The sequence below is a fragment of the Erythrolamprus reginae genome, chromosome 3 (assembly GCF_031021105.1).
Source record: "Erythrolamprus reginae isolate rEryReg1 chromosome 3, rEryReg1.hap1, whole genome shotgun sequence".
Lineage (NCBI taxonomy): Eukaryota > Metazoa > Chordata > Lepidosauria > Squamata > Dipsadidae > Erythrolamprus > Erythrolamprus reginae.
In genome coordinates, this window is record NC_091952.1 from 59,159,489 (window position 1) to 59,303,667 (window position 144,179).

A 144,179-nucleotide genomic window follows, 5' to 3' on the forward strand; every position below is an offset into this window, starting at 1 on the left:
TTACATTTTCTACATATTTGTTGAAATATATATATTTAATAGGGTTGGCCCCTAGATATGATCTATATGCCGATGTGTAAATTAATGTTTCATTTTCAGTTTGATCTACTTTTTCAGATTAGGATCATGTGATCCCATGGACAAAACTTACAATTTTATAAGTAGTCAGCCAACCGGTTTCCGAAGTTTTGAGTTCCGTATCTCAAGAAAGTTATCAAAAAGCCTTAAACATGGAATTTTAAAGTTAGTGTTAATACATAACTTATAGATTATTACTGATTTTGAGAAATTGATACCTGACATATACTAGCCCTCCCCAAAATGGTATCCTCCAAATGTATTATGACTACCAGTTACATAATTCTCAGTCAGCATGACCAGATATTGGAAATTACTAAATAACTGAAATACAATTTGCATAGAGGGTGCCAAGTTGGGGTAGGCTGGCATATACAGTAAAGGGCGGAAGAAACACAGAAGACATTGGTATGGGTTATAAAAGCCCTTTTATAAAGCCATTTTTAAACAAAACCAAAATGTTTACAAAAGAAAAAAAGATACAGAAGAATAAGTTGCTTAATATATTCAAAAAACAAAAACAAAACAAAAAGGGGAAAGAGAGAGAGAGAGAGAGAGAGAGAGAGGAGAGAGAAAATAAGGGCGACACAATTCCAACATGCTGAACAGTAAAGGGTTCTTTTCCATGTTCTCTTTTAATACAAAATACAAGCCAAGGGTACACATATTTAAAACAGAGCTCAATAATCGATATGCAGTCCTGGGAACCCTTCAATAAAAAGCAAGGCAGGAACTTTTTTTTTTAATTGCAAGTACATACAGAGACTGGAATATGTAAAATTAAGTAGCACAAAAGACTGTCACACAATTCTACCAATGCATGTTGCATCTAAAATTCACGAACATGGTCAACAATATCATGTTCAACCCCCCTTTTAAAATTCATTTTTATATAAAGCATTACATTCAAACTGACCCTTAGTACCATGTTGCAGATTTCATTGTCAACAGACTGACAACTTTATTTGTTATTTATCATGACAGGTGGCCTTGGTACCGCATTTGAATGTATGCTTTCTAATAATCCGGACAGACCTAGAACCCATCAAAATAGTTAATTCCAAGACAAATATCCATAGTATTTAATTCCATCAATTTCTATCTGATACAAAGAGCACTTGCTCATTTGTCTCTTTCTAAAATGTGAAAACTGTTAGGGTTTGACTGTGCCATGTTCCTGATAAACAAATTATGTAAACTCTTATATACAATTTCTGTAATTGTTTCTCCAGAAGTAAACCACAAATTTCTAACACACATTAAGTTGTCAGACTGACACCCATGCATGCGTACACACATGCACTTTCATTTTCACTCATACAAGATACTTGAAGGGTTTTCAGGTTATTGTGGCTATAGCAAGTTTTTCTGCCCCAATGCTGTATTCTCAATTTAAAAAATCCCTACCCAGGTGTAGAAAATGTATACACAATGGTATTTTACAATCATACCAGACATGCTCTAACTGTTGGAACCATTCCATTGTTTTGAACAGCACATTTGGGTCAATAGATCTTTTTGAAAAGATTAATATATCAAATCAAAATGTAGTGAATGCTTTAATAGACTGAAAATAGAGAAGCGTTTGCTTTACATGTTAGAAGAGTTTTTAACAGAAAATAATGAAGCGTAAGTCCTTCAGTGAAGCAGTAAACTGAAGAAAGTGGAAAGAGATACTCAAGCCAAATGTCAGCTTAGTTTTGTTTATAAATCCTGGGCACTGAATAATCATCACAAGTATATCCATAACTAGCTTTTACACTGTGAATTTCATACAAGAGGAGTTAATCCCAGACAACTGAAATTGAGAGGGTGGTGGTGGAAAGATAGGGGAGTTTCAGAAACAGGAGGACCAAGGTTGAGACCAAGCCATTCAGATTCAGTCCTTTAATCAAGTTAATTGAAAAGGAGAAAGAGTTAAGTCTCCCCCCAAAATGCTAATATGATTTATCAAATACCTAAAATCATGGGAATCGATTTCCTTTTATTTTATAAAATCATGTGTCAACATTATGATTTGTTATAAAAAATAAACACTCCACAGAAAAATTACATAAAGCAAAAGCACCAATTTCTACAGCTCATAAATTTCCAGCATGTTATAGCATTTCTTCCTTAGCTCTAGTTAAGCTGTCTCATATATTTGAGTAATGCTTTAAAAATCAGTCTAAAATTATTAACAGTTTCAGTATTTGGTGCAGGCAATTACAATTGAGTATATTCAACATTTATATCACATCAACCACCCAAATGCATATACATTTCTTTCTCCCCCCCCAATATATTTCAACATGATTTTTTAATATCAGATCAAATCAGTTATTATGCCCCTGCATTTTGTTTGATCTGTGCTAGAATATTATACCAAAGAGAAGTCATCACAAAGAATGTATCTAAATATTATCCTTTTATGGTGTGCAAGTTATTTTTTCAGCATTAAAGCCACCATTACCTGTTCAGGCCTTAAAGGTAATGTGTAAATACACACCTCTCAAACTTGACTGAAATTTTATGTATACCCCTGTTGCGATCACATTTATATATGAAGCAATAACTTAGATACACTAAACATATTTGCTTTTGGTTTTTCAGAAAATGCAAGAAATATTTAATTAAAACTACGTCAAAAAACCTGCCATTCCCAGGATGCAACCAATATAGTGTGATTAGCGCTCACTGGAATATACCTATTTGTTTATCTGGCAACACTTGTTCTATGGAACAAAGTAATAAACTAATATAGCTATTGAATCCTTAGAATACCTCACATAAAAGCAATATGCACAGAGACAGAAGACTGAAAAACAGAATGAAATATTTAAAATATTACTTTGCTGCTATTATGTGAACAGTAGGGAGAAAATTAAAGTTCAGTCTCTGGATTGTTTATCAAATTGAAAAAGGCCAAACTACTATTTGAATTAAGAAATTTCAGGAACCTTGAAAATATTTTTGTCCAGGAGTTAAATGCAAGGATCAGTGAAAGCACAGCATTTGATTTAGGCTTAAGAAATCCAATTTCCATTATTTATCTTGAAGAAAAACAGAGGAAGAACCTAAATGGCAATCCAATTCCTATTACACAGAGTTGTATCTGTTAGCGAAAGCACAGAAAGAAAAAAAATGCATATTATATAAAATAAATCTGAATCAGCAGCAAAAGTATATACTGCTGGCTGACCATAATAATTAAGAGGTAATCACTCCAATACCTGCACATTTGGATCAACTGCATATACTAGGTCACCAAGTATTTAATTTGTAGGACGTGATAAGTTTGTTTTGAACTCAGAATTCAGATGTAATACTTAGCTATAACCATTCAACATTTAAATCTCAATTAAATTGGCAAAACTTACTTCACCCAGATTAGCTTCAGTCCAAGGAGAAACTCAAAGCATTTTCACTTTCTAGATATTGTTCAAAAATTATTAAGACAACATCTAGATCAAAGATATCACTTCAATCCAGGATGTGTGTGCTATTTTGCTAAATGACCTATATTTATATTGGAACCAATCAAAGCCACAAATATTGCTTTAAATAAAAAAGGGGGGATAAACCAAGTATTTTTTAAAGACAAAATTATACTTTGTTTGGTTTATGAGTATGTATGCGTATGTGAGAAAGTGAAAATCAAAATTTTGCTTCATTTTCACTTTGGCTTTGTCATATTTATTAGATAGACATAGACTACAAAGAGAATATTTTTGGGGTTGCTATCCACTTGACTTTTTATAAATTTACAGTATATAAGCATAGATATTAAAATGTTAATTCTGGCAGGACTGCTGTTGCATCAATCATGTCTTCCAGTTTACACCCTGTTTCTTGTTTAGCCTGGGTATCCAGCTTCTGCTAACCAAAAATAAGGCCTGTGATGGGTATGGTAAAAACACATTATGTTTTAGAAGCAGAGTATTCCAACTTTGGGAAATATGAAGGGAAATGCATATACTGCTCAAAAAAATAAATAAAGGGAACACTTAAACAACAGGATATAACTCCAAGTAAATCAAACTTCTGTGAAATCAAACTGTCCACTCAGGAAGGGACACTGATTGACAATCAATTTCATTTTGTTGTCAGCACATTCAACTTTGTACAGAACAATGAGAATATTTCATTCATTCAGATCTACGATGTATTATTCGAGTGTTCCCTTTATTTTTTTGAGTAGTGTATATTTAAATGAATACCCAGAGGTTGAAAAAGATACTGTGTAATCACTCATTCAGTGCATTGCTCATGAATTTTAAAGCAGTTATTCTAGCTTCCAGAATTTCTCAAACTTTATGGAAAGAAAGCAGAAAAAGCACAAAAATTTAAGAATAACCTGGAAGGATATGAATGCATTTTGGCCAATGGAAATGTTTGTCCTAAATCCTTTTCCTAACAAATGATATAAGTGGTATGAACAGGTATGACTTACTCAAAGCCTGGAACTTATCAGACTAAATTGTTACTAAAATAACCTTGGCCACTAAGATAAACAATGGAAGCCAAAAGATTCAGAGTATTAGAACTTGCAATGCATAATGGAATTCAAAAGAATTCAGGTACAAAGAATGGATGGATGTCAACAAAAATGCTATATGCAATAATCTATTGGTTTTAGATTCAATTAAGCAAATTGCCTTCTCAGCTTTGGAAAATCTATTCTATTTGTTAACAATGATCTCCAAGTGTCAGCTTCAATCTTATTGCTTAACAGCTGTAGCAAGCTTTCAAAAATATATCTTTAGTTAGCTGTTAATTTAAATCTAAATGGCTTTCAGATTGGTTGGGGAGAACGGAATGGCCAATAGAGACTGTGACATCAAAACATAAAGGTTTTCTTTAAAAAAACAAAACAGAAGAATTGTACTATTAAAACAACTAAAGTAAAAGTGGCATTCACAGCCCAATAGTTAAGCCACAACCAAAACCATGTTCTACCCCTAAGTATATCCTCTTTTCCTTACTCTCTCTCAAAAGTTTCTCTCCCACACCACCGTTTAATCTTCACCAGACGGGACTTCATCTTCAGACCCTTCATCCCCAGATTTGTCTGGAGGAGAACTAACTGGTTTCTTCTTTTGTGGAGGACTTTCAGGTTCATCATCATCATCATCATCATCTTTAGGGGATGGGGTTTTTTCTTTTGATGTCTTTGAAGCTGTGGAACGACCTCCCTTTCCTTTGCCCTTTACCGGACTAGGTGTAACTGAAGAAAAGCATCAAAACAATAGTAAAATATTTGATTATTAAATCACATTTTTAATAGTGAAGATGCCCATACTCCAAATCAAAGGGATTTTTATTTATGAAATTTATTTATTTATTTAGATTTGTATGCCTCCCCTCTCCGCAGACTCGTATTCATTTCAGTTGATAAGGCTGCTAATCTTGCTATCCAAAGCAATTCTAAATGCTGCTTTCTAATCATCTAATAAAACACGTTAATTCTTGAATACAGCCAGTACTATTATGAAAACATGCAGGATCCTCATTTAGCAAAGAATCAAGCTGAGTTCATACTATCTATATTTTAATAGTAAAGTTCAGGCAGCCTGTGAGTAATTTTTCTGATACTAAATAATGGTTGACAATGTTTGCCTTCCAATTTTCCATAACATTAGCAGCAACAAGATAATAATGAAAGGGCTTTCTGTAAATGTAGAAGGCAACATTTTTGAGGATAAGTAGACATATGGATAGGAAGTAAAATACAATTCTATACATTTTTTTCATCCAAGCTGAATTTTTAATAAGAAATATGTAACCAAATAAGTATTATATATTTGAAGATATATATATATAGTTCTATAGGTATCTAAGCATGTAAAAATGAGCAACACTGTTCTCTTTTCAAATAGAAAGAAATTATACCACTTGTGGAGTCTAAAATACACTAATATCACTTGTTTTAATCAGCACTGGCAAGTGGTCTGAACAAAACTAAAAATGATAACATCAGAAGAATCCCATCTGATTCTTTGAAAAAGGAATAATCCACAAATGTACTTTCAGTAGTCTATTCAATTATATCATCCACAAATATGGATTTAACATTGAGAATTTGATTCATATCCTTCTAAGCACAAACAAGATGAAGAGCTGAGAAAATATATGTACCTGCAAACAACACATTTCATTCTGTTATTCTTAATAGGTGTAAAATAAGAACTTTTGAAGCAAGCTAAGCTCACCTGTAGCCTTTAGCCTTGGTTTAGGCATTTTCTTTTCTTTCCTTTCTGGTTTCGATTTCTTAGCCACTTTTTTATTCTTCTTTTTAGAACTGCCATAGTCACTATCATCATCATCTTCCACAAGGAAGTCTTCATCGCTGCCAGAATCTTCTGTGCAGAGAGAGAGGAATGAAATGTCTCTAAGAAGAGCTGTTCTTGTTCACTTGGAAGAGAGACAGAATGAGGGAGAGAGTCTGGTAGGTTGATCAAGAGATAGGAGTCAGTATTCTTGGCTTCTATATCCTGTAACACACTTGCTAGAACTTGGAGAAATCACGACTTCTGTGTCTCAGTATTTCCTCATGTAAATCTGCTTTAGAGCTTGTGATAAGTAGTATTATTATTTAAAATAGAAGTTGCATAGGCAATTTTTTCTTTCCCTCAAAAGAAATTAAGGCTCAAAGCCTGACCATTTTTACAACAGCTGCTGTAGTTCTATATCACAGCCCTTCCCAGCCTGTCATGATTCCTTTCTTGTTCAATATGGTCTTCCATCTTGTAGCAAGTTGTAGAAGTGCCCTTTGCAGTCAATATCAGTAACTTATTATATAGAAAGAGTATCTTACTCTTTCTAAAACAGGCTTGCAGGTTTTAAATCCAGGTTTCCACGATTCTAGTTCATCAGTTCAGAGATTCACTGGGTTTCTGTTTGATACATTCACTGCAAATTTCTCATGGCTCCCCACCTTTCACCATTTAGAGAAAGAATCTATCAATTTATACAACAGACAAGTTGTATAAATGCTGCAGATATTTTAACACAAATTTGTTTTTAAACTTTTGGTTTATTCTAACTGTGAAGAAAAAGATACGAAGCCTTTCACTGTGTTATAAAATGGTACTTGTAATAAAATTAGACTGTTCAGACTATTGCCCAGTGCTGAAGGTAAAACAGTGCTGAGTGGCATTTTTATATTCTTTGCATTTTTCTAGTAGATGACCTAAATAATTGTCATTGTCTGAAAAGGTTTATGCTCTGAATTTTAGGGATAACATATTTTTAAAATCCTCTTTGCTGTCAATAGACATCCTAGACATCGAGTATATCAACAATGAATTGAATGTCATATTTAAAAAGATAAAATATCACATTTGGTTGTCTGAACAATTAATGTGGACGTCACATCAACTATGCCTGCAGACTGGCAATGCATTCTTACTTTCCATATTGTCATTGTCTGAAAAGTTTTTATGCTCTGAATTTTAGGGATAACATATTTTATCCCATGTACATGTACCTCTGAATGTCACTTACTTTCCTGAAATGATGTCTCTTCCTCTTCCTGATCTTCCTCCTCACTGCCCACATCATCCATTAGCATTTCTCTTTGTTTGGAAGCAGCTTTGGATGCTGCTTGCCGCTGCTGACGCACGTTTTTGTGATCTTCTTTCTCATCCTCACTATCCTCTGTTATAAAATCAGAAAGATAACTAAATATTGTTTGTTCTATATACATTTCCAACAGGCATAAATAGGTAGAAATAAAAGTCCAACTTTCCACAATGGATGCTACCTGTATTTAATGGTTTGCAATTTGTAATTATTCTGAATATGTTTTGATGCAAAATATTCCTAGCAATGCAACATTCAACATCAATTGACATGTACTATAAATCAAAAGCAAATATAATTATTATTCTGGAGTCACTTCAATTTCCTTCATTTGAGTTGTGATAGTTCAGTGGTTAGAATGCAGTATTACAGGTTACTTCTGCTGACTGCAATTTGGCAGTTCAACTCTCACTGGGATCAAGGTTGACTCAGCCTTCCATCCATCCAAGGTGGATAAAATGGGGTCGCACGTTATTGAGGACTGTACACTGCTTAAAAGAGGGCTGTAAAGCACTGTGAAGTACAGGGGGTGGACCAAAAAATGGAAACGCTTGACTTTTTGGCATGTTTGAACATGTTCAAATCAATCAAAACTTGACTTATTTTAATGTTTTTTTAAAATTCTATTATTTGATATGTTTTTAAATTCTATTATTTGATATGTTTTTTTAAATTCTATTACTTGATATGCTTTTTAAAACTACCTTTTTTTAAAACAGAAATTTAAGGAAATTGGTTATAACCTTCTAGAAATGGCAGACCTCTCAGACTTTCAAAGAGGCCAAATTGTTGGTGCTCGAATGGCAGGCGCTAGAGTAATAGAAAGTGCCTGAATGTTTGGCGTTTCAAGAGGTAATGTCTCAAAAGTAATGACTGCTTTTGAAAAAGAAGGGAAAACGCCCTCAGCCAAGCACAGGTCTGGTCGAAAGTCAAAGTTGTCTGAGAGAGACCGCCGGACTCTAAAGCAAATTGTTAGAGCAGATCGCAAGACCACAGCTCCTAAAATCACTGCAGAGCTCAATAGACACATACAGAACCCAGTTTCCACAAAAACTGTTTGAAGGGAGCTTCACAAATCTGGATTCCACGGAAGAGCTGCAATTAGAAAACTTCTGCTCTCAAAGACAAATGTTTCAAAGCATTTAGAGTGATGTAGAAACCACCAGAAATGATCCCTCGAGCAGTGGCAAAATGTGATTTTCTGTGACGAATCATGTTTACATTTGGAGACAGCCAAAAGAATCATTTCATCCAGACTGCCTTCTCCCAATCGTCAAACATGGCAGGGGTTCAGTGATGATCTGGGGCGCTATTTCTTGGAAATCCACCAGGCCAATGATTTCCCTTCATGGAAGAATTAACAGCCATCACTATTTAGGACTTTTGGCCGACCAAATTCATCCTATGGTTCAAGAACTGTTTCCAGAGGGGGATGCCATCTTTCAAGATGATAATGGACCAATCCATAGAGCAAGAATTGTTAAAGAATGGCATGAGGAACATTCTAATGAAGTTCAGGATCTCATCTGGCCACCACAATCACCAAACCTCAACATTATTGAGCATTTATGGCCAATTTTAGAGATTCAAGTAAGAAGTCGATTTCTACCACCATCGTCTCTAAAAGAACTGGAGGATGCTTTAACTGAAGAATGGGCTAAAATTCCTTTGGAAACAATTCACAATTTGTTTGAATCAATACCTCGGAGAATTGAGGCTGCATTTGCCGCAAAAGGTGGACCAACACCATATTAAAAGACATTTTGATGGTTTTTCAAGGTGTTTTCATTTGTTTTGTCCACCCCCTGTAGTATATAAGCAGTGAAGGGCTACCAAAATTTTTACTACCACACTTATGCAGGGCGCCCTGCATTTTCTTTAACATCTTTCAATGCAAATTGGGTGCTCTGGGGTGGAGCTCCATTTTTGCTACCCCACTGGGTGCCCTCACCCCCCAATTCGGGTAGTAGCCCACCCCTGTATTAAGTCTAAGTGCTATTGCTATTTTGCTTTTTGAACTAAGTAAATATTTATGGGTAAATATAAACAAGAGTTAAGCTACATAAATCAGAAACAGAGCAGTGGGTAAAGAGATCAAAATAAACAAAACAAGCAACATACAGTTTAAATTCTATTTATTCATCTGTATATTATGACATATTTTTGTTTACCTTCAACATGCCTCAGATCAAGAAATAACTTGATTTAGTTCTGATTTTACCAGTTTTTTTTCCTCTCTCTCTCTTACACATACACACACACACACACACACCTTAGTAGTCTCCCTTCCTTTTCATTATCAGCAAAAATATGTTACACACACACAAACGCACACAGCTACTTACATACTGTACTTCAAATTAGTTATTTAAATTCCAATGATTTAAGATTTCCTGAAACATTACCTGAAATTGTCTGTCAATCAATCAATCAATCATGTATCACATATATATTAAATGATGTCATCTTTTAAACACATCATTGGAAGACATTACCTGCAGCCCTTTTTCTAGATCTGGGAGCAGCTTTTTTGTTCTTATCAGGCTTCACTTTTTTCCCTTTTTTGTTCTTTTGAGAACTTTCATAGTCACTGTCAGCTTTACCATCACCTGCTCCTATATCATCCTCACTGCCAAAATCTTCATCTGAGAAAAAAAAAGATGGAATAATAGTAATAATAGTAATAAAATAGTAATAATAATAATAATAATAATAATAATAATAATAATAATAATAATAATATTCTTAGAAATTGCCTATAGCAGCAACCGGAAGGTGGTGCATACTCCCAAACACCCCCAAATAGGATGTTGTTATTGTCAGTGTTGAAGAATACAGGGAGTTGTAATTCAGCAACAGGTTTCCCACCTCTATGCTACACAGAAATAAATCACATGGCGCTAAGTATTCAAGTATTAATTCTACATATCAGAAATAAATAGATTTAAACAAAATAACATTAAAAGTTTCAGGCAATAATAAAAGTGAAATCATTCATTACATATTCTGGTCAAAGTGCCATCAAAATTTTAAAATGGTGCAATTACCAGCTGAATGTGAATCCTCTCTTTTTGTCTTCATGTCCTTTTCTGAGTCTTCACTATGAAAAGGAAAACAATTTTAAATTATTTCCAGAAAGATTGCTGTGATTTTATTACAGTCCCAGAGAAGCATCTAAAATTTTAATGGCCATAATCCAGAAATGCATTGATTTTATTAATTTGATCAATCAATCGATCAATATCAAGCTAGTTTTCAATTCTAGAAACATAGAAACATAGAAGACTGACGGCAGAAAAAGACCTCATGATCCATCTAGTCTGCCCTTATACTATTTTTTATATTTTATCTTAGGATGGATATATGTTTATCCCAGGCATGTTTAAATTCAGTTATTGTGGATTTACCAACCACGTCTGCTGGAAGTTTGTTCCAAGGATCTACTACTCTTTCAGTAAAATAATATTTTCTTATGTTGCTTTTGATCTTTCCCCCAACTAGCTTCAGATTGTGTCCCCTTGTTCTTGTGTTCACTTTCCTATTAAAAACACTTCCCTCCTGAACTCTTTGACATATTTAAATGTTTCGATCATGTCCCCCCTTTTCCTTCTGTCCGCCAGACTATACAGATTGAGTTCATTAAGTCTTTCCTGATACATTTTATGCTTAAGACCTTCCACCATTCTTGTAGCCCATCTTTGGACCTGTTTAATTTTGTCAATATCATTTTGTAGGTAAGGTCTCCAGAACTGAACACAGTATTCCAAATGTGGTCTCACCAGCGCTCTATATAGTGGGATCACAATCTCCCTCTTCCTGCTTGTTATACCTCTAGCTATGCAGCCAAGCATCCTACTTGCTTTTCCTACCGCCCGACCACACTGCTCACCCATTTTGAGACTGTCAGAAATCACTACCCCAAATCCTTCTCTTCTGAAGTTTTTGCTAACACAGAACTGCCAATACAATACTCAGATTGAGGATTCCTTTTCCCCAAGTGCATTATTTTACATTTGGAAACATTAAACTGCAGTTTCCATTGCTTTGACCATTTATCTAGTAAAGCTAAATCATTTACCATATTAAAGACGCCTCCAGGAATATCAACCCTATTGCACACTTTAGAGTCATCGGCAAATAGGCAAACCTTCCCTACCAAACCTTCCGCTATGTCACTCACAAACATATTAAAAAGAATAGGACCCAGAACAGACCCTTGCGGCACACCACTTGTAACCTGTCTCTGCTCAGAATACTCGCCATTAACAATAACTCTCTGATGTCTACGCTTCAGCAAGCTGCAAATCCACTGAACTATCCAGGGATTAAGTCCAATCTTCACTAATTTATCTATCAGCTATTTATGTGGAACCGTATCAAAGGCTTTGCTGAAATCCAGATAGGCAATATCCACGGCACCACTATGATCCAACACCTTTGTGACATAGTTAAAGAAATCAATGAGATTAGTCTGACATGATTTGCCTTCAGTAAAGCCATGCTGATTTGGGTCCAATAAGTTATTGTTTTTTAGGTGCTGATTTATCCTCTTTTTGAGTAGTCTCCATCATTTTAACTATAACTGATGTCAAGCTAACTGGCCTGTAGTTACCAGTTTCTTCTCTACTGCCCTTCTTGTGGATAGGCACAACACTGGCCAATTCTATTATTCCTTTAAGATGAAAAATTGGATAATGAAGGGAACTTGCAGCTTAACTGTAAAATCTCAGTTCTAAAAGTGTATTTGTTCATCAATGTCATACCATGTTTTCCCCAAAATAAGACCGTCTTATATTTTTTGACTCCCGAAATATGGCCTTAACTTCATTGAGGGGGTTGTTGTTATTTTTGGGGTGCAGGAGGCAGGCCAGGCTGCAAGATGCACATATTACCAGAATCTTGTAGCTTCCCTGCCACTCTGTGCAGGGAAGCACATTGCAAAGTACAGAAAAACTTCTTGCTGCAAAATTGTTAATTGCCCAACCTCATGAGAGGTTTTTCTATACTTTGCAAGGTAATTTCCTGCACCGGCTGAGACTCCACGGAATTGCCACTCGGGTAAGATGCATGTCTCATGGTGGTATGCAATTTGGGGGTGGCAGGTGGGTTACGCCAGGCCACAAATCTTACTGGACTCTGGCAGCATTCACGTCTCTCCCTGTCTGGGAGTTGAAACGCCAGAAGAGACATCTAGAGAGGCGATGGAGGAAGAGTAAGTCCGAATCCGACCGAACACTTAAGAGCTCATATTAAGACTTACAGTAGCGCTCAAGGCGGCAGGATTCACGTATCATGCCGCCTTGATTGCATCAGCGGAATCTCGCCCAGCTGCTATGTTTAGGGTGGCCTGCTCCCTTCTTAACAGGGCGGAGTTGGGGAGCCCTTGCAGAGTAGTGCTGAGGATTTTAACACATTTTTTGCTGATGAAGTCATTCGGATCCAGGCGGACCTCGACTCAGATTGGATAACAGAGTCGACTGACAACGAGTCAGTCAAGGTGACTGGGGCCCGTCCTTGTCCATCTGTCTGGGAAGAGTTTGTTCTGGTGACACCAGTTGAAGTAGACAAGGCCATAGGAGCTGTGAGTTCCGCCACCTGTTTGCTGGATCTGTGTCCCTCTTGGCTGGTTTCAGCCAGCAGGGAGGTGACACGGAGCTGGCTCCAGGAGATTGTGAATGCTTCCTTGGGGAGGGGGGCCTTCCCGGTTCCTTACAAGGAGGCACTTGTGCGCCCCCTCCTCAAGAAGCCTTCCCTGGACCCAGCTATTCTCAACAACTATGGTCCAGTCTCCAACCTTCCCTTCGTGGGGAAGGTTGTTGAGAAGGTGGTGGCGCTCCATTTGCGATGCTGTGATTTCGCTGAGGCTTCCCTCGCTGGGAAACCCCACCTCCGGACTTCTGTTGCCAGCGAAGCACCCGTTCTTGCGATGCTTGGATTCCCCTGCAGCATCGCAAAAACGCGGAAGTCCGGAAGTGGGGTTTCCCATGGAGGGGAGCCTCAGGGGAATCCCAGCAGCGTAAAAATGGTTGCTTTCTGGCAACGGAAGGTCCGGAGGTGGGGTTTCTCAAAGAGGAGAGCCTTTGCCTGGCAACAGAAGTCTGGAGGCGGAGCATCCCAGCGGCGGCGGCGGGTTCGTAAGGTGAAAATAATTTGGAAGAAGAGGCAAATAAATCTTAAACCCCGGGTTCATATCTCGAAAAGTTTGTATGATGAGGGCTTCGTAAGACGAGGTATCACTGTACTTTAGTTATACATTTCTTCTTGCTTGGTGAGTTGTTGCCACCGCCGCTGTCTTCTTTTCAAAGGATGGGGGGCTTGGAACAATTTGGATCCCGGTGCACTGGGATGGCCACTGGAGAGAGCAGCTGCCTCTGTTGCCCCCAAGCCAGTTCGGCCCATGTGTGGGGGGGCATGTCCCCCACTTTCCCTGGAAAGTAGTTGGGAAAGGGATTGTTTGCAGGGGGTGGGGATTATTTCAGCACGTGCCCTGGAAAGTGTGGAGCTTATTATCAGGACATGTCATATTTTCAGGAATACATGGTAGCTTTGTAAATAAAGTCTCATTTACAGAAAATAGCATTGGTCCTACCTGAATACTACTTCTAGTAGAGCTGATAAAGAGCACCCAGGAATGGGTAGTACCTTTATCTTCTGCGTGGATGCTTAGCATGTGATCTTTATTGGCATATCTGGTCACTCCTTCCTTGTCTCACGATTCCCCAGTTCGGTGGAGGCATAGCGATGAAAGGACTTATGAGTATAAAATATCAGCCCCTCCCAGACTGTGGACCAGACCTTAACAATGGTGGGGCTGGATGATCTCTACCAGCTCTACTATAAATGGCGTTCAGGTAGGATCAATGCTCACTCTCCCTAGAGCTGGAATGAGAGTATCCAGGAAAGGGACATACCAAAGTCAGACCATCCCCTATGGGTGGCCGCAGTCTGATCCCAAGTCCTCCCCCCACACACACTACACTATGAACCCTCTGGTGGACTCACAAAAGAGTCCAACTTGCAATGTCGAATAAATGGGAGATGGGGATGACCATATAGCTCCTTGACACACTTCCTCAAGAGGCTGTGTCGCCCATGATGCCATTGTGGCTGTGCTTCTAGTGGAATGTGCTGTGATGTGCCGGGATGTTTGAAGGTTCTGAAGCTCCTACGCCTTGGCAATGCAAACTCTAATCCAATGTCCCACCATTGAAGGATTGACCTTGTGTCCTAATATAGAAGATTGAAGTTAAATAAAGAAGGATTATGTCTTTCTGAAGAAGATGTGCGTTTGATGTAGATACGGAGGGCCCTTCTAACATCCAACTTGTCTGGTCTGTTTTAGGGCATGTCTCGGACCTGGGCAGAAGTTAGGCAAATTCAACTCCTGGGCCCTACAAAACCATAAATTGACTTTGGAAATGAAAGAAGGGTCCAAATGTAGGACTACCCTGTCCGGATGAAAAATGCAGAGATCCTGTCTTGCTGAAAGAGTCACCAGTTCAGAAATCTTCACTGGTCCAATGTTGTAGCCTCCCAATGATGGAAATGGAGGCTGATCCAACCACAGAGATGCGGAATGGCCCTGCAGTCATTTGATTTCCTGCTCCTCGAAAGGATTGTTTGCTGCAATATTCCTGGTGTCCCCAGAACTCAGACCTCTCTGCCAATTTTGCCTTGGTATTAGGCTCCCAACTCTATTTCATTGACTCCTGAAATAAAGTGAGAATCTTCTGCTCACCCCTGCCCCTGGTGGGTTGAAGGATGGGATTAAGGGCTGCCCCAAACAAGGAACCAAAGCCAATTTTTACTTTTGTTGTCAGTCTGCCAAAGTTTAAGCCAAAGCAGATGACAGGCTGTTACTGAAGAGGTTAATGATCTGGATATGAATTTGGCCGTATTCGAGGTGGCATCTGCTGAAACTCAGCTGCAGCCACCAGCTTATTTATAATGGTGAATTCTCACATCCTCTGCGTAAATCCTATCCTGCATCTGGCAAAGCCCGAGCAAGGATGCCCTATTGAAGAATGAAGTTGATGTGGCAGCCTTAACTATCCAGGCAGCTTCCTGGTGGGCCTTTTGCAAAGACAATTCAGTCTTTTTGTCCTCTGCCTTCAAACAATCGTTTGCCTCTCTCCAGGCAAGAGTGCACTGAAGCCATGGTAGCCACTGATTTGTCCACCATGGAACCCTCCAGTGCATCAGACAGATCTGAGGCCTACTTTCAGATCTAGAAGGAGGCATGCCTACTTCTGGATTGGTCCACTGTCTTGGTACCACTTCCCTGAACAATTTGGGAAATTGGAATTATCTCAGTTTCCACCACAAGCTCAGAAAAAAAGCAGTTGACCTGAATCTCCCTGGCTCAGGGTTGATTCTGAGGCTTTGGCCTTATGCAGTAATGACTTAAATAAATCCAGCTTAAAAAGGCTTGTTAAAGTCGATGGATCTGGATTCAACCCTTCATCTTATGAAAGGGTCTGGAATTGCTCCTTCTCAGCCGAGGAGTCCCCACTCCTAATGGAAGGAGCAACATGCACAACCACAGGGTCTAGCCAGTCCTCATACATCATGGGTTATGCATGTTGATGTTGGAAATCCCTTGACAAGGCAAGATTCCACTGCTGCACGCCTGCAGCTATGTAGCCTGAGAAATAATCTAAAATGAACCAGCCTCCTCCACTGGGTGGATCCCTGCAGCCGTAGGAGTAAATGAGGCTTCTGGCCTAGTTCTGGGAGGAAGGACAGGCTCCTCTGATCCTGCTGCAGGCAAATTAGTACTTGCAAAGGAAACTGCTTCAGCTCTATCCAAAACCTATCTAAACCAAAACTAAGGTTGGATAGCATGCCTCTCTGGTGCCATCTGGCAACCATTCCCTGCAAGAGCCTGTTTGAGGAGGCCCTGGGTGATTAACTGAAGCCAAAGCCGGCAAGGTTTCCAATTGGCAGACTGAAAGGTTGCCTGATCGCTAAAGCGATCCCTTGATGGAATAAAATATTTTGTAAAGCTCATGACTGGAGAATCCTGCCCAAAGAGGTAGCTCTCTTTAGCATGAAGACTGAACTGAATTGGGGAATCACCAGACGAGAAAGGAGTGACCACACATGCAAATAAAGATCACGAGCTTAGTCTCCATGCAGAAGGTATAGCTACTACTCATTCCTCTCGATCCAGCTCTAGGGAGAAAGCAAAAGCTTTAATAACTTGGCAAAAACATTTATGAAAAAAATGCAATGTAGGAACGCCAGTTGAAAATTAAACTGAAACTATTCAGATTTTGTTCAGTAAGTTCCAAGTGTGTATGTTATACACACTATCAGTTTTGATTTTTCTTATTTAGGACAAAAAAAAGGAAGTGCTTCTAAATATTCACTTTTCCCATGACTTAAAATCAGAAAAATAACACAAGACCTTGATATAAACTACTGTATTTAGTTAAGATGTTTCAGCGACGTGCCATGCCAACATGCCAATGACTCTTCACATCCCTTTCATGGTTAAACCAAGATTGGAAAATTGTCACTGCATGATCTGACCTGTCTACAATTCATCCTAGGTTGTTTCAGTAAATTTTTCTTTACCATGGTTTCTCTGCTGCCTCAACTATTTATACATTTGAAGATTATAAGAACTTCCTCCTTCATCTTTCCTGATGAAAGTGGAAGAAACATACTTTAATAGAATTTTAATAATTTGGGCAAATGAAAACTTTATACAAGATTTCCATACCCCTTTATAGTTCTTAAATCTTGTATTGGTATGCTGTGATACAGAATGGAAAAAGGTAAGCTATACAGGTGAAACTTGAAAAATTAGAATATCATGCAAAAGTTCATTTATTTCAGTGATGCAACTTAAAAGGTGCAACTTAATATATGAGAGACTCATTACATGCAAGGCAAGATAGTTCAAGCTGTGAAGCCATAATTGTAATAATAATGGGGTACAACTCATGAAAACCCCAAATCCTCCATCTCAGAAAATTAGAATATTACATGTGATCAATAAAACAAGGATTGTACATAAAACAATATTGGACCTTTGAAAAGTATAGGCACACATGTTTACTCAGAACTTGGTTTGGGCCCCTTTTGCAGCAATTACTGCCTCAATGCAGTGTGGCATGGAAACTATCAGTCTGTGGCACTGCTGAAGTGTTATGGAAGACCAGGATGCTTCAAAAGTGGCCTTCAGCATTGTTCAGTCTCATGTCTCTCACTTTGGCAATGCCCCATAGATTCTCTATGGCAGTGATGGCGAAGCTATGGCACACACCAAATCTAACTACCAGAAAAGTATCTCCAGCTTACCTGTCCTCCTGAGAATTTTTTCCAGACCTCCTCTTATTTTTGGCATCTCTTGGTGATGAACGTATTTTCTTTGCTGGAGGGGCTGAATCCCGACCATATTCTTCATCTACACAGTAAACAAGATTAAGTAGAATAAATAAGTGATTTACAAGTCTGTCACTTTAACTTAAAAATCACTATTAAATATAAATATTTAATATACTATTCTAATAAAAATTCTATACTATTCTAATTAAAAAATAATTAATTTTTTATCAGAAGTACTGAAAATCCAAATTCGCTGTTCTTTTCAAATAGCATTTTGTAGTCTTTGCTGTTATTTTGTGCAATTTTGCTATATTTTCTTGCTACGGAGAGGGGCGGCATACAAATCTAATAAATAATAATAATAATAATAATAAATTATTTATGTGAGTAAGTGAGAATGAGCTGAGAATGTCAAGAAACATCTTAATTCTTGAAGAAAGTAAAACTTAAGTCAGTCACATTGAGAAATAAAACCACACAACAGCTTTTAAGAATGCAAATCTATGAATTGAGATGTATGAATTCTCCAGCCAATTTTCATTGCTGTTGTAATTACCCTGACAATGAATTGAAGAACCAAACTCAGAGAGCATCAAGGATTTCATAGTTCAACATTGAGCTACTTATATTGTGAATTATTATTAAGGTCTTGGTTTTTTTAAATAAAAATCTAATACAATATATAAATTGAAAATATGACATTAATATATATTTTTACTGTTTTTCCCTTACTAAAAAATAACAATTTTGGTCACTATGTAATTACAGAAGCATACCATCTTTCTGTCCAAGAAAGGAAATAAACAGTATAGGTTCCCAAAATGTTAATGGCTGCCATTTCTGAGCCAACAGAATAAACTTTTTACAATCATAGAAACTAAAAAGCTTTATCTAAAAATATCTGGGTAAACATCTCAAAGAATTACTTAAGCATAGCCCCCAACTAAAATATACAAACTATTTTTCAAACATTATTGTTGCCCAGTACTTTTCATAATAGTAGAAAAAGTTTGCTTAGGACTTGATATGTTACCTGCGTCATCTGATTCCTGAAACTGTGAGTAGTCTACTACTTTTCTGTTCCTGAAAGAGAAGAAAAAAGTATTAACTTGGGAGACACTGAAAAATTACACTTTATAGAATTGATTTTTAATATAAAATATATAAATATTAATTACAAAATCTGAGATTTTGATTAAAAGATTTAATCAATAAAGTAAACATATCTTCTAGAATATTTTAATAGCCTTTTTTCTCCATATTCACCCAGATGAAAGACTTGCATGGAATTCAGATGACATAAAGGGAGTATTTCGTAGTTCTTGCAGGATGTAATTATATGATATACTACCTTAGTGACATGTCACATTGCTCTCAGAAATGCCTAAAGTTCCAGCATTTGATCAACAAAAACAGATAATGCAGCTAAGGCTTGCCTCTGAGTGATATTATAGGTCTAATTAGCAACACCAATTGACATAAACAGGATTTCTGGATTAGTGAGTATTTGAAAATATTTATACGTAGTCTTAGAATATGGCAATCAAATAACAACTGAAAAGAGCAAATATTGTTGTACATATTTTTAATTTCATATAGCTAGGGAATGAACTATTGCATATCAAAATTATATATCAAACTTACAACAATTTAATCTTCAAAACAAACATGATTGGAAGTGAAAATCACATATTAAACACTTGGATATATTTCTAGAAAAAATGTAACCATTCTAAAACAAAACACATCTTGCTCTGATGTATAAATGCACCCATTGTAAAAGAGTTCATAATTTGTAATAGGCAGCAAAAAATTACGATGACAGTGAAAAAAGGACTTATGACTGTTTTTCATACTTATGACCATTGCAGCATTCCTATGATCAAAATCTGTACTTAATATTTATAATGGTTGCAGGGTCCCAGAGTCATGTGATCACTTTTACAATTTTCCGACAAAGTCTAGAGAAAGTCAGAGTCACTTAACAACTGTGGTAAGAAAAGGTCCTAAAAGAGCCATAATTCAGGATGGGATGTTCTTTTTGCTGGATCTACCCTTCAATTTTGATGAGACTGAAGAAGCAGACACGACATGGCTACCAACAGGATACAGTGAAATAGATGAAGTCCTCCATTCCTCAGACCACCAACAAAAGGGTGGATGTTGCCAACCAAAAAGCAAATCCCAGAAAAAAATCCCCAAACCTACAAGAGTAACAATGGTAAGAGGAATTGACCAAGAAACGAGGAGCATGCTGCAAGAATCCACCAAGGGTGGCTCCACCTGATGAGAAGAGGCATATCAGGTAATACCAATGCCCTTTCTTCCGGATGGGATATACCAAATCTAATTCAGTGAGACTCCTCGTGGACCCTTTGTAGGCTGTGTCAGCCAATGCAAACTTGTTGATCTCATAGTGGTAGATGAACTGAGGAGAGGTCCAGGTTGCTGTTCGACAAACCTCTGCCAGTGGTACTTGGGTTGCCCAGTTTGCCACATTAAGCATGGAGTGGGCCATGATCCCCAACGGCCTTGGCAAAGCCAAGAGTTCATATGCCTTATTGATAGCCCCAGTGTTGCAGAACTGGCGTGTCCTATCAATGTATATGTACAAGACCCCACATTAGTCCAGTGTGTGCCAAAGCCTCTCCGAAGGATGAGATGGGTTCGGGCAAAAATTGGGCAGGACTAACTCCTGAGCCTTATGAAAGGTGGAATTAACCTTGGAAATGAAGGATCTAACTGGATGAAAAGTGCTGAGAGCTCAGAATTCCTGCAAGCCAACAAGATCGCCACTAGGAATGAAACTTTGTAGAATAAGATACCTCAGGGTGGCCGACTGAAATGGTTCATAAGGAGGCACCATTAGTGACTGCAACACCCTGGGAAGGTGCCAGGTCGGATAGTCCTAGGGCGACGATTGGACCCCCCTGTAAAAACCGGTGAACCATTGGAAATTTCACCAGAGCATTCACCTGGACACAAAGGATAGGCCTGCCACTTGGCGGCAGAGAGTGTTGGGGGAGAGACCCACGGCCAACCCCCGCTGAAGAATTTTCAGCACCTTCCAAAGATATGTGTGTAGGCAACAGACCCTCTGATGAGCACCAAGAGCAGAAGGATTGTCATGTTGCAGAGTAGATCCTCTCCGTAGAGGACTGATGAGACACCTGAATGTGAAAATGACGTCTGGGTCATACTTCTGCTGCCTGAAAGAGCACTACTTAACCGCCAGGCGATCAATTGGTACCACTAGGGATCCGAATATATCAACGCCCCCGGTTGAGCGACTTGTTCACCAGTATCCGCCATGGCGGAGACACAGATGGGGCCTTTAGGTCCATGAACCACATCCTTGTGGCAAATGAGATGCCAAAAAAATCACCTCTGCTTGCTGTTCCAGCACCTTCTATATTACTTGAGGCAGGATCGGCAATGGGGTGAATGCATAGAGAAGGCCAGCTGGCCACTGCCCTAGGAGGGCATTCACCCACTCTGCTCCCTGGAATGAAAACCAAGAGAAGAACCTCAGGACCTAGGAGTTTTGCGGGATGGCAAAGAAGTTGACCTGCGGAAAGTCGAAACGGCTTGTGATGTCACGGAAGAGGGATGGGTGCAGGCATCACTCTGCATGCTTCACCTCTGTCCCCCTGAGCCTTCTGCCTGGGTACTGGAAACCCCGGATATGGTCCGCTGAAAGGGACAGCAAGCGGCTCTCTGCCCACAGCCAGTTTGAGCGCCTCTTGCATCAGAATCTGCAAGCGGGTACCACCCTGGCGATTGACATATGCCTTATTGTCCGTAAGGACTAGGACATGACAGCCAGTTAAGAGTCTCTCAAAGTGTTTGGGAATCAAAAGGTCCAGCCAGTCGATCAAGGCTGTGGGCTCCAACGGTGAGCAGCATCCCTAAGCTATCTATCCTTGTGAGTGAGCAACCCAGCAGGTCAAAGCTGTGTCTGTCGTGACCAGGAATCTGGATGCTAAGTTGCTGCAACCCGCCTTCTGGAATGGTAAAAGGAACCATTGAAGATCCCTAAAGTGTAGGTGTGCCCAAGGGGTGGAAATACATGAAATCATTTTCCCCAGGAGAGTGGACAAGAGGGCCAGGGAAACCCTACGTTCCCGTTGTGCCTGTGCAGCAAGGTTCTTAATCCTTTCCTGCCTCTCCCAGGATAGGTCTCTACAATGGCTCCCAAGTGAAGGAGGGAAGTAGATGGGGAGAGGTGGCTCTTTTCCATGTTGATGGAGAACAGGTGCTATCATAGCCTGGAAATGATTACCTCTAGAAGGAGCTTCACAAGTTGACTAGAGGACACCTGAACTAGAATGTCATCCAGGTAACAATGGACACGCACAGGTATGAACCTGAGATGAGCAGCCACCACCACTGGGACCTTTGCGAATATCCTGGGGACCCAGGAGAGACCTAAGGGGAGAGTCCTCTACTGGAGATGCCTACCTGCATAGCAGAACATAAGAGCATAAGAAGAGCCATGCTTAATCAGGCCAAAGCCCGTCGAGTCCAGCATTCCGTGTCACACAGTGGCCCACCAATTGTCCATGGGGATCTTGAGCTGAAAGAGAAAGCAAGACCCTCCCTTTCCCCTGACCCAAAACAAATGGTACTCAAGGGAATCCTGCCTGCCTCAATAACCACCGATACACTTGGCATCCATGAATCTGTCTAATCTTGCCTTGAAGCTAACAAGGCTGACAGCTGTCATGAACTTTTCTGGAAGTGAAGGTACTGCTGGTGAATATGTTTATTGATATACGTAGGTAGGCCTCGGTCACATCCAAGGAAGCCAGGAAATGCCTCTGCCATATACACCCCATAAATATAGATGGTGCACTTTGAACCCGAGTCTTCAGAGAGGGGCGGCATACAAGTCTAATAAATTATTATGATGATGATTATTACTTCAGACGCTTTAAGTCTAAAATTGCCCTCACTCCCCCTCCCAGGTTTTGGGAACAACAAAGAAAATGAAATAGTACCCCTCCCTGTCCCTGATGACCCAGAAAAACCTGCTGGATGGACAAATGTCCAGCAGATGCTGGACCGCTTCATCCATGAGGGCTTTCTTGGAAAGCACCATAGATGTGAGACTTCAGATGAAAACCCTTGGGGGAAGAGAAACTCTAGAGGAGGACCTTGGCTGTGTCCCGAACTCATATATCCTGGGTGGTTTGCTCCTAGAACGAGACGAAGACAGCAAGCAGACCCTCAATGGGAGAATTGGGGAGGACCTTATCTAGAGCGATAGAAGGGTCACCCCCCACCTCCCCTGAAAAGTCACTTGAACTGCCTTCCCCTCCTGGATCTATTGATAGTCTGGTGCTGTCAAGATCCAGACTGATTCCAGGACTGGGAGAAGCTAAAGCCTGATCAGTGGCCCAAAAGGGCCTTTGGGAATAGGAGAACTGGTGGAAGTTTCCTTTCCGCGAAAGAGAAGGCAGCACCTTCCTCTTATCCGTTGCCAAACGGATGTTGACCCCGGAACGGAGCGATTGTAGGCGCCACTTGGGGCAGGTGTCTAGAGACCAATGGCGTAGCCAATACATAGGCCTTATGACCAAAAAAGCCACTAACGCATTGAGGCAAACTGTGAGGCTTTGCCTAAACAAAGGTCCTATTGTGCCCTCATATTAGATGCTGGAAAGTGCTTCTGGATGAGGCACAGCCAAATCAATGAGGAGTATGTGCAGGAGGCCGAGGAAGATGCCTTTACCACCCAAGAGGCCACTTCGTGGACCTTTATAAGGGCTTGTTTAGTCTTTTTGTCTTCTGGCCTCAGCAGCTTCTTGGAATTGGCCAGCATAGGGGTCAAAGAATGCAGGGCCACCCTCAGAGTATCCATTAAAGGTACAGTGAGGAAGGAGGCCAACTCTGGACCCATATTGAAATGTTTACGATCAAATAAAGATGGCATAGGTCCAGAAGCCAGAGCTGACCGTTGGCGCTGGACGTTGTCCAGGAATAACTGTGGAGCTGGAACTATGTCCACCTATTGTGTAAATTCTGCAAATGGAGGACTCGACAACCCAAGGGGCCAGGACAGGAGCAGTCCCAACCCTGCCGCAGTGCGAGCTTTATAAAGTAGGGACTTAAATAGGCCTGCAGGAAAAAGAGCATTGGAGACATATTGATCGTTGGGAATCCCCTTGTCTTCTGACAGTTCTTAATCATCATAGTTCAGATCTACTAGAGGTTCCACAATCTCGTCAGATACATCAGAGTAATAGTCAATGCCTTGAAGCCTGGGAATGGGCTCAGGCCTGAGAGGCGGCTGTTCAGGGTCTGCTGAGGAAGGTCTGCCTAGAGACTGAAGGCATGATAAAAGGCCCTGTTGAACTGGAAGACAGCAACATCTGCAGAATAGCCATGATCTACAGTGATAGAGGCTCCTTACCTACCAAATCCAGGTTTAGAGGAGACTAATCTATATTTTATTTTCACTTTTTGTCAATCACAAGCATTTCATGTGTGGCCATACTTGATTTCTGTAAAGTAAAATAAACACTGAAAATGATGATGTTCACAATGTTTTTTGCCCATTTTGAACTAAAAGACACTATTAGAAGAAATGTGTCCGCTTAACATTTTTACCAACTGTGAAAAATGTCAAGAAAAATGGGTTTGGTTATGTGGGTACCTGAACTTATAACCTCAACAATTTATGACCAGAATTTGGTCCCAATTGTGATTGTAAAATGAGGACTATCCACATAAATTATAAAAATATACATCACAATACTTTATTTTAATCAAATTGATTTTCAGAATAGCATGATTTATGTCATCTTAAAACTTTTTGGAAAAAGGTGCAAAATAAAATGCAGTAATTCAATATTCAAATTGTATAAAAATATTTCTTTTTAAAAACCCTATTTTTTCCTACAAAGAATCTTTATAGAAGTTAAAACATTTTAGCATTGCTCTTCCCATTCTAAATTTTGCTTTGTATTTGATTAATCAAAACACAATAAGATTTTTCTTACAAAAATCTTTTTCTTTTCTATTTTATTTTAGTAAAATAAAAATTTGTAGTAAAATATTTCTTACTACAAATCATAGTATAGAATAACAAATCCAAATTTTTCCAGATGTTGGAAAATAAACTACAAAGTTGTTATCTAGCATAGAATAATACACAAATAAATTTTAACAATTGAATTATAGAGCACTTTAAACAAAATACTGTGTCAATTTTTAAAAAAATAGTATCAGGTATTATGTAATGACATTGCTAAGCAGTGTTTAATTTGTGATTTGAATCAATTTAATGAACAGTGTTAATTTAGACTTACAAATGATTTAATATAGTATAAAGTACAGATATCAGGTAATTTAAGTTCTCAATCTTTTCTATTCTCAACCTAAGCTGATAATGTAAGTTTTTAAAAATTATATTTATTTACTTATTTATTTATTAGATTTCTATGTCATCCTATTCCTTGGACTCAGGGAAGCTCATAACAAAGTAATGCAAGTAATAGCAAGTCAAAGTCTTCACTTTTCCTTAGAAAAGTTTATTTTCTTGCTAAGAAATTTAAATTCATGTAATTGACCAGTTTGTCAATTAAAAGTATAGTATCACATTTAATTCTAGGTGAATTAGGAAAATATGAAAATATAATTCTTACCAGCATACTTCACATGTTTTTCAAGCATGTCAATAAATCACCATCTTTTTAATAAAAGGTTTGTATTTTCCAGATTCCTTATTTTCATTTTAGAAAACACCTAACCAACTATTTACAGCTGTATTTTATTCTTTCTAACCTACATAAATGAACGTTCTTTAATCTTTTTTTAATTAAAATTTAATTTCCAAATAATTCATTCAGCACTGCCAAAGTGCTCTCCAAATTCATTTGAGAGGTATATTATATCCAGAAATTATGGATTAGGAGGAAAAAAGATTTTTATAGCAATTTGGAGAAATGAATGAACATATTTCCTCTAATGATTCTTTAAGAACAATAGCACATTGTATCTAACTTAACACTATTTGGTAGTGCTATGACATTTAAAAATGTAAATACAAATATTAAAAATAGTAGAGTTAAAGTTACATATTTGTATCTTAGTTCTTCTGTAGGTAGAAAAAACATGGAAGAACTGAAAATGAATGATTTAGTAAATGTTCATGAAAAGGATTTGAAATGGATTTGTAAAGGTACTAGAAATCTGTATATCTTTACACAATACTATATAATTTTTTTTCTAAAGAAAAGAAGCCTTTAGAAAATCCCATGTTTGATCCTACTGCCATAACCAAAATCTTAAAACAAACTGGTTTACTCTTCTGCTTGTTTATAACTTTGGGAATTTTCACTGGAATTAATTCATTTCACAAGTAAAATAAAGGAATCTGGAATTCATTTGTCCCAGCTGTCAACAGATCCCATCATTACTGACAGATTCCACCATTACCATTTAAAGTGGACCTAAAATCTCATTTTCAGCTTGGGTTAAAATTTTACAATTTACTTTAGCATAACATGTGTGATCAAAATTTTAATATTTTGCAAATATTGAAGCAATGAAGGATTTTTCAAGTTTTGTTTTGAACAAAAAAAGAAAACATCTGGCCTACTTCTTAGCATTATACATACATGTGGCTGCTATAAATTTTAATCATTATCAATGCTTTGAGTTTTAATTGAAAGAAAAACAGATGATCACCAAATACTCAGGAAGAGTAAGCAAGCCCATGAACAAAGGAGAACAGAATTCTTCTCTTGTGAAATTAATGACAGTGCCCTCTGCAGGAAAAAAGACACTTCACATTTAAAAGTTGTACAATGTAAGACGGGGGTCAACATCTTTTAAAAGATATTATGCATCATCAATTTGACATGGTGGTACAAGTGATATTTTTTATAAGGGAAGATAGATTAGATTAGATAGATAGATAGATAGATAGATAGATAGATAGATAGATAGATAGATAGATAGATCTTGCAGGACTTTAATAACAGTGAACATCTGAACACTGAACTGTGAGATTAGACATCCTCACAAGATTTAAGTTAGCGATGCCCTATGGACATCATTATACATAATGAGCCAAATCTGATATAAATATTCTTACACAAGTCTCCTTATAACATAGTTTTTAGAAGTTACTGTGAAATATAAAGCCTTTTTGTTTAACCTTTACTTATCCTTAAACCAGAAAAAGTTATAAGATTTGGTAATCCTATTTTTAACTAAATACTTGCTAGTTAATTTTAAACAATCACATATTTTAGAATCTGCAGAGATAATAATTAGCACAAGAAATTAAACACTGAATGCATTTCTGTAGAATAGGTCATAAAACTAAAAACAGAAAATGTTGATAATAGCTGTAACCCAGAGTATGAGTTTTAAAGCTTACTTAAAAGCTACCATGATGTACCAAAGAGAAAATTTTGAATGGAGCAATCTGTATTTAACGCTTGTTAAGCCACAGATTTAGCAAAAGAATTTGGGACAAGTTATTTTTTTAGTCTTACTACAACAAATGTTAAAAATAGAATCTTAGGTTTCCATTTTTGGGCTGGCTCTAAGAATCAAATTAGAAACATTGAAAATTTCTATCTTCCTCTTTTTACTAGAAAATCTTTCATATATATCCTAGAGGAAATGGAGGTGGGAAGCACACTACCTTGCCTGATTGAGCTGAAAAACTGTTGGAAAATCCCTTGAAAATAGAGTGTTACCCTGGCATGCTCAGCAAGCCTAGAATAGCAATGAAAAGGATGGCCAAAGCATCCTGGCAAAACTGACCAGAAAATAAGTTAACATACTATACAAAGGGTTTGTTATCAAAGGCAGACAAAAATTCCATACTTCTTTCACCATGCAGGAAAATGTAGATTCAAAACTTTCAATCAGCTACAATGCTGAAAGCTCACCTTCAGTCCATAGGATTGTTGGGGGGGGGGGTGTCTAATTTTAAACTGAGCCGCCAAACATGTCAAATAATTCCTTAGGAAAAACAGCAAGGTTTAAACGTAATAAAGACAGCGAAATATAAGATTGTTCGGCTTTGCTTCACGTCTGAAAAAAGGGCACCCTTTGATACGAAGTAAGAAAATTTCCCTCGCTTCTCGATCAGTCTGGGTTAAAATAATACACTACCCCCTCCCTCCCCATTGGGAAATCCTTTTCCCTATGAGCTGCCGTTAAGAAGCTGCGCCCCAACACACATGTACAAAAAGGCTTAAGAGACACACGCGTTGACTCTGGTTGTACACTTCGGCATTATCTAGGCGCCTGGCTCTTCTCCCCCCCCGGCGTGAAACCGCATACAAACCTCCCAGCTAAGCCGGACTTGGCCTGCGCTCGGCTGTTCGCTTGGCGATGCGCACTGAAAAGAAACTAGAGGAGCCGCCGCCGCTTCTTCTTCCCAAGTCGAAAGCATGGTGGACTTTGCTTGCGCTAACCTTAAGGGGCAGCATTGCATCCGGTAAGGAGGGACCTGCAGGGCGGCGGCGTGTGCCATACTGTACTGTAGTCGTCCCCCAACTCTATCGAGAAGGAGCAGCAGCAGCACGCTGCATGCCTGCACACGCCCCTCCCCTCCGCTCTCCCGCCATACCTCCTCGGTCCGGGCCGCCTTCCCTCCCTCGCGTGGGACTTCCTGGCCGAGCGTTGTTTGTGGCGCGAGGATGGCCTCACACCCGAGAGGGGAAAACCCGAAACGGCCTCAAGGCCCTTTCTCCCTTTTGCGAAGGACTCACCTGACAGGCCTAGACATCTTGGTTGGTTAAACCGAAGCGAGGCGACGGAGACGACAAAATAACCCGAAGGAAGCGTTGGCACTTGTTTCTGGCTCGCCTTCCCGGGGAAGGGGCGTTAATCCCCCCGGGGGTCCAGCGACTCAGGCCGCCGTCCCGTGCCCCAAACCTGCCTCTCTTGCACACACACCGCTCAATGGCCACCGCTCACAGCTCCCCCCCTTGCAAAATGGTCGCACTTCGTCCAGCGGAGGGGATGCGCCGAAGCTGAGAGGACGGCGCAACCTACGCCGCTCGCATCTCCTCCCTCGTTGTTTCATTGGTCGCTTCACGGGCTCGCCGGGACCCATTGGCTCATTCGAACGATCATGGCAGCGACGGCCCGCCCCCTTTTTTGGCGAGCGGGAGGAGTGAAGGAGCTCGAGAGTAACCCCCTCGCTAAAGCTCGTATGAGAGCTGAGCAGCTCTGAGAAGCCAACAACAGCTACAAAAAAAAAAAAAGAAAAAAAAAAAGCTGGCGGGCTACGACGTTGGCAGATTCGCCAAGAGCCCTCTTGAATCCCCCCTCCCAGAGTTCAAAAGGCCTAGCGCCCTTTGTAGGGCGAAATAATTTGTTTGAACAGGCATTTATTAAACGAGAACTTAATCTCGGCTCCTTATCGGCAGATTCGATAACAAAAAAACTGGGCAAGGATTTTGGAGGGAAAGGAAAGTGAGATCCAATCAGCTCTCGGACATATGCAACGTTAGGGCAGTACCAGGCGTGTACTTTTATGCTTACGTTTCTTGACTGGTGGATTAGTTAAATGGTTATTTGGTAGGAAAGTATTATTCCCTAGAGGGCCACTTTAAAGTATCCTCTTCACATTCTCTGCCTCTTATTACTTGCTAGGAGATGACAGACAACAGGCTGTAAAATTAAAGTGAAGACAGTATTAGCTCTTCGGGAGCCTCTAATTCCGTCCTGTGGCAGAATCTCCTTGGTTTATTGCTCTTCTGGTGAGAGAGGCAGGGAAATATGCTAACAAATGCAGCAGAGTCGGGCTATTCTTGTCTCTTTCCATTCTTGTCCTCTGTTCAGAGCATCAGCCCCACCACACAATAAGGAGAGCAATTGATGGCTCTTTTTCTCCTGGCAGGCACTACTAAAAACGGGTCAAATTCTCAATTTGGCCTGTGCTAAAATTGTAAGATCAGTCCTATTGGCTGGTTTCTTTACTGAGACAGAAGGAGAAGGTTTGGAGCCTGGGTAGCAAGCATTATGTTGGCTCAAGGACTGATGGATGATACTTTAAAATGACTGGCTGGCTCTTAGAAATAACTCTTCCAACTACCACCTCGTTCTTTCTCCTTGTAAGCCAGCATAATAGTGGCCCAAGAAATAATAATGATAATAATAATAATTATTATTATTTATTGGATTTGTATGCCGCCCCTCTCTGAGGACTCGGAGCGGCATACAAATAGGCAGAATAAGTAACATTTTTTTCCAAGGGAACAGCCCTCCATTCCACTACCAAATGAACGAGACCAGGCCTTTTTGTCTCTTAGGTCAGCTAAGCAAAAAGAGGATCTAATTAATGTATCATGCTAAAGCCACACAGTGTGATGTATTTGGCACCAATTTAATATTTGGTTCAATTATTAATTTTACAAAATTTGTCTTATGGTAGTTTTTGTTCCTAATCCCAAATGGAATCAGAAAATTGTGCATTGTGGAAGGAGGAAACAAATTAGTAATCACATTTATAGATCAATCTATACAGTGTTGACTAAAGCACCTTCTTTTTCCCTCTGGATTGCATAGAGGATTTGCTTCATTGAACATATATACCATCAGAATTCAAGTGAACAAGTAAGTGAATGAGGTGCTTGTTGCTAAACTTTCCAATACTAAGGTACATGTGTCTAATTCAGTGGTTCTGAACTTGGGGGATTGGGATCCCTTTGGGGGGTTGAACGATCATTTCACAGGTGTCACCTAAGGCCATGGGAAAAGACAAATTTCCTATGGTTTTAGGAACTAAAGATTTTATTCTGGCGCCTTGGAACATATTTTTTCAATCCAATCAATCAGGGACAGTGGGATGTCCCTCTCACCTTCCTGCCAATCAGCGTAAAGTTCTGTTGGGAAAACTGGCGCTAGATTTATGGTTGGGGGTCACCACAACATGAACTGTATTCAGGGCCGCCATCAGGAATTTTAGGGCCCCATACAGCCTAAGTGTCTGCCCCCCCCCGCCATTTTAAAACTACTTTATTTTGCGACATACCAATTATGTATTAAACTGCCCCCCCCCCATTTTTCAATTTGGCTGGGCCCCTGATGCCAGTAGCAGTAATACTGGCCTATTGGCGGCCCTGACTGTATTAAGGGGTCGCGGCATTTAAAAAGTTGCAAACCACTGGTATAGTCCATTGTCTTTCTTCACTGAAAGATAATTATTTCTCTATTTTCAATGATTCTTGTTTTACGATCTAAATGATACTTTTCTGAGACACAGAAAAAAATCAAGAAGAAGCCCCAAAAATGGAGTTGAACTGTGCAAGTTACAAATCAAGATGAATTCCAGTTCAATTCCAAGATGAATTCCAGTTCCACTTCCAATTCCAGGCCCGCAGGCTGGATGTGGTGGGGGTGGGGCACCCTGGAAAGAGTGAAGGACAAGCCCAGGGTGCCTCTGCTAATGAAAACAGGCTTCTGAGCTTTCACTGGTGGAGGGTTGCAAGAGGCCATCAGAGCCGAAAATGGAGCTCAGGAGCCCGTTTTCACTGGCAGAGCACTTGGGCCACCACAGGCATTGACACAAGTGATGTTGAGCTGGCCACATCCCCTGGCTACACCCCCATGTCGTCGTGTCCCCCCCGGACATCAAACACAACCCTGATGTGGCCCTCAATGAAATCAAGTTTCACATCCCTGACTTAGTCCTCTCTCCGCAGACATATACTTACTTACATATTCTATCTGGGCAATTTAGGTTTAGCCATTCAGAGGGGAGCAAGGGCAAAACAGCTGCTTCTTGGAGGGGCAGCCTCCAATTTTGCCCCTACACTTTTATCTTATCTGGCCAGATTATCAACAGATTAATTTATTGCCTAAAGTAAAGCAACAAATTATCTCCCCACAAGCCAACTGGCCAAAGCCAGTCAATTCAATTTCAATTCAATTCAATTTATTAGATTTGTATGCTGCCCCTCTCCGAAGACTTGGCATTCAAGACAGAAGTATCCAGTGGCACATTTCTCAGGCTGTAAATTCTGTATATGTAGATGAAGTAATGTATTGTTTCAAATCCAACTAGATTATGGAAAAAATTATGTAAAGGGACCTGTTACTCTGTTCATCCAGATGACAGCAGTCTAACTCTCTGAAAATAGCATGGAACAAATCTGATAGACTGAAAAAGACCAGCAAAAGAAATATGGATAATCCTTGACTTACAACATTTCATTTAATGACTGCTCAGAGTACAGTAGCACTGAAAAAAGTGACTTATAACAATTTTTCACACTTACCACCATTGCATGGTTATATGATATACATTTATAATGGTTGCAGTATCACAGTCATATCCCTTTTGCAATCTTCTGGTAAGCAAAGTCAATGGGGAATCTAGATTCACTTAACAACAGTGTTACTAATTTAACAACTGCAGTGATTCACTTAACAAATGTGGCAAGTAAAATCTTAAAATGGGACAAAATTCGCTTAACAAATTTCTTACTTAACATTCTGGTCTTAATTGTGATCGTATGTCGAGGACTATCTGCCTTATACCTCCCAGAGACCAATGAGATCCACAGGGTTGGCCTTCTCTGGGTCCCGCTGACTAAGCAATGCAGGTTGGCGGGGCCTTCTCTGTGGCCGCCCTTGCTCTATGGAACCAACTCCCCCCCAATGTCCGAACTGCTCCCACCCTGCTGGCCTTCCGAAAGGCTATGAAAATCTGGCTTTGCTGGCAGGCCTGGGTGCCTTGAATTGTACATCTTTCATGGCCAAATCATATTGAACGGTATGGATGTGTTGATTGGATTGCTGAGTTATGGGTTTTAACTGGGGTTATTGTTTTAATTTATGTTTGACTTTTTATTGTAAATTGTATTTTTATATTGTTGTAAGCCACCCTGGGGATTGGGCAGCATAGAAGTCGAATAAATAAAATAAAAATATGTTTCAAAATGACTCAGATTTTTCTGGGGCTTCACTGGAGCCTATAGGAGAGGCAATTAGGCAGCACCTTAGAAGACTACTGACTCCATCATTCTAAGCCCCCTTTTCTCTTCCCGGTCAAGTGACCCAGAGCCGCTACTAAGAGGTTACAAAGAGATCATAAACAATTCTCTCCATGCCTTTTCAATTTGTTATTCCTTCCAGTTCAACAGAATGTTGGATTTTGTTGATCTGTTGGATAGCTCTTCACAAGCAGATCAAAACTAGACTAAATATGTTATGGGGAGATAAACCAGCAAAATAAAAATCAATTTAAAATTAGTCAGATCTAGCCGTGAGTTGTAGGAAAGACACTCAAGGGAGAAAAATGTCACAAGGCAGCTCTATGGGAGATGCAGTTAAGTAACAGTTTGAACCGTTGGTTCCTCTGATCTAACTTCCCTCCTGGTTATAAGTGCAGCATAGAGTTTATGCTTCCTACTCAATATTTCCTAGTGTGTATGCACAAATAAAAATGCAATGTGAGAAGATAACAGAAACACATGCACACAATTTTATTTTGTCATCTGTAAGAAAATAAAGAACATACATTGTGCTTTTGATGATTTGAGTTTTGTATATTTGTTATCAAGAAACTTATTATCATTTAATTTTGAGCAGCCCAGCAATTTATGAAGGATAGTGTTGGTATATATATTTAAAAATATTAAATACGGTATATGAAAAATATGATCCAGACTCACACCGCATAAAGTTTTCCCACATTCTTGAGTAACCACCTGGGAATTATTAAGTAAATCTTAGGATCACAAAGCAGTGTTTCCCAACTACAAAGCTTCCCAAGCAGGCTGCCTTTAATTGTAAAAACTTAACTACTGGGTTGTTAACCCTTGCAACATCTGCAAATCATAGTCTTACTAGATCCATATCTACCAAATTGAAGCCTTGATCATAATCCATCATAGTTTAAAACATATACAGCCCACTCCTACTTACACATACTTCAAAAATCATTCCAAGCATTACAGAACTTTCATTTAAACTAAGAGAGCACAGATTGCTAGCTTCCTTTGAAACAAATTCTACTTAAGAATGAGATTTACCTTTCCTTCCCCAAAGTATGACTGAACCTTAGGGGAAAGTGGATATTTCCTGATTTTTAAATTTGAATTTTAAACTTTTCATTTAGTTTGCAGCTATTTTCTTTATAAATCAATATAGGTGCCTGTGTGAAGAAAAAATTGGGTATATGCAGAGTTGTCTTTTATTTTTATTTCTTCTAATCTGCTGATATTTATTATTGGAGAAAAGGGCTACTCAGTTGGGCAGCCTTATTTTGTGCAGTATTGGAAAAAAAACACCTTGTGGCTTTAACTCCAACTTCTCCAAAGTCCAATAATCTCTCCACCCAAAAAGAATAATTTCTGGATTAATTTCTAAGACTGTACAGTAGAGTATGTCACACATTTTAGGTAGATTATCATATCAATACATTGTGCCTTTCATTCTTCCTGTTTAGTATGAAGATGAATTCCAAATCTAAGGTCTGGTTTCCAAGAAATGGAATATGGAATCTCCCATTAAGAAAACTTTCTGCTCTAGAGATCTTAGTGAATTTTTTCCAACTTATTGGATTTACTGTTTAACAGATTCAACAGAGTTGGAGGGGAGCTTGTAGGTCATCTAGTCCAGCCGCCTGCGTGAGCAGAAGTCCCTATATCATTTCAGACAAATGGCAGTCCAGTCTTGTCTTGAAAGTCTCAAATGGTGAAGCTCCCACAACTTCCGAATGCAAGCTGTTCCATTGGTTGATTGTTCTCACTGTCAGAAAGTTCCTCCTTATTTCTAGGTTGAATCTCTCCTTGATTACTTTCAATCCATTATTTCTTATTGACAGCATGTTCAGCTAACCATCCTTTTTTTTGGTAACAGGTTGGCATTATGACAGAGTCAGTACCTGGATGCAGGATCCGGACTACTGATACTATTGATACGTTACCCAACCTGGTAAGAAAATGTTCAGAAACCAACCCCACAAGCTCAGAGAACAAACCTTCACCCTCATCCTACATTGAGCTACAGATATTCCCCACTGTTGCAAACCTACCAATATCTCCCTATAGTAAAGGGAGATCTTGAGAGAGTTTGCATGTCTTTGCACAGCTACTCCTTGTAGGACTTTGCTGGGCAAAGTCATGTGTTTGCAGTTCCACACTTTGCTTATAGGTTAAGTGGCTGGGATTTGAGGGAGGGATCATTTTTGCTCCCAGTCATTGGTGCAGTCTTTTAAAAATACAGTACATTATATTTGATTGAGTTTCAATTCTTAATTACTTGGATTTGTGTTTTGTTTTTTATTTATTTAGAAAAAAATATATTGCTGCCTATTCCCACATGGTGACTCAAGGCAGCTTATAGAAATATAAAAAATGAAACTAATAGAAGAAAATAAATAAATAATTAAATAATATAATAGTCCCCTTCCAACCGCACTCCGGCGACAACACGTCATGCAAGCCATTTAATGGGCTCAATCCTGCTCTGGGATCCCCAGGCTCGTTGGCAGAACCAGGTCTTCAGCACCTTCTGGAAGAGTGCTAGAGTGGGGATTATTCTAATCTCCCGGGGGGGGGTGATGTTCCAGAGAGAGCCACCACAGAAAAGGCCTTTCTTCTGGGTCCTACAAGGTATATCTCCCTGGGGAATGGAACCTACAGCATTTCTTCCCTCCGTACTCTAGTAGGTCAGGTAGATGTGACTGGTAAGAGACTGTCCCACAGACTTGTTACTTTAGAAGGATAAAGCCCGTTTGGAACAGCAAGTTAATCTTCGTTCGCTAGATGAGTTATCTTCTATTTAGGGGAAAAAATTAAATACAATTTTAAAAGGTTTTGAAAAATATGTTATGGATTAAACAGCAAAAGGGTAGTTAGAATATGGGTGTTAAAAGGTTTAATAATGGATTATGGGTTCAAATGGTCTTGGAATTATAATTTTAAACTTTTGGAAGAATTCTTCCTATGAGAAAATGTCATTGTTTACCCTTTTAACTGTCAAAACAAGATAACAAGACTTTAAATGATGAACACCAGAGGGAACTAGAAGATAACAAAAGAGTGGAAGGAACTATTCAACAATGATCTTTTTCATGGGATACTATGAAAAAAGTATTAACATTTATGATAAATAATCTGGGAAACGATAGATACATGGACAGTTAAAACTGCAATGGAAAAAAACAAGATCTGGATATGTTTGAAATTAATTTGAATATAAATTACAGTAACATGGATATAAATGTGAAAAGTAATGAGAAAGATGTAGAAAATGAGGTTCTGGACTTTCAAGTGAAACTGGATGATGCTTCAGTGAAATAAAGTGGTACCTCTACTTACGAACTTAATTCATTCCGTGACCAGGTTTTTAAGTAGAAAAGTTTGTAGGAAGATTCAATTTTTCACTTGGAATCAATGTAAAAGCAAATAATGTGTGCGATTGGGGAAATCACAGGGAGGGTGGAGGCCCTGTTTCCTCCCAAGAGATTCCTAGAGAGGCCCCACGGAGGCTTCTCCCTACCTTTTCTGGCCCTGTTTCCTCCCAGGAGATTCCTAGAGAGGCGGCTTCTCCCTGCCTTTTCCGGCCCTATTTCCTCCCAGGAGTGGAAAATGGTTCTTGGGAAGAGGCAAAAAAATCTTGAACACCTGGTTCTTATCTAGAAACGTTCGTAAGTAGAGGCGTTCTTAGGTAGAGGTACCACTGTACAAAGAACAAAACTACAACTATCAAACAAAAAATGGATGGGTTTTTAAAAAAAAACAATGTACAAAAAAGTCTTGCTAAAATCCTGAAATTATTTTTTGGGAAGTAGACAAACATGACAAAAATCAAATTGGACGACTCTATTTGAACGGGTTAAGAGTTAACATCATTAAAAGTATAGGAAAAGAATACAAGGTTGGCATATTTGATCAAGGTTAAGATAGATTCATAAATCAGTGGTGGGATTCATCCGGTTTGCACTACTTTGGCTAAATCAATTTTTAAATTGGTGGCTTGCCCCACCCTGCCCCTCACTCCTTACCTTGCCTTGTCCACCTTGACCAATGCCTACAGTCACGCCTGTAGCATAGCTGCTGCTGCTCTCTGGTTCCCTTGCTTGCTTCAACCATGGCCCCCACAGCCCAACTGATCTCTGCCTGGTGCATCTTCTTCTCTTCAGCCGAGGTCCCCAACTTCTGGCAGTGGTGGGGGTGGCTTCTGAGCAGCATGATGCCCCTTCCCAGTCAGCTATCTCTACCTGACCTATTCCCTGAGTCTCGCTGTTCTCCTTCCCCAACTCAAGCAACAGCAGGCTCTGTGGGACAACAGGACCTCTCATTTTCCCATGACGTAGCGTATGCTTTCTACCTCTGCTCGTCTGCTTGCAAGCAGCAATCTTCTCTGCTTTTCTTGGGATGCTGGTGCGGGCACCATGCATCGCTTGTCAGAGATGAGCAGGAAAGCCACTGTCATGCCACGCTCCCTTGTTTCCCCAAGTGCAGAGCCAAAACTGTGCACTTCCTCACCCTCTTGGCTATTGGCAAAGAGCTTTGTGGCCAACAGCCGCTCAGCACCCCACGCAGTATTGTCTAGCCGCCAGTGGAAACGGAACGGCCAGCCCAGCTTGAGCTTGGGCTGGCTGGTTGGTTGGAGCAGCACTGCAGCCAAGACCCTCGTGCTGCAGTTGAAAGAAAAGGTGCCATGCAAGAATATCCTCAGGTTTGAATCTATGAATCGTCAGGTTAAGGCGGTGCAGAGGCTCATCAGCCTGAAAGTGAGTGAGTTCACAAAGGAGCTGTGGAAGGGTATCAAAAAGCCTTTCACAGAAGTTACTAACTTCTATCAATGTTATTAACATTGGTGATTCGCGGCAGCCATTCAAGCTGCCACTGCAGGGCCCAGCCACCAGGCACAAAACCTCAGTTTTTCTCCTGCTCAGCATCATCCTCCCTATTTGATCAGCAGTGGCATCCACAGGAATCATTCCAGCCCTAGCGCAGTGAACTCTGGAAGGCTGGATGAAGTTTTCAACTAAGCAATGAAGCACTGTGGAGCCAGGCCCTTCACACCCACATCCAGCCTGCCAAATTTCACTGCACTGGAGTTTTCAACAAATTATTTACCAATTCTTTCGCATAATATAATTGTCATCTGTGATTTTGCAGAATGTCCCTGGAGAGGGATGGCATATACGGTAATAAACTTTATGATTGTAACGGATGTAGTTGTGCAGTTTGGATGTAAATTGCGAAAGAACTTTATCTCTTGTCAAAGGATGCTGAGTCAGAAACTCAATTTCTTATCTCTACAGACCCTAAAATCCACGAGTCTCCTGTTTAATTGACCTCATTTTGATCTATGTCCATTCTTCCTTGTTTTGTATACAATGAAACTTCAGTTTAAAGGACTATTTGGGGAATAGGTATCGGTTCCAGTTGTTTTGCAATTAACTTCCAAAATATATTCATATGGTCCTAATGCAGATATACCATCTTTGCATATGTTACAAACTTATATATAATGTCATTATACAATAACATAATTTAATGCAAATAAAGTAATTTGTATTACATATTTGAATTGTATTATTTAGTGACTTCATTATGAACATGGCTATAAAAAAACAGCATGACTATAAAAATAGCATAAATTTAACTACCATCTTCATACTACATACTACATACAACAGACACCCCTATTTCAGATATATATCCAGATAGAAATTTCACTTCCAGTGTGACAATTCTAGAACAAATAGGACAAAAAGAAGAAGATTGTTTTGCTTTGCACATTCCCCCACTGCAATAAAAAATGTAACTAGATGAATAATGTAATGAACAATTATTTTTCCCTTTACATCATTGTAAGTGTGTATTTTACAGAACCAGATGAAACTATAAATGTATCTACCAAAACTCCATGTGTAATACCAGTAGATAACTTCTGCTGTGCCTGTTGCCCATTGATGTAGAAATTAATTTTTCCTTTAGAGAAATTAAGAGAGCTATTATCACTGAAGTTCATCTCCCTTGAAGGCTTTCCTCTTCACCTGCAACCATCAAATGAGCTTGTACAAAAGTTTTTTAACGAAGTATAAGCAGTGTATGTGCTGTTTTGGAACAATTGCTTAAAGTATAAAACATTTAAGCAAGTAACATGTTGACTGTAAGACTAGACCAAAAGAATGTTGCAAATGATTTAAGATCAAGTACAAACCAGAATTAATAATCAAACTGACAGTTATTTTGCAAAGCATTATTTTAAAATCATGTAGCTTTGTTTTTAATTATATACCTTGCATTCAGTTGATACTTTCATGATTGCTCATGGCGAATTGCTGTTTCCCTAGGCACCGAGGCTTTCAAATAACATTTATGAGCCAATAAATACGTACAAATAACAATCTAAAATTTTTGTTTATTTTTTAAAAAGCTTTTTTATTGTCTAAAAGGGCAAATTGAAAAATCATTGATTAAAAAAGCACAGTGCAAAAGTTCAGACATAAAACTCCATACACGTTCCTTTCGCTATAACACAGCATCAAGCAATCTTATATCATTCCCACAAAGTTCCCCCTTGTAGTCAGTCAAAGCAGCTGCACTGAGTTTAATTCATAAGATGTAATCCATTAAATTCCTATGTTTTACTGTCATCAAAAGGAAAGGATGCTGTGTCAGAAATGGAAAAAAAAACACATGAGCAACCTGCTTGAACATCTTCAGACCAATTAGTTAACAGTAATTCCTTTTGGGTAGACATTCAGTTCTGCATCATATGTTTTCCCCCAAAAATAATACTACTTATGCCTTTCAGACAAATAATATGATTGTAACATAAAGATTTTCTCTCCAATTAATTGTTTGCTGAATTTTTTCCCTAATATTTGTTAACTCAAACAGGAAGAACATTAGCATTGTTCGTATACTGTGGGAAGAATATTGTGCTCTTTTGCCATTCCCTGCTTTAAAAAGGACCAAGTAAAATGCTTGAATACTGTAGTACTCCAAAAAATAAACAAATTTTTGGAGCATGTTTCTCCTACTCAGCAACCTTCAAAAGTGGTTCAGTTCAATTCGCTGATCGCTACAGCATGTTTCTGATACAGTACAAAATTGCTTTAAAAATATAGAGGTAAAGAGATTGTCATTAAGAAAATATCTAAATATAAGATCTTGTCATTGCAGTTCTAGCAGAAGACCGTTAGAATTGATATAATCTCTAGAAAATACACACACTTACATATAGAAAAGCTGACATAGAACCCACCCATTACACAGCTTAGACCTTTTAAAATGACTGAATTTCCTGGAAAGGAAATTCTGCAAAGCATTCTGTTTTTAAGTACAAGAGCTTTCCAAATTTGTTAGTGCCTGACTTTGTTCAGACTGACCCCAGATAAAACGTCTATGGATGCACACATAAAGGGAGTCTGGGAAACCCCTTGAAACAACCCTTTGGGAGTCTTCTGGAAGAATGACTGGTTCAACCTTTGTGAAGCACCTATTTTCTGTTCTTGCTGTTATGTTAACATAGCCAAGACAGAAACATTACACAAGATAAAAAATCTATTTCCAATCAGTCCTCTCAATAACCTCTTGACCTTTTTCATCTCCAGAATATTTTACTCTTGAGCGCTGCACTTCCCTGACCATTTTAAAAATGAATATTAAAAATTTGAATGTTTCAATATGTATGACAATTTTACAATGTCAGCCTTTCTGGATTATGAATAGATCAATTTATAAAAAACCTGAGTAGCTTTAACTTCATATGTTCACCAAAAACAAAAGGCTGCCAGTTAATAATCCCAGGAAAATTCCTTCTACTGTTTTTAAAAATAAAAAAAGCACAGGAAATATTTTAACTTTAGCTTTTGTCCTGCTGTCCTCTTTATTTTGTTTTGTCCCTCAGATCACTAAACCAGTAGGTGGCCTTTCAAACAGTCTGCTATGCTGGCTATCTAACTCTTCTTAGTTGGATGGCTGAAGACAAGTAATTCATCAGACTCTGAAAGAGGCAAATTAGATCCTGCAAGAAAAAGTGCTATAAAGACAACAAATACGACTGGTTGCCTTAGTTAAGGTGTTATCAGTGCAATGAAGTCTATAGCTTTAGCCTCTCTTCACCGCTGTCTCTCTAATAAAATAATTTCAAGAAAGAGCTTAACAACTGCATGCCTGACATAAAAGCAGGGACAAAAATGGTCAGAGTTCATAGAATTTTGCTAGGTTTAGAAATAACATTATTGGCAAAAAAGACAAAAGTAGCAACTGACATGGCCCAAAAATGGTACTTCAAGAAAAACTGAAGCAAGAGGATTCAGCAGCTGCATCACAAGGCAGTTCAAAGCCTCTTTCCACAAAAGACTCATTAAAAGAAGTCTGTGAGCAGAGGAAGACTTAGCAGATAAACTGTCAAACACAACAATGTTAATTAGGCTAGGCTTTCAGATGTTTGAAAGATCCCAATACCCATACTTCCCACAATGGTATTTTTGATCAAGAGAAGTGGAGATCTTTTAACTACTGGGAACTGAAATCAGCAGAAGAACTTTCATACTTGAGGAAGGTGAAGAGACGATGCTGAAAGGGGAAAGTGCACATTGTGGTTTATGAGCAGCTAAGACAGTATTTTCCATTGTCCCTGCTAGAATGAGTGACTGCCTTCTCTTCTGATTTTCTCAACAGTGCAAAGAGAGAATTTGTGAGTGCTTTAAAAAGTATATAGATTTGTTCGAATGGCACTTTTGACCTCTGGTCAGATGAAGCAGAAAATATTAGTTAGCAGCAACCCCAGTTGGATGTGGGTTCGTCTTTTAGATTGATGTAGTCCCCACGGCCTGAAACAGACATGTCATGATCACCTGGCCATGTTGTGATCATCATTTTTTCAATTAGGACCCTGGGAAGAGAGAAAACTGAGTTACCGACAAAACGTGCAGCAATCATTTGGCAGCATCTCAAGAAAAGGTAAGTCTCCATTTCTTTTTGTAACATCTCTATTCTAGATCTCTTCCAGATGAGTAAAAAAATTAAGCATAATTTTGAAAATCTGCACTGCACTGTTTACATAGCATCTTTAATAACAGAATTATAGGTCGACCAGCACCCAGATACATTTGTAACTCTAAGATACTCACTGACTAATGCTGGGATGGATGAACATCAATGTGAGTTAAAAATCATTTAACAAGTGCACAATATTAGGTCTAGGCTCATACTGTTGTCTCCTGTGTTATGCTGTTTTTCAATTTATTATCTCTTACGGTTAGATGTTACACTCCAGTCATAAGCTATAGCAATGGTAGTTATCTCAGTATAAATTAACCCTGATCTTTGTGGTAGTTCTCATTCCAATGTTAGCTGCAATTCCTTCTATTCGGAGAATTTAAACATATCTGCAGCTACCATGTTTTCCCAAAATTAAGACCCTGTCTTATATTTTTTTTGAAACCTGAAATAAACATTTGGCCCTATTGTCATGAACTCAAAAGCCTGATTGGGCTTATTATCAGTGGATGTCTTATTTTGGAGAAAACAGGGTACTACTACACAGTCATAAAGGAACAATATGCCCAACTGCTTTTTAGAAACATTTAAGCATTCAATGTTCCCTACCTCATTGACTCATTGACATTTTTGTTTTCCTTGACAGATGTCTCAGTCCAACCAGTAAAGCCATTCTCTTTGCTGAATTGGTCAATTTCTTCCCTAGTCATAGCCCAGGGATAAAGATCACTCTGAAAGAGAGTTCAGGAATGTTAAACTCAGCAGTGTGAAAACAATTACTGAGCACAATTTTTTTCTCGGTCACTACTGTTAAATTGCAAATATAATTACATTTAATTAAATACATTTTATTATATAGCACATCTTTAATTCAACATTGCTGCAGTTTAAACTAGCAAGATAGGTGGTAATGTATTCATGTCCATTCTTCAATTAAAGAAAATCTACCTCTTTTTAGTGATCAGAAGAGAACACTGAGAAGGGAAATTATCTAATTTGTCAAGGAGAGAGAAAATTGCACCAAGAAAATTGAAATCAATGTGTCGTGGAGAGCTTTAATTTATACTCTGTGAATATAAAATAGACTCTAATGTGGATCTATCATGTACTGTATACAATGATCCCAGAATCATATTAAACAACACCATCAACTTACTAATTTACTTCAGTTGAATAAAGAAAAAATGTAACCTTCAGAGCATTTTTCTTTCAGCTATAATTCAATAAATAGTTATTGCATTTTGTTTTTTTAATAGAAGTTGGATAATCAACTCTCATTAAGTTTGAGTTTTGAAAAATAGCCAGATATTTGCTTAAAGTAGTCTGCCCCATGGCATTATATTAATTTGACAAGAAAATTAAACTTACCGCCATTAAAATTAAGCTGGAAATTTCTACAGTGCCAGAATGTTTTTGTGACCATCTCTGACTTAAGGTTCTTTCTAATGTATAATATTCAAGATTTAATTCATAGAATGTATGCTTTTCTGCCTGTGCTGAATTAAAATTTTGAACTGAGATGCAGCATATTGGGTAGGGATGTAACACAAACAACCCCAATTAAGATCTCCAGCCAGACATTAGGTTACAATATTAGTCATAGTACCATCCCTTAGCTCAAGTTATACTAACCGGCATGGAACCCAACACCTCATTTTCTAATTGGCATTAGCCAGTTTAATAGAATAACATCTATGAGTTGACCTGGCTATTGATAGGTTTCTAAGCCAATTCAAGATTCTGGGTAAACATCTATCCAGTCCTTTATAACTTAGGCCTTTAACTTTGGGACCAACTTCTTCATGTAAAATCTGCCTGACCTACATAGGGGAAAGAAAATTGTACTGGAAAAAAAGAGATCTGGCATCTAGATATTAATTTTTATAGCTTTAGTCCCTTTCTTCTGGAATAGAGAAACATCTTTCAGCTGTGGCGAGGGGGCGTTTGCCCAGGTTCACCTGGTGCACCAGTTGCGGCCCTATCTGGACCGGGACTCACTGGTCACAGTCACTCATGCCCTCATCACCTCGAGGTTCGACTACTGTAATGCTCTCTACATGGGGCTACCTTTGAAAAGTGTTCGGAAACTTCAGATCGTGCAGAATGTAGCTGCGAGAGCAATCATGGGCTTCCCAAGGCATGCCCATGTTACACCAACACTCCACAGTCTGCATTGGTTGCCGATCAATTTCCGGTCACAATTCAAAGTGTTGGTTATGACCTATAAAGCCCTTCATGGCATCGGACCAGAATATCTCCGGGACCGCCTTCTGCCGCACGAATCCCAGCGACCGGTTAGGTCCCACAGAGTTGGCCTTCTCTGGGTCCCGTCGACTAAACAATGTCACTTGCTGGGACCCAGGAGAAGAGCCTTCTCTTTGGCGGCCCCGATCCTCTGGAACCAGCTCCCCCCAGATATCAGAGTTGCCCCCACCTTCCTTGCCTTTCGCAAGCTCCTTAAAACCCACCTCTGTCGTCAGGCATGGGGGAATTGAAATTTTTTCCCTTCCCCCTAGGCTTATAGAATTTATACATGGTATAGCTTGTTTGTATGATTGGTCTCTTAAATTGGGGGTTTTTTAGATTACTTTTTAATATTAGATTTGTTACATTGTTTTCTTTATTGTTGTTAAAGGCCCCGAGTCTTCGGAGAGGGGCGGCATACAAATCTACCGTATATACTCGAGTATAAGCCGACCCGAGTATAAGCCGAGGCACCATTTTTTGGCACAAAAACTGGGAAAACTTATTGACCCGAGTATAAGCCGAGGTTAGAAAATGCAGTGGTTACTGGTAACTTATAAAAATGGAAACCAATAAAATTACATTAAATGAGACATCAGTAGATTAAATGTTTTAGAATATTTATTTTAAAGAGGGTAAACAATATTTATTTCAAAGTGAGTAAATAAAAGCAATCTGATATTTACAATAAATTAAATAAAATTAAATAAATTAAAAAGTAAAAAAAGTAGTTCAATCAGCAACCAAGCTAAAACCTATGAGTCAAAATCCCTCAAAACAGGATTTTAGAGACTTAATTTTTCTCTCTATAATCCAATGATAAAGTAGAGAGAAGAACAAAACAATATTTTTTCAAATTCAAATTGCACAATAATTTCACAAAATTCTTTTTCCCATCTAAGAATAAAAGATTTTCAGAGACATAAAAATTGCATAACATTCTACCAAACTACCCCAAGCCATGCAGCCAAGTTAATTACTGAGTAAATTTATGTACAGGATTGCATATTAAATCAACTCTTTATTCTGAGTTAAGCCTTACAGATTTCAATAGGACTTACTTACAGGCAACTGCACAGATGGACTGCAGTTTTAAGCATATCTATCAGCAAGTTCCCAAAAAACTGAGACTTATTCTGAGGTAAATCCACACAGAAATAACAATAGATTTAAATCCAAGAGGTAAATATTAATATTATTTTAACACTAAAACTTAATGCTAAGTGAGTACAGAAATGCTAAACATCTTAAGTATTCATGAATCTCTATGGGGTAGAAGAAAGCAGCATAATGTATCTTATTTTTACAATCTACTGGCAGGCTAAAATTAGTACGATTGTATATTGCTTGTACCATAACAAATCTACAGAATGAATCCAACAAAGCCCTTAAAAAGTACTCAATTCCTTTTTCTTTTTCTTCTACCCTTCTTCCTTCTCTCTCTCTCTCTCTCTGTCTCTCTCTCTGTGTCTCTTGAGAGAGGGGGGGGAGGGAGGGGGGAACTTTATCAAAGTTCTATAGAAAGGAGACTTTGAAAAAAAGCAGAGAGAGAACTTACCTCAAAATCTAATCAGGGAATTAGTGCAGTAATTGTACAAGCTGGCAACTTTGCTGGACTGCCCTACCCTTCCCACAGCCGCGTCACTCGGAGCCCCCTTTTACTTCCCTCTTGGAGCTCCTTCCCTTCTCCGGGTCCAGCAAAGTTGCCAGCAAACTGCTCCGACGGCGTGCGAGAGGGGAAAAGACGATGGGAAGTCGGGGTGGGTGGGTTCCTCTCTCACACGCCGTCGGAGCAGTTTGCTGGCAACTTTGCTGGACCCAGAGAAGGGAAGGAGCTCCAAGAGGGAAGTAAAAGGGGGCTTCGAGTGACGCAGCGGTGGGAAGGGTAGGGCAGCTGCCTTCCCCGGGTCCAGCAAAGTTGCCAGCCAACTGCTCCAACGGCGTGCGAGAGAGGAACCCCCCCCCCCTGACTTCCCATCGTCTTTTCCCCTCTCGCACGCCATCGGAGCAGTTTGCTGACAACTTTGCTGGACCCGGAGAAGGGAAGGAGCTCCAAGAAGGGAAGTAAAAGGGGGCTCCGAGTGGCACGGCGGTGGGAAGGGTAGGGCAGCTGCCTTTCCCGGGTCCAGCAAAGTTGCCAGCCAACTGCTCCAACGGCGTGCGAGAGAGGAAACCCCCCCCGACTTCCCATCGTCTTTTCCCCTCTCGCACGCCATCGGAGCAGTTTGCTGGCAACTTTGCTGGACCCGGAGAAGGGAAGGAGCTCCAAGAAGGGAAGTAAAAGGGGGCTCCGAGTGACGCGGCGGTGGGAAGGGTAGGGCAGCTGCTTTCCCCGGGTCCAGCAAAGTTGCCAGCAAACTGCTCCGACGGCGTGCGAGAGGGGAAAAGACGATGGGAAGTTGGGGTGGGTGGGTTCCTCTCTCGCACGCCATCGGAGCAGTTTGCTGGCAACTTTGCTGGACCCGGAGAAGGGAAGGAGCTCCAAGAAGGGAAGTAAAAGGGGGCTCCGAGTGGCGCGGCGGTGGGAAGGGTAGGGCAGCTGCCTTCCCCGGGTCCAGCAAAGTTGCCAGCCAACTGCTCCAACGGCGTGCAAGAGAGGAACCCCCCCCCGACTTCCCATCGTCTTTTCCCCTCTCGCACGCCATCGGAGCAGTTTGCTGGCAACTTTGCTGGACCCGGAGAAGGGAAGGAGCTCCAAGAAGGGAAGTAAAAGGGGGCTCCGAGTGACGCGGCGGTGGGAAGGGTAGGGCAGCTGCTTTCCCCGGGTCCAGCAAAGTTGCCAGCAAACTGCTCCGACGGCGTGCGAGAGGGGAAAAGACGATGGGAAGTCGGGGTGGGTGGGTTCCTCTCTCGCACGCCATCGGAGCAGTTTGCTGGCAACTTTGCTGGACCCGGAGAAGGGAAGGAGCTCCAAGAAGGGAAGTAAAAGGGGGCTCCGAGTGGCGCGGCGGTGGGAAGGGTAGGGCAGCTGCCTTCCCCGGGTCCAGCAAAGTTGCCAGCCAACTGCTCCAACGGCGTGCGAGAGAGGAACCCCCCCCCCCCGACTTCCCATCGTCTTTTCCCCTCTCGCACGCCATCGGAGCAGTTTGCTGGCAACTTTGCTGGACCCGGAGAAGGGAAGGAGCTCCAAGAGGGAAGTAAAAGGGGGCTCCGAGTGACGCGGCGGTGGGAAGGTTAGGGCAGCTGCCTTCCCCGGGTCCAGCAAAGTTGCCAGCCAACTGCTCCGACGGCGTGCGAGAGGGGAAAAGACGATGGGAAGTCGGGGGGGGGATTCCTGCTTCATGAGTCTCCCCCCACCTCACCGGCTTCCCATCGTCTTTTCCGCTCTTGCAGTTGGCTGGCATGTTTGCTAGAGCCGGGGAGAGGAGGCAACTGCCCCACTCTTGCCACAGCCGCTTCGGTTGGAGCGCCCTTTGCCGCCGCACTTTGCCCTTTCCCACACTCGCCCAAGCCAGCAATGTCTGCCGGGCTCCCGCGGTGCGCCCTCTTGTGGTGACCCGGCGCCCTCTTGTGGTGACCCGAGTATAAGCCGAGGTCGGGTTTTTCAGCCCATTTTTGGGGCTGAAAAACTCGGCTTATACTCGAGTATATACGGTAATAAATAATAATAATAATAATAATAATAATAATAATAATAATAATAATAATAGCTTGCCCTTGAAGGTTTGGTGTGCACGTACTCTGATGTTTCACATCATAAAATAGTCCTCTTTCAGAGAATATTTGAACTTGTTTGACAGCAGCTATTGTAGCAGTTTGTTTATAGTTTTTAATATTATGACAGCATGTGGCTAGTAGGTGCTAAGCTTTGCCTAATTTTATAATGTATTCCTGTACATAAAATTCTTTTTGTTAGTTATATAACATCTATTTCATTAACACTTGCTCAGTTAAAATCCGACTCAGGAATGCTCAAAGACACAAAATGCTTGAATTTCCAACAAAGCCCAGATCTGAGATGAAGTCCAAAAGTTCAGGAAAAAAACCCTGCCATGTAGCACAATGAGCAGGACTCAGCAGGACTCCCAACTTGGCAATCATAACTTACTGCCCACATGCCCAGTCTACAGAAGTAGAGCACAGCAATAATGAAAATTACCTTGAATGTATTTGGGTCAATATTAAAGGGGGAGGAAAATGAAATTGCCATAGGTCTATACTATAGGCCACCCAACCAAACAGAGGAAATAGATGAACTTTTTTCTGTCAGCTAACTAAGGTATGTAGGAAGCACATTACAATAGTAATGGGGGATTTTAACTACTCTGGCATCAATTGGGAAACAAACTTTGCACCAAGTGGAAGATCCAACAGGTTCCTAACAAATCTAGCAGACAACATTATTTCCCAAAAAGTAGACAAGGGAACAAGCCATATTGGGATCAGCCATATTGCACTTAATTTTCACTAACAGATATGAAATGATAGAAGGTGTTGAAGCTACAAGAACATTGGGGGCAAGTGATCATGCAAAATTGGAATTCAACATTATGCAAACACAAGCAGTAGAACAGAGCAGTCAAACTAGAATCTTGGACTTTAAGAGAGCTAATTTCAATACACTTAGAGAGAGTTTGAAAAGGATTCAATGGATGAGAGTCCTCAAGGGGAAAACAATTCAAGAAACTTGGGAAATTTTGAAAAGTGAGATTATAAAAGCCAAGTCTATCACAGTACCAATGAAGAAAAATAATATCTCTCAAAAGAAGCCAGCATGGCTGCACAATGAACTTTCTGACAAATTGAAAGACAAAAAGGACAAATATAAAAAGTGGAAGCGGTGTGTGTGTGTTAATGAAGGCAGAATACCAGAAAATAGACTGAGCCTGAAAAGATGAAGTGAGGAAAGCTAAGGCTCACAATGAACAAAGGCTTGCAACAAAAGTAAAAAGTAACAAAAAAGCTTCTTCCAACATATTAAAAACAAGAAAAAGGTCAAGAAAACAAAAAAACATAGATCCAGGAAACTACAGACTGGTACTGCTCATGCTGGGCGGGACGGTGGTGGTGGCGGGTTTGGAGTGGCCGCGGCTACCAGTCCTCTATCTCTGTCTGGCTTCCAGAAAGAGGAAACGAGGTGGTCCCGGCCGCTTCCCGCCGCGGCCAAAGGGCTGCCGCGAGTTTTTTTACACCCGGCACTGGCTCTCCATCTTCCCACCCCTGAGGCAACACACCCTGCCCCATTGCGGTTGGGGCCTTTTAATTCCCCCCTCAGCAGAAGTGGCTGCTTTAGGATCGGGGGTATGTCAAAAGGGTGTGCTGCCCAAGAACCCGCGATGCACCGAAACCGCGAAAGCTGAACTGCGAAGTGGCAAGGGATCACTGTATATAAAGAACAGTTGCAGGAACTGGGTATGTCTAGTTTAATGAAAAGAAGAACCAGAGGAGATATGGTAACAGTGTTCCAATATCTCAGCAATTGCTACAAAGAAGGGGGAGCCAAACTATTCTCCAAAGCATCTGAGGGTAGAACAAGAAGCAATGAGTAGAAACTAATCAAGGAGACAAGCAACCTAGAACTAAGGAGAAATTTCCTGACAGTTAGAACAATCAATCCGTGGAACAGCTTGCTTCCAGAAGTTGTGAATGCTTCAACACTGGAAGTTTTAAAGAAAATGTTGGATAACCATATGTCTAAAGTGGTGTAGGGTTTCCTGCCTAAGGAGGGTATTGGGCTAGAAGACCTCCAAGTCCCTTCCAACTCTTCCCTTCCCTTCCCTAGTATTCTATTCTCTTAGAAAGTAATTTCTATCCCACCTTTCCTGCCCTGGAACTGCAGCTAGTATAGGAAGACATCCCATTGATATGATGTATCCTTATCCTTGCCCTATACACATAGCAACTTAATGCCAAGTCTTCAAGCAATCCAGCTTTACAGACCCAGGAACGCTTTGCACAAGAATTTATCTATGTGGATGCTAAGAGCTGACATTGAGTTACTTAATCATCCACAATTTTTATACAAGTCCTTTAGCTTTTGGCCTAACATCACATCACATCTATATTCCCAACAGGTGTTTGCTTTTTTAATGAAAAAATGACAGAATGCAAAAAAGGGCAACAAGTACGATGAATGGAAATAGAGCATCTCACTTATGAAACCAGGTTGCAACGCCTTGGTCTCTTCAGCCTTGAAAGACGGTATATTTAAGGGGTGACTTGATGGAAATGTATAAAATCATGCATGGGATAGAAAAGGTGGATAGAGAAAAATTCTAGGACGAGAGGCACTCCCTAAAGCTCATAGGTAAGAAAGGGAGGACAAATAAAGGGAAGTATTTCTTCACCCAGAGGGTACTTGGTTTATGGAATTCACTTCCACAAGAGGTCATGACAGCTGTCAGCCTTGATAGCTTCAAGGCAGGATTAGATAGATTCATGAATGCCAAGTGTATCGGTGGTTATTGAAACGGATGTCCATGTGCCACTTGCTTCTATATTAGTTGAGGCAGGCAGGATTCCCTTGAGTACCGTTTGTTGAGGATCAAGGAAAAGGGAGGGTTTTGCCTTCTCTTTCTGTTCAAGATCCCCATGTACAATTGGTGGGCCACTGTGTGACATAGAATGCTGGACTCAATGGGCTTTGGGCTGATTCAGCATGGCTCTTCTTATGTTCTTATGAATCCCTTGCTTTACTCATCCATTCCAGAGATCCACATACTTTAAAAAAAATCTCTGAACAGTAAAAACAACACACTCCATAGTGATACACAAAAAAGCATAGTAATCTCTCTCTCTTTCTAAATGTATGCATCCCATCTCCTCAAAAGGTTCTATGATTCTATGATGAAGTAACTGCATACCTACTGTCTGTTCTAGTAATCAACAAGTTGTAGTAAGTCAGTTTTTATTTACCTTATTAGCCAATAGCAGACAATGGATAGGACTTCCGTCTTGCAGTTTCACCTTGCTATCCAAATCTTGTTTCCATTTCTGGCAATTGAGGAATGAGTTAAAATTGGTGACATCAAACATGATGACACAGGCTGATGCCTCCTTGTAATACAGTCGAGTCATTGATGTGAAACGTTCCTGACCTGCATGTTACATGAGAAATGTTAAATCATCATCTTAAAGCAAATATTTTCTGATGCAACTGTTTTAGGGTTTTATCTTTGTATGCCGCCCTGAGTCTGCGGAGAGGGGCGGCATACAAATCCAATAAATAATAAAATAATAATAATAATCTTTAGTATTTCACATTAAACTTTTCTCAAAAGGTCCAAAGATCACACAGTGTTAATATCATTTTATAATGCCTTGGTAAGGCCACACTTGGAATACTGCATCCAGTTTTGGTCGCCAAGATGATAAAAAAGAGGTGGAGACTCTAGAAAGAATGCAGAGAAAAGCAACAAAAAAGATTAGGAGACTGGAAGTCAAAATATATCAAGAACACTGCTGAAATTGAGTATGTCTAGTTTAATGAAAAGAAGGACTGGGGATACATGATAGCAGTGTTCCAATATCTCAGAGGTTGCCACAAAAATGAAGTAGTCAAGCTATTCTCCAAAGCAGGACAAAAAGTTTTGTTGAGTGAATGGTGATGAACGTTTTTAAATCATATTAGAGCTTTTTAAATCTTTTTAGCCATATTAATTGGATTTTTAGATATATTTGTTATATTGTTTTTGATATGTTGTGAGCCGCCCCGAGTACTCGGAGAGGGGTGGCATACAAATCCAATAAATAAATAAATAAATAATAAATAAAAAGCAATGGGTGGAAACCAGTGGTGAAATCCATTTTTTTTTTTACTACCGGTTCTGTGGACATGGCTTGGTGGGCATGGTAGGGGAAGGCTCGGTCGGTTCCTTCCTTCCTTCCTTCCTTCCTTCCTTCCTTCCTTCCTTCATTCATTCATTCATTCATTCATTCATTCATTCATTCATTCATTCGACTTCTATGCCACCCAATCCCGAAGGACTCAGGGCAGCTTACAATAATAATATAAATACAAATACAAAAAATACAGAACAATAATAATAAGAAGTAGAATATAATATCTAAAACTATAAAACCCTGTAATAAAAAAAGCCCATTAATTATAAATCAGTCATAATCATATGCATACATTCCATTCATACAGTTTGGCCATGAAAGATGTACAATTCATGATCCCCAGGCCTGCCGGCAAAGCCAGGTCTTCGTGGCCTTACAGAAGGTCAGTAGGGTGGGAGCAGTAAGGACATCGGGGGAGTTGGTTCCATAGTCGGGGCGGCTGCAGAGAAGGCCCACCCCTGCAGTCCTGCCAACCTGCGTTGCATGGTCAATGGGACCAGCAGGAGGCCAACTCTGTGTGCTCTTATTGGTCTCTGGGAGGTATGTGGCAAGAGGTGATCCTGTAAATAGTCTGGCCCTGAGCCATGTAGGGCTTTGTAGGTAATAATCAAAACCTTGAATTGTACCTGGAGACTAATAGGAAGCCAGTGCAGCTCGTGGAGCATAGGTGTTATATGGGCATACCGAGGTATAACCATAACAGCTCTCGCGGCTGCATTCTGGACTATTTGCAATCTCTGAACACATTTCAAGGGTAGCCCCATGTAGAGCGCGTTGCAATAATCAAGACATGAGGTGAGTGACTGTGCCTAGAGCTTCCTGCAGGATACTGCAAAATCTCCATTCCCACCCCACTCTGGGGCCAGCCACAGCTGGTATTTGCCAGTTCTCCAAACTTCTCAAAATTTCCATTACCGGTTCTCTGAACTACTCAAAATTTCCACTACTGGTTTTCTACAACCTGTCAGAACCTGCTGGATTTCACCTATGGTGGAAACTAATCAAGGAGAGAATCAACTTAGAACTAAGGATAAATTTCCTGACATTTGGAACAATTAGTCAGTGGAACAACTTGCCTCCAGAAGTTGTGAATATGCCAACACTGGAGGTTTTTAAGAAGAGATTGGATAACCATTTGTCTGAAGTGATGTAGGGTTTCTTGCCTAAACAAAGAGTTGGACTAGAAGATTCCAAGGTCCATTAAAACTAAAACCCAAACCCAAACCTATTCCATTCTATTCTATTCTAATTTAAAGAAAACTCGAGACTTTTCACATCATTAAATGTGCTGTTTATTGGCCCATGATACATAATGTCCTAAATAAGTAAGTATTATATCCACCAGGCTGAGGAAATGACAGATTATGGTCTACTGAAAAATCACTAAGTGGTTTTTAGTAAATTAGTAAATTTAGTAAATTATTGTGATATCTTATATTGCGCAAGGGTGTTTGACTTTCAAATTTTCTTTCCCAGGGTTTAAAACAAAAACTAATTCTTAGGCTAAGAATTTGCTTCAAGATAACCTTTGAGGTTAGGTATACGACTGTCTCACTAGGTCACCAAGCAGAGATGCCTAGTTTGAACTTCAGGGTCACAAGTGGCCACTAGAAACCCTGAGTGGGCTTCTCACAGACCTGCAGAACTTGTCAAAAGCAAGAGATTCTCAAATCAAGTTTGACACTTCAAATCTACATGCATGCATCCATGAAATTTTCACACTAGGTGTGCAGAAGTGGCTCACTTTTGCCTTCTTCCAAAACGGTCCCCCCCCCTCCATCTTTGTAGTTTATCTATACCTCTAGAATTTTCTGATGGTTTTCTAACTGAGTATACTTACATTGTTTGAAACAGCCATATTTCTCTAGTTGCTTCCACCTACTCTAGGCTCAAAAGCCATTCTTTGATGGTCGTTTTTAATACAAGAAAATTATAACTATCTGTAGAATAAATAAACATACCGTGTTTCCCTGAAAATAAGACCCTGACATATTTTTGTGAACCCTGAAATAAATGCTTGGCCTTATTGCCATGCATCCAAAAGCCCGATTGGGCTTATTAACAGGGGATGTCTTATTTTGGGGGGGAAACAGGGTGCATATAACACCATGGAGAGCTATGTTTTTTACATAGAAGGTCATATTTCTCTAGTTGCTCCCACCTACTCTAGGCTCAAAAGCCATTCTTTGATGGTCGTTTTTAATACAAGAAAATTATAACTATCTGTAGAATAAATAAACATACCGTGTTTCCCTGAAAATAAGACCCTGACATATTTTTGTGAACCCTGAAATAAATGCTTGGCCTTATTGCCATGCATCCAAAAGCCCGATTGGGCTTATTAACAGGGGATGTCTTATTTTGGGGGGAAACAGGGTGCATATAACACCATGGAGAGCTATGTTTTTTACATAGAAGGTCAAGAGAGTGGAAGCCCGTCTCATCTCTGGGGGAAGAATAGTGCACAGGGCAGGGGCAACGGTAGAGAAGGGCGGATTTTGTTGTTCAAACAATATAGTTAGTGCTCAGATTACAACCGCAATCTGGACTGGAATTTTGCTCACTAAGAGATTCGGTCATTGAATCATCACCTGACTGAACCTGATTTTATTATTATCTTTATTGTGGTCAAGAAGCACTTGTTAAGCGAATCTGGCTTCCCCAATTGATTGCTTGTCAGAAACTGGCTAGGATGGTCAGAAATCCCAGTCACCTATACGCAAGCCGCTCCAAACTTTGTTAATGCGAGTTAAATACAATCAAGTGATTGTGGGGATGATGGAAATGGTTGTAATTTTGAAGAAGGATTGTCAATCATTTTCTCTGAAGCCACCATAACTTCAAGCCATTGTGAAATGAACAGTCATAAGTCAAGAACTAGCCTTAAAGAACATTCCTGGAATCCCTACTGTACCTATTTCTTGACTTTGCCTTTTTGCAAAGTGCACATTTAACTTCAAGTAAGCGCACATGAAAATAAAATGCAATCAAAATGGTCTCTCCAGGCATAAATCCAGCTGGTGGTGACCCTGAACCAGTCACTCTCTCTCAGCCCAAGGATAGAGGCAATGGCAAACCATTCTTAAAACCTTGCCAAGAAAACTGCAGGGACTTGCCTGGTTAGTCACCAGGAATCAAAACTGACTCATGGGCAACCTGTTTCTTGGCATATCTCTCAAAGCATGCCAAATAAAATGAAACACAAACATAAGGAACTTGTAATAAGAGGAAATAAATACAATAGGCCTGAAAGCTGCCAGGAAGATAAAAGTAAATAAGATTAGTCTGCAAAAAGTAGAAAGGTTTATATATACTGTATACAGTGTTCCCTCAATTTTCGCAGGGGATGCATTCCGAGACCGCCAGCGAAAGTCGTATTTCCGCAAAGTAAAGATGCGGAAGTAAATACACTATTTTTGCCTATGAACAGTATCACGAGCCTTCCCTTAACACTTTAAACCCCTAAATTACAATTTCCCGTTCCCTTAGCAACCATTTAGATTATTACTCATCATGTTTATTTATTAAAGTTTATTAAACAAATATTTATTAAAGGCAGATGAAAGTTTGGCAATGAGATATGACGTCATCGGGCAGGAAAAACCGTGGTACAGGGGAAAAAACCGCAAAGTATTTTTTAATTAATATTTTTGAAATATTTTTGAAAAACCGTGGTATAGACTTTTTGTGAAGTTCGAACCCGCGAAAACCGAGGGAACACTGTAAGGGTAACATCACTGAGGAAGGTCTTCCTTTCTTTCCTTTCTTTCTTCCTTCCTTCCTTCCTTTCTCTCTCTCTCTCTCTTTCTTTCCCTTTCTCTCCTTCCTTCCTTTCCTCCCCTTCCTCCTCTTCTTCCCCCTCCTCTCTCTTTTCTGTATTTTTGGCAGCAGAGAGGTCTTCTGCCTCACAATATTACATTTTTCTTATTTCTTTACTAAGAAATCTAAACACATATTTTGAAAACTGGCACCATGGTTTGAATGTCAGTTGGCCCTTAGGGAGCAAAACCTGACATTTAAAGAAAATCAAAACCTTCAACCACAAGATGGCAAACTTTAAATAAGAAGCAACTCAAGTTATGTGAAGGGTTTCTAATGCCTAACAGATCTTTAATAGGTGTTAATTGCAATATCCATCATCCTGCAGAACCTTCTCAAGCTTTTTTACGGTATTCCAAGAAATATTGCTCCTCAACCGACACTGCAAATAATGCAAACCATATTTCAGAGGCAAAGCTATGTAAATACTTTCAATCTGAGTTTGACTCCTATGCATTCATGAAACGTTTGTAACATTAACAATAGATAAGGTTTGTCAATGCTTTCTTTCAAGATTTTTTTTTTTGGGTGGTGGGGTGGAGGGTTTGACCTCCCAAGCTTGAGTACAGTCTATTTATCCAATTCTCCAGTCCAAATGCTAACCAGACCTAAGCCTACTTAGCTTCCATAGCAGTCAAAATTGGTCAGGTGCTGCCACCTGCTGAGACTTCAAAAGAGGTACAAAACATAAACTTTTAAGTGGAATATTATGTCATTTGAGTCCCGCACAATAGAATACCGTATTTTTTGGAGTATAAGATGCACCGGAGTGTAAGATGCACCTTAGTTTTGGGGGACAAAAATAGGAAAAAAAATCTACCTACCAGGTTCATCTGGCTAGTGTCCTTAGTCTGATCAGGTTCAGCACATTATTTTATCCCCTGGTTAGGGCTGGAAAAGCCTTTTTCAGAGGGAGTAGGAATGATAGAAAGCCTGCAAAGACTTAGGGCTGGGAAAAAAACCTTCTTCGGAGGGAGTAGGAAGCCAAGAAGATCGCTAGCATCTAGTTAGGGCTGGAAGAAAAAGCTTCAAAAAAGCTACATTTGGATTATAAAACACACCCAAATTTTCAGCCTCTTTTGGGGAGGAAAAATGTGCATCTTATAGTCCAAAAAATATTATTATTATTATTATTATTATTATTATTATTATTATTATTAAATTAAATTCAATTTATTGGATTTATATGCTGCCCCTCTCCGAAAACTTGGGGCGGCTAACAACAGTCATGAACAATATACAGAAAAAATCCAATACTAAAAACTAACTTAAAACCCCTTAATATATAAAACCAGCATACATACAAACATACCATACATACAGTTGTAACAGCCTAGGGGGAGAAGAAATCTTAATTCCCCCATGCCTGGCGGCAGAGGTGGGTTTTGAGTAGCTTACGAAAGGCAAGGAGGGTAGGGGCAGTTCTAATCTCTGGGGGGAGTTGGTTCCAGAGGGCCGGGGCCGCCACAGAGAAGGCTCTTCTCCTGGGTCCCGCCAAGTGGCATTGTTTCGTTGACGGGACCCGGAGAAGACCCACTCTGTGGGACCTAACTGGCCGCTGGGATTCGTGCGGCAGAAGGCGGTTCCTGAGGTAATCTGGTCCGGTGCCATGAAGGGCTTTATAGGTCATAACCAACACTTTGAATTGTGACCGGAAACTGATCGGCAACCAATGCAGACTGCGGAGTGTTGGTGTGACATGGGCAAATTTAGAGAAGCCCATGATTGCTCTCGCAGCTGCATTCTGCACGATCTGAAGTTTCCGAACACTCTTCAAAGGTAGCCCCATGTAGAGAGCGTTACAGTAGTCGAACCTCGAGGTGATGAGGGCATGAGTGACTGTGAGCAGTGAGTCCCGGTCCAAATAGGGTCGCAACTGGTGCACCAGGCGAACCTGGGTGAACGCCCCCCTCGCCACAGCTGAAAGATGTTTCTCTAATGTGAGCTGTGGATCGAGGAGGACGCCCAAGTTGCGAACCCTCTCTGAGGGGGTCAATGTTTCTCCCCCCAGGGTAATGGACGGACAGATGGAAATGTCCTTGGGAGGCAAGACCCACAGCCACTCCGTCTTGTCTGGATTGAGTTTGAGTTTGTTGACACCCATCCAGGCCCCAACAGCCTCCAGGCACCGGCACATCACTTCCACTGCTTCGTTGACTGGACATGGGGTGGAGATGTATAGCTGGGTATCATTGGCATATTGATGATACCTCACCCCATGCCCTTGGATGATCTCACCCAGATGATGATGATGATGATGATGATTATTATTATTATTTAGATTTGTATGCCGCCCCTCTCCGTAGACTTGGGGCGGCTTACAGCAATGATAAAAACAATATATAATGACAAATCTAATAGTTAGAATCTAAAATAACAATAATACATTTAAAAAGTCTAAAAAACAAGAAACCCCAATATATAAAAACATACATACAGTCATATCATACGCATGGTAGTTTAACTGTTAGCTTGTTAAAGAGAGCCTAACAAATAAGGTAAGAACATTTACTCTAAAGACTGAGAAGGGGGGGGGGGGAAAGCAGGTAACTTCCTGAAACTCACCAGCAATATCCCATAGCTGTAACCTCACTGTCTCCGATTCTGACCATTGCACCACCTTCAGAGCAAAATCCACTAAAAACAAACACAGAAAATGAGAGAAGAAAATGCCACTTATTGTTTATAGTACTTTCTTTCACACTGTGCATCAATGCTGGTTTACCCTCTGTGTATAGACACTCTAAAATACATGGTCTATTGCAGGGATGTCGAACTAGCGCCCCACGGAGTTTAACAACGTGGTCTATTGCATGAGCCATGGCACTTCTGACTTCATGGGGAAATCTTTTATAAATTACACTGAAGAACAGTGAAAACAAAGAACCCCAAACTGCATTTCCTATCCACACAGAGAGCTTAAAATTGTATGGGCTCTGATCACTGCAGCACGACCATTTGATTCTCAACATTTGCTGGAGTACATTAAGCAATTTTAACAGAAAGGGAATGTATACACTGTGTGGAAATAGTCTGAATGACATATGCAGCATGATCTGTACCAGCATTGGTTTTAAATGGAGTAAATTTGAAAAGGACCCCAATTATTGACAATGGCACATATTTCTGATTTATTTTGAGGTAAAAGCTGTACATGTTTCTCAAGATTTGGCATTGCAACAGTCTTCATCCATCAGTACACAATAAGTGTAGCAATGCAATCTTATCTGCTTTAAGCACTATTGTTTCTATCAGTGATTAAATAAGTCTTCTACTTAAAGGTTAACATATTAAACTTTCCAGAAAAATGTAGAAGAGCATCTGTGACTCATCATGACTACCGTCATATAAGACAAATACATCTTTAAAATATTCTACTGCTGAACCACATTTTTTTCAGAAGTGTGCTGCCTCTGATTAGGTAAAGAAAGGCATACAGCTCAAAGGACTAAACTAATATATGAGAGAGACTCATTACATGCAAAGCAAGATAGTTCAAGCCATTTTGTCATAATTATGATGATTATTTGTGTGGCTGTAGGTAGCTGCCAGCCTTACAAGTTATACCACATAGGGAACATGATCAGATGAGCTAACTATAGTTTATTATAAAGCTTCATTAACATTTCCACTACTGGTTCTCCAGAACTGGCTGTAGCTGCATCCTAGGTAATGGGCTGATAAGAAGCAGCTGTGTTTGTGTGCGTGTGGGAAGAACAGGAAGAGACTCTCTCTGGTTTTCCAGAGACTAAAAAAAGAAGAGGGAAGAAATTACTTTCGGTCTTGCAAGACTGATGTCAGCTTTGCAAGGTAACCCAGGAAGGAAGAATACTCAGATGAATGTACTTCTACCTTTAAGGTTAAATTAGCAGAATACTGTAGGCACAGGGAAGGAGAAAGTATATTGGCAAACTGGTCCAAACCCATCCCTGCTATGTATGCACTGTATTTAGCTAGCCCTCAATTCAATGTGGATTCCTTGTAACTGCCTGGACAGTCCACAATAGCTGAGAAGAGGCTGGTGTGACCTTGGATATGTGTCACACAATGTGTTGATATATCTTGGTGATGTGTTATTGCTGCAGCTTTCTTAGCAAGATTTCAGAAGTGGCTTGTTGTTGGGTTTTTTTTCACTGCTGACAGCAGCGAATGGCCCTCTGTCACACAGCCTAAGGCAGGCCAGAACTCACCTTTCTAGCCTGCTGCTGTAACTACAGAAAAGCTTGTCAGCAGCTATGATTAAACCTATGATATAGGCCTGGAGTGGGTGTTAAAAGTGTCTTCAGGGCAAAGATATCACTTTGCCGTTTGAATTATAGTCTCTCAGGAATACACTCTATGTATGTTAATAACCAGCATTCAAGTCTGGTCAGAAACTAAATTTGATTTCATTTGCATCTACATTAAAAAACAAATATTCAGTCACATTAAAAATATTAATTTGGTCATGGCTTTCAGAAATCTCACAATTAGATCCAAATTGTGAAACTAAATCATCACATATTCTTGGCGATAAAACTTACACACAGAATACTGATAATGCCTAATTAACAAACATTTAAAAATAGTGAATGCCTTGTTTCATTCAATATGTACACCCACATTCAGATGTCCTACATGCATATTTAGCATTAAAAGTGTAGAGGGTTTTTTCAGTATTTTCTTTATCTGTAAAATAATGCAATAAATAGAATAATTTATCTAAACTAGTCTGTAAAAAGCCGCTATTTTAATACAAACATACATGTATATCAGTGAATGTTAAAATGTGCTGCCTGCTCATATTGCTCCTCACAGTAGAATTCATGCTGGATTAAGTGGAACTGACAAAAGTACATAATGAGATCATGCACCAACATTCTATAAAAGTAATAGAAATTTTGTTCTGAATTACAGATTTTTTTAAAAAACCATGTAATTCAAGTTAATCAGAAAAGAAATTGGAAGAGTGGAGAAGATAAGAGCCCATCTTAACATAGAAAAAAATGTTTGGTTTAGTTTATCTTTTCTGTGGCAACAAAACACTGCACAATCAGTGCTTAGGAAGCATACCGGACCGCTAAGATTATGAGTAAGCATGGTCACATTTCACTATGATACTTTAGCAAGATAGTAATTTCCAAATTGAGGAAAAATAGGGTTTCATATAAACCCACAACAAAGAGGAACCAAGTATTGTAATGCAAACATTCAGATAAACAGGAATTACCGAAGCAAGGTAATATCTTTCAGCGTAACTTCTCTTGCAATAAAGTTTCAATGCAAAGTCTTTTAATCAGACACATCTTTGCAATTAGGGAATAATTTAGTGCCCAAGAACAACCCTGTACATTAAACCCCTTTCCCTGCCACCACCTCCCCTCCAAATATGTTAGTTTAGTTTCTGTAAACTTTAGTTTCCATCACTTCCTGAGAAAAATCCAGAACACTCACCTCCTACCGTAGACTTGTATTGCTTGTTGAAGCTGTCGTTGGCGTATCTTTGGACCAAAGAGGTCTTCCCAACTGTGGCATCACCAATAATTAAGACTTTGAACATGTGGTCATGATGGCCCACCATGGCTGGACACCAAATCCAATTAAAAGAAGCTGCTGCTGCCTCCTTCTTGCCTTTCCTGAGGAGGGGTGTCACTATTTAAAAACATAAGCTTTGTTCTGAAAACGGCTCTATTGGTTTGCTGAAATTAGTTACTTAAGACAGAAGATGGTTAAAACTGTATTTTTCTTACACATTTAAAGATTATGACTTTCATCTTTAAGAAAGGAGTGTTGTAAAACACCAAGAAGCATGGCTTATTGGGGGAGCATTGTAAAGATTCAGCAAATACCTGGCTTTCTTCTAATGACATACTAATCTGTTACAATATCCTTCCTGTCAATGACTACTTCAGCTTCAACCACAGCAACACTCGAGCACACAACAGATACAAACTTAAAGTAAACCTCTCTAAACTCAACTGCAGGAAATACGACTTTACTAACTGAGTAGTTGATGCATGGAACTCATTACCAGACTTTGTAGTATCATCACCTAACCCTCAAAACTTTACCCTTGGACTATCCACTGTTGACCTCTCCCGATTCTTAAGAGGTCAGTAAGGGGTGTGCATAAGTGCACCAGTGTGCCCTCCGTCCCCTGTCCTAATGTTTCTTTTTGTACTAGTATCATATATATAAAAATATCTTTAGAAACATAGAAGATTGACGGCAGAAAAAGACCTCATGGTCCATCTAGTCTGCCCTTATACTATTTCTTGTATTTTATCTTAGGATGGATATATGTTTATCCCAGGCATGTTTAAATTCAGTTACCAACCATGTCTGCTGGAAGTTTGTTCAAAGCATCTACTACTCTTTCAGTCATCTTTGGTGGTGTTGTACCACCAATACTTGACAAAACAAACAAATAAATAAAAATAAAATACTTTGCTGAGCTCTTGTTTTGTATTTTGTTATGCTCTTGTTTGCAACTTCACTTTGAGCTTCTGGCATTCAGTACTACAATCTCAGATCCATTGTATTATTTTCATTTGGGGAAATGTAACCAGTTGCAGTGGGAAAATTCCATCCTATCACTGAAATCAATATTAAAATGTATTTATTTTCTGTTTTGGGGAGGAAAGGGGGGGGGCATCCAAGTAAAGAAAAAGAAAAAGAAAAAAACCCAAAAGTACAATTCGTGTTGTTTACACACACACACACACACAGAGAAAAACCAAACCAATAACAACCCTGCACATTCAATCGTAGTTTCTGCAATTCAGGGAACTCACGAAAATTGCGCTTCCTGGCTTCCCGTCTGCAAGGATGCCTCTTTTCCGTGCAAGCACTCCCCTAATTTAGGGGCGAGGGGACCACAAAGACCACTCCCACAAGCGTTGTTTCAGTCATAGAAGCACCGGCAGTGCTTTGCGATGGGAACTTGAGAGAAGAGCCGCCCGCCCAACCTGGGCTTTCTAAGCAACAAACAAGGAAAAGGGCTCCGCACTTGATGATGCGCCAACGTGAGGCAACCGCGCCCGAGGAAAAGCACCACAAGCGCGTTTGCCGCGGAAGGCGAAGGCAGCGCTTAAAAGGGGAGCGCCGCCGCGCGCGCTTCCTTCTCTCGCGCCGCTTTCCGACTCCGCTTCGCCAAACGCTTTTTCCGCCTTCGTCTCGCTGTCATGTGAAAGGACCAGGCGGCGGCTCTGCCCCTTTAAAAGACCCCAAAAACTACATCACCCGGCATGCATCTGCGGAGGGCGTCTTGATGACTTGAGAAATGTGCGGCGTTTAAATTCAGAGGTCTCCAACCTTAGCAACTTTTAAGACTTGTGGACTTCAACTCCCAGAATCCCTCAGCCAGCTTTGCTGGCTGAGGAATTCTGGGAATTGAAGTCCACAAGTCTTAAAGTTGTCAAGGTTGGAGACCTCTGTTTTTACTCTACTCCGGCGGGTGCTTCAACAAGCATTTGGGGTTAAGGGGAAGTAGTATAAAATCGTGCCCTCCAGCGGTTTTCGGAGATGCAACTGGGAAGTCCTGTTAGGAAAACTCATTTCTGAAGGGTATACTTTCTTTGTTTTAATTCCTTTTGGAAAATTGCTTGCTCTGCCTTTCTTGCCGTATGAAATGGTTGTATACGGGTGTAAGAAAAGCGAACTGGAAAAGGATTTGAATGGGAAAGCGCTGGTTTTCCATGTCACTACTTGAGAAAAGGGGGGCATATAAGAGCATATATGCTGGCTGTTAAAATGTTGTAAACCGCCCTGAGCCTGCATTAAAAAAAAAATTCGAATAAAAAATAAATAAATAAATGTATATGGGTTATATACTGCTCAAAAAAATAAAGGGAACACTCAAATAACACATCCTACATCTGAATGAATGAAATATTCTCACCGAATACTTTGTTCTGTACAAAGTTGAATGTGCACCACAGCATGTGAAATTGATTGTCAATCAGTGTTGCTTCCTAAGTGGACAGTGTGATTTCACTGAGGTTTGATTTACTTGGAGTTACAGTATATTGAGTTGTTTAAGTGTTCCCTTTATTTTTTTTTGAGCAGTGTATGTATATGTATATCAGTGAAGGGCTGCAAAAATGTTTTAATACCACAAAAAATAACGGCTTATTTTGTGGGTGTAGCTTGCTGGCCATGTGACCAGGTGGGGGTGGCTTGACGATCATGTGATGGGGCTAAAAGGTCATGTGACTGGCTTAAAGGTGGCCAATTTGACATTACTCACTCAAGGGTTTGGGTTAGGATTAGGATGCCTGGCCTCTCCTCAAAGAGATACAATTTCTCTATCTATTTACTATTATTGAGCATCCAAAATTTACTCTTTAATTCTATGTATATATGACATATGTGTACATATATATTACACACAGGCACACAAAAATATACATTACCGACTATATAAACTCTTCTAAAATTATACACATTCAATTTCATTTACTGCGATAGGAAAAACATACCCAGAGCCCAGAAGGGATTTAAAAAAAAAAATAATAATGAAAATTTTTCTACTGGTTCTGCATACCTGACTAAAACTTTTCTACCAGTTCTACCTACCTGACCCCATCACTGATATAAACTTTATAAGCAACCACTAATTCCCTTGTGGGTCCACAACATTCTACAGAGAGAAATGGTGTGTGAAATTAAAGAGGTGAAATAAGAGAAAGAAACCTAACATTGCTTTACTTTAGGGTTACGAGAGAAGAGTAGCAAAGGGGAACCCAGCCAACAGAAAAGGAGGAGAAATTGGGAGGGGGGAGAATGAGAGGGCACGTTAAACTGTTTGAACTTCCTTGATACCTGCCACAAAATTTGCAATGAAAAGCTCTCAATGTACATGAAAATATTTTCTTCAGTAACAGACTTTCGGTTTTGCAAGGACAGGAATGTGCTACCTCAGGTTTAAAGAGGCAAAAGCTTTCAGGTGTAACTAATGCAACTAAAGGTCAGCTGCTGGATTACAAACAGGACAAACTGCAGGATATCAATCAACTAATGAGCAGAAAGGTCCTTGTTACCGTAATTTGCAATTAGTATGTATTAGGGCAGTGTTTTTCAACCAGTGTGCCGTGGCACACTAGTGTGCCGCGAGACATGGTCAGGTGTGCCGCGAAGCTCAGAGAGAAAGAAAGCAAGAGAGAGAGAAAGCAAGAAAGAGAGAGAGAGAAAGAGAATAAGAGAGAAAGAAAGCAAGAGAGAGAGAACAAGAGAAAGAAAGAGAGAGAGAAAGAGAGAAAGAAAACAAGAGAGGGAGAAAGAGAGGGAGGGAAGGAGAGAGAGAGAAAGACATAGAGGGAGGGAGGGAGAGAGAAAGAGAGCAAAAAAGAGGAAGGAAGGAAGAGAAAGGAAGGAAGGAAGGGAGAGAAAGGGAGGGAGAAAAAAATAGAGTGAAGGGGAGGGAGAGAGAAAGAATTTTTTGTCCAAACTTTTTTTAGCCACCCCCCCCCCCCCGCTCAATGTGCCCCAGGGTTTCGTAAATGTAAAAAATGTGCCGCGGCTCAAAAAAGGTTGAAAATCACTGTATTAGGGAAACAACTCCAGAAAAACAGCTCAGAAAGAAATACACAAAAAGACTGTACAGTGGTCCCTCGATTTTCGTGGGTTCGAACTTCGCAAAACGGCTATACCACGGTTTTTCAAAAATATTAATTAAAAAATACTTTGCAGTTTTTTCCCCTATACCAGTTTTTCTCGGCTGATGACGTCATACGTCATCGCCAAACTTTCATCCGCCTTTAATAAATTTTTTTTTAATAAACTTTAATAAATAAACATGGTGAGTAATAATCTAAATGGTTGCTAAGGGAATGAGAAATTGCAGTTTAGGGGTTTAAAGTGTTAAAGGAAGGCTTGTGATACTGTTCATAGCCAAAAATAGTGTATTTACTTCCGCATCTCTACTTCGCGGAAATTCGACTTTGGCGGGCGGTCTTGGAACGCATCCCCCGCGAAAATCGAGGGAACACTGTATTTCATTTTAAGGCTATGCTTGCATACCAAGACAAAAAGGAAGTCCTGTTGCCCAGTGTCTGCCCATCCTATTTTATATCAACTTATTAATTATACTCTGTACCTTTCTATGCTGGCAACCTCTATTTTTTTCTATTTTGGAAATCTACACATCCATGTACTGCTTTGTCCTTTCCCATCCTTCCCCATTTTCTTTTTTCCATACTTAAGTACCGTGGACTTCAACCAAGTTTCATGGACTGGCATAATTTTTTAAAATCTCTCCTGCCATCAACTCTCACTTTGATATAACCAAGTGATGGAATCCTATTTTCATTCACAACCATGTTGACTGTTTTTGATAAACCTTCTTTTCTCACACCAACTAATATTTGTACTATTTGCATTTTCCTATTTTTTTTATTTAGGTCACCATGATTATAGCCTAACCAAAGGGGGATACATTAAATATTTATTTCATTAGTTATCATACTTCTATCTTGCCACAATCAAAACAGAAACAGAACTTTACAGAATACATAAGCCAAATTATCCATTGTTAGCTTAATCCAACAAATGATAACATAACTGCCCTGCTCCTCTAAAAACCTAAACACAACAGCAAAAGCAAGGGAGAAAGTATAAATAGGTAGGAAAAGGGTTTCCAAAACACTTAAAAGATTTTTAGGTTTCTGGAAAACCAACAAAGAAGGGAATTGAAGAAATCAAAATTATGAAGACCAGTAGTAATAATAAATCAACCCTTTCCCCAAGATGAATGCAAATAAATCTTAGCCACTGTTCAAGGCCAATTGAAACAAAACTTTTAAAAAATCTTCTAAAAATGACAAGACACTCAGCTCTACAGATCCCTGGGGTGGGATTTCCAAAATTTTCCATAATTCAAATCTATTTCCTAAACTAATCTAGCAGCTGCTGAACAGCTCCTCAAGATTGTCTGGGTCATGGAAATATAGCAGTGTGTTTGCCTAACCTTAGTTTTTGATATATTTCTAATACCAATATTCACAGAAGGATTTGAAGCTCTACAGGTGAAATCTTTATTTTGAAGCTCTGCAGGGTGAAATCCCCTATGGGGGAGCAAAGTTGTTTTTTGTTAAACCTTTTTGTTCCTTTGCTGGTAGATAGCTGGAACATAACCATTTTTGGCTCTAAATATTGAGACCATGTGAGAAGATTCTGAGATGTTGCCACTGAAACAAATCTAAAGTTCATAATCCTTGGTGCTTAGCAATAAAGTCCAGGTCATACAAGCAATAATTTTCCTGTTCTTTAGCCATAAATATCAGTAGGTCTGTCATCCCTGTATGTCTTGCCCAAATAGACTCTGAGCCAGAAAGGTAGATTAAATTGTTCTTTATTTATTACATGAGTAGAGAGCGCACCTCACTGGCTACTCAGCCAAAAGAGGAGCAGTTTACAAAAGGTGGAGAATTAATTTACATACAGTTCAAACATACTTGCTTTGGAGTTCTTTGAATCATTTGACACACCTTGATGTAGTGTACGCACAATAGTACTAGTATGAACTTGTTAATGCTCATCTATATATTCAAGAGATGTGGTCTTCCCATTATAATGTGTTTGCAAATCAGTACATTTCAAGTCAATGTCCTTGGCAGCTTTGAACCAGTCCTTACTTGGGACTGTACATTTCACATTCCTAGCTTGCTTTATTCTTAATCTACTAGAAACATTAATAAAAGAATTTCCTAGATACTTAAAACATTCATTGAAGCCTGCCTACGTCTGCTACTGCCATCACTGTGACACTATATAGGTCCAAAAATTCTCAAAAACTCCCTTGAGAAGTCCATAATGTTAGGAAATGTGAAAAGAGAAGAGGATGATCAGTAGCAAGGTGAATCTGGGCACCTGGTTGGACAGATCTATGAATGTGATTTTTAAGAGCTGACACAGACTTCATGGTACATAACCAATCATAACCTGAGCAGAGGAACATAATCTAAGCTATGGAAATTAATTTGGAGAGGTGTATTTTTCGGAGTTTTAAACAACACTCACACATCTCTCCTTTAAATAATTCCTAAAATAAGCACTAAGTTTGGAAATAAAGGACAAAGGGGGCAATGGTTAAAACTGGAGGAAACAAATGTGACCTAGTCTTTTTTACTGATTAATACAAACATCAGTTAAAATGTCAGATACAATGTTTTAATAAAAATGAAGGACCAGAAACCATTTAAATAAATGTAAATATTTATTTTACCAAATATAATTTATCAGTTAAATTGGCATTTGTCAATTCAATTACAGCAACTATAAATAAGGAATTTGTTTTCATTGTTGAGTAAAGGTATAAACCAATAGCTTAATTTTCATTTGCAGCCAAGTTTGAATATACATGCATTTGAGTGCAACGCGTAAGTACAAAATTATTTTTTTACAACATTCCGTTCATATACTTGCACTTTGCTTCCCACCTTACCACTTTCAAGGCAATTCAGGGATCTCACCCAAGCAGCACAAACATTTCAGCTCTTGGATGAAACAGACTAAATTTAACTAGGAGACATATATTTTTAGATGAGATCTAGTGACAATTTAAACAGTGAAAAATGCTTATGTAGTATTATATACATGTATAAGAAAAGTGCCTAGAGAGTGTTAGATTAAAATGAATGCATCCAACTAGACATTTAGGTAAGGCAGATGGCTTACAGCTTAATACTTAAGATGAAACCTGTAGACATTTTTTGAAAGTATAGGAAAAAGTCCATTTCTTAAGAAGAAACTAAGCATTTGCACCTACTGAAATCTGAAGAAACCTCACAGTATACATGCTTGTAATCAAAGGCAGCAGGCAAGAACAGCATCTTCAGCCATATCCATTACTTTCAAATTACTGAAGGCATCATGCACACCGAAGGATTAACTCACAAACAATTGCAGCATGGATTTGAAACCTCCCTTGATGACATATTAAAATATGGTTATGGTAGCACCCAGGTTGTAAACTAAAGTAGGTCAAAAAGAGTTATCCTAAAAACAGTTGCAGTGTACATAAGCTCCTGTAGAATATGTTGAACACAATATATTCACTACCACTCCTAATTTTAATTTTGGTAAATAGCAACCACATTGTTTTTTAAGGAAAACTTGCAAGAAAGCTGCTGTTACGTTCCAGATAACAGCTTGTTTCCAGCAAAAAAAAGACTCAACACTTTTCTGAAAGCCACAAGCATTCAGTTTCATTACTTGAGCAAGTTTAGGACTGCAACAGAAGAGAAATGCTAAGAAGTTTAAATGTTTGTTGCCATCTGGTGGTTTTGGATTTTTTGCAATCCATATCCGGTAGCCCTGTTCATTTTGAAAGTAGTGAGTCAAATCTAGGAGGCAGCATTTCGCAGGGTTGACAATAGTCCATCCCTCCTTACTTACTTACTGGTAATTAAAACAAGTATTCAAAAACAATCCTTGATTCTAGAGAAGCTGAAACAAGAGAACTTTTATTAAAACAAGCTTTAACAGAGTTCTGCGTTGAGGAAATGTATATGATTAGTGAGTCATATACAAAAGAGGTAGATGTCCCAGCAATTTTGGTTGTATTGTTGAATTCAATATCAAATAACATGCAGCATTATAGGCCTACATTCTCTCTGGGACAATATATTCACTACCACACAGAATCTTAATTTGCATTCTTGAATAAAATGAAAAAAGATCCCCCTTTCACATCTTGTTTTATGCAACTAATTTGGCATTCCCTATTTAAATATTTTGAGCTACCTATGCTCAAGCTCCATTTATACAAGCAAAATAGTGTGAGAAGCTAAATTCTAAATAACCCTATAGTAAGAAGAGAGTTATTTCATACCGAAAGTCCCTACCTACAGAACCTGAAATGTTGTTGCTTCTGCAGATTCAATGGCGATCCAAAATTATCCAATTGCTGTCTGATTTTTACAATTCTAAGACTTAACGTGTTCTTAATGTGCCATTTTTTCCATGAACAAATAAAATAAAATAAATGCCATTTCTTCAGATTCACAATACAGGTAATAGCATTTATCTATGTAATGCAAAATTACAGATGTTCTGATGTTTGACCTAGAACTTATGTTGAAATATTGGATCTCGCTACCATGCAGGAGATACCTGCCAGTTTTTATAATTACACTATACAGACAAGACAATGTTTGTATAAACGTCTAAACTTCAAGATAAGACTATGGGATATATGTGTGAGGAGCTTTAATTTCTAATTGTATTTCACGTGAAGGCTTTTCAAAAGAACCAACTCTATCTTGATATTACAATGCATCAGGTCAACTCTGGAAAACATCCCACAAATTACTTTAATAATTTTATTTGAATTCTGTAGATTTGAGGAAGTGCTAAACACTTAAAGAGTTGCCTTCAATTGAAGCATCAGGATTTGGAATCAAAACATTAACAAGCGTCTCAATCTCATATATTGAAAGTTTGAAGGTCCACAAAGATCTATAGTTTGGTCAATTTGATTTATTATACTATTAGGGATAACCAAGGAAGGATATGTGTATGTCCAAAACACTTCATCTATTTGCTATTACAGTACTTGATGCCAATTATGGTAACTGATGAAAAATCTCAACCTAGTTTAAAAACAAACCAAATACCAGCTGCATCTTAACTATTCAGTGATAGCCTTGTATACCTAGTGTAGTGTTTTTCAAACTTGATAATTTTAAGATGTGTTGGCTGGAGAATTCTGGGAGTTGAAGTCCACACATCTTGAAGACACCAAGCTGGAAAAACACTTATATATGCCTTAAGTGGGTACAGATGGAAGAAGGTGGATTTCTTTAAAATTAGTTGTTCAGTTTTTTCTCTATTATGTCTATTATATATAAATAGTTAACCATTTGAAATTGCACTTGGTGATTGTCTTTATACATTTTCTTCTTTTGTCCTTAAAACTAATTCTCCTGTACACACTTGGCTTGAAATATAAACCACATTAAAATTCCCATTGAAAATAATGAGAATCTAGTATCAAAGTTAAAGTCCCAAAGAACAACAGAGGGTGGCAACAAAGCTTTATGGGGGCAGGGGAATGTGATTGAAGGAGATGAACTGGGGGCTAACAAAGCTGAGGAAGGATGCTGTTAGTCTCCAACATCAGTATCCCGATCCCCAATTAGCCAGAGGATGTGGAAGCTGAGAGCCAGGAGACCAGTTCCAAGCAAATCACCCAGGGCTGTCAAATAAGGTATAGAAAAATTGTCCGGGTCCAGGCCTCGACCCCACATCCAATGAACCATCCAATCAGCAATGTAAAGAAGAATGAGAACCTGAAAGGCACAAACATAATGATCACATTAGCAATAACTAGATCCAAACACCAAGGCAGATGTAAAGGCTATTTAAATGTTTTTTAAAGGCTATTTCCTATACTCCCCTGCATTAATTCAACAGTGGGAAAGCACCTTATAGAATTCAGGGGTGTCAAACAAGTGGCCCACGGGCCAGATGTGTCATGCGCAGGCCACGCCCATCTCAGCTCCAAAGGCAAAAAAAGTCACGTGACATGATCGAGTTTGACATCCAGGTTGAACCGTGGTGATGCAGTGATTAGAATGCAGTAGTGCAAGCTATTTCTGCTGACTTCTGTTCAGCAGTTCAATTCTCACTAGCTAAAAGTTGACTCAGCCTTCCATCCTTCCAAAGTGGCTAAAATGAGAATCCAGATTGTTGAGAATTTTATGCTGACTCTGTAAAGTCCTTAGAGAGGGCTGTAAAGCACTGTAAAGTAGTATATAAGTCTACGTGCTATTGCTTCTGTTAGATTTCTCCATGAGTACGGATGCATTAATGATTAATTTTATTTTCTCTGATGGAGGGCAGAATTATGGAATAATTTTTATACTATAGTAGTAGAATATAGTTTAGGAAAAAATGCAAATACACTTCTTGCTTTACTTTCTTTTTTGAAGAAATACAAAATACCTTTATTTTTTCAAGTTGTTTAATGGTGCTGGTATCATTTCTCTCTTTTTAAAATCAACCATATTTTTTTAAAAAAAAATAATTGTATTATACAGTATACTAAAAAAGGTTTCTGCACCACCTAGTTCTGGGGACTTTCCACCTTTACTGCTGGATGGTGTGGCACTGCAATCAGGGTGTGTGTCACTTGGCAGTCCTTCTGAACTCAATGGCTGCAGATTTATAAAAACACAGTGCTTGTAGCATTGATAAATTTGAGAAAGAAACATTTTGAGTTATTTTAGATCAAGACTTTGTTATATATATTCGACACAAAAATATGTAACCCTTCCCTGGTGCAGAGCTGAAGGGATTGGATACTGTAGCCTAGAGGATAATTCTCTGCCTTACAAGGCAAAGGTTGCAGGTTCAAGTCCCAGTGGGTATGGCTAGCTGATGAGGCCAAAATAAGGCCGAAATAGAGCTATCCTAGTCTCCCTTAATTTTCAAATTCAGCAAAAAAACGTGACATATATATATATATATATGTATATATTTGGTATATATATGTATATAAAATATATAACAAAGTCCTGATCTAAAATAACTCAAAATGTTTCTTTCCCAAGTTTATATATATATGCACTAGTGCAAGCTATATATTCGAGTAGTCCTTGATTTACAACAGTTAAACAGCACTGGCGAAAAGTGAATTTATGACCGTTTTTCACACTTACAACCTTTGCAGCATTTCCACATGATCAAAATTCAGTTGCTTGGCAACTGATTCATACTTATGACCACTGCTGGGACCCAAGGTCATGTGATCACCTTTTGCAGCCTTCTGGCAAGCAAAGTCAATAGGGAATCCAGATTCCCCTAACAACTATGTTGCTAATTTATCAGCTGCAGTGATTCACTTAACAACTCTGGCTAGAAAGGTCATAAAAAGAGGTAAAACTCACTTAACAAATGTCGGACTTAACAACAGAAATGTTGGGCTCAATTGTGGTTGTAAGTCAAAGACTACCTGTAAATACTACAGTGAAGAGTATTGTACGTGGAATTGTGCATAGTGGACAGAGATTTATTTTGGAAGGAAAGCCCAACTTCAGATGTTGCCTCCTAGATGAAAAATATGTTTTTCTGACAAGTGTTTCAATAATGTAATGACAAAAAGAGCTAAAGAGAGATGCTGTATACATGCCCTCACCAATAGGTTAATTTAAAAGCGGATCATTTTTCCTCCTATTCTTTTTTTTTCCTATCTCCTGTTTGGAATGTAAGTTTGCAAGACGGAGTTAATATTTTTTCACCTATTGTACCTAATCCCTTGGGGACAGATATTTTTTGGGAAGGTAAAAATTCTATAAATAGATACATGCTGCGAGACGGCAATAGTAGTTGCATTAAACTTGCTATTACACCTCAGTAGGCATTATCTACAAGTTGTTATGACACTGTGAAGTCCTAATCCTTACAGGCAATCGATATAGAAACAAAAGTACTGCCCTAAAATTATACTGTGTCCCTGGAATGGGTACAGCCCACTGTTCGAATTTTTCAAATGCAAGCACAACAGAATCCCTGGATGAGCTGTGTTTATTAGCCATATCTACTGGGTTTTTAAAGAAGATCTGTACCTTGCTTTCTAAATTTTAACTCAATTGTATATTAACTTCAAGACTTAACAATCACTGCCACAGGCACAGACAGCCAATTTCAATATCACCAGCCTCGCATGTTGATGAAGAATCATGCAAAGCCAAGATCCTATTGAGACAGCTCAAAGTAATTGGCCTCTCCATCATCCATTGTGCAATATCTATTCTATTTGATGTGGCAGCTTGCTACCAGGTAGACAAAGGAAGGCAGGATCAAAGAGAGAAGCAATTTGTGTAAGATTGCACTGTGTGCTTCACATCCCTTCTTCCTGCAGACAATCTAATTTTTGCTATCACTTGGCTATGAAAAGTTGAACACAAAAAAGGGAGGAAATACTTTCAGTACACAGGAGTGTATAATTCTACTTCTAGTCTCACACATATTCAACATCGAAGCTAGCACTGTACCACATGACACATGCAGGTAACTTATATAAGGAATGTTAGCGCCGCAGAATTAATTACTCCTTTAAAAACTTTGTAATTTTATTGTATGGCACTTCTAAACTCAATCAACACAACTTCAGATTGTGCTAACATAATTCAGTCTCATTTCTGGCAATTCAACTTTTGTTAGTTTGTTTACAAATAACTCAAGCTGGAAACTATACCCAATGCACTTTTTTCCTGTTTTCCCCACAGCAACTATCCTGTGAGATGGGTTGGTCTGAGAGTGAGAGTGACTGGCCCAAAGTCACCCAACTGGCTTTTATGGCTAAGGCAGTACTTGAACTCATACTCTCTAGCCTGGTGCTTTAACCACTAGACCAAACTGGCTCTCATATGCATTACAAATTATCTGAACTTATTCTAAGCAAGTTTTGCTATTTTATTTCTGTATTTATCTTAGGTAAAATGGTCCCGGTTTGCTGATGCCTGTCGGTCATAGGAGAGCTGGTTATGATGGGAGCATGAAGCTCCTCCCACTCACCCAGACGATGGGAGCACGAAGCTCCGCCCACTCACCCAGACACCACCATTTGGGTTCTTTTACCGTCTGTGCATGCACAGAAGGCTTTGCGCATGTGTAGAGGGTAAAAGAACCCAAATGGTGACGTTCAGGCAGGTGAGTGGAACCTCATGTTCCCTTCGCTGCCAGGTCTCCTATGACTGACAAGGCACGAGTGAACTGGTAGCATTTTACCCATGATAAGGTGTAAATCTTGCCTCTTAAGAGCTTAAGATGATGCAAACAGTGCTTTTCCCCTTAGCAGTACAGAAGGTATACCCAAGGTACATATGCACAATTGCTGAAGAACAACATCGGGTCCAAAAATTCAGTGAGTTTCATGGCTGAACGTGGCCTTGAATTTGGTTCTTGTAAGTCCTAGTTCAATACTGTAACTATACTACTACACTGATTTTCTTTTTTACACTGCAGTGTAATGGCTGCAATAGAAACATAGAAGACTGACGGCAGAAAAAGACCCCATGGTCCATCTAGTCTGCCCTTATACTATTTCCTGTATTTTATCTTACAATGGATATATGTTTATCCCAGGCATGTTTAAATTCAGTTACTGTGGATTTACCAACCACGTCTGCTGGAAGTTTGTTCCAAGGATCTACTACTCTTTCAGTAAAATAATATTTTCTCATGTTGCTTTTGATCTTTCCCCCAACTAACTTCAGATTGTGTCCCCTTGTTCTTGTGTTCACTTTCCTATTAAAAACACTTCCCTCCTGAACCTTATTTAACCCTTTAACATATTTAAATGTTTCGATCATGTCCCCCATTTCCCTTCCGTCCTCCAGACTACACAGATTGAGTTCATTAAGTCTTTTATGATACGTTTTATGCTTAAGACCTTCCACCATTCTTGTAGCCCGTCTTTGGACCCATTCAATTTTGTCAATATGTTTTTGTAGGTGAGGTCTCCAGAACTGAACAATGCAAATTATGTTGCTACAGAACTTCACAATGAAATCTGAAACAATCCTTGAAACACAAGATAGACTAAAAAAAGTGTCTATTGACAGAGTGCTATCAATGAAGTGGATACCATTTTCTGAAAAAGGACATTGCCTTTCTGGTTATCCATATGCTTTCCAAAGTGAGTAGAGCCATTTTCCCCAGGCTTATTATAATTTATGTTTGGTATGTATGTGCTGTTTGGTTTTTTTTTTTTTTAATTGATAGGGGTTTTAGTTTTTTCTTAATATTAGATTTGTGCCTGTACAATATTGTTTTATTGCTTGTTGTGAGCCGCCCCGAGTCTTCGGAGAGGGGCGGCATACAAATCTAATAAATTATTATTATTATTATTATTATTATTATTATTATTATTATTATTATTATTATTATTAAAAGCCCTCTTCCCCTACATGTGGAAAAATACGTCAAAAACATTTGGCCCCACTCTTTCTGACGCAGAAGGGGAGAAAATTTGGCCTGAGTCAAAAGAGTTGTCCACGCATGTGGTAAGACACCTTTTTAAAAATCTTGTCTTGTGTTCATCCCCTCTGACAAGATAAGCCAGACAAATGATGACAACTCTTACCTGGAGAAGTGCTGCTGTCATGTAGAAAACTATAAATATCAGAGTGAGGGTAGTGTGGCCCCCCTGCATGGAGCTGATGGTGTAAAGGAAAACCAAATGGCCTGGCACAACCAGAAGGAAAAGCACCCGAGCAGACCGGGAATTCACATCTGCTGACGAAATGGATAAAGTTACATTGACATGTGCTACTTACGAAAGGAAACTTCTCTACTTTGTTTTTTTTAAAAAAATATAATCTTTATTGAAGATAAACAGGGGAAGGGATACGTAAAGCAAAAGGTCTATGCAAATATTTGTACAAATGTATATGAATTTTGAGTATACAGTTATAAGTCAAAGTACACACACACACACACACACACACACATATATAAGGAAAAAAAGCTAAAGGGAGAGAGAAGAAAAGAAAGAAAGAGGAAGAAAGTAAAAGAAATTAAAAATAGAAAAGAAGAGAAAGGAGAAGAAAGAAAAAAGAGGTAAATTCATATTTATAAATTTATCACATGCTGTAAATAATGTCAACTTACCTGTTGACCCGATTACTCTAAACAGCTTTTCATATCTTTACTATCAGTATAGATGAAAATTTTGAGTTTCTAAACTTGAGTTAGAGTTTAAATTTTTATCATTTTAAATTTGTTCATCCTTTTATTAATGATTCGTAATACAGTATTATTTTATGGGTTTGTGGGATAATTGCTTGTGTGAAGGTTAAGAGGGTCATAATGAGGGTCTACTTTTTTATGCCAGCCCCTGTTTTAACTATAAATTGGAAAATGTACATTCGTTGTTGGGACTATTTGTCAGAATTGTATACTGTAAGAATATCCTACCCATTGTAATTTGACAGTGTAATGTATTCCATTGAACTCTACAACTAAGATCAAGGGTGGGTTCCAACTTCCCTCACTGCCAGTTCGCTTCCTCCTGTGCTGCATGGATGTGCAAGTGCTTGCTTCATGTGCATGCGCATGTGCAGTGCAATCCCTCCAAAATATTTTTTTTAAGCCAAAACCAAAATGACAATGCATGCGCAGGGGCGGAAACTCAGCTTCTGTGCATGCACAGAAGAAAAGATATTTTACAATTTTTTTTTTAAAAAAAGATGGCAGCGCCCAGGGAACGACACCGACCAATCCGGTGACATCATCGGTCACCGAACTGGTGGCGGGTTGCTACTAGTTCAGGTGAACCATTCTGAACTGGGAGGAACCCACCCGATACTAAGACCTGTGCAGCCATTATCCAAATCTTTCTGTAAGAACTGGATGATATGCCTCCAAAAATGGGCACCAAGTGCCAGGTAGTCCAAGAACAACGAAAAATAATTTAGGCAAATTTAAGTTCTTTCTTTGCTTACTCCACGTAGGTAGACTCCTGACAAACTAAACTTAAATTATCATAACCTAATGGATATAACCTTAGTAATTCTGGGGAATGGCTGTCAATAAATATCTTTCCATGATACAGCTCTGGATTGTGCTGTCTCTTGTCTCTCTCCCCCCCTGCCCCAGCATTGCTCCCTACTTTCTGGAAAGTACTGTGTTAGTGTAGTCCATCACATCACCTCCCCTTTCCACTACATCAAGTTTTCCTTCTTCATTCTTAAATATGCTGCTTACCTACAGCACTTAGTCAATTGTATTTAAATTAGGTTTACTCAATTGGGTTTAAATATATTGCATTCTATTGTAGCCAAGTACAGCATGTTCTTAATAATAATAATAATAATAATAATTTATTAGATTTGTATGCTGCCCCTTTCCGAAGACTCTTGCTATGTCCTTCCTAACTGTAAAAAGCAACGTTGTTCCTTTGTGGTTTTTCATCTCTTATATTTATTGTTTTTCATATCAGTGGCTTAAGGGCTCAATTTCAATCCATCTCAACTTGCCAATGCCTACGATGCCAGTGTGTTGTTTATTCATTTCATCTTTCACTGAGTTGAGCTTTCCCATATTCATGTTTCTTACTTTCCATGTTTGCACTGTAATTCTATCTTCGTTTCTTGTATGACACATCAGCAATTAAATGCCCCTTTAATATAGCCATGACATAAACTTCTTTCCTCCCTCCCTCCCTCTGATTCAAAGGGAAGTATTCAAACAAAGCATGTTTAGCTACCTGAACTGAAGAAGGTGCTGCAAGGACTTGGACACTTGCGGGGGGCTATCTCTGAATTCTCTCCAGGCACCCCACTCATATGAAGATAAGTGGAGATGCGGCTAGCCTGGACAGCCACCAGATTGCCACCAACACCTGTAAGAAAACAGAGGCAAAATATGAGCAATTCTATTGATGCCAGTGATTCCTCAGCATCAATGTGTCCAGAAATTCCTTCCACACTTGTGTACAGCAGACAACTGGCAACAGACAACTTTGAAGTTGGTCACCATCTCTTTTTAAGGGAAGAACTAACATTATCATTTATTTATTTATTTTTATTTATTTATTTAGTCAAACATATATAGGCATATCCAATTTCTACTGTGGTTCCAACACTGTCAAGTGCAATACCGTATCAGTGATGGACAGAATTCACGGTTGAGTGTTTCAAAATAATAATGTAATTGAAGAAAGGACATGAGGTGGCGCTCTTGCCTCACAATCAGGAAGTTGTGAGTTCAATCCTAGGTAGAGGCAGATGTAGGGTCTCCTACTTGAACAGGGGATTGGACTAGATGACCTTCCAACTCTGTAAATCTGACTGTTTTGCAACTATTATGCTATTCACATGAAGAGAATACAAACAGACCCATAGAAAGTTGGAGATTTCTGTAAGATTGTATTAATATTAATTTCCTCTTATTTAACTTTTTCAGTCTGCCACTAACCAATTTTCTCCCCAAATAGATCACACTTCTACTAAGCATCTGTTTAAAACACAAGGATCACCTAGATTTCCCCACTGACCTTCAGACTGGCACTTTAATGTATGAAACCTTTTTAAGCTCTTAAAACTCAGTTAAGGTGGCATTGATAAATAAGGGGTCCTCAATTAACCACCACTCTTTCAGTGACTGTTCAAACTTATGATTGTACTCAACAAGTACAATTCTACCAATACTCTGACTGGTCCTCAGAGCTCCAGCACTCATATATTCTCCTGAACACATGACTGTGTCCCAGGTGCTTGGTACTTGGCTCATAAATTTATCACAGCAAGCCACATTCGCATGATTATGATTTCTGATGTTCCCTGCCAGCTTCCCATGAGCAAACTCAATGAGAAAGCTGGCAGAAAATCAAAAGTCAGTCTTTGGAGGTCTTTGCTTAATGAGACATGTGGTTTTCTCTTAACAATGGCAGCCAGGACTGCTATAGTAAGTGGTGTCACGTGATGCCACTTTTTATGACAGCATAGCTTAGTGATGGCAATTGCAGTTCCATAAACCAAGGACCACTTGTATTAACATTTTAATGCAGGTCATTTACAAAGATCAAACTGCTACATTAAGCTAAGAATTGGAAAGTTACATTAAATTTTGATGCTCATGTATACTATTACTCAACATGGTAACCCCTTATATGCCATTCTCTTTTGATACCTTTCTTTTCCCCCCAGACTTTTATTATAATAGTTTTGATTACATTAGTTACAAACTAAGTTCTTCCTCCCATTATGCCCTTTCTGCCATTTAATCAAGAGTATGTGTTCAAAAGTACCTGCAATACCATTGTTACATGAAAGATGTTATATCTGATACATAAATATATGATCTCCAACTGTCTCAGCAATGTTGTCTCTGATCTCTTTTTTTTTACTTTTAGTTTTTACATTTCTTTTAGGAGCGAAAGACAACATACACAATATTCAGAAGTTCATGTAGTCCTGATAGTGCTTTTGATCATAGCTTAATTCATAACAAATTAAAACTCCTTTATTCCAAAATGCTTTTAATCCTAGCTGATAGTATCCATCTTGAATTTTATCTTTGCTTTTTTTGCGTATGATCAATTTCTGCTTTTGATATTCATCTGTATTTATTTATCATCATGTTTTTCTTTGATATATCTCCAAGGTCCTTAGGATAGGGATGAGTTATAAATACAAAACATGAGTTTTGGCTGTTTTCGCTCTGCCCAGGCTTCAGGAAGGCATCCTGAAGTCTGGGCACAATGAAAAATGGCCAACAGGCCAACTGGAAGTTCAGTTGTGTGCGTCACCCCCAGCCTCCTTTTCGCTGTCAGAAGCCCTACGGAACGTCTTCGGCTTTGGACAGTTATAGCCAGGCCTCCCACAACCTGGTCCATTTCTTCTGCAGCCAGAGCTCTGTTAACAGCTAGAGAGGCCTTCAGGAAAGGCTTTCAGGAAAGGTCTCTGCAGCTGATAACATAACTTCAGATTGATCTGGAGCTCTATTATCGGCTACAGGGGTCTTCAGGAAAGCTTTGTTGGCTGCAGAAGAAATGGGCTAAGGTGCTAGAGGCCTGGTTGCAACTATCCAGAGGTAAGTAGTACGGCAGCTCAACTTCCATTTCGTTTCTGAACTTCTGGTTGGTCCGATTTGCTATTTTTTTCTGTCCCCAGGCTTCAGGAGGCTTTTCTTGAACCCTGGGGAGAGTGAAAAACAGCCCAACGGGCTTACTGGAAGCTTCAGTGAAGCCTGTGCACATGCGCATGGAGGGGGATTTATTTTATTTTATTTATTTATTGGATTTGTATGCCGCCCCTCTCCAGAGACTCGGGGCGGCTAACAGCAATAATAAGACAGCGTATAACAATAATCCAATACTAAAAACAATTTAAAACCCATTATAATAAAAAACCAAACATACATACAGACATACCATGCATAAAATTGTAAAGGCCTAGGGGGAAACAGTATCTCAATTCCCCCATGCCTGGTGGCAGAGGTGGGTTTTAAGTAGCTTACGAAAGACAAGGAGGGTGGGGGCAACTCTGATATCTGGGGGGAGTTGGTTCCAGAGGGCCGGGGCCGCCACAGAGAAGGCTCTTCCCCTGGGTCCCACCAAGCGGCATTGTTTAGTTAACGGGACCCGGAAAAGACCCACTCGGTGGGACCTAACTGGTCACTGGGATTCGTGCGGCAGAAGGTGGTCCCTGAGATAATCTGATCCGGTGCCATGAAGGGCTTTATAGGTCATAACCAACACTTTGAATTGTGACCGGAAACTGATCGGTAACCAATGCAGACTGCGGAGTGTTGGTGTAACATGGGCATATTTGGAAAAGCCCATGATTGCTCTCGCAGCTGCATTTCCGAACACTTTTCAAAGGTAGCCCCATGTAGAGAGCGTTACAATAGTCGAGCCTCGAGGTGATGAGGGCATGAGTGACTGTGGGCAGTGACTCCCGGTCCAAATAGGGTCACAACTGGTGCACCAGGCAAACGTCCCCCTCGCCACAGCTGAAAGATGTTTCTCTAATGTGAGCTGTGGATCGAGGAGGATGCCCAAGTTGCGAACCCTCTCTGAGGGGGTCAATGATTCTTCCCCCAGGGTAATGGACGGACAGATGGAATTGTCCTTGGGAGGCAAGACCCACAGCCACTCCGTCTTGTCTGGGTTGAGTTTGAGTCAGCGTGAGGGAGGCGCATGCATGTGGGTAGAGCTGTATGCGCTCATGTGTGGGGTGAGGGTATTGCATTATGCGTGTGGGCACAAGCACACACCCTTTTGGCACCCAAGCCAAAAAAAGTTCACCATCACCATCCTAAAGCTTCCCAGTATAGTTCAGAATCCTAACCATCATGTGTCACTGGCTCAAGAAAGTTGAAGAAGATCCTAAAGCTGCAATCTCGGCAGTTACCTATGAACTAGATGCAAGATAAGTCATGTGAGTTTTCATTCCCACAACAAACAGGAACTGAGGATTTAATAACCCACTATCTCTCTCACCAAGTGTTAAATATGTTGAAGTTGGTCATTTAAAATGAAGAACAGCTCACCATTTATAACAGGAGTAAAGACTGCCATTCCTGCAAAATTTGGGTCTGACACCGTTTTATCCAATATCAATCCTCCAACACTGAAAAAAGAAACATTGAAAAAAATTGGAAGATATAACAGCCAACTGTATAAAGAATTACTGCTACAGCCTCAAAAACTATTTTCTTATTTTTGGTGATGCTTGGAAAATATTGCTTCTGATAGCAAAAAGGAGGCTGGGGCGATGCACACAGTGAATCAGTGGGCGACAACCCCCACCGACCCAAATAAGACCTGGTGCCTTTTTTGCTGGGAAAAATATATATAAGACAGGGTCTTATTTTTAGGGAAGCATGGTACATATCTGAATATCTTCCTGAATTTTAATTAATTTTTAAAGTACATTAGGTCTGCTATTGTTGAAGGCATTGAGGAATCTGGTTATCTCTAAAACAATGAGTCAGGGGATCATGGGTGTTCTAGTATACAATACTAATACTGAGCTCGGTTAAGTATGGAAATGAAATAATAACTACATATCTAAGTGGGCTTTTTCACATACTTCAGCCTTGGAATGAACTCAAATATGTTAAATTTAAAAAATTCAAAAATCAGTTTTGCCATTCGGCTCCCTGATCCCAGGATACCCTCTCATGAAGGGGGGATGATACCCCTTACAGTCTTCATGAGCCATGGTGGCGCAGTGGTTAGAATGCCGTATTGCAGGCTAATTCAGCTCACTGCTAGGAGTTCAATCCTCACCAGCTCAAGGTTGACTCAGCCTTCAATCCTTCTGAGACTGGTAAAATGAGAATCCAGATTGTTGTGAGAAATATGCTGACTCTCCTAAACCGCTTAAAGAGAGATGTAAAGCACTATGAAGTGGTATATGAGTCTAAGTGCTATTGCTATTCATACCTGCTAATTGCCATGGCAATGATGACTGGCTCCCAGCCAGAGTACAGTACCTCCTGGGTTGCTGGATTCCGCTTAGCAATGATGATCCATAGGGGTAGCAGTGCGACAAAAAAAGCACACACCAAGGGATTCACGTAAGGCTTGTCTTCTAGATAGAAAGAAGAAGAAGGAGGATTTGAATGAACAACCAATGAACGGCAGATACAGCAGAACAACAAAGTAGCAAGTGAAATATTTATCATATTTTACCTAAAGAAGGCGACAATCATTTCTTTTTAGCCACAGGGAAAACAGTTTAAGGTCAGTACACAAACTATCAACAATTTGTGTTAAAGAACACAGATTCCTAACTCTATATCTCACGCCCATATCTTAGAATTTCAAATATTGTCTCTGCAGCATATGTAAACAAAATACTTATGTAGTATAACTGCTATTCTCTTAGCTAACATTGCAGAAATAGCACCCATTTTGCACAAATTTCCACTTTATGGGTTGCTGGGGTGTATGTATGCATGCACGCATTCATGTATATATACATCCCAGCAACCCATAAAGTGGAAATTTGTACAGTATATGCACATACTGTACATATGCAAACACACACACAGACACACACACACACACAGACACACACAGATCTTGGCATATTTGGGTCTTTTCCTTGGTAAGATTGATAGTATCAATCTTACATGGGAAAAAACCTGAATACGGCACGACCTACATATCTATACACGTGAAAATCTATGAAAACAAATATGTGAAAATCTATGAAAATACACACACACACACACATACACACACACACACACAGAGAGGGAGATCTTGGCATATTTGCATCTTTTCCCTAGTAAGATTGATAGTATCAATCTTACATGGGAAAAACCCCGAATACGGCACGACCCACATACCTATACACGTGAAAATCTATGAAAACAAATATGCATATATGTACATATGTATATATTCCTTCAAGTCAGCATGGTCTCCTAGTAACTGGACAAGTCCCTGCAGTTTCCCTGGCAAGATTTCAGAAGTGGCTTGCCATTGTTAGTTTCTTGGGATAGAGAGAATGACTGGCTCAAGGTCACCTTAGGTGGGACTAGAACTCAATCTCACAGCTTCTAGCCTGCTATCTTAATCACTACACCAAACTGTAATTTTTACTATATGGTAGCTACGCAACATTTCAGATTTGTTTCAGAAAGCAAGATAATGGAAACATTTAGCTCCTTAACTTGCTGTGGATGCTCAGAAGATGCTGATTTAAGAAACTACAGGCAAGTACTGTTGTGACTCAGGAAATCCCCATTGTTCCAGAAGGATGAGAAGACAGGTAAAGCAATTATAAGATTGTCCCTTGATCTGCAAATAATACGATCTGGATAGTTCCCTTTCTCTTTCTATTAGGGAAGATTTCAGAAGTGAGAGACAGGCAGGCAGGCAGTGAACATTTGCGTCAGTTATCCTCCTGTTAATCCTCCTGTCTAAGATCATTACTACAATTGCTCAAAGAGAACACTCCCAGAAGAGACAAAGGTTCAATTGTTCTACATACACAGAAACAAATACCCACATTTGTAATAAACGTCCATTATTAAGACGGATATTACTTGCAATATACGCATTACACTATTCCCTTTAGGGGCAAGCAACATTGTCCAAGGAATAGAAAAACATATAAGGGAGACATGAGATAAGAAAAAGAAATTAAATAGATTTACATCAATATGTTCACCCTGTTCATATCTTTCCATCTTTGAACATTATATTAGTTTCTACCATGTGCCAGTTTGGTATAATGGTTAAGGTGCTAGTCCATGAGATGTGAGAATAATGAGAAATGAAAGGTATGAAAGCTGGCTGGATGCCTTTAGACCAGTCACTCTCTTTCAGCCCAATCACAGGATTGTTGTTGCAGAAATAGGAGGAAGGAGTATGTATGTTTGTCGCATTGAGTTACCTATAAAGTAATAAAGGCAAGATAAAAAACTATTTCATAAATAAATAAATTAAGTATGCATGCGCCACCTTGCCTTAGGTTTAAATTTGTCACCTTTCATTTTCTGAAGGTCTAATCAATTCCATTCATCAATTCAATCTAATTATAACTTTCTTAGTCTTCTCCCTCTCAATGTATTCATTCTTTCATATTTGTTTTGTGATTTGAATACACATACATTCTCTCTCTAAATGACTGAACCAATTCAACAAATGCCTTTCGTATTTTTTTTACTTATTCATTCAGCATCCATTCATTCCTCACCTTCTTTTTGTTTTATCACACACACACACACACTTCTGAAGTATCCCATTTCTACTGCAGTCAACATATATCTCATGACATGTACTGGAGCGACAGAAAATTATATGTAGCTATATCATCTGGAAGGAGAGATTTCCATAAGTTCACACACCCAGCCAGTGTAGCTCTAATATCACCACAAACACTGCTTTATATATTTATCTATTTAGAAGAATAGACATATCTATTTAAAGAAACAAGGAGTCCCCCCCCCCACTTCTATCATATGTTTTTCAGAGCAAAAGAGCAAAATCTGGTCTGAACACCCCCTGCTTAGCATGAAACCACAATGTACTTTCCTAAGTTTCTTCACAGCCAGCCTTTTCCTCTTATATTCTTTTCAATCAGAATTTTGCCAAATATTTTTCCAGGATCACTTAACAAGCTAATCCATTGTAAACTCTTGCTGTTTTCCCTTTCTCTGGGAAACGTTTTGCCATATTATGTAAAAAGAAATCACAGAAAAACTCCCACAATATTCAGGCCATATATAAAACACACACACACAAACACACACAGAGAGCTATGCAAACATAAAAAGCTATGTTAAATAATAGGATAATGGAGTCGGAAGAGTTTTTAACTCTACTTGAACCTTGACCACCTGGAGTGATAATTGATAGAGAAAATTCAAAGAAAGAGACGGAAAACATGTCTTGTATTTTAAGTATGGAATGGTACTATCTTTCCAGTGGACCAAACAATTTTTAAATGTTATTATATACTCCATGATGTAAAAATTCAAAGTTCTTCACTAGTAGATAATCTGGTACATTACTTAGTATTTTATTAATATCTTTAAAAATTATTACTCTACCCAAAATCAAGAAACACAAAAATACAAAAGCAGAACATAGAAAGACCAAGATATTTATATGAACAGTAGTAAAATTCTTCCTATCATCAGACATAGATGGATTTACATATCATCCACTACTCAATTATACAGCCACTTCATAAGAAAAATGTAATTATTTTTAGCATTTTTCTAGTTATCCCATTTATATTTGTACTCTTCCCACTTTCCACTGATCTCACATCATTTTTTCTTGATTTACAGCATTCATTTCAATTTTCACTCCAACATACTCTTACTTCTATAGAAATCTATGAAATACTTTTTTCATCATTCCCCTACTTCATTTAATTATTTTATCACATTTTTCATTCCAATCCCTTTGCTAGACCATTTTCTTTACCCACTTCCAACACAATTTTTTATTTTCATCAAAATTACTCTGCCCTCTCTCTGCCTCTTTTATTCATAGCCCTTCCTTGCTCTTTTTGATTACTTTCTTAGCTTTTAAAAAAAGATACATCAAATAATATATCCCATCCATCCTTTTTTTGGCAATAATTTTCTTATATGCATTTTTCTCCTCTCCTGCCTGTTTCATTCATCACGCAACCCTTTTTCATATTTTCAATGTTTGGAACATTCTGAACCTTAACTGGCATATAAGCCCCAAAATGCCAAGATTGACTGGTTTACTTCTTATTGTTAGCTGGGAATACTGCATATGGCACATGTCTAAGACTGGTAATGTAGTCTGTACTTTCTCTGTATTATTAAAAAGAGTGATGTAAAATTAGATCAATAGGAATGAACTTCAGAGTTCAAGGCATTTAAATACTATAACATTTTGGCACATACAATATTGGCCTTCTCCAGGTCCCGTCAACTAAACAATGTCGTTTGGCGGATCTCAGGGGAAGAGCCTTCTCTGTGGCGGCCCCGACCCTCTGGAACCAGCTCCCCCCGGAGATTAGAACTGCCCCCACCCTCCTTGCCTTCTGTAAACTCCTTAAAACCCACCTTTTCTGCCAGGCATGAGGGAACTGAGATATCTCCCCCGGGCCTATACAATTTATGTATGGTATGTTTGTATATATGTCTGATTAATAATGGGGTTTTTAAAAATGTTTTTAAACTATTAGATTTGTTATGAATTGTTCTATTGCTGTTGTGAGCCGCCCCGAGTCTACGGAGAGGGGCGGCATACAAATCTAATAAATAAATAAATAAAATTCCTACTGAACAATGTAGTCTTCACAATCTTACCCAGTTCAATATAGAGGCCCCAGCTTATTCCAGAGAGCAGCGCCAGGGTAATGAGGTCACCAAGACTGGCAGCAATAGGTGTAGCCACATTGTCAGGATTGATACCCATCTTTCTGGAACCAATGATTACACCAATCATGATCATGCCTAGAGTACATAGAAAAGAAATGTTAGTGTTACTACACAATGAACTGCAGATGAAATCTCTTTCTCATGGAAGCTTTTGTTTCTTACCCAGCACAAGGGAGGCAATGAAGGCAGTGGCCACGCTACTGGCACAAAGGAGAATGGCATGGCCAACGCTGAAGTGTCCATCTGGGATCCAGCCAAATATCACTGCAGCAATTGAAGCCAGAAAACCAACCACTGTTGCTTGAACCTAGAAAATGCAGCCATGTTTATTTGCAGGGAAAACAAAATAAGTTTGCTTGTTTATTGATTAGAAAAATAGGCTGCTTGATTAATCACATGCTAGGCAGCTCACATAGATAAATCATAACCACCATTAACAATTAAATATAAAAAAACCCCAATACAGGTAGTCCTCAACTTACAACAGTTCATTTAGTGACCGTTCAAAGTTCCAATGGCACTGGCACTGAAAAAAGTGACTTATGACCATTTTTCATACCTATGACCATTGCAGCATCCCCATGGTCACATGATTTACATTCAGGTACTTGATAACTGGTTCATATTTATGACGGTTGCAGTGTCTAGGAGGTCATGTGATAAGAGCTGGGGTGGTGCAATGGTTTAGAGTACAACATTGCAGGCTACTTCAGCTAACTGCTAACTGTAATTTAGCAGTTTAAATCTCACCACTGGCTCAAGGTTGACTCAGCCTTCCATCATTCTGAGGCCGGTAAAATGAGGACCTAGTCCTTGATTGTTGGGGGCAATATGCTGATTCTGTAAACTGCTTAGTGTTGTGTATACTCCTGTTCAGTTTGGGGATTTTGCAGATTCTGATTCGGAAAGTGTTTATGAATTAATGGCAGGGCCTGATTTACAGGCAGAAGAAGAAGGGGGAGACCAACCACAGGACGTTCCTATGAGTTCAGATTCAAGTGAAGGAGAAACATATATTAGATGGATAAATCCTTCTTTTTATTACCCTGGGCTAATGCTGCCTAGCCATAAATTTTAAGAGGAATAGTAGAATGCTTTGAGGATGTTTATGTTGCCTTAACTACTAAAGACTAAGATAAGAGAGACTGCATACCAAGATGACGCAGTTTGTAACAGAAGGAAGAAAAATAAAGGTGATGTTTTGTTTTTACAAATCTCTGCATTTAGCAAGCCTTTATTCCAATTAACAGTGGCCTTAGACGGAGATCAGAACACTTAGAAAGGGCTGTAAAAGCACTATGAAGTGGTATATAAATCTAAAAATGCTATGCTATGTGATAATCTTTTGCAACCTTCTGACAAGCAAAGTCAATGGGGAAGCTAGATTCACTTAACAACCTTGTTACTAACTTTACAACTGCAGTGACTTGCTTAACAAATGTGGCAAGAAAAGTCATAAAATGGGACAAGCCTTTCTTAGCAAATTTCTCACTCGGCAACGTAAATTTTGGACACAATTGTGGGCATAAGTCAAGGACTACCTGTATACAGTATCCTGTTATCCAGTTAAAACTCCGCGGACTGCACTGGTTGCCGATTGGTTTCCAGACACAATTCAAAGTGTTGGTTATGACTTATAAAGCCCTACATACCATCGGACCAGATTACTTGCAGGACCGCCTCCTGCCACATGAGTCCCAGTGACCGGTGAGGTCCTATCAACTGGACAATGCTGCTTGGCGGGGCTTAGGGTAAGAACCTTCTCGGGGGGGGGACTCTGGGGGGAGCTGATTTTTGGGATTAGCTTCCCCCAGGGATCCGCACTGCCCCCACCCTCTTTGCCTTCCACAAGAGTCTCAAGACTCATCTATCCCGCCAGGCTTGGGGCCATTAGACCCTAGCCCCCTGGCCAAATGAATGTAGCATTTCTTTGTTGTGTGAATGGTAATGACTGATTTTAATATTGTTGGGGTTTTAGATTGTTTTAATATTAATTGGATTATGATGTTAGATTGTTTTTATATGTTGTAAGCTGCCATGAGTCCTCGGAGAGGGGTGGCATATAAATCAAATAACTAACTAACTAACTAACTAACTAACTAACTAACTAACTAACTAACTAACTAACTAACTAACTAAATCTCATCCATGGAAGAAAACTGTTTTCACTGATCTTCTAAAGGAAAACAGGATGAGGATCAATTTGATTCTGGGAAGCAAGCCATTCTTATTGCAAAGCACATCCTTGGAGTCCCAGGAGGCATTTTTACCCAAACTGCTTAAGGCAGAAAAATTCTATTTATAAAAAAATGCTTCACCACATAAGAAAGATCCAGATTATTTGAACTGCACCTGCTTACAATCTACTGGCAGTCAGTGCTGGTCCTGAAATCTAGTTGTTACTCTATTGAATTAACAGCTCCAGTTGCAGTTTCCAAGTGATCTTCAATGGCAGCCCTCATGGAGAGCAAACTGTATTCTCGTTTACTTGGAACCATTTCAGAGACTAGCAAATGTCATTCTAATTGTGGTTGACATAAATTATTGGGTGTCCTAGGTAAATCTGCCTCTCCGCTGCTTCAAACCGGTACTTCCTCAGGTTCCTGCCATCACTGATAAATCATGTTTCTTTTTGCTGAGTCACAGGAAAGGACTCAGAACGGTCTTGTATTACACTTTAACAGAAACTTGTTCTAGGTTGTGGCAGTAATGACTGCCAAAAGACTGCTGAACATTTTTTGGAATGGATGACTATATGACAGATGTATCCAGAAATTGCCCAGTAGTAGAAAACTGGGATTTCCCCTCCCCTACCAGGTTTTTTATCCATGCCCCCGTCAGGGAATAGTGACAGCTTCTCCAAAATTCACCTGTATCAGAGCCATGTTCCCTATGATCATCTTCCAGAGCTCTTTTGGTGTGTCCATTTGTCCTATGTTAGCCTACAAAAGAGAGAGAGAGATATATATTAAAAATAAATAGATGACCTGATGTTTCCTGAAATATTTAAAATTTATTCGGTATGATAACCACATAAATATTATGAAAAGGAAGATAGACTCATCATTACAACTCTAGATTTACTTCTTCAGCAAGTAATCTTGCTCATCGCATTCCTTTTTAATATAGCTTTTATTAAATATTTTTAAAAAGAGATTAACAACTAATCCAATTAATATAAAATAAAAAAGGGGGAAATAGTGCAAAAAACCCAACAACCCTAGAAAAGAAATAGTTTCCAATGTTCTTTACAGCAATTATAACTACAAACAGAAAATTACTTTTTTCTCCATGGTTATAAAATAAAACTCTTTTCTATAATTTGTTTTTCTAATCATCAAAAAATCATAAATCATATATTCATTTTTCTCTATTTCATGCAAGCTGTGTATTAGGCATTTCCAGTCAGCAATAAATATATTACTCTTTCTCTAATCAAGGAATTTAGCCAGTTTCATCATCTTCACCAACCATTCTTCCATTGTGGGTAACATTGAATCTGTCCACTCTTGTTTTAGACAGGGTAACTGCAGCAAGATTATTATAGCATAAAGCTCTATAACTTTTTTCCAGCTGTTTGTCCATCAATCCAAAAAACCCCACCCTCTTGCTTTCAATTACATACCGTATCAATCTTTTAAGATCATCTGAATTAGTGTACTTATATTAAAAGATTTCTATTTTTTCATAAGTCCAAATATACATTGTATGAATATATGCACAAAATATGTGTACAGTGATACCTCGTCTTACGAACCCCTTGTCATACGAACTTTTCGAGATACGAACCTGGGGTTTAAGATTTCTTTGCCTCGTCTTAAAAACCCTTTCCTTCTTATGAACCTGAGACCGGGTTTGTGGGCTCTCTTACTGCGTGTGCGCTCTTCCTGCCTTGTGACTGCCCCGATGGGATTTTCCATTTGTTTCCACGCCGGCCGGGATTCCCCGCTTCCCGACTGCTAGCTGAAGTGCCTGGTCCAGATGCCCCCCTTCCTCATCCATCTGCACGGTGGGAGGCGAAGCGCTGGGGTGGGGGGTGTCATCCCGGCCCTCCTGCCTCCCCCCCAGCCAAAAACTTAAAGCCTTGCTGCCACCACTGCTGCGAGGCTTTAAGTTTTTGACTGGGGGGGAGGCAGGAGGGCCGGATTGACAGTCCCCACCCCAGCGCTTCACCTCCCACTGGGCAAGAGCGCTTGGCAGGCAGTTCTGCTGGCCACAGGTGAGGGGCGGGAAGGACCAGGAGGCTTAAGTCTCCTACAGTGGCGGCGGCAGCTACGAGGCTTTAGGTTTTTGGCTGGGGGGGGGAGGCAGGAGGGCCGGACTGACACCCCCACCCCAGCGCTTCGCCTCCCGCTGGGCAAGAGCACTCGGCAGGCAGTTCTGCTGGCCTACTATGGGGGATCCTTGCAACTGAGAGCGATGTGCGGGAGGGTCGGGAAGGACTGAGAGGCTCAAGCCTCCTTCAGCGGCAAGGTCCCGGCTTCCGGGTTTCTGAGTTTTGGGCTTGCACGCATTAATCACTTTTCCATTGATTCCTATAGGAAACAATGTTTCATCTTACGAACTTTTCACATTACAAACCTCATCCCGGAACCAATTAAGTTCGTAAGACAAGGTATCACTGTATGTGTAACTCAAATACAGGTTAATTACTGTTATCATCATGGTTATTTTTACTCAAAATCATGTGTTCCATTAGTATTCTACCTCTAGAGCCATCAGCCTCTATGTTAGTTGAGGCAGGCAGGATTCCCTTGAGTACCATTTGTTGGGGGTCAGGGGAAAGGGAGGGTCTTGCCTTCTCTTTCTGCTCAAGATCCCCATGGACAATTGCTGGGCCACTGTGTGACACAGAATGCTGGATTCGATGGGCTTTGGCCTGATTCAACATGGCTCTTCTTATGTTCTTAACCTAATCTCCCATTATTTCAGCCAGTGAAATCCTGCTGTGTTATTGTTTTTAATGGAATATAGTCTAGAGATAAATGGATACGTAGACAAAAACATTAAAGCAGCCATCAATCATGAATCACATCCACTCTACATTGGCATGGTAACATTTAATATTCAGCCATAACAGCTTGTAATTGGCTCAGCCTGGGTGAATTCACTATGGCCACGTATAGTTCATGATCACTGAAGGGTTGGTGGCTCCTGGCTCTGGTGAGCGCGCACACATGCCCGAGCAAGATTTTGCTTCTGTGCATGTGCAGGGAGCAAAATCTCACAAGGGGATATACGCACTCATGAGATTTCGGTGGTTCCGTGCATGTGGAAGCAAAAGCTCATCAGTGTGCGTGTGTCCCCTTGCGAGAGTTTTCCCCTTGCACATGCGCAGAAGCAAAATCTAGCACGGGCGCGTGTGCGCACCCGCGGTTCCCCAGAACTGTGCACGCAGCTCCATTTTCACTACCGGAACGCCATCTCCCCCATCAAGGTAGGAACCCAATACTGTTCATAATGCTTTATTAACAAGCCATGATAAAATATAATTACCAGAGCTTACAAAACTTTTGACAGATCCATCCTCGAATACAGCTCATCTGTTTGGAAACCATATCGCATCTCAGACATTAACACCCTTGAAAATGTCCAAAGATACTTCACCGGAAGAGCCCTTCACTCCTCCACTCGAAACAGAATACCCTACGAAACTAGACTTTCAATCCTGGGCCTAGAAAGTTTAGAACTAAGACGCCTTAAACAAGATCTAAGTATTGCCCACAAGATCATATGCTGCAACATCCTGCCTGTCGGCGACTACTTCAGCTTCAACCACAACAACACAAGAGCACACAACAGATTTAAACTTAATATTAACTGCTCCAAACTTGACTGTAAAAAATATGACTTCAGTAATCGAGCTGTCGTAGTGTGGAACTCATTACCGGACTCCATAGTGTCGTCCCCAAACCCCCAACACTTTACCCTTAGATTATCTACGGTTGACCTATCCAGATTCCTAAGAGGTCAGTAAGGGGCGAGTACAAGTACACTAGAGCAGTGTTTCCCAACCTTTTTTGAGCCGCGGCACATTATTCACATTTACAAAATCCTGGGAAACATTGAGCAGGGGCGGGTGGGCGGGTGTGTGTGTGTAAAAAAAAGTTTGGACAAAAAATATCTCTCTTCCTCCCTTTCGCTCTATTTTTCTCTCTCCCTCTTTCTCTCTCTCTCTCCCTTCCCTCCTCTTTCTTTCCCCTCTCTCTCCATCTCTCTTTGTTTCTCCCTTCCTTCCTCTCTTTTTTGCCCTCCTTCCCTCTCTCTGTCTTTCCCTCACCCTCCTTCCCCCCTCTTTCTCTCTCTCTCTTGCTTTCTCTCTCTTGCTGTCTTTCTCTCTTTCTCTCTTCCCCCTCTCTCTCCCTCTCTTTCTCTCTCTTGCTATCTCTCTTTTTCTCTCTCTCTCTTTTGCTTTCTCTCTTTCTCTCCCCCCTCTCTCTCCCTCTCTCTTGCTATCTCTCTTTCTCTCTCTCTCTTTTGCTTTATCTCTTTCTCTCCCCCTCTCTCTCCTTCTTTCTCTCCCCCCTCTCTCCCTCTCTCTTTCTCTCTCCCTCCCTCTCTTGCTATCTCTTTCTCTCCCCCCTCTCTCCCTCTCTCCTCTCTCTCCCTCTCTTGCTATCTCTTTCTCTCTCTTTCTATCCCCCCCTCTTCCTCTCTCTACCTCTCTTGCTATCTCTTTCTCTCTCTTTCTCTCCCCCTCTCTCCCTCTCTTTCTCTCTCTCCCTCTCTTGCTATATCTTTCTCTCTCTTTCTCTCCCCCCTCTCTTCCTTTCTCTTTCTCTCTCTCCCTCTCTTGCTTTCTCTTTCTCTCCCCCCTCTCTCCCTCTCTCTTTCTCCCAGTAGCCGTGGGGCGACGGCAGGGTGATCAGCTGTGAAGCGGAGCTCCAGAACGGAGGCACAGACGGCGGTGGCTAGACGCTGTACATTTCTGGCGTTGCGCTGGGCATGGACGTGGGGCTTGAGCCTCCATCCTGGTCCAGCCAGCAGGCAAGTGCCAGCCACGCAATTCCAGCATTTCCAGCCGCCGCCGTCGGTGCCTCTGTTCCTCTGTTCCGTAGCTCCGCCTCACAGCTGATCACCCTGACGTCGCCCCACGGCTACTGGGAGAAAGAGAGAGGGAGAGGTGGGGGAGAGAAAGAGAAAGCAAGAGAGGGGGAGAGAGAGACGGACCACCCTGCCACCGCCCCACGGCATGGCTCCTGCCCGCTGCCGCTGCCGCCACCATCACCCTCCCACTGTGCGCCGCCCTCCCGCTGCCGCTGCCCTCCCACCAAGCCCCAAAGCTCACCTGCTGACAGGGAAGCTCCAGCCGGGCGGGGCGCCGCAGCTGCTGGAAAACTTGGAAGGTGCAAAGAAGCAAGCTCAGCTTCCGGTCTCACAACTTTTTTCTCTTCGCAAAAAGTTGCGAGACCAGAAGCTGAGCTTATTTCTTCGCGGCACACCTGACCACGTCTCGCGGCACACCGGTTGGGAAACACTGCACTAGAGTGCCTTCTGTCCCCTGTCCTATTGCTCTCCTATATCTCCTATTCCTTTCTTCTATTCCTATCTCTCTTCTTCTATTCTTTCATTGATATGCTCTATTACTATATCTTCTTTTCTATTCTTTCATAGATATATTTTACTATGAGTATCTCCTCTATAACCTTATTCATGTATTTTACTATGTGTATATATAGATACATACCCACTAAAACCCTCATTGTGTATTGGACAAAATAAAAAAATAAATAAAATAAAAATAAATAAATAATGGCTTAAATACATAATCTTAAATCAAAATGTAATATGAATGTATGAAGATCCTCAGGACAGAAGCAACACTTACTCATGGCAATGGGACAATGTTACATCAGTGTCCTAGGAATGATTACCAGACTTTTCTATAATTCCCCCTTTCACATTTACGTTTGCCCGTCTACTAGGCAAACTGGCTCTTTGTCTCATTTATTCTCCTTTCATGTTTCACCAGTACAAACAGAAAGGACAACATCACTGGCAACAGAACTGCTTCAGAGGGAAAGACATTTAAAGCTGCTGGCAGTCCCAAATCTGGCAAGGTCCAAAGAGAAAGATAGGACACAAGTCATTCTGCTTACAAAAATTGTATTTAGCTCTACTGTTGAATTTGGCTCAGGGATTCCTTGTTCTCTTGCAATGAGATTAGTGATCCACATAACTTGGCTACTGGCAAAAACAAACGTTTAATCTCCTGTACAGAATGAATGTATTCTCCTTTCTTAAGTAACACAGGAAAATTAGTTTGGAAGTATTAATGCACATCAAACGAGAATCTGGAAGCAATTCTAAGGTTGTTTTGCATACAACATAAAGATCAAGGAAACTGATTTTTAAAAGCAGCTCCAAAATGCTTCCTATGGCTGTTAAGCCGCCCTTGGAAGGCTCTGATTAAACGAGTTCATGTAATTTCAACATACATATTTAAGTCCTTTCAAGGGGGAAGAGATACTCTTTGAAGTCACAACTAGGTGAAAGTCACAGCAACTTATTGTGAATAAGAGCAACACCTTTGATTACCATGTGATGCAGTTTCAGTGTAATTGGTAAGCTGAAATTATTTTTCTAAATTCTTCTTACACAAACTTCAATGCTGAGGAAGCATTTAGGTCTCTATGGTGCATTCCCTCATGCAACACATTAGTGCAGTAATAAGTAGCACATGCCTTTCTCCCACCCCCATGGCAGAGGCAGTGCAACAAGAGGAGGATGAAAGAGAATGAAAAGCTTTGTTTGTTTCCCAGCCAAGCTTCTCCTGCTGCCAGCATCTTTCAGCTTTGCTGGAACACAGCAAGTGCTTCTGTGGTCAAACTGTGACTCATGTTCCATAGAATCACAGCTCTGAGGAAGACAGAGGAAGGAAACAGTTCTCAAGTCAAGGTCAAATAAGAAACAACTGGAGAATTCTAGAGTAGGTTTAAGGTTATAACATTTGTACAGGGTAAGCCAAAGCCCTCCCCATAGCGGGTATCTGGTAACTGCCAAAAAAACAATTGCAGAAGGGAGCAATAGTATAGGAGTTTTCAATGTTGGAGAATATTTTCTGCACTATAATCACTATAGGTAGTGGAATAAGCCATATCTGACAATATTCACATGGTTTATAGAAACATAGAAGACTGACGGCAGAAAAAGACCTCATGATCCATCTAGTCTGCCCTTATACTATTTTCTGTATTTTATCTTAGGATGGATATATGTTTATCCCTGGCATGTTTAAATTCAGCTACCGTGGATTTACCAACAACGTCTGCTGGAAGTTTGTTCCAAGGATCTACTACTCTTTCAGTAAAATAATATTTTCTCATGTTGCTTTTGATCTTTCCCCCAACTAACTTCAGATGATGCTTTATATTAAGAGATTGTTTATCACTTAATATAAACCATACATTATCAACCATAATGGCTCAGTACTCACATCATACTTTGCCAAAATGTATGACAGCCTGTGAAAAATATGAAACTGTTTTCACATCCCTAAAATGACCGTTACGCAATGTTCAAACTATGAGTACAAACCAAGGATGCATCTCAAAATCAGTGTAAATTAATTTGCTAATTGGGATCATACATTGTAAATAGGCAGATAATTCCCGTAACTCCCAGCGACTGACCAGAAACCACAGGGTCGGCCTTCTCCAGGTTCCGTCAGCCAGTTAGTGCCAATTGGTGGGGCCATGTGGGAGGGCCTTCTCTGTGGCAGCTCCAACTGCCCCTAGAGACCCACACTGCCTCCACCCTTCTAGCCTTCCGAAGGGCTGTGAAAACATGGCTTTTCTGGCAGGCCAACAACTAGCTTGCCCCCAGAGATATGAATGTTGTTGAATGAATACTGTATTTGGGGTCTTTTACTGGTTTATATTTTATTGTTTGTTATTTTGTTTATTGTTGCTCATCCTGTTTTATATTATATTGCTTATGATCGTATGCCATCCAGAGGATTTGGGCGGCTTAAAAGTTAAATTAACTAACTAACTAACTAACTAATTCACTGGCTGGGTTCACACATCTCACTAAACTCTAGGTTTTCAGTTAACATCTTATATGATGCCAGTCCCCGAGGTCTACTTAACCAACCACAGCTTAGTAAAATTATGACCTAATCCACTGAAAACCAAACATTATTAGGGTTCTACTACAGTTCTCCTATAGCATATCTTCATAACTCTAATAGGCCAGTTGTATTAATTGATTGTCCCTTAGAACTAGTGTTCATTAACAATGACTGACTGGTGTTCCATTTGAAACAAGATTTTGTCCCTGCCATGAAAGAATTCTTGAAGCAGTAACCAATATTTTGCTAGATCACTATTGCACAAGTGTGATTTCAGCTAATGATTCCCCATCTAATTAGCTTTTTCTGAATCTATCTTATAGCCACACCACACTATGATTATATCGGCATTACAATTATTAAGTTTTACTATACTTTTTATTGTCTCAGAATGCTTTTGAATTGGCCAATTGCTGTAATAAAACTTTCTATTATTGTTACTTAATGTTGGATATGTCAGTTTCATTCACAGGTCTTCTAAAGGGTCAAAATAGACTAATCTGGCAAAGATATACTGTAATTACACCTGATATTTTCTGAATACATTAAATGTGAGTGAGGGAGAAAAATGGTAAAAGAAAAATTAACTGCTCCAGTATTTTACAGATCTTTCCTGTACATCTCCCATCTCAACTTTAAAACAACAAAAACATCATCCCACTTCTAACTTTTGTGGTTATTCCTTTTGTGGTTATTTGCAATCTTGCAGTTTGTGCCACATATCAGCAACTTTACATTTCTCTTATGATTCCTAAATTGCTTTTATATGTCAGTGTTTCCTCATTAAAAAGATAGACTGCCACTTTAGCTGTTATAGAAAAAAACAAATATCCACAGTTGAGAATTCCACCCTTCCTCAAGTAATGCAATTTTCAGTATAAAGAGATACTCCCAAGACCTAATCATCTGGCTCAATCACCCATCACTTTCAAGCAATAGGTTATTACAACATCTCTCTCTATTTAGCAAAGTAACTTTGGATCTTAAAGGTCAGTAGGAGAAGGTTTACTCTGAATTATACAAACTTATAGAAATGAATAGGCTAAAGTATTAAAATTTAAGTAGAATCTGCTTTTATATGCTGAAATAATGGAATTTAAGAAGTCCTGGAACATTACAAAAATATCAACTCAGTTGTTATATCTTAGAAGAAGAGGCAGTCATACCAGTGATCTTGGAACTTAACGTCAAGCACAAAAGAAAAGAAAGAAAGAAAATAAGAAAGGATGAAAATTAGCAAAATGTGAGCTTACACTATTTTTTTTAAAGAAACTGACATGTTGTCTGCCTCCATGCTTTCATTATTGAACTCTTCCAACTACAGTGTTCCCCACGATTTTTGCGGGGGATGCGTTCCCGTGAAAGTCGAATTTCCGCGAAGTAGAGATGTGGAAGTAAATACACTATTTTTGGCTATGAACAGTATCACAAGCCTTCACTTAACACTTTAAACCCCTAAAGTGCAATTTCCCATTCCCTTAGCAATTAGATCATTACTCACCATGTTTATTTATTAAAGTTTATTAAAAAAATATTTATTAAAGTCGGATGAAAGTTTGGCAATGACATATGACGTCATCGGGCGGGAAAAACCACGGTACAGTATAGGGAAAAAACCCGCAAAGTATTTTTTAATTAATATTTTTGAAAAACCGTGGTATAGATTTTTCGCGAAGTTCAAACCCGCGAAAATCAAGGGAACACTGTATATCTCCAACTTATACCTTCCATAAGCATTTCTAAATTCTCTCCTCTCCTTCCCCTTCCTTCCTCTTCTACCTCTCCCGTCCTTCTTTCTTCTCTACCTTCCCTTTTCCTCTCTCTCCTTCCTTCCTACTTCCCCTTACACCCTCAAAATCATTAGTCAAACTGAAAACAGTTGCATATACATACACCCCAAATGTAGATAAATTTTGCTTGTAAAATTACATTTACCGTAGCTGCTTCCCTTTTTATTTGAAGTGACTGATACTGCTGGAAAATGTGTTCACAGAAAAACTCTCTTGACAAATTATCAAAATACTCACTGCAGTAGAAAGGCGAGAAGCTAATGTCATCTCCAAATTCCCTTTCAGCCCCAAGAGAGCTGGAACCAGGATAAATACTTCAGTCACATACTTGAAGACGTCCCAGTGCTGTAAAACCAAGAAAATCATCAGATTCTAGTAAGAGGTGGTTCAGCAAAGACTTATTTTTCAACAATATTAGAAATTAAAAATTTCTAAGATTTTTCAACACTTACCAAGAGATTCTGCCAGAGCAGACTGACAAACAGAAAAAGAACATGTCTTGCTATATTGATGTACTGCTACTTAGAACAAAATATATTGGCTAGGCTTGGACAATAGAATAAATTATTTTTATGTTGATATAGAGCAACAGAATATACATATTGTGGAGTGAGTTACAGAATCCTTTGCAATGAGCAAGAACTTCAAGGGCAATGACTAAAGCTTATATGGCTTTAAAGAAGAAGCTGAAGCAATTGCAACAAATCTATAAAAATGGGCATGAAAAGCTGTCTCCTGTTTAATAGAGAGCGATCACCATTCTTTTGAAAGTCTAGATATATTTATCAGAATGTTCTAAAACATCTATGTTCTTAAAATTTTAGAGCAAAGCGATATAAATGCTACACGATGGCACATTTGAAGTTTTATTTACTGACCCCTCACATCCTGGACACAAATTGTTTCAACTCCTACCCTCAAAACGTCGCTACAGAACACTGCACACCAAGACAACTAGACACAAGAACAGTTTTTCCCCGAACGCCATCACTCTACTAAACAAATAATTCCCTCAACACTGTCAGACTTTCTACTAAATCTGCACTTCTATTCTACTAGTTTTTCTCATCATTCCTATCACCCATTTCCTCCCATGTTGACTGTATGACTGTAACTTGTTGATTATATCCTAAGATTTTTATTAATATTGCTTCTTCATTGCTTATTTGACCCCTATGACAATCATTAAGTGTTGTACCACATGATTTTTGACAAATGTATATTTTATTTTATGTAAGCTGAGAGCATATGCACCAAGACAAATTCCTTGTGTGTCCAATCACATTTGGCCAATAAAATTCTATTCTATTTTATTCTTTATATGGAGCATGACATTTTGTAACATCTGTATCTCTCTATTCTGAGAGCTTAAGGGTAGGTATCATATTTTTTGGAGTGTAACACACACCTCACCCCCCACGCCAAAAGAGGGTGAAAATCTGGATGCGTCTTATACTCTGAATGTAGTCCCGCGCATTGCATTTTCGGGTGGTTCCAGGCGGTGGAGGCCTTCACATCCGCATGGAGCCTGGTTCATGAAGCACCCTGGTAAAGTGCATTGAAAGCCGGGCTTCCTTTCAACAAATCCCAATAGAGAGGCATCCCATCAGACCTCCTGAACCTGTCATTTCATAAACATGCTACCAGGCTTTCCAGCAATCCCCTGCGCCTTTGCTGCCTCGGTCAGAGCCTGATTCCCAAAGCAGCCCAAGGAACTGTGTTGAGAGCTTTTTAAGCGTTTTCTTGTGGCAGATCTCCCTCTCTGATTGCAGAAGGGGTGCCTGAAACATGAGGATCTTAGAGGAAAGCGTTTCAGGCACCAGATTCCCCCTCTCCAATTGCAAAAAGTGGCTGAAACATGATGATCATAGAGGAAAGCATTTCAGGTACCCTTCCTGCAATCGAAGATCTGCCACCTGAAAACACTTTCATTTAAAAGACTCTCAATGCAGTTCCCTAGGCTGCTTCGGGAATCAGGCTCCGACCTAAGCAACAAAAGTGCAGGAGCTTGCTGGAAAGCCCAGTAGGGCTGATGTGCTGCCTCTCTATCGGGCCTTGCTGTGAGAAAGCCCAGCTTTCCAAGCCTACGGCTATAGGTAAGAAGAAGACTGGGGCATTTTGGGAGTGGAGCCAAGTCTGCCTTCTGCCCCCATGAACACCACCCACTCCAGTTAAATTCCACCCCAATTTCTGCAGAATAAAATGTCCATAGATGCATAATAAAACGGAGAGTCCGATTAAAGATTTAAAAGAATATGTGCTTTAAAGAAATTATTATTTCTCATTATTCTTCGAAGTAGGCTTTTATTGGGAAATTTAGTTAGTCACCTTATACAAGTAAAACGACCACTTCCATAGCAGAAATCAGAGATTTAAATTATGCATCAAAAGTGGATTCTGAAAAACATCTGCTACTAATATGTTTTCTTAATAATACAAAAACTCAGAAGATTACACAATCATGTGTAACTACTTGTAATTTCTTATTCACTTCACATTTCTGTAATCTTAGAAAGCAAAATTCATTTTAAAGATCTGTGCTGTTCATTATCAAAATCTGAGTGGAAGTGAAGACCCCACTAATCCTAATGCTGAATGCAGAGGCAGAATTTTTTCTTGTTTTCCTCCCCTCCAAATTAAGGTGCGTCTTATATTCCTGTGGGTCTTAATACTACAAAAAATATGGTATACATACCATTCCAACAGATTCTATATATTATTTCCTGCAAATCCCAAATAACTCCTAAAATTAACACAATTTATACAAACAACTAAATTTCAAAGGAGTTCCTGAGTTCAATTCATGGTAGAAAATTAAAATGTCACAGAATAACATCTTGCTACCAATGTCTCATGAGTTCCAAATAGGACAAAATTGTTCACATAATGCCTGCTTCTTGGTAGGCAAAGGTGTAGTTACAGAATTCAAAGTGATTAAAGCTACAATCTGGTCTGCAAGGCCCTGAGAGAAAAAAATCATTGATCAGAGTTGGGCATGTAAACTGTTGTGGTTAGCTCTGGCCCAGCTCCTGCCCCAAGCAATGTGGAGGTGGAGGAGACATCCACATGCCGCAGGCCTGTTTTGCTTCCAGTAGAATCTGTCTCCTCTGACCAAGGAAGCGTGAGTGACAGGGAAGAGGGGAGTTTGACAGATAGATAGCCCAGGAGGAGATCAATCATCTGTATCATCCCTGGATTCTGAACAAGAATAAATGACATATCCACCCATGCGTAGAGTGATTTATTTATTTATTAGATTTGTATGCCGCCCCTATGATGCATAGGAGACAACAACTGAAGGATTATTACACGAGAAAATGAGGCCACCTGTGGTTGGGTGGGGTTGCTGTAATTAGTGCTACAGATAAAAGTGCAGCCTGGTGTGTTAGCCTCATGGCAGTTTATCTGATTCATTGTTTTGTCAAGATCGTGGTTTTTTGCTGTTCAGGATTGTGTGTGTGGACTCTCTGGACTTTAGAATTGGACTCAATTTCCCAGTTATTGGGTGAGCAATTGGATTGCATTTCACCTGTGCCTTGGGTGTACCAGAAAATCCCTTTGACATTTAAAAAGGGAGCTGTTTCTGTTTTTCTGTTTATAAAAACCTTTGGGTTTTCCTTTTATCGTGTGGTGTGTGTCTTCCTGGACTAATTACCCTGTAATTACGGGCAATTGAAACACGCCGGCAGAACATAAACACAGATAAAATGGCAGCTTTTGAGATTTATCTGATGTAGGCAGGTAGGAGTCAAACATGGTAGTTCAGAACTCTAGATCAGGAACAGCAATAAGAAGGTATTTTCCCCACATTCTGCATTATTTTCCTTAAGTCTCACCTTTCTCCCCATAAAGAGAGTACAGGGTCTACCTTCCAATTAAAACGTACATACACAAATATAGGCAAAGGAAAAATTGAGGTAACTAACAGACAAAATCTCATTTCCACTCATCCAAAGACTTGTAAACATCCTGTCCTTTCCAGGATAAACTTGAACACTCTATATAAAGGGCAAACCATGGTTTTCTTCAGCAATGATAATTACAGAGCAAAGAGTTTTTGGAATAGAAAAGGAAACCACAAAGGCCACAGAGAAGGCATAAAGCCTTCAAAATAACACAAAATTAACTTTCCAGTAAGAATGAATGACTGAGTTAAGAACCCAAGAGGAGCTGCGCTGGATCTAATCCAGCATTCTGTATCCCCCACAGCCAACAAGATGCTTACGGGCAATCCATGAGACAACTGCATTCTTTCCCAACAACTATATGGATTAGCTTATCGCCTCTATCCTGAATAGAATAGAATAGAATTTTATTGGCCAACTGTGATTGGACACACAAGGAATTTGTCTTGGTGCATATGCTCTCAGTGTACATAAAATAAAATATACATTTGTCAAGAATCATGTGGTACGAACTACCTATAAAAGGCATAACTACTGATATTCTCATCTTTCTTAGTTTTGTCTAAATATTTCTTTTAAATCTTCATCATAAGTATCTATCATAATGGCTAGATTCACACGTTGCAATAAACCAGTTTATTTAATCATGGTTGTTGATTAAGTTACAGTTGCTGAATTTACACAACACCTTAGCAATAAGATTTCCACCCTGAACTTCTTTTCAAGTTGGTGTTTGCTAGGTCAGGATATATCAGTACTTTCAAAGTAAAATTTTATTTTTACTTTACCCTGATATACAGGTGTAGATATAAAAGTATACCTTTTACAGATATCATTACTTTTACTTTATTATTATTTTACTTTTAATACTATTCTGTTTAGCTCCTACAGTGCAATATCTTTGGGCAATACCTATCGACCACAAAGGTCAGCTGTGCTTCGACAGTGAAAGGTGAATCATTGGTTAAGTTCTGATAGAAGATTACAAAGATTTTTCCCCCCGAAATTCCAAATTTACCCTTACAAACAACTAATCAATTCACAGCTGAAGATACGGAAAGCATTTGGAGCCGAGAATAAAATTCTCAGGAAACCACTGACTCTTTTCTTTCAAAACAGAGATCTGTGCTTCAAATACATAGTTTTCTCAGTTAAAATTAAATATATAAAAAGGAAGTTGTCTATGAAGCTGAGTGTTACTTTTTACTCATAGAAAAAGGGTATTAAACCACGACCTCTACAGATATTTTTTACCCACTGTAGTGTAATGTTTTAAAAGTCATGGACTGAGGCCAGCCAACATGTTCTTCTACCTCAATGATTATTTTTAGTGCTGACTGGCAGAGACTTATGCAACACTGCAGTGAAGACCTCTTGGTTGAATATCTCAGTTTCTACATACATGAAAGCACTGTGGGATTGCGTTTGGCAACATTTATGTGCATATTTATTACATCTCTGTGCTAGAATCACTGTGTCTTACAGTAACAATATTTGGTGAAAGGAAAAGGGGAATTTCAACTCCTATAATGCATTTTTACATTTATTTGTTCAATTTACATTTTGCGTTTTTAAATAATTAATTGTTTTTAAGGATAGTTAAGACAAAAGACTTGTCTTAGTTTGAAAAGAATGGAAAATATGTACAGCCCTCCAATACCAAGTTCATATACAGTGGTACCTCAAGATACGAACCCCTCGTCTTACGAACAACTCGAGATACGAACCCGGGGTTCAGAAAAAATTTGCCTCTTCTTACGAACTTTTTTCATGTTACGAACGCCAAACCCGAGCTTCCGGGTTGGCTTCGGGGAGGTTGCTGGGAAGCCCCCCAGCCCGGCTGTCACCTTTTAAAACAGCTGAGCAGCTCCCCAGCAGTCTCCGAAAGCGGTTTGCTCTCCATGTGTCCTCAACCTTTCACGGAGGGTTTTCCACCTCTCCTCTTCCCAGTTTGCTCTCCATGTGTCCTCAAACTTTCACGGAGGGTTTTCCACCTCTCCTCTTCCCAGTTTGCTCTCCATGTGTCCCAAACCTTTCACGGAGGGTTTTCCACCTCTCCTCTTCCCAGTTTGCTCTCCATGTGTCCTCAACCTTTCACGGAGGGTTTTCCACCTCTCCTCTTCCCAGTTTGCTCTCCATGTGTCCTCAACCTTTCACGGAGGGTTTTCCACCTCTCCTCTTCCCAGTTTGCTCTCCATGTGTCCCCAACCTTTCACGGAGGGTTTTCCACCTCTCCTCTTCCCAGTTTGCTCTCCATGTGTCCCCAACCTTTCACGGAGGGTTTTCCACCTCTCCTCTTCCCAGTTTGCTCTCCATGTGTCCCCAACCTTTCACGGAGGGTTTTCCACCTCTCCTCTTCCCAGTTTGCTCTCCGTGTGTCCCAAACCTTTCACGGAGGGTTTTCCACCTCTCCTCTTCCCAGTTTGCTCTCCATTTGTCCCAAACCTTTCACGGAGGGTTTTCCACCTCTCCTCTTCCCAGTTTGCTCTCCATGTGTCCTCAACCTTTCACGGAGGGTTTTCCACCTCTCCTCTTCCCAGTTTGCTCTCCATGTGTCCTCAACCTTTCACGGAGGGTTTTCCACCTCTCCTCTTCCCAGTTTGCTCTCCATGTGTCCCCAACCTTTCACGGAGGGTTTTCCACCTCTCCTCTTCCCAGTTTGCTCTCCATGTGTCCCCAACCTTTCACGGAGGGTTTTCCACCTCTCCTCTTCCCAGTTTGCTCTCCATGTGTCCTCAAACTTTCACGGAGGGTTTTCCACCTCTCCTCTTCCCAGTTTGCTCTCCATGTGTCCCAAACCTTTCACGGAGGGTTTTCCACCTCTCCTCTTCCCAGTTTGCTCTCCATGTGTCCCAAACCTTTCACGGAGGGTTTTCCACCTCTCCTCTTCCCAGTTTGCTCTCCATTTGTCCCAAACCTTTCATGGAGGGTTTTCTACCTCTCCTCTTCCCAGTTTGCTCTCCATGTGTCCCAAACCTTTCATGGAGGGTTTTCCACCTCTCCTCTTCCCAGTTTGCTCTCCATGTGTCCCAAACCTTTCACGGAGGGTTTTCCACCTCTCCTCTTCCCAGTTTGCTCTCCATGTGTCCCAAACCTTTCACGGAGGGTTTTCCACCTCTCCTCTTCCCAGTTTGCTCTCCATGTGTCCTCAACCTTTCACGGAGGAGAAGTGGAAAACCCTCCGTGAAAGGTTGAGGACACATGGAGAGGAAACTGGGAAGAGGAGAGATGGAAAACCCTGTGAAAGGTTGAGGACACATGGAGAGCAAACTGGGAAGAGGAGAGGTGGAAAACCCTCCGTGAAAGGTTGGGGACACATGGAGAGCAAACTGGGAAGAGGAGAGGTGGAAAACCCTCCGTGAAAGGTTGGGGACACATGGAGAGCAAACTGGGAAGAGGAGAGGTGGAAAACCCTCCGCGAGGGTTTTAAAACAGCCGTTTTAAAAAAGGCCCGCCGAAAGCCGTTTTTTTGCGGGGGTTTTTTTGGTTGCACGGATTAATTGACTTTACATTGTTTCCTATGGGAAACAATGTTTCATCTTACGAACCTTTCGTCTTACGAACCTCCTCCTTGCACCAATTAAGTTCGTATCATGAGGTATTACTGTATTTTAGGCCAGTGATGACGAACCTATGGCACGGGTGCCGCAGGTAGCATGCTGGAGCCATATCTGCTGGCACACGAGCCATTGCTGTAGCTCAACTGCAAAGTGCATGTGTGTGCCGGCCAGCTGATTTTTGGCTCACACAGAGGCTCTGGGTGGGCACTTTTGGCTTCCAGAGAGCCTCTCAGGTATGGGGGAGGGCATTTTCACTCTCTCCCAGCTCAAGGGAAGCCTTTGGAACCTGCTGAGGGCTAAACATGAGCCTACTGGCCCCACCAGAATTTGGGAAACAGGCTATTTCCAGACTCCAGAGGGTGGGAGAAGTTGTTTTTGCCCTCCCCAGGCACTGAATTATGGCTGTGGGCACTCGCGGATGCAAAATAGCATGTGTGTAGGCTCTTTCGGCACCCAAGGTAAAAAAGGTTGTTTTAGGCCCCTCCCTTTATCCCTATGCAACTTTCAACTAGTGTGCCAGTTGCGCCCCTATTTGGATTGGAGTCTCTTCTCACAGTCACTCACGACTGTATCACCTCGACTGTATCGGCTCCACTACTGCAATGGACTCTACATGGGGCTACCCTTGAAGAGCATTCGGAGATTACAATTAGTCCAGAATGCAGCTGCATGAGTTGTAGTGGGTGTGCCTAGGTACACCCACATAACACCTACACTCCGCAAGCTGCACGGGCTGCCAATCAGTCTCAGTACACAATTTAAGGTGTTGGTTATCACCTATAAAGCCCTACATGGCTTAGGGCCTGACTATTTATGTCTTCCGCCTCACACTTCCCAGCGGCCAATTAGAACCCACAGGGTTGGTCTTCTCCAGGTCCCGTCGGCCAAACAATGTTGGCTGGTGGGACTGCGAGGAAGGGCCTTCTCTGTGGCGGCTCTGGCTCTCTGGAACCAGCTTCCCCCGGAGATCTGGACTGCCCCTTCCCTCCTGGTTTCCCAGAAAGCCTTAAAAACCTAGCTTTGCCGGCAGGCCTGGGGTCATTGAGCAATAGCATCCAGCTCTGACTTAGAAATGATGAAAGTTATTAAAGAGGTTTAAAAACTATTTTATATTGTTTTTTTAATCTGCTGTATGCCACTCAGAGTCCGACAGGACTTGGGCGGCTTATAAATGTAACAAATTAAATTCATTTATTCATTTATTGGATTTATATGCCGCCTCCCTCCGAGGATTTAAATTAAATTAAATTAAACTAGCTAAAGTCAAATCTGTTCAAAATTCTGCATTTTCTATTGTAATCTGTAAATATAAAACCTCAAAATGGATTATCTATTCCAGGTACCATCGACAGAGGCCAATTCATTTATCAACTACTTTTGTCTCTAGAGGAAATCTAAATTATCTGACAGACAAAAATCTATATCAGTATTCATGCTGCTTTAAGAGGCTGTACAGGCCTCTTGTCTGCTTGAAATACTTAAATAAAAAGAGATGACCACACTTAACCATTAATACTTATTACAAGACTAGCTCAATAGCAATTTTGTATTTTTGAATTAATTACATCCTTTTCCTGTAATCTCATGTTGGCTCTCATCAATTCCCATTCACAGAACATTACATTTGTTTCAGGAAAGGAAAACTGTTCTGATTTCATATTCCAAAGATCAGACAAGTTTCTCAGATTACCTCAAAAGGATGGAAAGGAAAGAAGATGTAAATTGCACTTATTCTGCCTGAGGCAACATATTATTTATAGTTCACCTCCCACGAGTGATCATTACGAGCAAAATAGGAGGAAAATTACAACCATTAGACAGTAGTTCAGCTTTGTGTCTCAGGACAATTAGATAAATAAGTAGAAAGATTCTGTAAGTAATGGAAATGCCACTCTGGTATACAGTGTTCCCTCGATTTTCGCGGGGGTTGCGTTCCAAGACCGGCCGCGAAAGTCGAATTTCCGCAATGTAGCGGTGCAGAAGTAAAAACACAATTTTTGGCTATGGACAGCCAAAAACTACCCCCACACACCCTTTTTCAAGGCAGCGCAAGGAGCCGGGCTTGAAGTTGGGGGCGGGGAGCGACGAAAGTGCGGAGGCCGGCAAATATTGTTTTGAATGTCGGCTGCCCCCGCCCCCCCAGCGCCTCCGGTCCTCTCGCCGCTACCCCCCCCGCCCGCCCAATCCGCTCCTCTCACCGGCTTTCTTGGGACACGGGTCCTCCTGCAGCAGCGCTGGCAGCTATGGCTTCTCATCCTCCTCATTTGGCCGCTAGCCGCTCTGAGCGCTTTGAGAATGCCCGCCCCGCCCCTCTCACAGTCCCTTAGTTGAAAGTGCTTTCGTCCCAGCTATCAGCGAGGGGGCTGCAGGAGAGGAGGGGTAGGCGTTCTCACAGAGAGAGAGAGAGCAAGAGGGGGGAGAGTGGAAGGTAGAGAGAGAGAGAGAGAAATGATAGAAAAAAGGGGAGAAAAAAAGACAAATGAGAAAATGATTGAAGCAGAGAATGACAGGAAAGAAAGAGAAAGAGAAGTGACTCTTGGTGATGACATATGACGTCATCGGGTGGGGAAAACTGTGGTATAGAAAAAAAACCGTGGAGCATTTTTTAATTAATGTTTTTTGAAAAACCGTGGTATAGCCGTTTCGCGAAGTTTGAACCCGCGAAAATCGAGGGATCACTGTACTTGTCACACAAACCTGTAACAGCAGCAAAACAAGCTTTGACATAATTTTAACAAATTCATCTACCCTCACTTATGTTACCTGTATTTTCAAAGACCATTGCAAATACCAATAATGGATTGTGTATTTTTACTTGGGGAAGGGCATCTTCTGTATAGCAAATAATACTGAAACCTGATATATTCAAAGCACATGGCCTGTGAAACCATAGTACAGATTTCTCAGTAAACATTCCAGAATTAAGCAGTGGGGAGTGGGGGGCAAGTAGGTATTAATGCAGACAACCCTCCTGGATGGAAATTTTTCCAGTTCTGATATTTAGTACTTCATAATCCATTAGTTTAGTGCTCTTGAGCAGTATTGAAGCTTAAACTTGTCAAAAGCAGTTCTAATATTTTATCTATAAATAAGCATGCTTTGGTGATCAAAGCAACTCATCAAATACTATGAATTGTGTGGGTTACTTGCAGGTAATTTTTAAAAAAAAGATCAAATCATAATTTATATATAGTATTATAGTTGTTCGGAGAGTTCCACATCAAAACGGATTCAAATTGAAATGATAAAAACATTGGTTTTCCATGTCCATTAAGACAACCAAAATATGCTTCAAGAGATGTTTCACTGTATGCAAAATAGAAATACAATTCACTTTACACAAACAGTATCTACTATCCATCAACTCACAAGGAGATAAAGTCCTTTTACATAAAACAGTGACCATTCCCTTTTCTGCATTTTTCAGAATTAAAGTTCATTCATACCCATCTTAACTCATGTCTTTACCACATTCCTTTAGCAAACCAATCATTTGATTAATACCAAGAGATACTTGAAGAATTTTAAATGGCTAAGGGATAACCTGATCATCATAATAGAGACACTGTTCATACCAGTGCCATATTGCTATATTTCATCATAGTGATTCTCTCCCAGGATTCTCTCCATTAAGTATAAAATTGTATATATTTCATAACACCAGAAACATTGGCTTCATGGAGCTGACTGCTGAACAGAGCTGTAGGAGCAGAAAATTTAGCTGTAAGCATGTCTGAAAAAAATTAACCACTAGCATTTAATAATTTATACTTGTATAGCCCAATCTATTTTTCCTAAGAAAAAATATCTCGTTAGTTTAGTTTTCTTGGTAGTCTAGACCAGGGGTAGGCAAAGTTGGCTCTTCTATGACTTGTGGACTTCAACACCCAGAATTCATGAGCCAATCATACTAGCTAAGCATACTAGCAAACTGCCTAAGAAATTACTGTTATTCCTTGGATATAACAATTAAAACAAAGATCACTTGAGGACAGTATGCCATTGACTATTCCCTATAAAAGCCATAAGTTAGGTTCTGAAAATCTGAAGATCTACTCCTGAATAAAGGAAACAAACAAGATATAATTCTGAATTTTAATACGACCCAACCACAAATTCTTATTGCCCAGTAATTCAGAGGACAGTGACACTGAAATTATATTAATTGATTTACCTGTACTTAATTTGAAAAATGGGTTACTTTCACATGTCATATAGGATTTCAACTAGTCTGTTGGAAGCCTCCACTTGGCTTGTTTTAATATTTATTGTATAGAAGGAGGACCCTGAATTTGGGCACAGCCAAATCAGGACTTAATAGTGTAAAAACTTTAGGATGCTTCTGGCTTATCAGCTATGTCTTTTGGCCATTTAGCAATTGCTCCAATGTGTCAACATTTAAATCATTACCATCTTTCCTCAAAAATAAGACCCTGTCTTGTATTTTTTTGGACCTAAAATAAGCGCTTGGCCTAATTGCCATGCACTTAAAAGTCCAATTGGACTTATTGGACAGATGTTTTATTTTGGAGGAAACAGGGTACCAGGTTTGACCACTGGCTACTTAATTACAAATCATTACAATTAGAGTAATCTCAGATGGACAATGTTGAAGATACAAAGTACTGAAAATATTATGGTGACTTAGAACATTTTAATTCTATTTAAAATGAGTTTCGAGGAGAATCCTGAAAATATTTTAAAATAGACTTTGATAACAAGAGATAGAAACGTATTGGAATTGCTTAAAATTGAGAATTATAAGAGAATTATGAGACGGATCTTGAACATATAGGAGAATAGAGAATGACCAGAGTATCATCCAGGACCTGCAAATATTCTTTCCCCCTTAATTTTTAAGCTGAGATTCTTATTTAAGAATCAATTAAGAAATAACAGCAACATGTCTGACTCCAGAATGTGCAATTTACTTTAAGACTTCTAGGGACACATAAGTGCTTGTTTAGTTTTTAACTTATACTAGGAGTGGGGTTAAGTCACTTGCAGTAGTAGACATACAGACTCATAAGAATCTCACACCATACTTTGTGAAATAGTTCAGTCTTACCTGTACAATATCCAGCACCATCCCAGCAGCTACTGTTCCAAATCCCGCCAGCAGGAATGGAAAAAGGACTTGTAGACCAATAGAAAAAGAAGTCTCTTTGAGTGGAGAGGTTGGTTCTGGACCCCGGTCTGTACTAGTATCATCACTTTCAGTAGCTTGACTGCCATTTTCCAACAGGGCATCCTCTTCACGTACCCCTTTTGCGTTGGCTCGGGATTCTATCACCACCACTTCCATGCCTCCTTCTCCTTCTGGTTCTAAAAAATCAGAAGACTCAACAAGGTGTTCTCGGTCAGGGCTGGATAGACAGTCTATAGGCCCAACCACAATGGGCATCACCACTCCATTGGCATGATGAGCCTCTTTTAGTTCCATCTTAGATGTTATTTTGCACAATTATGAAGTTCTTCTTTATGTAACACTGAAGCCAACTGTTAGGACAACAGACCGCTATTTGGGGGTTAAGCTGATATGGCTTTTGGCACATAGAAGCCAAGTCCCCCAACTCTAGTATTCTGTCCTTAATTGAAAGGTTGGCACCCCTAAGAAAAACCCCCATCAAGCACAATTCAGAACTGGAATAGCCAGACACAGAGCCAGCAGAGAAACCACAATAGTTTCCAATCAAGTCAAATCCACTCCAGTTTACCCTTCTTGTAATTTAACCTCCAGCCAGGAATATCCAGCACACTTAAAACACAATATAAAACACCCAGATTATTGATTTCTTTGGTCTGCAATTTTCCAGAAATAATCCAAAGTGGTGTGCTGATTTCAGGTTCCGTTTCACTGTGACTGCTAGAAACAGTTCAGCCGCTCTTCAGAGTGGAGAAAAGAGATCCTTCAGTAAGGCACTTTGTATAATAGTCTTAAAAAATAGCATGAAATGAATTTGGATCCAAGCTTTTACAAAAACAAGGTTAATAGAACAAAATCTGAATTTAGCTTTGTAGTCAGTTTCTACAATTGAAATATTTGAAGAAAAAAAACCCCAAACTCTTATATTACCTCTTTTCTAGAATGGAGAATGCGAGTTCTGTCAAAGCTGGCATGCTGCTATGTGACTCTAGACGATTATGAAAGGCTTGGTTAACATCTTCTTGCCGAGTCCCAACTCCAAGTTCATGTTCTTGTAGGACAACGAGGTTATTGGTTGCCTGTAAGAAGAGCTGCCCTTTTCTCTGAAAGGATAGCTTGCACTTTACAACCCACGGCAATTAAGATTTTTATTTAAAGCAGCATGAAGTGCCTGGATAGGCTTACACTGCAAGCTTGTCCAATGTTAGCAGTGACAAAGTATTTCACAGACTCTTCAAGGATCATAAGTGTCTCACCTTAAATAGAGAAAAATGGAAAAGACATTGCTATAATTGCTAATGCCACTATAGAAAAACTGTTTCATTTTGTTCTTCCTTCCTGTGTATTAACTTTACTTTCCCTGTGCTAGTAAAAAGCAAAAAACTCTATATGCACACATATGGCAATATAACAGCAGCTGCAAAGGAAGAGGGTCATATGTTTCCGCTGTCATCATTACATCTGCTCTGCCCAGCTCCTACTTCTCTCTTTTATGTTAAATGCCATTTATGATAGCCATAGATCACAATCACAGGAGATATTGCATAAATGTATCAAGTGCAGAGGATGAGACTATTATAGTATAACTAGCATATTTAGTTATAGTATAGTGATCTAGATCTATAACTAGTGATCTAGATCTATAACTAGTGATCTAGTATAACTTTAGCCAATGAATAATTGAAGTTGTAGGTAGCTGATAAATTACATCTTCGGAGTATTTTGGGAACATGAAGCCAAACCGCCTATAGTTTTTCTCTGGCATAAGTAAGGAAGTAGACAAACTTACAGCAGAAACTTGAACGTGTTAATGTATGTACATTACTGCCCTCTGCTGTGCTGTGTGTTTGATGCTTTTTACTCCAATAGCTAACAGTTGTGAACAAATTTTGCTTTAGAGCATAAGTTTCACATTCTGTTTTCTGATTCTGATTACAAACATTCTAATCCATATTTTATTGAATTAACCTTACCTCATAAACTCATGCAACACACTAAAACATAGATTGGCCACATTAGAGTCCTTTGGGATTGGGTGGCATAAAAGTTGAACTAAATAAAATTAACAAGCAAGCAAGCAAGCAAACAAACAAATAAATGATACACTGAGCCACAAATGATCCAACCTCATTTTTGACCAGCATGTGCACATACCCAGGAATTACCAAAAAGATCTAACCCATCCCACCATTGTTTGGTAGCTTAGTATGTTGCATTAATTCATCCATTAACAGTGACTGAATCAGAGTTTCCTTATATCAAGAGGTTTATTCCCCCAAAATCTCATGAAGGGGAACTTTCCCAAATTCTTACACAATTTATTGAAGAAATTTAATGAGCTAGTTTTATTGATGTACAAGGAATCTTACAGGTAACAAGTCACTTCAACACACCATTTCTCAATATGTTTTTAACTGCTTTATACTAAATTCAAAACGCAATTATATTGTCATTAGGCAGGCAATTTTGTTATGTGATTTCTAGAATCATTCTAAATAGTTCTTTTTAACTCACTGAACACCAGCCAGACATATTGTGAAAGTTCTGTAAGAGTATATGAGCCCCCACTGGTCCATGAGCATAATACTTATGTATTTTGTATAATTTTGAAACTGCCAAGCTTCCTTATGATTAATGAAACAAACAAGCAAAACATCTGGAAACTTGCTTTGCTAGTATAAGCAATAACATGCTTTTGAAAAAGGGCCTTCAGGAGACTTTAAATCCAAGTCTGAAAGTTCATGCATAAGAAATGTACACTAGGCAGAGACCTGCTTTCAGTCAGCAATGTAACCCAACTATATATTCAAAGAAAGTTAGAATGTGCTCTCTTCACCTAGGCTTTTAAGTGATGGAGAGTCAAACCTTTCACTTCATTGCGCTTGTCATCTTTTCTCTTAATGTCTTTTATTTTTACCATAATTGATTGTTGGCAAGTCACCTAGAGATGTGTATGTATACACATTTAATACATTACTATGCATGAGTTAGGCAGTGGCTTCTTAATCATCTTTACATAAAAGAAAGATGACTTAATATGCTATCATCAAGTTTCACAAAATATTTCCTGAAAGTGATTTTCTTTCTTTCTTTCCTTCCTTTCTCTCTCTCTTTCTCTCCCCCCCCCCCTCTTTCTTATTTGTTTGATTTTTTAAAGCTGCCCAGCTCCTTCCGGACTCTGCATTATCTATGCATTATCCCAGTGCATCTCCTACCCTTCCTCTCTTAGTATCTTTTAGCAGACCACATCCTGGGGGGTCAAACCACAGGTCCTTGATATTTGTGATGACTTTACCACCTCCTTCAGAAAGTCAGAATTACTTCATGCATAATTTAGTTAGAAACATCCCTTAATGGTCCTTGTGGCACTCTAATCCATACTGTCAGCATCCTATCAGGCAACCCAGGGAAAGACCCCAGTTCTTCAAAACACACATCCTAACCTTTCTTCCCCTTCCCCTTTTCCTCTGCCATCCCCTTCCCCAAAGAACTGTACCCTTATAAGTGATACCCATACTGTAAACCCCCCCACCCCAAAGACGAGAAGAGCCATCTACTTTTATGGGGACTCCATTTCTTTTAACCAGAATCTACAGCCATTATCCAAAATAAATCAAGCTCCCTAGCTGGTTCCCCACCACCACCACCGAAGCCCAAGTCTGGGGTGCGAAGCCAAGACGACTGAGGAAAAAGAGAGGTAAAAAAAGCCACAGAATCGATACCTACAATTCCCCCCCACCCATTTCCACTGCTCTACACAGTACTTTTAAAGCCTCTTCTGGAAACTGCATGTTTACTCCACCACTTACTACCTGGCCTTAGTTCCACCCGAGCAGCGAATGAGACCTACCTGCATCCCAATTCGGCTTCCCGACTCCACATCTGGATTCCGCTATCCAAGCTTCCCCCACCCTCCCCTCGCTCACCTCTTCCTACAACCGCTGGCTTACAATTAAAGCTGGGACCGAGAAGCCGCTGCCTGCGAGCTGAGCAAGAGGGGCGGGTTAAGTAATAAACCCCTCCCACACTGGGTGGAATTGACATCACCCCCCTCCAATGCTTGTCCACCCATTTCCCGATGATTGGTTCTGACGCCGCTGACACGAACGACAATTCCGAACTCCCGGAGCGGATTGGTGGAAGCTCCAGCCAACCGCAGCAGGGGAGGAGGCGGGCTTTGCAGGGTGCCTTTCCTTCTTGCCGTGAAGGGAGGTGGAAAATGGGCTGCCAGGTTCGGCGGAGTGGGAGCCAATCACGTGTTGCCTGCGAATGCCACGGCGTTCCTTTCCTGGGGAGTTTTCGACAGCTGTTCGGAATGGGGTGCGCGAGGAACTGGCACTTTAAGGGAAGAGCATTTGGGCAGCAGGCAAGAGGTGGGGAAGGAGAGCGAAAAGCGTTGGTCAGCAGGAGGTCCCGGATTAAAATAACTACTGCTTTACAGCGTAAGAGGGAGAATAACCTTTTAGAACAGGCGCAGAATAACAGTTTTTAAAAATTTATTATTAGAGTTGGAAGGGACCTTATAGGTCATTTAGTCCAACCCTCTGCTGGTGCAGGAGACCCTATGCCACTCTAGACCAGTGTTTCCCAACCTTAGCAACTTGAAGATATTTGGACTTCAACTCCCAGAATTCCCCAGCCAGCAAATGCTGGCTGGGGAATTCTGGGAGTTGAAGTCCAGATATCTTCAAGTTGCCACGATTGGGAAACATTGCAGTCCAACCTCTTCTTGAAGGTCTCTTGTTGGAGCGTTCACAGGCAAGCCGTACCACTGTTTGATTGCTCTCACCATTCTATTTATTTGTTTTGTCAGTATTGGTGGTATACAAAAATATAATAATATTTATATACATGATACTAGTAAAAGAGAAAGATTAGGACCGGACGGAAGGCACTCTGGTGCACTTATGCACGCCCCTTACTGACGTCTTAGGAATCGGGAGAGGTCACCAGTGGATAGTCTAAGGGTAAAGTTTTGGGGGTTAGGTGATGATACTACAGAATCTGGTACTGAGTTCCATGCATCAACGACTCGATTACTAAAGTCGTATTTCCTGCAGTCAAGTTTAGAGCTGTTTACATTAAGTTTGTATCTGTTTTGTACTTGAATGTTGTGGTTGAAGCTGAAGTAGTCATTGACAGGAAGGACATTATAGCAGATGGTTTTATGGACTATGCTTAGGTTGTGTTTAAGGTGACGTAGTTCTAAGCTTTCTAAACTTAGAATTGTAAGTCTCATTGCATAGGGTATTCTGTTGCGAGTGGAAGAGTGGAGGACTCTTCTAGTAGTATCTCTGGACATTTTCTAGAGTGTTTATGTCCGAAATGTGGTGTAGGTTCCAGACAGATGAGCTGTATTCAGGGATTGGTCTGGTGAAAGTTTTATATGCTCTGATTAGTAGTGTGAGATTACCGGAGCAGAAACTACGTAGGATTAGGTTAACAACTCTTGAAGCCTTTTTGGCGATGTTGTTGCAGTGGGTTTTGGCACTTAGGTCATTTGATATGACTATTCCAAGGTCTTTTACAGAGTGATGGTTGTCTGCAAGGCCTTGTTTATTCAGCTTGTATTTGGTGTTCAGATTCTTTTTGCCAATGTGTAGGACAGAATATTTTTTGGTTGAGATTTGGAATTGCCAGATGTTTGACCATTCAGACACAAATTCAAGGTCTTTTTGATGAGTAGCTGTGTTATCGGTGGTGTTGAAAAGTTTGACATCGTCGGCGAAGAGAACACTGTTGCTTGTAATGTGATCACAAAGGTCATTTATAGAGAGCAGGGATCTTCAAACTTGTTAACTTTAAGACTTGGGGACTTCAACTCCCAGAATTCTCCAGCCAGCAAAGCAGTGTGGAGAATTCTGGGAGTTGAAGTCCACCAGTCTTAAAAGTTGCCAAGTTTGAAGACCTCTGATATAGAGTATGAAGAGTGTTGGTCCAAGTAAGCTGCCTTGGGGTACGCCGCTCTTAACCGGAACAGGATTAGAAAGTTCTTCCTTATTTCCAGGTTGAATCTCTCCTTGGACAGCTTCCATCCATTGCTCCTTATCTGGTCTTCTGGTGCTTTGGAAAACAGCCTGACCTCTTTGTGGCAGCCCCTCAAATATTTGAAGACTGCTATCATGTCCCCCCTGGATATCCTCTTCACTAGATTATCCATGCCCAATTCCTGAAACTTTTATTTGCTGGCTGGGACATTTTTCTTCATGTCCCCTTATTTATTTATTTATTTATTAATTATTTGGATTTGTATGCCGCCCCTCCCCTTATCATTCTGGTTGCTCTCTTCTGTACTTTCTCTAGTGTTTCAATGTCTTTTTTGTAGCTTGGTGACACAACTGAATGCAGTACTCTAGGTATGGTCTAACCTAGGGCCTTATAGAGCGGTATTAGTACCCCCTAGTCTTAGAGTGTATCCCTCTGTTGATGCAACCCAGGATTGTATTGGCTTTATAAGCTGCCGCTGCACATTGCTGGCTCATGTTTAGTTGGTTGTCCACTAAGACTCCAAGATCTCTGTCACAGTCACTGCTGTAGAGTGTGGTTTCACCCAGTTTTTATGTATGTTTTGGATTTTTCTTATTTCAGTGTAGGATTTTACTTTTCTCTGCATTGAACTTCATTTGTTTGAGCCCCCTGTACTAGTCAGTCAAGATCCATCTGTATCCGGAGTCTATCCTCTGGTGTATTGTTTATTCCCGCCAGCTTGGTATCGTCTGCAAATTTAATTACTTCCCCCTCTATTCCCTCATCTAGGTTGTTGATCACTATGTTTGAGTACTGGGCCTAGGATCGATCCTTATGGTACCCCGCTGCTTATTTCTTTCCATGTGGATGTGGACACCTTGAGAAATACTCGTTGGGTGTGGTTGGTCAGCAAGTTGTCAATCCATCTGGTTGTGTTGTTGTCTGTCCCACTAGAATAGAATAAAATATTGGAAGGGACCTTTGTGGTTATCCAGTCCAACCCCTGCCCAAGCAGGAGACCCTACACCATTTCTGACAGATGCTAGTCCAGTCTCTTCATGAAAGCCTGTAGTCCTTAACAGGAAGGGCATTGTAGCAGATGATTTTATGGGCTATGCTTAGGTCGTGTTTAAGGTGACGTAACTCTAAGCTTTCTAAAACTAGGATTCTGAGTCCAGTTGGTAGGGTATTCTGTTGCGAGTGGAAGAGTGGAGGGCTCTTCTAGTCAAGTATTTCTGGACATTTTCTAGAGTGTTTATGTCCGAAATGCGGTGTGGGTTCCAGACAGATGAGCTGTATTCAAGAATTGGTCTGGCGAAAGTTTGGTATGCTCTGGTTAGCAGTGTGAGATTACCGGAGCAGAAGCTACGTAGGATTAGGTTAACAACACTTGAAGCCTTTTTGGCAATGCTGTTGCTGTGGGCTTTAGCACTTAAAACATTTCATGCGAGTATTCCAAGGTCTCCTTTGAATTTACTCCTGTAAATCTGTGCCTTAACTAGGGCATGTATCTTACGGCTATGTCTGCTTACTTGGAAGTAAGTCACATTCTGTTCAGTGAGGATTTCTCTTATGTCAGCATACTTAAGGGTTCCATTTTAAGGTCTTTTGGCACCACATGCTAAGCTATGGTAAGATTTAGTGAAATAATCCAATTATCTTCATTTGCTTCATCTATTGAATCATAACTAATTGGACTGGCTTGGTTTATCCCCACTTTTGTTTACATTGGATAGCATTGTTTTAATCTTGTGTTCTGCCCAGAGAGACTGTAAATTAGGGATTTACACAGCATTTATTTTAAAAATAAATGACACGCCAAGCCACAGACTAGCCAACCTCATTTTTGTTAGCTTGTGCAAACCCAGCCCATGGTTTTATCTGCATGAAAGAACTGCACTGAAATTAATATTTTCTCCTTCTGTTTGCATAATACAGGGCTTGGAAAGTTGGTTCCTGCTCAAAAAGAAATTCTACCAATGCTATTTGCAGCATTTACTTGGACTTGGAGTGAATAGTTTCCCTCTATGTGAAACTTCCAACATATATACATACATTCACGTGTGTGTGTGTGTATGTAGTGTGTGTGTATGTTGCTCCCAGTTTTGACTGCTTCTTAGAACAGATAGTAGTGATAGCGGAAGGCTCCGACCATCTGCCTGGGACGCAAAAATGACATGCGCGTGTACAAGCATGTGCACAAATCGGTGGCAAATTATTTACAACCCACCACTGTGTGTGTGTGGGTGGGTGTAAATATATGCAGCACAAAATTCTAGGATTTTTTGAATATGAGTACTCTCAGATAAATTTTCTGAAACTAGCAGCTCGAGAGGCATAAACGCTTCCATGATTGAATTATCATCTTCTATTTTAATATGAAATGCTTTTTTGCAGATACATTTTTATAAAAGTTACAATTAAAAAATTAGTTTTTCTGAGTTTGAGAACAACTCAGGAAAAGGGAAGTAAATCCTAGAATCACGTCTGCTTTAGAGGAGTTAATTGTAGAAATTAATGAATCATATCCAGAACAGGGTCCAAGACCGGGTCCAACAGGGTCCAGAACAGTGGTTCTCCACTTTTATAATGCCACAGCCCCTTAATATTGTTCCTCATGTTGTGGTGACTCCCCCAACCATAGGTCTAGCACCAATTCTCCCAACAGAGTTTTAAGCTGATTGGCAGGAAGGTCAGAGGATACTCCAATTTAAAAGCCTGATTGTATATGTCAGATTGTAAAAATATGTTCCAAGGTGCCAGAATAGAAGCTTTAGTTCCTAACACCATGGGAAATTTGTCTTTTCCCATGGTCTTAGGTGACCCCTGTGAAACGGTCGTTCGACCCCCAAAGGGGTCCTGACAATCAGGTTGAGAAACACTAGTCTAGAAGTAAACGGAATTCTCTAGAAAGTTTCACTACCAGGTCAACAAATTTTACATATCCTTATTTTATAGTAGGGTGACACAGTACTCAGTGGTTAAGATGCTGGGCGTCGGCTAGGGAAAGCCAGCAATCCAGGTTCAAGATCCAAGCCCATGCCATGCAATGGAGTCCGTTCCTGTCCTCCCCGCAGCTCCTGCCAACAGCAGTTTGAAAGCATGCAAATGTGAATAGATAAATAGGTACCACTTTGGTGGGAAGGCTAGCAACTCTGTGACATCATGCTGGCCATGGAAATGTCTTCGGGCAGCACTGGATCCATGGCCTTGAAACAGAGATGAGCATTGTCTCTTATGGTCAGCAATGACTAGTGCAGTAAAATATGCAGGGACTCCTTTACTTTATAGTGGCATCTAGCCATTGCTCTGGTGATAAAAAACAGCAATGTATCTTGTTTAGTATGCATAAACACTTATTATATACAGTAAATATTTATTGGGGAATATATCAGCACTTTTACTAATCAATTTGGTGGCTCTATGTCTTTCTTGGTATCTATTATTCCCAACTTTGCTTGCTGACTCTCATAAGATTTGTGTGAGACATTAAAATCCAAACACCATGGGGTAAGAAAACAGCCATTGGGATATCAGGGACTCTTCCTACCTTTAACCTAACGTTAGCCCACCTGTTTGGTGCCTTTTTTTGCACGAATAGAACAGAACAGAATTCTTTATTGGCCAGGTGTGATTGGACACAAAAGGAATTTGTCTTTGATGCATATGCTCTCAGTGTACATAAAAGAAAATATACATTTGTCAAGAATCATGAGGTACAACACTTAATAATTGTCATAGGGGTCAAATAAGCAGTAGGCTACACCTTCCTGATTGTGGTGGGAACAAATTCATTTATATACTTTGTTTTTATCCATTTAATTACTTTATAAGTAACTTAGATTGGAAAACATACATAATCTTTCCTCCTCTATTTTCTCCCTGTGAGGTGGGTTCGGCTGAGAGAGCGTGACTGACCCAAAGTCACCCAGCTGGCTTTATACCTGAGGCAGGCTTCTAGGCCTGTATCTTAACCACTACACCAAGTTTGCACGTCACCAAAATGCCTCATATTCATAAAGCACTACAGCAAATATAACTGCTTTTCTTTGGCCAAGTAGCCAGATTCAGTGAATAATTACATAGTCCTAGCAGTGATGATTAACCATTGGCCATCTAAAGCAGGGGTCTCCAACCTTGGGAACTTTAAGCCTGGCGGACTTCCACTCCCAGAATTCTCCAGCCAGCAAAGCTGGCTGGAGAATTCTGGGAGTTGAAGTCCTTCAGGCTTAAAGTTCCCAAGGCTGGAGATTCCTGATCTAAAGGGTAGCTTTGAATGAACTTTCCTAAACTTCAAATGTGCAGATATATCTGTGTTACTTACCTGTACTTTTTATCTGGATTACATATACCGTATCTTGCTTAACTACATTATTGGCTGAATCATAATATAAGGGGAAACCATATAAATCCATGATTTACAGATTGACAATGGCTGTGTTCACATAGCAAGTAAGTCCCAAACCACATGGTGGCTTAGAAGAGCACAGGGTCTCCCCTGGCTCTTTAGCATAGTTCCCTTATTTCAGCCTTTCCTCTATCCAACTGTATGTTTTTGGTTATGAGGGCAATATATTTACTAAGCTCGAACCCAAAATTATGAAACAGTTGAAAGCTCTAAGCTTTGTATTGCTGGATAAATATCCTTGGTCTCCTTATCTGCAGGTTCAGTATATGAGATAAGCCCGGTTCGCTCTGATCTGAGAACATGCAAACATAGAATTGTCCCATCATGACATTTTCACATGCTGCTCTTATGCTATGTAATGTAAGATAACCCACCATTGTGAATTCAATTGTTCCCTCAGTGGGGATTAAAGCCACAGCTGAGATTAAAGTGTCCTCATATCCTGTGTAATGGGGCTAGAATCCTATGCAGCTGCTGTTGTTCAGCTGACAAAACACTCACCTGTCAAATAAAAATTCAGGCTTCCCCCTCCAATTATATTCATTGAGACTATCTTGATTTAATAAAATACAAAAATCATGTTCATTTTCTTTTGATTTAATTTAATGGAACTGCTTCTCTTTAATATTATGGTGCAATTCTAACATGAGTCTGGTGAGAAATCAGTCTGACTTAGTTAATGCTGTACATTACCTGAGATAAATATCAACCTAATGAATCAGAATTATATATGAAGAAATAAACATTAAGATTATTACAGATTGACATTTCCAGTGCACTGTTGTAGGATACAGGGAATGCCTTTTAACTTTATTCAGAAGAAAAATATCAGGAATATAGCATCTATCTATATATTTTTGAATATACGTTTTTATGAAAATCCAAATTTTAATTTTGAATATGATTTCCAAAACAGTAATAATGTTGAATAATACGAGATAGAGCTGAACCTTCACATGGCACCCATTTACAGAAAGTAAACAGAACTCCAGCACCATTGATCAATATTTATTAATTTGCAGAGCTGTAGAGCTGTCAAGATATCAGATAGTAGACTGAAGTTGTCTATAGAGAAAGATTCTTGGATTTTAATGCTTATGTAGTAGATTTATAAAAGGAGTGTTGCGTCCTGGGACTGATGAGGCTTGAGAGGAGCTTAAGACAAACAGCTCTTTATTGTAACAGCATGTAACATCGAGCAACTGGCTAGACTGACAGTTACCCCTTTTATAGGGAGCTGTCAGATGGCACAACAAATCAACAGTCTCAATTTTTCCACTTGAATAGTGGGCCTTGGAGTAAACTATGCAGGCTCAATACTTAACAAGGAGACTGGCATAAAGAATTTGTAATACCACATAAAGCAGAGGTATCCAAAGTTGGCAGCTTTGACACTCCCAAAATTAGGCTGTTGCTTTGAGCTCTAAGCTTGGCAATTTGGTTGCAAGTTGCAAATTGCCAAACTCGGATTGCAAACCAACAGCCTAACTACCAAGTAGAACTACTAATATTCAAGCACATTTCAACTCCCAAAATATCCCAGGTAGCCATGGCTATTTCCTTGTGAAGATGCTGAGCTTTCCCTATTAGGAAGCTTATCTGTGTTAGAGGCTTAGCATACAAATTCTTTAGACACTGAGACACAGCTCTTCTGCATGCTATTCCATGATCAGAAATGACAGAAAGTGTGGGGAAGTTTAAGATGTAGAAATAAAACAGAATGGAGGGGACATATTGCATTATTTGTATTTGTCTCTGAGTCTCTCAGAGTCCTTTGGACTACTGTGTTCAGTTCTGGAGACCTCACCTACAAAAAGATATTGATAAAATTAAATGGGTCCAAAGACGGGCTACAAGAATGGTGGAAGGTCCTAAGCATAAAACGTATCAGGAAACACTTAATGAACTCAATCTGTATAGTCTGGTGGATAGAAGGAAAAGGGGGGACATGATCGAAACATTTAAATATGTCAAAGGTTAAATAAGGTTCAGGAGGGAAGTGTTTTTAATAGGAAAGTGAACACAAGAACAAGGGGACACAATCTGAAGTTAGTTGGGGGAAAGATCAAAAGCAACATGAGAAAATATTATTTTACTGAAAGAGTAGTAGATCCTTGGAACAAACTTCCAGCAGACGTGGTTGGTAAATCCACAGTAACTGAATTTAAACATGCCTGGGATAAACATATATCCATCCTAAGATAAAAATACAGGAAATAGTATAAGGGCAGACTAGATGGACCATGAGGTCTTTTCTGCCGTCAGTCTTCTATGTTTCTATGAGTTGGGTGGCATATAAGTCCAAACAAACAAAACAAACAAACAAACATTATCATTCTGAGTAAGCCCCTCTACCCTACTATGCATGGTATACTGCCTATTGTGTATGGTATAATGTCAATGACTATTACTCCACCTAATGAAAATGAAACCCATTGAAAGAAAATGTTAAAAATAATGGAATGTTTCAATAAGAGTTGCCCATATCTCAATTTCCCCACTTCATTGACCATGGCATTGCTTTGTCCCAGGCTTGACCAGCTAACTATCATTAAATCCATCATTTCTCCCTCCCCTTAATGTGGTCATTTTCCTTCCTGTTTGACACCATTTCCTTTTGTGCCGGTGGCTGCTGTTCCTAAATCCATCACAAAGAAGCGAATGGGGAGAATGATGCACGGCACTCCCTTTCCTATCACACTGAGCTCATGCTATCTGTAGAGCCTGCTGTCCCGGGAAACTGTTAAGCCCGGAAATGAAGCATGAGCTCCTTTAAATGGCAGCTCAGCCAATAAGCCGTGCGGGGCGATTGTAAACATGTCCCGACAGCAGTATTTCTGAGAGGTGCCATTCTAGCAAGCCTCTATTCCTCAGGAGGCCTCCATATTAGCGCTCTGTCTGCAGTGAGAAGAATGGCAATTGTTCAGTCCTCATTTATCACATTTAACATCTCTGACCGCTCCTAGGTTGCATGGGAGGGATGTGTGGGTGGCCTTGTAATGGGTTTAGTTGTGGTAGCCGAGGCATGGAGGAGCAACAAAGGCCACAGGGTTAAGAAATGGCAGCATAACTGAGAGAAAGGACAGGCCCAGCCTGTGAGCAAAAACCTCCACAGGGTTCAACACTTTCCAAAGATAAGTAGCACAAATAGATTAAGAAAGGGCAATGTCAGAAGTAAAATGACATCTTTTTTGGAATTGTTTAGTAAATTGTTGAGGCACACTTGCTAGGGCTATTGCTATCAAAGCTATAGAATAGAATAGAGTAGAATTTTTATTGGCCAAGTGTGATTGGACACACAAGGAATTTGTCTTGGTGCATATGCTCTCAGCGTACATAAAAGAAAAGATACATTTGTCAAGAATCATGTGGTACAACACTTAATGTTGTAGATTTCTCCCATTGCAAATCTTCTTTAAGATATTTAAATAAGTATCAGACTCAACAGAAAATCTAGAAGGTGTTTTAATCTTTTCATTTTTATCTTCCTTCCCATATGATGGAAGTGACGTTCATTCACTTTTGACTCTTCAAAACATATTTGGATTCCTTTGGGTTTACTCAGTGTTCCTCTAAGAGGTATCTGCCAATTTTTGCAGTCTTTTGCAGATCTCACCTCGAGATTTGACTACTGTAATGCTCTCTACGTGGGGCTACCTTTGAAAAGTGTTCGGAAACTTCAGATCGTCCTGAATGCAGCTGCGAGAGCAATCATGGGCTTCCCAAGGTATGCCCATGTTACACCAACACTCCTCAGTCTGCATTGGTTGCCGATCAATTTCTGGTCACAATTCAAAGTGTTGGTTATGACCTATAAAGCCCTTCATGGCATCGGACCAGAATATCTCCGAGACCGCCTTCTGCCGCACAAATCCCAGCGACCGATTAGGTCCCACAGAGTTGGTCTTCTTCGGGTCCCGTCGACTAAACAATGTCATTTGGCGGGTCCCAGGGGAAGAGCCTTCTCTGTGGCGGCCCCAACCCTCTGGAACCAGCTCCCTCCTGAGATTAGAACTGCCCCTACCCTCCTTGCCTTTCGTAAACTCCTTAAAATCCACCTCTGCCGTCAGGCATGGGGGAATTGAGACATCTCCCCCAGGCCTATACAATTCATGTATAGTATGTTTGTGTGTATGTATGCTTTAATAACGGGTTTTTTAAATGTTTTTAAATTAGATTTGTCTTGAATTGTTTTATTGTTGTTGTGAGCCGCCCGGAGTCTACGGAGAGTCCTCATTTATCACATTTAACATCTCTGACCGCTCCTAGGTTGCATGGGAGGTTGCATGCATATTATTAGATTTATTAAATCTAATAAATAAATGAATGAATGAATGAATGAATGAATAAATAAATAAATAAATAAAAAGCTTAATTTAATAGCTGAAAAAGAAGGAAACATCATCCGCCCACCATCATTCTTGGTGGCTTGTCTACTCCTTCAGAGCCTGAATGAAATGAATAAAACACTCCAAATTTTCTTATTCAGTAAGCATAATTCAAAGAAAGATTATTGCATATATTCATCTTTGTTTTTAAAAGTTGTACATGTGTATGGCATCCACATATGATTTAATGTTCTAATTAAAGATCCGGAATCAGATCCAGATGCAATATAAAAGAGTGTGGAGAATTTTACAAAAATGTTTGCAATTTTGAGGAATCCAATCTAATTCAGAATCAGAATCAGCCCAACCTGCTGATAAAATTTATTTATTTAGTCAATTCATTTTATATGGTGCATACTTCTCAGATCATGAGAGCTGGACAGCTGTTATAACATAGAAAAGTATACACCCACATAACATACATACATACATACTCAGGAGAAATTAAGTCTGAAAATCATTTGCTTTCCAAGTATTACAGACAGGTTCATGACGTCCAGTGTCCGGGGGAAAGCTAAGCTTTCAAGACTTTACATAAGGTCAACAAAGCCAGGGCCATCCAGATCTTGGTGGTGGTGGCGGCATCATGTTGTCCCAAAGTTAATCAACCCAGACCTCTTGGGTCCTATCAGATAACACTGTTTTCAGATGGCCTTTAAGGACAGCCCCAGCCCCCAGGTATCATTGCAATGAGAGGTGAGCAAACCCTTCTGATCCAGGAACAGGAAGGTTTGCTCACCAACGAATTTTAGCTTAGTAGAACAGAGGAAGCTTTTTGGATGAGAAACAAAACATTTTTAAAGAAAACCCTCAAGAAAGTCCAATTGCCTTTTTTGAAAAAGCACCTTTGGGACAACCATGACATAGATGATTAAGAACATCCACATTCCAACTACCGGTAGGTCAGTGTTCTTCAATCTCAACAACTTTAAGATGATATGGACTTCAACTTCCTGAATTTCCTAGCCAGTCTTGAAGTCTATATAGCTTAAATTTGCTGAGTCTGAGGAACACTAATCTAGCATAATATTGGCTATACAATCAATTGGCAGAGACTCTTCAAGATTCAGTCTGATAACTTTCTTACCAGTTTTAGTGGAATTGGGGATAGATCTCAGCAACTTATGCACATAAAATATGTACTCATCTCAGAGCTACAGTATAGCCCTTTCACAGTCAGGTCATTCCTCCCTATTTCAACTTCGGATCTCCTTGTGTAAAACTTCCACCTATCTAATAGTAGCTTGACATATGGAACAACCAATGGAACAACCTACCAGCGGACGTTGTGAACTCCAACACTCTGGACATTTTAAAGAGAAGATTGAACTGCCCCTTGGCTGGTGTACTATAGGGTTCCTGCTTGGGCAGGGGGTTGAAATCACATTCACCATCTTCAGGCTGAAGTTGTAAGCTTCGTGCTGCTGTAGATATAGTTATATAAACTATATTTACAGCAGCAGGAAGCTTACAACTTCAGCCTGATGATGGTGAATGTGATTTCACCGAAACGTCGCATAGACACTCAAAATATTACACGGGGCAAAACCCGAACTCAGAACAATCTACATATATATAATATATATACATATATATAACAAGGATAATTCTCTGCCTTACAAGGCAAAGGTTGCAGGTTCAAGTCCCAGTGGGTATGGCTATCTGATGAGGCCAAAATAAGGCCGAAATAGATCTATCCTAGTCTCCCTTAATTTTCAAATTCAGCAAAAAAAACATGTGACATATATATGTATGTATGTATGTATGTATGTATGTATATATATACACACACACACACACATACACCTCTGGAAAATTTATAAGCAAAATGTGAGTGCGATCTTTATACTCCCATTGTTTGTCATGAGGATTTGATATTCAGAGATATTGTGCCTTTAAAATCTGAACAGTAGCAATCAGGCTATAGAAAGGACCTGAATGGGAAAGAGCAAACCACAGGGACTTTGGGAAGGTAATGTTGAGTCAAGGATGGAGAAATTAGCTTTGAAGAACTTCATAGCACTCTTAGAGTGGAATAGCAGCAGTTACCTTGTGTTAAAAATCCTGCTTCTTGGCATGTCCCAACAGATATAAAGGCTCAGTAGTCACAGGATCAGAATTAAATCCTGTCCTTAAAATAGAAATGGCATGACAGATTGCTTCAGAATATGCAGGTGTGGAATTTGACCTTGTCTTAGATGTGATGCAGTACTTTTTGTATGCTTTAGTCATACACTTCCTCAACAGAGTTGATATGTGGCTGGCATATGGCCAACAGATTAGTCAACGTTCTTGTTACTAAAATACAATTGTACATATAACACAATAAATGCATGGAGAAAATAATTAGGTTCTCAGAATTTCTAATCTCAAACAATAGGCCTTTTACATCAAGGGTGAAATGCTACCAGTTCGGATGTAGCAATAGTGGCGGTGGTTGGTGGTTCGCAGAACCAGTAATGACGGCAGCATGAGGCTCTGCCCACCCACCACCATTTTCATTTTTTAACCCTCTGTGCATGCGGAAAGCCTTCTGTGCATGCGCAGAGGGTGAAAAAGTTTGTGATGGTAGCACGCGCATGCGCAAATCTCACGGCTTCCGAACTGGTAGGGAAGGTAAGTAGATTTCACTGCTGTTTTACATGACCAATGCAAACTCAAAAAAGTGGAGCTGTGATACACAGTGAAGATGAACGAAGGGAAGAGATGATTTACATTGGAAGCATTCGCATATTGTGCCAAGCATAATACAAGTTTTTAAAGTTTTACACTAATATGCTGCACAAAGCCAGCCATTGTGGTTTGTAAGGCATGGTGATTTAGCATTTTGCAAAAACTTAGGTAATAGTGCTTATTCAGTAATATAACAGCTAAATAAATCATGTCTTCTGTTATAGACTATCTCACACGCATCTATTTTACTGTCTGAGATTGTAACAAGTGGGAATTCGTTGTGCTAAACTTAACTATATTTATGGAATTAATCAATTATATGTACCGGTAATTGTCTTTTGTTTCAACTCTGCTAGTTTCCAGCAGCTGGTCAACCTGTCAGTTTTCTGTCTGGCTGCAGATCAGTTGGTCTTTTGCGAAATGCTTGGGGCACTAACCCTTGTGTTTTCTTTATTTTTCCTCTGCTCCTCTTCCCATAATCTTTGTGTAATCACTAAAGAGGAAGGGAACACAATGTACGGTGTATAGCTTCACCTTGTAATATTCTGTAGCTTCCTGGGCTGCAAGTGAAGGTTGATGGGAAAGGTGAGGTTACCAAAAATGTTCTCGCTCACTGCCTTTGTTATCTTACTTCAATTGTCAACTAAGCCTATGGCAAAGGGTAGCAAAAATAATAATAATAATAATAATAATAATAATAATAATAATAATAATAATAATAAATTAGATTTGTATGCCGCCGCTCTCCGAAGACTCGGGGCAGCTCACAACAACGATAAAAACAGTATTATACAAGCACAAATCTAATATTAAAAAAAACTAAAAACCCTGCTTTTGCACTTTTATCCCTTAAAACTTTTCTAAATTGTGTATAGGTGATCAACAGTGGAAGAGTCTGTTAATACTGTGTGTAGGCTTTACTTTTACTTTTAGCTTTGCAATTGCTTATTTGCCCCCTGTGACAATCATTAAGGTTGTACCACATGTTTCTTGACAAATCTTTATTTTCTTTTATGTATACTGAGAGCATATGCACCAAGACAAACTCCTTGTGGTCTCCAATCACACTTGGCCAATAAAGAATTCTATTCTATTCTAATTGAGTATACATTATAGAAATGACATATTCATCTAGAAAATCTTGGGGGCAAGGCAGGCAGAATACCATATTTTATATCCTTCAAAATGGCATTAACTAAATTGTATAGGCAGTTTCAGAAATCTAATAATGCAGTTTGTTTGATTTCTATTTAGTGTGTAGTATAGTGTTTCTTCAACCATGACAACTTTAAGATGTGTGAACTTCAAGAATTCCCCAGACAATAGGCTGGCTAGGGAATTCTGGGAGTTGAAATTCATACATCTTAAATTGCCAGAGTTAAGAAACATTGGTATAGTACAAACCAAGCTTATTGTGGTTTGTCAGAATGCATGATTTTAGCTTATGTACATTTCACTAATCTAGAAACATAAAATCTGAAGGCGAATATCACTATTTTTTCTACGTAACGGAAATATATTCCTGCAAGGGAGACTTTTTCTAATGGATATACACTATGCCTGAAGCAGTTGGAATAAAGCCAGCCTTGTTTTTATTCCAGCTGTCTTTTTAATTTATAATATTTGGGGCTATAGATTATCAAATCATTTCATCTACTGTTACTATACTGCAGACATGCAGTAAATTCACCCTCTTGTCTCTGGGCTGACCCATTCAAAACAAAATAGTGTTGCACTGCCTCTTTCTTCTATGAACTGATTTTTAATCACTAATTATCTTGGAGAAGACAACATTTCAATATTTTCAAGAACACTGGTATAAATGACTGATCTACTTGCAATACTGAAACCATTTTCTTATAAATGTTCCTCATAATGAGAGTCTAAATCCTATTTTATTTCAAAACACACTTCTAATCATCCAAGGGCATAGCCTGATCAAGATTATCTGCCAAGAAAAAAGAGTTAAAAAGAAGTTAATAAAGCCAGAGGCTGCTTTAGACAATGGATCCATTGCTTTTTGTTGAAAAGAACAGGAATATTTTTTCCTTTTTTCTGATAATTTGGAGGGGGGGGGAAATCATTCAAAAAATTAAGCATTATTGTGCTTACTATCTCATAAATGTTTAAACTTAAACATAAACATTTATCTCATAAATGTTCAAAATCTTCAATGAAGCAAAATGAAGTTTTATATCATAATTAGTGACAAGTAGAGATTACAAGCCTGTATGATTGTGGAAGAGCCTTGTCTGTGGGGGGCCCAGCCCTCTGGAATCAACTCCCCCCAGAGTTGCCCCCACCCTCCTTGCCTTCCACAAGAGTCTCAAGACTCACTTATGTCGCCAGGTCTGGGGCTCTTGCCCCCTAGCCGATGAATGGATTGAGAGTAACTGATTGAATGAGAATGACTGTTTTTTAGGGTTTTTAGTTTTAGATTATATATTTAATTAATTGGACCCGAAATGTCATGAATTGTTTAATTATATGTTGTGTGCCGCCCCGAGTCCTTGGAGAGGGGTGGTATAAAAGTCCAATCAATCAATCAATCAATCAATCAATCAATCAATCAATCTGGCTTCAGCCTGATACAGCACTTCACAGACAATTACTTCTTTTTTTTTAAGTGCCAAGAAGAAAAATTTCAAACCTTAGCAGTTGGCACATACAAATGAAGTAATAATGAAAATACATTAGTAAACACAACGGAGTCTGTAAGAATCACAGTATCATCTTCCTTTGCTAACCTATTATCATGTGGTACAAATTTTGCGAAATCACATTTTTGTTATCAATATTAGGGAAGACTATATAACCATGCCTTTAAAGTTACATATAAATGTTCCCAGTTAACAAATCATAAATGAAAAATTCAGATTTCTTTGCTTAGTATATTATTTAATGTACATACTGTACCATTTACTTTCTAAAAAGTACCATTAACTGAAGTCAATTACAGAATCAATCTTTCAGTGCAGAAAAATCATTTGAAAAAATCATTAAAAGAAACCCTAAAACTGCCTGCTTACATTTTCTGGAGTGCAATCCCTGGCTTGAAACCAAAAGTTAAGTGCAGTCATCAGACTGAAGTGCAATCATAAGCCATCATCAGACTGAAAAAAAGTATCAAAAGTAAATGTGCCACAGAATTACAACATCTTACAATTAATTAGTCTCAAATAAGCTGTAGCAGTCATACAGAAACAGCACCAAGGATTCAAACTGTATGAAACTTGCAATAAGCTTGGATGTAATTATTTGTTCATTGAACATTCAGTAATATCTCAACTGAAGAATGTAAAAGTTTAACAAGAAAAAATAAGACTGCTTTAAAAGAATCACGTGAGAATAGAATCCCAGAAAGATAAACATAAGGTGCCTTCATTATAGCTATCACTCATGAATGGAATTTCCCTCCCAAAATCAAATTGCTATTTTAAAGGTTATACAGAATGTTGCCTGGCTATTCTAGGTTACTATTTTGCCAAAAATTGCCCTCACACCCAGTTTGTCTCCTGACTATATAGGTTTAGTAAAAATAAGCTACTAAAGGTATTTTTTCTATGGGAAAGATTGTCAGACAATGAAAGAAAAGAGAAATCCTGGAAGGACACCTTTTCTTACCAGTTATGAAAACTGGTAGACCCCTAATAAACGGTCTATGCAAGATTTGTTTCCAAGAACTACAGGCATTGACATTTAAAAGATTATCCTTGCCTCATATAGATTAATTCAGTGAATAAAGGAAACCAAATTCAGTAAACTAGCTCCCTCTAAAAATGTGACAATACAGATAATCCTTGACTTACAACTTTTCCTTCAGTGACTGTTCAAATTTAAAACAGCGGTGAAAAAGGTGACTTATAGAAGTTCTGATGTCCCGCACAGGTGGAAATTCTGGTTCTACTAGTGGTTGTAAGTTAAGGACTACTTGTACCAAAGTTTGCCCTTAGTTTCATATGTCCCTGAGATAAATCACTCTTGTGCCTGAGATAAATCCTGTGATGTGGCCTGTATATATGTATGTATATTTCACATTTCTGAATCGCCCATCTTCCTCAATATTTTTTGCTTGTGTAGTAGAAATGCTGTAGTTCTGCCAATTTTGGAGGCATTCATAATTGTCATATCTGTGCTAAACTATTAAAACAAAATGGTGTCAAAAGTGAAGTTAAAAGAAAACTAAAAGTGAATTAACCAATAAGCATAAGAAAAACAACTGGCAGAGGTAATATTTAAAAATTCAAAAAGAACCAATAAAATAATTCACATTTCAAGTGATAATTCTATGCTATACTGAACATTTCGCGCCAGACACCTCAGTTTTTCGTGTGACCCTCAGATCTGCAGGTATAAAAGGGCTGTTGTTTGATATTTGGAGAAGTTATTTCCTATGCAAAACTGCCCTTCTATACATAGAATAATAACATAAAAAATAACAGAAAAGTTCTTCACTATATTATTATACTATTTTCCAATAATTTCATGCATGATTGTTGCCTGGAAGTAAGAAAAGAAGTGAATTATATCACATTTGTTAAGATGTCTTAAGCATAAAACTTATCAGGAAAGACTTCATTAACTCAATGTGTAGAGTCTGGAGGACAGAAGGGAAAGGAGGGGGATGGGACGTTTTGCCTCCGCCAGTTGGACGAAGCTCTTCCGCAGCAGTTGATTGGCCGCTGCATTATCTCCCTCACCCAAAGGCCCCTAGCTCTTCGCCCCAGACCTTTCGTCACAAAAATCCACATTCAGCCACAGTTTGCTCTTTCATACACACAACCAGTTGAATGATAGAGAGGGAAGGGACCTCAGTGGCCATCTAGTCTGACCCCCCTTCTCATTCAGGAGACTTACAGAATGATAGAGAGGGAAGGGACCTCAGTGGCCATCTTGTCTGACCCCCAGCTCAAGCAGGAGAATGGAGGGACCTCAGTGGCCATCTAGTCTGACCCCCCCTTCTCATTCAGGAGACTTACAGAATGATAGATAGGGAAGGGACCTCAGTGGCCATCTAATCTGACCCCCATTCTCATTCAGGAGACTTACAGAATGATATGTAAACTTATACTTTAAGAGGAGGAAAAATAAACCATTCTCTCTGAGTCTTTGGAGAGGGGTGGCATACAAATCTAATAAATTATTATTATTATTATTATTATTATTATTATTATTATTATTATTACAATTATCAATATCTATACAATAAAATTTATATAAAATATTTTCATTTTCTGGCTTGAATATTCGGTGTCCTTTTACTTGTCTTGGTTATTGTTACCTTATCTATAAATATTTCCTTACCACCTTATGTTAAATCTGTATTAAATATTTAATATCCTAAAAATACTTACTTTATATATATATTACATAAATATATAATAAATTTAATTGTATTGTTCAAAAATTCCTTTTTTAAGTATTAAATTATTATATATATTGTAATTTTAATTTTCTTTCCTTTTTGTAAACCATTCATAAAAATTTCCACATTTTGTAATAGTCGGTGTCTTCCTATTTCTTAATTTTAACGCACAGCATGGGGGAAAGCCGAGCTTCTCTCCTCCATCACCTGAGTGTCTCTCTCCCTTGGTAGGTTTGTTTCGCGTGCAGAGATAGAGCGTGCCCACCTTTCCTTCCCCCTCCCAGCCGCCAAAGAGGGCTACGTGGCACTTGCAATGAGAGCCATCTCAGTTGCCCTCCCCACAAACTTGCAAGCCACCACCACCGGCTTGCAAAATAGGAAAGCCGCTGCCATCGCTGCTGACCACTACTGGAAGAAGCCTTTATCTGAGGAGCCGCCACCGCTTCCCCTGCCTGAAGCAAGCTTCCTGACAGGTTTGAAGACCAACTTCCAAGTTGGAAGACCCCCCCCTGAGTTAGGAGTGCAAGGATCTTCAAACCTGGCAAGTTTAAGGCTTGTGACTGAAGGAGGAATTCTGGGAGTTGAAGTCCACAAGTCTTAAAGCTGTCAAGTTTGAAGTTTGTAAAAAGTGTACATGGTTTTAAACAGCATACATGGTTGTAAAAAGTATTCTGCTACACTGGTATTTTATTAAATAATATAATATTGCACAATTTGGTTCAGAATACTTTTTTCCTTGTTTTCCTCCTCTAAAATCTAGGTACGCCTTATACACCGAAAAATTTCAGACTTCTTCCCCCCCTCTAAATAGTACATTCCCATTTTGTTTTTTACTTTAAAATAAGGTATGTGCAGTGTGCATAGGGATTTGTTCATAGTTTTTTTTAATAGTCCGGCCCTCCAGCAGTCCAAGGGACAGTGAACTGGCCCCCTGTGTAAAAGGTTTGGGGACCCCTGATATAATCATACCTAATTCCTTTACAGGTCATTGTGATATTATTGCATAAGTGTCATAATTCATGCAGACAGCATTGTTTTCAGGTTTCCTAATGCCTTTGAGGTGCAGCCAGTCTGAAACATAATTTCTTTGTATAGTTCAGAATAATGTGGGGAATTGTTATGTTTAATAGTTTATTTCACAACAACTTGCAGTGCAATAGGTTGTGTTATTACTTTAAATCTTGAATACAGTAAAGAAGTTTGGGCACTTACAGTAAAGAAGTTTGGGAACTGAGAATAAAATAGAACACTGCTGCTTGGAATAATTCAGATTTCTAATAACTCCCACAAGCCTTCATATTTTCTTGTTTCTATAGCTCATGGAGATTTGTATGTGACTCTGTGGGTTGGTTCAAATCACAATTTTGAATTAGTTGAAAGAAAAATTCCACTTGCTTCGCATAATCTTCCAAAGAGATCCTTTCATTCAATCCATGGAATCTGATTAAAAGAGGAAAAGAAAGCAGCTGTTTAATGCCAAATTAGTCACATCATTGTGAAAGTTTTATATAACAAATATATGTGCAATGCAACAGTATTCCAAAATTTAGATCCAGATTTAGTCATACTCAGAGACAAAATTAAATTAATTCAGGGATTAATTTACATATTACAGTAATCCTGAATGGAATTGCTTGATTTTGTTTCAGCATGCTATACAACCCAATGTTCATGATAACAGTGCTCAACCTGTGGTCATATAGCCCGTGAATTTCCTATTGGTGGTCTCCAAAGCCCCCACAGAATGGAGCAGGGCCAATATTTTACAACTGGGAAGAACTGGTGAAATGAGTTCCTTAAGCCTTGCCAAATTCTTCCCCATTGCTCCTGGACTCCTCTGTTCTAACCTCAGTACATCATTAGCCAAATTCTCTAAAGCTACCAAGAAGCAGTGTTTAAATGTAACTCCCAGTTGCAGCAAAGGTGCCCACTCCTTGTTAACAGCTTGGGTATACCGCAATAGCTATGTTGAAATCATGGTTAAATAGCCTAATCCTATGCAAAAATCCTACCTAACTATGAATAAGTTTGGATCTAAGCATAATTAGAATCGAATCCTAATTATTTTTTTAATAATATTTTTTTTATTTTTAACAATTTTTAGATACACACAACATAAAACATAGAAACATAGAAGTCTGACGGCAGAAAAAGACCTCATAGTCCATTTAGTCTGCCCTTATACTATTTCCTGTATTTTTATCTTAGGATGGATATATGTTTATCCCAGGCATGTTTAAATTCAGTTACTGTGGATTTATCTACCACGTCTGCTGGAAGTTTGTTCCAAGGATCTACTACTCTTTCAGTAAAATAATATTTTCTCATGTTGCTTTTGATCTTTCCCCCAACTAACTTCAGATTGTGTCTCCTTGTTCTTGTGTTCACTTTCCTATTAAAAACACTTCCCTCCTGGACCTTATTTAATCCTTTAACATATTTAAATGTTTCAATCATGTCCCTCCTTTTCCTTCTGCCCTCCAGACTATACAGATTGAGTTCATTAAGTCTTTCCTGATACGTTTTATGCTTAAGACCTTCCACCATTCTTGTAGCAAGTCTTTGGACCCATTCAATTTTGTCAATATCTTTTTGTAGGTGAGGTCTACAAAGTGTATAACAAGGTAAGACAATATATGGTGAGTAGAATCCGAGACCAAGCTACAAGGAATAAATTGGAATCACTCTATAATATGTAAATAGATACATTGCTCTTGGGTAAAAATGGGTTATACAGTACTGTACAAGAAACACCGTCGGTTGGTGGTGGGGTATGTATGTTTGTCGGGTGGTGGACACTTTTTCACTGAATCGAATCCTAATTATGATACAGTATTTATTGTGAGAATGTCCATTTCAGCATTTCTATTAACTATATTTAACACATTCAATGGCATATAGTCAAGAGCCTATAATTTTCTTTCAAATTTTGTTTTACACCCCAGCTAAGAAATTAAAACCAGGAATTCTTCTGCCCCCAAAAGTGTTAAACACAGCAAGCAACAGAAATTTCAGGACACCTCCATATTGCCACTGCTTTTTCTCCTCAGTCCCCTAAAAACAGTCTGAAATTGACCTGTAATTTTCTTAAAATCTTTTAACTAATGCTATGCGCATAATTCAGGGCTATGAATTACTGTTTTCTTTCTCAGGTTTCATGGCTATGTCTCATTTGCTTTTACTTAAAAAAATCACTTGTGTTTCTCATCCAGTATTTCATTAAGAATGATCATTGTACTGTACCTTGGCAAATCATTAGCTTTAAAGGTTACTGAGTTAAATCGATAAATAGCCTTTGTGAGACTGCTGTAGTGTCTGCTATCAGTATTTCCAATACAAATACCTGTAAAAAAATAATCAGTACAAAAAAATTAGCCATTAGTATGTTTTTGTTTAGGTTTTTTTGCTTAACTGTTTTATGTTCTACCTTTTGTGATAAAACTATATCTATATCTATCTGTCTGTCTGTCCGTGTGTTTAGCAGTTTTGAAATAACAAAGGCTACATCAATTTTAATCAGTACTATACTTAGTTTCCTGTAATTTTCACTGACACTTATGTGCTGGAGTTTTTATCATGAGCTTTGACAATTATCTTCTGAATTTTAGAGAGTATAGAAAATAATTAAATGTTTCAAGAAGAATCTGTTTAAATACTAAAGCTTTTAACGCAGTAAACAATGGCTGAAAGACTCAAGATTCTGTACTGGAACAATCCAGTGCTACAAGACATAACTGCATAGCAGAGATGGTCTCAGTAAAGGAAATAAATGCACAGGTCAACATGATCCTGAAAAAAACTTATATATGAATGGAGAGTATACAGTTCACCAGTACTTGATTGTAATATTATTAATTTAAAAAAAAAACAGCTCCCAGACATCAAAGAAAAAATGTAATTGTTTCCATGTATGTGTGTAGTTTTAATAGTATTTGAAGTGTCTGTATATTAATGTGCATCCACATGTATTGGAATAAAGCAGAGGAACAAAAGAGAACATAGAAAAAAATGAAAACAATGTTGGGATTGAATGGAAACAGAAGAAAAAAACCACTAATGACCATTCATCTGCCACTACCTGGAACTACACTGGCAACATCTGGGAAAACATCCAGGATGGTCTGGCGGAAAATCCATACAGCAAAGGTCTGATCATCCCAGGGGCTAACGGGGGGTGGATCAAAGGTATCCATCACTTCTATCTTCACTCTCTTATCATTAATTGTTTTGTCTAATATTTCCAGGATCTAAGAATACACCCAAAGAACAAAAAAGTTAAAGCAGCCAAGATGGTTTTCATCATATTAGCACAATTTCCAGATTTAACTCAGCCCTTCATACCAGTTTCAGCTCTCAATAAAGGACAGGAATCCTTTAGCAATCTCATTGCTAAAATCTTATTTCCTATTATACAAAGAAACTGAAAGTTCTTGCAATTTGAATGTGGGTCCTTGTATCAAAATATATATTTTTAATGGGCTCTTTAATACAGATGTAATTCCAATATTTAAATCACTCATACTAAATACAGGAATATATAACAAAACACAACAATCAGGCAGAATGGTAAAGAAATGTTACAGTATAATCTTAAATTTTGGTTTAAGCATTATTTCATGTATTTTTGTCACAAATACTATAGAAGAAAATTTTATATTGATGCCTTCTTCTACAATTTTAAGATTAAAACAGCAAAGGCATATAAAACTCCACTGCACTTCATCACACTACCTCCTCAACTGTTTGTGACGAATGGATGCGGAAATTCACGGTGGCATCAGCTTTTGGTGGAATAACATTTGACTAGAAAGAAGGAAAGAAGAAAACAAGGTCTAAATGGGGGTAGGGTTATCCTCAAGCATCAATACATTTCAGATCTGTAGCAGCAACTCAAAATCAGTTTCATCTGAAGCCATAACATTTTATTTATTTATTTATTTATTAGATTTGTATGCCGCCCCTCTCCGAAGACTCGGGGCGGCTAAGAACAATAAAGAAAACAATGTAACAAATCTAATATTAAAAAATAATCTAAAAAACAAACAAACCCCAATTTAAGAGACCAATCATACAAACAAGCATACCATGTATAAATTCTATAAGCCTAGGGGGAAGGGGAAAAAAAAATTCAATTCCCCCATGCCTGACGACAGAGGTGGGTTTTAAGGAGCTTGCGAAAGACAAGGAGGGTGGGGGCAACTCTGATATCTGGGGGGAGCTGGTTCCAGAGGGTCGGGGCTGCCACAGAGAAGGCTCTTCTCCTGGGTCCCGCCAAATGACATTGTTTAGTCGACGGGACCTGGAGAAGGCCAACTCTGTGGGACCTAACCGGTCGCTGGGATTCGTGCAGCAGAACATAGTTCCTGGTTTGGCAGCAGCATCTCTTTAAGTGCAAAGGAGACTTGCAAACGTGGCTTACTAAAACGCTTGCTTGCTTTTGCCCGTCTTTTCTAAACGCCTTTATTCCTGTATCTTCCTCCATGCCACCCTATTAACATTGTTTTTTGCTTTTTTTTTTGCAAAAGGAGAATTTGGCAGACATATATGCACCTGAAAAAAAGTAGCCACATGCTATGTCAGATGGCAGTGAATAGCTTGCTTCTGAAGAATAGTCGTCAGACCCACTTGTGCTTGTCCCCAGCTCATTTGAAAGGGAAATGTGGATCCATCTTCAGGAAAAGAAAAACGCTGCCAATTCATGTCTTACATAAATACAAATTTACACTGGGCATGTATGTCTCTGTGACAACAGCAGGCCTGTGATCTTAAATAATGGCTCAGCTCTAAACATGGATAATTCAATTCAATGGGAGATTCAATTCATGTAATTATGTTTGTGTGTATGTCTGCTTTAATAACTTTTTTAAAAATGTTTTTAAATTATTAGATTTGTCATGAATTGTTTTATTGTTGTTGTGAGCCGCCCCGAGTCTATGGAGAGGGGCGGCATACAAATCAAATCAATCAATAAATAAATTTGAAATATATCCAAGATCCCGGTTTGCTGGACCATATTTTCCTCCCCAACAGTCATCCAACCTAACTTTTTTCTCTTGTATTGTTTTATTATAAATGAACTATTTGCAAGTAAAGTGGATTTCTTGCATTGTGGATTAAGCCACCCTGAGCCCTTCGGAATTGGGCGGCACAGAAGTCAAATAAATAAATAAATAAAGTTGGGATCTTTTACAGATAGACACATCTCTATTTTACTCTTGACCGGGACTGAGCAGCATTTAGAGTTGTGGATCTGTAATTTGGGTAACTTGTCCAAGTTCTACCAGCTGATGTCACTATTCAACAATAGCCACAATAGGATTTGATTATTAAAAAAGTATATAATAAAAAAAAGATATGTAGTAAGAGGTAAATTGTACTCGGTGTAAAGAAAATTAGAAGTCAATTCTTTATATTTTTATTTACTTTGTTTTAGTCTTGCATTTTTAGTAAATTAGCCACTTTGAAGTACTTTGGTTCAAAAATGGTTGCCCTACAATGCATTGTCTTGCCCAGGTAACTTGTTTAATTGTTCTGCGAGAAGATATTTAGTTGCATAATTGATTATTTTTACAGGAAGGACAATAATGCAATATCAGAAAATTGATTGTTTTGTGACAAATATGGCAGGACTTGGATTTATTTTCCTATCAAATGTTTATTTATTAAATTTATACACTGCTCATCTTGCTTTGAGGGCAACTTACAAAGCAAATGTTGGGTCCCTGTAGGTAACAAAAGTGGGGTAGGGGTCACCAATTGTCCCATTCAGTTTTCTTGCGACTTTTCCCAACCTAGTGTCTTCCAGTTATACCTTTATTCCTGCATGAAACATGGTGGTTGCAGTGGTGGTCCGAACTAAAGCATTAGTGCCAGGGGTTCGCTCAAGAAACCTGCATAAAAATTTAAAAGGCAAATGTTTCTTTGTTATCCACATTAAACCAATAAATTTTTTTGCACTCTGCAAAATTGCAGCAATATTTTATATTAATTGAAGTACAGTAATTGATACAAAAAGGAGAAGAAAGGAGCAGCAGTTTAATTTTATATAATCCAGTTAAGTATATTGCCTGTAGCGTCCAGTATATTTTTCATTTATTTACCCAGACTCAGCTTATTTTTACTTTCTCTGCTCCTTTTTAAATAGTAAAGTTTAGGTTGATAACTGCTCAGGTGATAATTTTCTCTTGCAGTTTGTGAAGTCACTTAATTCCTCCCACCAACAGATCTGATAGCATTCTATTAACACTCATATAACTGCCTTTTCAGAATTTGATAAAAGATCAATGCAGTTGAAGCAAGAAAGTTATGCAGATTTTTGTTGTACCATCTTCTCAAAATAGAAGAACAGTTTTAAGAAAGGAGCAGAAAGGCAGTAAAAAAGAGCACTCCTGACCATAGTTCCCTCTAAGCTGAGCAGTGAGCAATCGCTCACTTAAAAATCATCATCAACTCAGAGTTTATCCAAACCTGCCCAGAAGCCGAGAGGGAAAGAGTGAGAGGGAAGGAGAGAGAGAGGAAGAGAGGAAGAGAGAAACAGATAGAAAAAAGAGAGGAAGGAAAAGAGAAAGAAAAAGAATGGGAGTAAGGAAGAGAGAAAGAAAATCAAAATCTAGTTTGAAACTAGCTCAACTATTTAAGTGGCATTTTGATATTGATAGAGTTGCCCTATTATGAGCTCACTGTTATAGACACATAGTACAGTATTTTATTTTGAAATTCTATTTATTTGTTTGTTTGTTTGTTTGTTTATTTGTTTATTTATTTATTTATTATTTCTGTGCCACCCAGTCCTGAAGGGACTGCTGCTCAGACACTATACTTTTCCGCCCACCCCCCCCCAAAAAAATTAGAGGGAACACTGCTCCAGAGAGAAGAACCTACTACCACCATTTCCTAATTATTTTATGCATGCAGGTTTCAAGAAAGGAAAGTGATAAAACATCTTCTTTCTTACCAGCCAACAAGAGGTCTAAAGAACCATAGATTTGCCATGATGATATTGAGGGGGAAGCTGAACTGAATAGCAGGGGGTTGGGAAGAGAACATATACACATCAGCAAATGTATCCTCGTATAAGACTTTCTTATTCATATTTATGTACCATTCAAAAGAACAATAGTTGTACAAGTAAATATAGTTACCATAAAGAAACCACAATCCAGTCCATTCTTGCTAGAGAAGGTAGGGGGTCTTACAGAATTATTTTTATAACATTCTATTAATTATAATCTGAATTGAGAACTTGTTTTATTTGAGAACAAAGCCAAGATAAAAAGAAATAAAAAGAAAAATAGAAAGTAAATCTATAGAACAAAGGAAGGAATAGGTAACAATTTATGGTATTAGATAGAAACATAGAAGACTGATGGCAGAAAAAGACCCCATGATCCATCTAGTCTGCCCTTATACTATTTTTTGTATTTTATCCTAGGATGAATATATGTTTATCCCAGGCATGTTTAAATTCAGTTACTGTGGATTTACCAACCACGATGCGAGTCAAGAGCTGATTATTATCTATACAGGTAGTCCTTGAGTAACAATCACAATTAGGGTTGGAATTTTTACTCAGTAAGCAATGTGGTCATTAAGTGAAACTGACTAGATCTTATGTTAATGATTTTTACTGTGGTCATTAAGCAAACCGTGAAGTCATTAAGTGACTCTGCCTTCTCCAATTGACTTTGCTTATTGGCGGCCAGTTAAGAAGTTCACAAATCACAGTCACATAATTGGAACATGCTGCGACCATTATGAATGGGAGCCGGTTACCGAGCACCCGAATTGCAATCATGTGACTGCAGGGGCGCTGTCCCTCTTATATGTTCAGATAGCATTGACATGCTACATGTCTCATTCATTAATCAGGGACACCGGATGAGACCTAGGAAAATTACCCCCCTCTATGATACATCTGGTTGCCACTCTGGCCGTCAATAGAGCTCTGAAAACTTGGCTGTTTCCCCAGACTTTGGGGTAAGTTGTTGGTAAGTCCTGTACCATATTTTATCTTTTATCTTTATCATTCTTCTGGTGATGTTTTGGAAATTATATTGTATGGTGATGCCACCCAGAGTAGTTGTCATTGAAAATCAAATAAATTTACCTAGTACTCAGTATAGCAACCCGAGCGGAAAAAAGTGCCCTAAAATTTATTATTTATTTATTGGATTTGTATGCCGCCCCTCTCCGTAGACTCGGGGCGGCTAACAACAGTAACAAAAACAGCATATAAACAATCCAATATTAAAACAGTTAAAAACCCATTATAAAACCAAACATACATACAGACATACCATGCGTAAAATTGTAAAGGCTTAGGGGGAAAGAGTATCTCAGTTCTCCCATGCCTGGCGGCAGAGGTGGGTTTTAAGAAGCTTATGAAAGGCAAGGAGGGTGGGGGCAATTCTAATCTCTGGGGGGAGTTGCTTCCAGAGGGCCGGGGCCGCCAGAGAAGGCTCTTCCCCTGAGTCCCGCCAAGCGACATTGTGATCAGTGTGTTTCATCAAAGACAAATGAAGAAAGCATGTACTGTTTAATACTCACCTCTGGTGCCAGTTGTTCAAACATCATGATTTCAGGTCCATGACCAAACAAATTGGGCATAGGCTGTGTTTCCAACCTATAGCAATCAAATGCAAAAAGCACAATAAAGTACACAAAATTGAATTACTTTGTGCCCAAGATGATATTCTACACTAAGTTTGTTAGTTATGTTAGCTTCCTTCTTAAAACAGTAAATCAAATTATCTGTTTTCAAAACAGGTTTTAAGAAAAAAAAAATCCTTAGAACAGGGGTATCAAACTCAA

The 144,179-nt window shown here is 39.5% G+C and overlaps 4 protein-coding genes across 9 annotated transcripts in view; all 4 read right to left on the reverse strand.

Annotated features, from left to right (window-relative positions):
- Positions 1 to 489: 489 nt before the first annotated feature.
- On the reverse strand, positions 490 to 29,153 carry NUCKS1 (nuclear casein kinase and cyclin dependent kinase substrate 1). Of its 2 annotated transcripts, XM_070745523.1 has the most exons (8): positions 28,716 to 29,153; positions 19,010 to 19,059; positions 17,950 to 18,055; positions 10,689 to 10,741; positions 10,137 to 10,286; positions 7,564 to 7,716; positions 6,270 to 6,419; positions 490 to 5,284 (listed from the first exon to the last, which is right to left on the reverse strand). In XM_070745523.1, the coding sequence occupies exons 1-8, from the start codon at positions 28,730 to 28,732 to the stop codon at positions 5,076 to 5,078; spliced, it is 888 nt and encodes a 295-aa protein (XP_070601624.1). In that variant the 5' UTR covers positions 28,733 to 29,153; the 3' UTR covers positions 490 to 5,075. The 2 variants fall into 2 exon arrangements, with proteins under 2 accessions (XP_070601624.1, XP_070601625.1); XM_070745524.1 differs by lacking the exon at positions 6,270 to 6,419 and having other exon boundaries at positions 28,716 to 29,030.
- Positions 29,154 to 39,335: 10,182 nt separating this feature from the next.
- RAB29 (RAB29, member RAS oncogene family) lies at positions 39,336 to 63,068 on the reverse strand. Its single transcript, XM_070745526.1, has 6 exons — positions 62,552 to 63,068; positions 61,212 to 61,409; positions 58,344 to 58,415; positions 51,033 to 51,214; positions 42,543 to 42,664; positions 39,336 to 41,826 (listed from the first exon to the last, which is right to left on the reverse strand). Exons 2-6 carry the CDS (start codon positions 61,336 to 61,338, stop codon positions 41,706 to 41,708), a joined length of 624 nt encoding a protein of 207 aa, XP_070601627.1. The 5' UTR covers positions 61,339 to 61,409; positions 62,552 to 63,068; the 3' UTR covers positions 39,336 to 41,705.
- Positions 63,069 to 67,952: 4,884 nt separating this feature from the next.
- SLC41A1 (solute carrier family 41 member 1) lies at positions 67,953 to 115,506 on the reverse strand. Of its 4 annotated transcripts, XM_070745530.1 has the most exons (12): positions 115,419 to 115,506; positions 112,499 to 112,824; positions 111,491 to 111,747; positions 99,195 to 99,302; positions 89,966 to 90,037; positions 87,258 to 87,402; positions 87,024 to 87,170; positions 82,657 to 82,804; positions 81,759 to 81,838; positions 77,971 to 78,105; positions 75,847 to 75,995; positions 67,953 to 71,047 (listed from the first exon to the last, which is right to left on the reverse strand). In XM_070745530.1, the coding sequence occupies exons 3-12, from the start codon at positions 111,725 to 111,727 to the stop codon at positions 70,862 to 70,864; spliced, it is 1,407 nt and encodes a 468-aa protein (XP_070601631.1). In that variant the 5' UTR covers positions 111,728 to 111,747; positions 112,499 to 112,824; positions 115,419 to 115,506; the 3' UTR covers positions 67,953 to 70,861. The 4 variants fall into 4 exon arrangements, with proteins under 4 accessions (XP_070601631.1, XP_070601630.1, XP_070601629.1 ...); XM_070745529.1 differs by lacking the exon at positions 115,419 to 115,506 and having other exon boundaries at positions 75,847 to 75,998; positions 112,499 to 112,585; XM_070745528.1 differs by lacking the exons at positions 112,499 to 112,824; positions 115,419 to 115,506 and having other exon boundaries at positions 111,491 to 112,289.
- A 19,980-nt stretch (positions 115,507 to 135,486) lies between these two features.
- The window catches only part of PM20D1 (peptidase M20 domain containing 1), a 24,125-nt gene continuing 15,432 nt past the window's right edge, over positions 135,487 to 144,179 (reverse strand). The window contains exons 7-13 of one of the 2 annotated variants that reach the window (XM_070745531.1): positions 143,916 to 143,991; positions 142,324 to 142,385; positions 141,181 to 141,259; positions 139,101 to 139,172; positions 138,448 to 138,616; positions 137,613 to 137,712; positions 135,487 to 135,809 (exon numbers count right to left, since the gene is read on the reverse strand). In XM_070745531.1, the coding sequence (XP_070601632.1) occupies positions 135,680 to 135,809; positions 137,613 to 137,712; positions 138,448 to 138,616; positions 139,101 to 139,172; positions 141,181 to 141,259; positions 142,324 to 142,385; positions 143,916 to 143,991 (688 nt within the window). In that variant the 3' untranslated portion in view covers positions 135,487 to 135,679. The remainder of the gene's footprint in view (positions 135,810 to 137,612; positions 137,713 to 138,447; positions 138,617 to 139,100; positions 139,173 to 141,180; positions 141,260 to 142,323; positions 142,386 to 143,915; positions 143,992 to 144,179) is intronic. The other variant, XM_070745532.1, reaches the window with a different exon arrangement.

Excerpts from the sequence above, each read along its gene's own strand:
- SLC41A1 (XM_070745527.1), bottom strand. The coding sequence starts at position 111,865 with ATGGAACTAAAAGAGGCTCATCATGCCAATGGAGTGGTGATGCCCATT. Across the intron at positions 87,403-89,965 it reads GGAACATGGCTCTGATACAG|GTTCAAGCAACAGTGGTTGG; the intron begins GTGAATTTTGGA and ends TGCATTTTCTAG. Across the intron at positions 87,171-87,257 it reads CATTGCCTCCCTTGTGCTGG|GCATGATCATGATTGGTGTA; the intron begins GTAAGAAACAAA and ends TATGTACTCTAG.
- RAB29 (XM_070745526.1), bottom strand. The coding sequence starts at position 61,338 with ATGGTGGGCCATCATGACCACATGTTCAAAGTCTTAATTATTGGTGAT. Across the intron at positions 58,416-61,211 it reads ATACAAGTCTACGGTAGGAG|TGGATTTTGCTCTGAAGGTG; the intron begins GTGAGTGTTCTG and ends GTTTGTTTTTAG. Across the intron at positions 41,827-42,542 it reads AATGTCAATGAGTCAATGAG|GGTCCTAATTGAAAAAATGA; the intron begins GTAGGGAACATT and ends CTCTCTTCCCAG.
- NUCKS1 (XM_070745523.1), bottom strand. Across the intron at positions 6,420-7,563 it reads AGAGACATCATTTCAGGAAA|AAGATTCTGGCAGCGATGAA; the intron begins GTAAGTGACATT and ends CTCTCTGCACAG. Across the intron at positions 5,285-6,269 it reads ACCAAGGCTAAAGGCTACAG|TTACACCTAGTCCGGTAAAG; the intron begins GTGAGCTTAGCT and ends GCTTTTCTTCAG.